This window comes from Sciurus carolinensis, chromosome X, assembly GCF_902686445.1.
Source record: "Sciurus carolinensis chromosome X, mSciCar1.2, whole genome shotgun sequence".
Lineage (NCBI taxonomy): Eukaryota > Metazoa > Chordata > Mammalia > Rodentia > Sciuridae > Sciurus > Sciurus carolinensis.
Window position 1 is genome coordinate 85,754,038 of NC_062232.1, and position 144,179 is coordinate 85,898,216.

Here is a 144,179-nt window from a genome sequence, read left to right on the forward strand (position 1 = left end):
GAAATGAATGTTGACCTGAGAACCTGAGGCAGTTCATCTGGAAGGCAATCAGGGCTCCACAGGGCTGAGAAGGGTGGCCAGCACTGGGAGCTGGCCTGCTGCAGAGAGGAAGCACACAGCTATCTGGGTGGGGAGCAGAGGGGGAGGGCATAAGGACCAGGCAGCAGTACTCACCTCCAGATTGACAGGAACAGGAAGCAGGGCAGGATTCTGCACTATGGTGGGGGGTGGCCTGGGGGGGAGGTACTGGGACACTAAATAAGTTAGCAGGCTATGGCCCATTCAGTAGGGACAAAGCAGGTACAGGCTGAGGTCCCAGGGAGGAGATGCCAGGTGCTACAAGAGACCCAAGCAGCCTTCCATGAGCTGCCACTCACACAACTTGCCTTGCACTGCTTGTCCTTCCAGAATCACCCCCATCAGCTCTGCTTCTCCCTGGCCTCTTGTCCTGTTCCATCTCTGCCCCCACAATCTCACCTTACAACTGCCCCCTCCTCTGAAGGAGTCTCCCCCATTTCTTAGTGGAGGGGGTGGAGGCTCCACCTCCTGTGCCCTGCCCATCACCCCTCTCCTGCCCCCAGCATTCCATCCTGGCCTTAAGCCTCAGCCTCCTTGAGCCTCAAGGCCAGAGGGAGACTGGCTGGGCCTTTCTGCCTCTGGCCCCTTAGGTGAGACCTTACCAGGGGCAATGGCTCAAGAGACCCACTCCTTGGATCCCTCTGGGGCACCTCTGGGCCTCTGGAAGCCACCTCCATCTCTCTAGAGTCAAAGGGGACCCCTGCCCCACATGCAGGTGGGAGGCAGCTCCACTTAGGCACCCAAAGCCTCAGATGTTCCAATTCTCTTATAGTTTTATAGCCCTTTATTTTTTCCCCTGCCCCACCCATATCTACCCATCCATAGTTTATCCCAAATCATTAGAAACATTTCATTACCTGCTTTTCTTGCTCACCAATTCTTAATTTTACTTTAGGAACATCATTGCATGATTTACCCAGATTTATCATTTATGTTGCCACAATTTCTCTCAGAAGCCATGTTTAAAAAATGCTATACCTACCATGGCACTTGTTTTCTCTGGAGTTTTAACTTCGAGGTTCCATATAGATTGTTGCTTTGAAATCCTGTTCTGGAATCATCCCCTTTTCTTCCCTCCCCATCATCTTTAGTTGTGTGAACTTGAAAATCTGAATTTCCATTTTACCAAAATATGATGCAAAGCTGATACTTTCCACTTCAATTTGTGCGACATTGACTTTTCCTTAATTCGGGAAATATGTACGCTCTCTAATAGGACATGGAAGACCTGGGCTGAATAATGGGGCTAAGTCAAGGAAGACTTTTAGAGAATTTTGTGTGATACCCTTCATTAAAAATTATCAGTTTTTCCCCTCCCTCCTCAGTTCATTCACATTACTCACTAAAAGATGAAAATTGCTCTTTCATCTGGTCAGGAGAAACCAACCTGTGAGTGACCTCATTTTGCATTATCTCCCTTCTTCTTGATATTGTTTTCCCTTGTTTCCATGACACCATTTTCATGGCTTCCCTCTCCCAAATACTTTTGGTGCCTAATTCTCAGTTCCTTTGTTGAATCTTCTTTATTTCCCTGATCCTAACACAAGGGCAATCAAAATTTAAATCATTATAACTGTGATTTACTGGAAGTTTATTATATGCCAGGTACACCAGGTCAAGCCCTTTAAATGTATTAAGACATGAGTTAGTATTATTTTTCAGTTCTGTTATGGTTTTAATCTTAAATGTCCCCCAAAGGCCTGTATGCTAAATGTTTGGTCTCTAGCCTATGAAACTATAGGGAGGTGGCAGAATCTTTAGGATGTGGGGCCTAGTGGTTAGAACTTAGGTCATTGAGAGCATGCCCCTTAGAGGGATATTGGGATCCCAGACCTTTCCACTCTCTCTCTGGTTTCTGGCCACAATGGGGTTTGTAAAGTTTTTACCACCACTTGTTTTCACCATGACGTACTGCCTCACCATAGGCCCAAAAGCAATGGGGACAAGTGGCCATGGACTGAAACCTCTGAAACTGTGAGCCAAAATAAACATTTCTTTTTGTTTTCCTGAGGCATTTTGTCATAGCAATGAAAAGGTGACACAATTTCTATTTATTATTAATTTAATTACTATTAATTGACACATATTTCAGATAAGGAAATGAGATGGAAAGTTAGGAAACTTACTTAGGTCATGTAGGTATTTAGTGCCAGAACCAGGGATGAGACATAGGACTCACTGACCCCAAAGCCTATGTTTGCTACTTGGGTTAGTTTTCATGTGCACAGCACCATCTGTTATTATATGCATATGTTGCATGAGGAAACCAAAGGTCTGCAGACATAATGAACCAAATGTCATAGCAGGAAGTGGTTTGTGTGCCACAAACAAGGATGGAGTCTTTAAAGAACATTTCTTGATAGAGGCTTTTTCTACTTTCTCTTTCTCACCTTGATGCAGCTATCCATCTTGTCGCCTGGCAACCATCCTCTGCCCACTTCTGAGTTGCATTACTACATTCAGTTAAGAGCACCAAGTTTCAGGTCTATGCTTTTAGTGCAAATGATTGTGAATTTAACATACGCAAGGAGACAACAGAAGTCAGTGAGGGAGAAATGAATAGTTCATGTAGCGGTGGGAGAGATGGGAGACTTCATTACCAGATTGGAAAAAAAAAAGATCAGTTTATTTATCTCATGACACTATATATGAACTCCAGATAAATCTGAGAAATAATGTAGACTCCATATCATTGTGTACTAGTTCTTCTATAATATTTTGTTACCAAAACACTGAAGTAATAAATTCTAGTGTTCTGCAACATAGTGCATGACTACAGTTCACAATAGCCTATTATATAGTTAATGAAGATCTAGAAGAGAGGAGCTACATGACTCCAAACACAAAGTATTGATAAGGAAATGGGAATGTTAATTAGTCTGATTTGGTCAGTGCACAATATATACATATAATGAAATATCACACTGTACCTTAAAAATATGTACATTATGTGTCAATTGAAATTTTAAAAAATGTTAAAGGAGATGGAAATGCCAAATAATCCTGATTTGATTATTACACATTATTACATATTATTAAACATGTATCAAAGTATCATGATGTACCCCATAAATATGTGCAGTTAAAATAAATTCTGAAAATAAAATTTAGCTTTTTATGAAAGGAATAAAAAGAATCAAATGCTCCAAAGTTACCCTTTTAAAAACTTCAACAAAATATATTTGTATTAAATCTCTGGATTGGAGAGCACGTTCTGTGGTTAAAAGGAGTGATAAAGAGTACAAGGGGGGCTGGGATTATAGCTCAGTGGTAGCGCACTTGCCTAACATGTGTGAGGCACTGGGTTCGATTCTCAGCACCATGTGAAAATAAATAAAATAAAGGTTCATTGACAACTAAAAAAATATTTTTAAAAAATTAAAAAGAGTACAAAAGGAGGACTGGGGTTGTAGCTCAGTGGTAGAGCGCTTGCCTAGCTCATATGAGGCACTGGGTGTGATCCTCAGCACCACATAAAATTTAAAAAAATAAAGGTGTAGAAAAGAAAATGACTTAGAAATAGTTTTTTTTTTTTTAAAGAGTACAAGGGAAAAAACTGATAATTCAGAAGACAGTATTACCAAAAATGAAATACAAATAGCAAACTGAGAAATGTTGGCAACAGATATGATAAAAGGGGGGTGGGGTTGGCAACAAATAAGAAAAAAATAACATCAAATTTGTGTTTAGATAGATAACATTTATTAAGGTCTTATAAATTCCCAAGCATATTCTGACAGTTCTACATGGTTCTATACTTCATTTCATTCTCACAATAAACTCTGAGATTGATCTTAGTAGTTTCATGTCCTAAGACAGCCCAGAGGAAAACAAAAACAAAAAAGTGCATAAAATATAAATAACATTATAAGGGGGAGAGAAAGTGCATTAAATGCAAACATAGAGCTTAACAAGTTATTATAATGCAAACCATCACAAAGATCAAGAAATAGAATGCTTTCAGAAACCCTTGTGGGCTCCTGCCCAATAACAATCTCTTTCTTCTCCTCTAAAGGAAACCACACTTTTGACAGCTTTGGCTGCTAATTTCTTGCTTTTCTTCATAACTTTAAATATGGATCTCCAAACATTATACTTTTGGTTTTGAACTTAATATAAATAGGATGACAATGATTGTGCCCTTCTGTATCTGGTTTACTTACCTGCCAATTATGTTTTTTAAAGATATTTTTTACTTTTTTTTCTTTAAAAGGGGTTGAAAATTTTTGTTCCTTTTGTTATACATGACAATAGAGTCTATTTTGACATTTTTATACAAACATGGAGTATATCTTATTAGAATCCCAGTCTTGTGGATGTACACCATGTTGAGATTCACTGTGTTGTATTCATGTGTACATAGGAAAGTTAGGTCAAATTCACTCTACTGTCTTTCCTTTTCCTATTCCTCCTCCCTTCCCTTCATTCCCCTTTGCCTAATCCACTGAACTTCTATTCTCCCCCACCACCTTCGCTTGTTGTTGGCATTCACATATCAGAGAGAGCATTTGACCTTTGATTTGGGGGGATTGGCTTGTTTCACTTAGCATGATAGTCTCCAGACCCATCCATTTACTGGCAAATTTCATAAAGTCACTTCTCTTTATGGCTGAGTAATATTCTATTATGTATATAAACCACATTTCTTTTGTCCATTCATCTGTTGAAGGGCACCTAGGTTAGCTCCATTGTTTAGCTATTGTGAATTGCGCTATGAACATTGATGTGACCACATCATTAGAGTATGCTGATTTTAAGTACTTTGGATATAAACTGAGGAGTGGGATAACTGGGTCAAATGATGGTTCCATTCCTAGATTTTTGAGGAATCTCCATACTGCGTTCCAGAGTGGTTGCACCAATTTGCAGTCCACCAGCAATGTATTAATGTACCCTTTTCCCCACATCCTCACCAGCATTTATTGTTTACTTGTTTTCTTGATAATTGCCATTATGGCTGCAGTAAGATGGGATCTCAATGTACTTTTAATTTGCATTTCTCTAATTGCTAGTGATGTTGAACATTTTTCCATATATTTGTTGACCATTTTGATTTCTTCTCTTGAGGAGTTTTTAGTTCCTTTGCCCATTTATTGATTGGATTATTTGTTTTTATGGTATTAAGCTTTTTGAGCTATCTGTATATCCTGGATATTAACATCCTATCTGGGATGCAACTGGCAAAGACTTTATCCCATTCTGTTGGATTTCTCTTCACCCTCTTGTTTCCTTTGCTGTGAAGAATATTTTCCTTTGATGTGATACCATCCCATTTATTGATTTTTTTTTTTACTTTACTTTTTAAACGTTGAGAGTCTTCTTGAGGAAGTCAGTTCCCAAGCCAACATATTGAAGTGTTGGACCTACATTTTCATCTAGTAGGTATAGGGATTCTGATCTGACACCTAGGTCTTTGATTCACTTTGAGTTGACTTTTATGCAGGGTTGAGAGATAGGGGTTAAATTTCATTATGCAACATATGGATTTTTATTTTTCCCAGCACAATTTGTTGAAGAGACTCTTTTCTCCAGTGTATATTTTTGGCACCTTTATCTAGTATGAGATCACTGTATTTATGTGGCTTTGTCTCTGTATCTTCCATTCTATTCTATTGATCCTTCATTCCTGTTTTACTGCTAATACCATGCTGTTTTTGTTACTATAACTCTGTAGTATAATTTAAGGTTTGGTACTGTCATGCCTCGTGCTTTGCTTTCCTCGCTAAGGATTGCTTTGGCTATTCTGGGCCTCTTTTTTCCAAATGAATTTCACAACTTCTTTTTCTATTTCTATGAAGAATCTCACTGGAAACTTAATAGGATTTGCAATAAAACTGTATATAGCACTTTTAGTAGTATGGCAATTTTGACAATATTAATTCTGCCATTTCTTGGATAGGTAGAATTAATACTGTCAAAATGGAGTTCCACTCAGGTTTCTGAAATTCAACTTTTGAATATGGTATTGATTCACCAATTTTGGTGTTGCATTACATTCAGTGAATTTATAAGAATTTATCATTGTACTTTTGATGAACATTTCAGTTGTTTCTAGTTTGGCACAATTATGAAAAATGTTCCTGTGAACATGTTTTTTAGGTCTCCTGGTACACATGTACTTATATAAAGTATATATCTAGGGTTTACTGGCTTATAGAGTATATGTATTTTCAATTTCAGAAGATACTACCAAGATATATAGCAAAGTTGTACCAATTCCCACTTCTATACATTATTGTTTTAGTTGCTTTTGGTCCACGTCATCACAAACACTTGGCATTGTCAATAAACTTTATAATTTTCACTTGAGGTTTTAGATATCTTTTATTTAGTTCAAGGTACTTGATTTTGTACGCTACTGTAAATTCTTGTTTATTTTGAAGTGCTTTTGATTGTATACAGAAATATAATTGGTCTTTTGATATCGATGTCATTGATTTTGCTAAGATCTCTTAGTAATTCTGAATTTTTATTTATAAATTTCTTAGGATTTTCTGAGTACACAAGCCCATCATCTGCAAATGATAAATTTTATTTCCTCTTTTCCAAACCATTTAAAATTCCTCTTCTTCTTTTGCCTTATTACCCTGGCTCAGACCAAGAAGTAGAAGTGGTAAGAGGGGACACCTTATCTTCTTCCTGAGTTCAAGGGAAATACTTTCAACAATCATATTAAGTATCACATTTGCTGCAGGTTCCTGGTAGATACAAGTTGTCAGATTGAAGATGTCTTCTCCATTCTTATTGTAAATTTATTGTTATTAAGACAGTCATATTTTTCCTTTTATCTGTTAATATGTTAAATTACATTGTTTCACTTTCTAATAATAAACCAACCAGGCATTACTGGAAACCCAGTTTGGCCTGATTTCTTACAATTATTATAGATTGCTGTATTCAAGCTGCTAATATTGTTTAGAACTTTTATATCTATAAGAAAATTAACCTGAATCTTTCCTTTCTTGTAATGTTCTTGTCTGATTTAGGTATCAAGTATTTGCTAGTCTTGTAAAACTAACTAAAAAGTACAATATCTTTTTTTCTCCTTTGGCTTTATCATTTAAAAATAAGGAAACTGATGTCTGAGGTATATAAATTTTTCATAAGTGCATTTTATCCAATTATTTGCTTATTACCACGTGTCAGTCTGTTTTCTGTTGCTAAAACAAAGTACCTGAGACCAGACAATTTATAAAAAATAGAAGTTTATTTGCCCATGGTTCTGGAAGCTGGGAAATACAAGTACATGATACCAGCATCTGCTTGGCATCTAGTGAGGGCCTTCTTGCTGCATCAAAACATGGCCAAGGATATCACATGGTAAAACAGAGTAAGGGTGCTAGGTTTGGTGTCTCTTCCTCTTCTTATAAACTCACTAATGCCATCATGGCAGCCCCACCAACATGACCTCTTCTAATACTAATTACCTCCTATGTTGGAAAATACAAATTGCATTTTTCCTCTGTTCTCATTCTACCACAATCAACACAGAAGACTGGTGACCTCAAAATGCATGGGGGCTTCTCCCCAACAGCAAGCAATTAATTCTGCAATGAATACCAGCTGTGTGTCCTTTAATTCAGTTCTGACACTATCTACCTGGAGATAGTGTGAGATCCCATAGGACTACCCACAAAATTTAGATGCCCAGATGTTTTTAATCTGTGTTTCTGAACAATTTGGTATAAAGTGGGGTTCCCATGACTCCCTCCTCTAGTTTAATTATTTTGATTGAGCAGCTCATAGAGCTCAGGGAAACACGTTTTCCAGTTTTTTGTAAAAAAATATTACAAAGGATACAACTGGGAGAAGCACAGGGCAATGTATGAGGGGAAGGAGTATGAAGCATCCAAGCATACCAGCCTCCAGGAAACTCCAAGGGTTCAGTTATCTGGAAGTTTTCCAATTTCTCTCCTTTTGGGTTTTATAGATACTTCATTACATAGGCATGACTGAAGCATGGACAACTGTGTTGAAATGGCATTGAACAAATCTAATGCTACCAGGTTGTGTGGGGAAAACAAGGCTTGTCTGCTTCAGAATTGTTCTCGGCCAATCTGTGCAGCATTCCTTCCTCTAGGGTATGGACAAGGACTCCTCCAGAATGAGGAGATTCTTAGGATCTACTATTGGACAAGGGTAGATCAAATAATTTCTTTATGGTCATCTCCAAGACAGAAAAGTGGAGGAAGATTAGAGTTCTTATGACACAACCCTGAGGAAAAGAAATTTTAGTTTTCTAAGTTTGCTTTGAGGAGGGAGTTTATGAACCAGGAATTATGGATGAAAACAAAAAAAATATATCATAATATCACAGCTCCCAAAGACTCCACCTCCGAATACAACTGACATAGGAATTTGAAGGCTAAATTTACGACACAAAAAATTTGGGGGAATACATTCAAATCACAGCACCATGACTTCTTAAGCCAGCCTCCTTAGAGTTGGTCATTGCCTTGTTTCCATTCACTCTTATAAATCCACTGAGAAGGACATCCTAATTCATATATAGGTGTGCACATGTGACCAATTATTTCCTGAGAGAAATAGAAGTGGAGTTACTGGATCAAGAGTACAAACCAGAGTGGAAGGGAATATGGGCCTCACTCAGGAGGACCTGCTTTGCTAGCACTGGCTCATTTTCAGGGCCCTTCCTCATTTCTTAAATTGCCTATAATACTCTAAATCTGAGCTACTGAAGATCTTAATATTTAAAGGTTGATTCATCTCTAAGAAGTTCCTGACATTACTTAAGTTTTCAAATGATTTAGAAGGGCTGTTTTTAAATGATTTTAATGGAAAATTTTAAACACATAGAAAAAATATAGAAAACAGTATAACAATCCCCCATGTACCCATCAACCAGCTTCCGTAATTATTCACATTTTGTATAACTTGTTTAATCTATTAACCTCCACACTGATGGAATAGTCTAAAGACATTATGAAACATCATAGCAAATTATATGACTTCTATAGTCTATCCAGAGTTATAGTTCCTCCTTTCATTCCACGTTTTTAAATCTTTTGTAGTTGTAGATAAACAGCATGCTTTTGTTTATTTATTTTTATGTGGTGCTAAGGATTGAAACCAGTGCCTCACACATGCTAGGCAAGTGCTCTGCCACTGAGCTACATCCCCAGCTACACATTTTTTAATTGGGATAAAATTCACCATTTTGAATATTTTAAGAGAACCATTCAGTGGCATTGAGTACCCATTCCAATTTTTTAGTTTTTATTTTTTTAGTACTGGCAATTTAACTCAGGGACACTTAACCACTGAGCTATATCCAAGCCCTTTAAATTTTTTATTTTGAGATAGGGTCTCACTAAATTGCTAAGTGATTCTTCTGCCTCAGCCTCCCGAGCCACTGGGATTACAGGTGTGCACCTGGCTCAAATAATTTTAATTTGTGCATTTGTCTCTATTCTAGTCCAGTTTTTCCAGAGGGTTATTAGTCTTCTGTATGAATTTACTTTTGGTTTAACTAATTTTTCTCTTGCTTCTTTGACTTCTACATTTGTTTATACCCTTCATTATATCATCCCTTCCACCTTACATGAACTATTATGTTACACATTCACTGCATTTATTTTCAGTCTTTCTTCATATTATATAAAGTATATGCACTTTGGCTTTAAATTAGCCTTTGAGGGGCTGGGGAGAAAGCTCAGTCGGTAGAGTGCTTGCCTCTCAAGCACAAGGCCCTGAGTTCGATCCCCAGCACTGAAAAAAAAAAAAAAATTAGCCTTTGAGTACTGCTTGAGTTGGTTACATTCAACAAGGCTGGCTCAAAGATGGAATTTTCATTGTCATTCAGTTTTTCATGTTTTATTATCCACTCCCAGGGTAATTCATACCATTTCTCAAACTTACATGTCCAACCCTGACCTCTTCTATGAGCCCCATACTTGTTCAGCCCTTTGTCTACTTCACACCTTCACTTAGAATTAAAATAATCGGCAACTCAAACCAAACATGGTCAAAAACAGAATTCTGGAAAACCTGCTCCTCCTTCAATTTCCTCTTCCATGGAATGGCTCCATCATTCACCAATTGTTCAATCAAATCTTGGTGCTGGGGATCAAACTCAGAATAGTAACTATGTGCTGTACTGCTGAGCTATACCCCCATCCTCAATCAAATCTTAAGATGGGTATCACATTTGAACTCTCCTTAACCTTCCATGTCAGAAAGTCCCTTTGTTCTACCTCCACATTATTCCTTGCATCAATCCTCTGCTGTCCATCTCCTCTTCCACCATACTGGTACCAGTCAGAATAACCTCTTGCATGGACTAGCAATAAATGGCATAGCAGGATTCACCCTCTTACATCCCTAACTTGAGGTATGACTGATTCTCCCGATCACAGATAATTGAGCACTTTCCTAAAATTTTCAGGTATCGTTTGTGAAGTGTAGAAATAGGGGAGGTTCTAACTGCAGAGAAACAAATGATCTTGGAAAAGCTTGCCCCAAACCAGAAATGAGCCCTCTAGACCTGGCACACCATTGAGAACAGGAGCAATCACTGATCACGGCAATGCTTTTTCCTCTCAGCAAATGCAGATACTTCTCTGGCTGTAAACCAATGACAGAATTTCAACTTCTGCAAACCTGCACATCCAGAGCCCAAACCACTTTGTGTTTACTCTGGCTGAATCTTCAGGTACTGAACTATGAAAAGATTGATCCAACTCTCTTTTTAATGAATATCAATAGTCTACTTTTTGTTTGGAGACCTTACGTCCTATTTTGCTAGGATACAATGTTCAATGACCTATTGATGAAAAAGAAGATAACCACAAATTTAGTTTCAACAAGTAGGACGTTTTGCTATACTGTACAACTAAGCTATGTTCCTCAGTGCAGCTTTTGGAAGCCTGGCACTAGCTCAAAACTTCAAATTAATAAGTTGATTCCAATCTGAATATTGCACTTGGTATAATGGTGGCCAGTTAGGTTGTCTATGAAAGGACTGGATGATTGAACAAAGAGAAGAGGAACATGACTTGGGCATTCCTCAGCCTCTGGATCCTGCCTCTACTAGTTGTGTCACCTTGAGTACAGTAGTTAACCTCTGTGTTTCAGCTTCCTCATCAGTAAAAAGGAAATAACAGGAAGTTCCTCATAGGTTTGAGGTTATGATTAAATGAAGGAACATATGCAAAGTCTTTGAAAGGGTGGCTAGTGAATTGCAAGTGCTGTGCTATGGAATGTCATCAAAACTGTACCAAATACTTCTCTCCAAACACTCTGAACATCTGTGTAGATGGATTATGGAAACCCTCCCTCCCAACCTCTTCACACAGAATTCATTAAAGTCACCACCTTTACTCTACTCTCCCCAAAATCAATGGAGGGAGAAAAAAATTCTCATTGTGAGCTAACCAAGTAATTCCTCTCAGAGCGGGAACTGTCTTCCATCACAAAGACACTTATGGGATGCTTGCTTAGTTGGGGAGGGTATTAAGGCTCCATAAACAAGCTGAGATGGCCCAAGAGTAACTCAGGTAAAGGACAACTCAGAAACTTTGAAGAGTGGTAGCTGGTGAGCCAAGGAGGTGAAGAAACACAAGGGCCAGGCAGGGGGCTGAATGGAAGAGAAATTTAAGGGAAATTGTCTCGCTATATTTGTGTGTGCACAGTTGGCTGACTAGGTTTTTGTTGTTGTTGTTTTGTTTTGTTTACTGATTGGCCTTTGAAAAATAATTTATTTTAATATTGTTTGGTACAACACAAGCTCAGTTAAAAAGAAACTGCTTTCAAGCACAAAAGGGGCAAAAGTAAACGTCAAAGTCCCCCAGCTCCCTGCAGTCCAGTTTAGTGTGTATTCCTCCAAATCTGCTTTTATATATAGACACAGTTTTATTCTTTTTCTGTAAAAGTTGGGTTATCTCTGTCACATGGTTCTAAGATTTTCTTTCCTATTGTCCCCTGTGCTATGAGGAACTTTCTCCATTGTCCCGAACCCACAGCAAGATCTTGCTTCCTACCCTGTGCTAGTGACTCTTTGGGATACCTCCTTGGTTTCTATCAAGTTTATCTCAGAGAAAGGCAGAAAGTATTCTCACCTCACTACATTCATATGGTAATACTAATAACAATCACTGCTTATGATGTCCCTACTCTGTCAGGCAGTCTCCTAGCTGCTTTACTCAAATTCTGACCTCCATTCCTCATGACATCCCTTGGAAGTCATTTCCACTATTAGTGCCTATCACAGATGGGGGCTCAAAAGACCCAAAAGGCAAAGGGTGGAAAGGAGGAAATTAAACAAGACAGAGACAGGACTCAGACCTCCGTTGTCTCTTTAAATCTTTACAATGATGTTATGAAGGAGCTGTGACCACAAATGAGGAAATTGAGGCTACAGAATTCACGCAACAAGCAGCATGCCTGCTCTTTGCTGGGATGAAGCATTGAGATTTCACCAGTCCTCTCATTTCATAAGTATATTCTTTTCTATAAAATGTTGATGAAAAGAAAGCAAATATTTCTTTAAAATGGAGAAATAGCCAGGCCTGGTGGTGCATGCCTGTAATCCCAGCAGCTCAGGAGGATAAGGCAAGGGGATCACAAGTTCAAAGCCAGCTTCGGCAAATTAGCAAGACTGTCTCAAAAAAGGGGGGTTGGGGAGAAGGACTGAGGATGTGGCTCAGTAGTTACATGCTCCAGGGTTTAATCCTCAGTACAAAAAAAAAGAAAAAGAAAAATATAGTGTTCATTGATTAGAACACTCAATATAGTAAAGATGTCAATTTTCCCCAAGGTGATCTATATATACTTAACATAATTATTATCCAGATATTGCCAAGATTTATCACAGATAGAGGCAAGCTTATAAAACTACAATATGTAGAATCAGAAAAATGAGAAATTATACTCCATTTATGTACAATTTATTGAAATGCATAAATGCATTCTACTGTCATATATAACTAATTAGAACAAATAAAAAATAAAATTTAAAAAAAAAAAAAACAGGGAAAGGCCAAGGAACTAGAACAGTTAAAACATTTTTTAAAGAGAAGAATAAACTGGAGGGGATAACTTTATTGCAAGATAAAATATTATATAATTACAGTAAATTGAGACAGTAGGATCCTGGGGGAGTGATAGACACAGATCAGGGGGAATGAATAACAGAGCAGCACCAGTACACTCAACTGACTTTACAAATGGTGTAACAAACTTCAATGGAAGAAGGATGGAGATTTTTTAAAAAATGGTATTGGAACAAATGTTCATTGGTAGGGAAAAATTTGAACTTCCATCTGAACCTCACACGATCTACAAAAATAAACTCAAAGTGGATTGTGGACTTGAATATAAAAATAATGAAACAATAACAACATGAAAAATGACATATTACACTAACAAAAATAAAAATTCTTATGCTATAAAAGACCCTGTTAAGAGAATGAAAATACAAACTATAGATTGGCCCGGGTGGTGGCACACGCCTGTAATCCCAGCGGCTCGCGAGTTCAAAGCCAGCCTGAGTGAAAGTGAGGCACTAAGCAACTCAGTGAGATCCTGTCTGTAAATAAAAGACAAAATAGGGCTGGGGATGTGGCTCAGTGGTAGAGTGCCCCTGAGTTCAATCCCCAGTACCCCCACCACCAAAAAAAATATATATCTATATTGCAAACCATATATACAACAAAGGATTGATATCTAGAATATATAAAGAACTCTCAGAATCCTATAGTTAAAAATAAAGATCCAGCTGGAAAATAAGCAAAAGACACGAATAGGAAAGACAATATACAGATAACAAAGAACATGAAAATATGTACATCATCATTAGCCATTAGGGAAATGCAAATTAAAAAAACACAAGTGAGAATGGCTAAAATAAAAGTAGTAATAACAAACGTTAGCAATGGAATCTTTTTCTTGATACCAGGAATTGAAGCCAAGGAGGCTATATTCCCAGTCATTTTTAAATTTTATTTATTTCTTTTCTTTCTTTCTCTTTTTCTTTTTTTGTACCAGGGATTGAATCCAGAGATGCTTAACCACTGAGTTACACCCCCAGCCCTTTATTATATTTTTATTTAGAAACAGGGTCTCAGAGTTGCTTAGGGCTTCACTAAGTTACTAAGGCTGGCTTTGAGCTTGTGATTCTCTTGCCTCAGCCTCATGAGCTACTGAGATTACAGGCATGTGCCACTGCACCCAGCCTTTTTTATTTTTTTATTTTTATTTTTGTGGTGCTAGGGATTGAACCCAGGGCCTTGTGCTTGTAAGGCAAGCACTCTACCAACTGAGCTATCTCCCCAGCCCTCCAAACGTCTTTCAATCAGTGATTGGATAAACAAATTTGGTACATTGATCCAATGGAATACTACTCAGCAACAAAAAGGGCAAACTATCAATACACACAACACCCAGATGGACCTCAAGAACATTATACTTAGTGAAAAAAAGTTAATCTCCAAAGTACAGGATTCTATTTGTATAACATTGTCAAAATTATAAAAATTTAGAGATTGAGAACAGATTAATCACTGACAAGGCATAAAAGTACAGCAGGATGGGTATATATATGGAAAATACAAAGGAGGTGATGGAAGAGTTTTATATCTCAACAGTGCTGATAATCACACAGCTCACAAGTGTGTACATGGGACAAAACCACAATGATCCACTCACACATGAAGACACGTAAAAATAATGAAAACTGAACAAAGCCCATAGTCTAGTTAACCCTATTGTACTAATACCAATTTCTTGAATTTAAGATTATGCTATTTATATAACATACCACCAAGAGTGGGAGCTTGGTGATAGGTACATGAATCTCTATGTAATAATTCTGCAACTTGCTATGAACCCATAATTATTTTAAAATATTTTTAAAAGAAAACTAGTGCAAATTCCAGAGTTGCAGAAATTCACCTTGGTACATTTCATAACCAGAGTTGTTCTTACTGTTAGTTGCTTTCCATGCATAAGTGAGGCAGTTTAAAAAGTCCTCCTCTTTTTGACAGGTTTTGCAAACAGGTATGCTGAAGGAAAGTACACTAATGTTTCTTTTAAAAATACTGATCGATATATATTTTAAAAATAAAATTACATGCTTATGGTAAAAATATATTTTTGACCCTACATAGTTTTTTTTCCACAAAAGTTACATACTGAAATTTAATATTTTAGAAATGAAAACTGAATTCAAAAAAATTTACTACATTGTTTAAAATGACAATAGTGACTGAGGGCGTGGCTCAGTGATAGAGCACTTCCTTAGATATGTATGGTCTTGCATTTGATTCCAGAACCACAAAGAAAAAAAGTAAAATATACAAAATAACGAGGAGGTTTCAAGATGGCGGCCTAGAGGGTGGCTACATTTCATGTTGCTCCAGGACTCAGGATTCAAAAGAGGAGATAGTGAGAGACTTGGGACCAACTCAAAGCCGCCGGGTGAGTCTCTCCCGTTGGGGAGGCGTCCCGGATGGGGCGGTAGCCCCGGAACGCAGAGAACTTTGTGAAGTAGAGTTGCCCGGGGAGACACCCCTCCCACCCCCGCTGGAGTGCTAAACACGGACAACTGGGATCATCGTAGAGGAGGCGGCTCAGCACAGCGCTTGGACTCGGAGCAACCACTGGGGCTCTGGGCGGCTGCCTGAGGAGGAGCTGCATGGAGAGCTGTTTGGACTCAGAGCGATCGCTTCTGAACACCGGGGGACTGCCCGGAGGAAGAGGAGAAGCACGGCGGGTCACTTGGCATCTGAGCGACTGCTCCTGAACACCCGGGGGGCTGCCCGGAGGAGGAGGAGGAGCGCGGCAGGTCACTTGGACTCAGAGTGACTGCCCAGGGCTACGGGCGGTTGGCAGGAGGAGGAGGTGCGCAGTGAGTTGCTTGGACTCCTAGCAACTGCACTGGAACACCTGGCGGCTGCCCGGAGGAAGAGGCATGCAGCGGGTCGCTGGGTCTCAGAGTGACTGTACAGGTCTCCAGGTGGCTGCTCAGAGGGGCCACATAGCCAGGCAATTAGGTGCAGAGCAGGGTCCCAGGACCTAGGCGGCTTCTTGCTGGAAGAGCCGCACAGAAACACACTTAGGGGCGGAGCGAAGTTTCCAGGACTGCAGGCAGATTCTCTGAGGAGGGGCAGCCTAAGGAGACGTGTCTGCAAAGGGCAGGGCTCCCAGGCCCAGGAGGTAGGTCCGGGCCCCTGGGAACGTTGCAGAGGAAGACAGTCCAGCCCAGGTGGTAGTTGTGGATTGAGGGGAACCTCTAGGAGGGGAACTGACCAGCGAGACCTCCCCACCGGGTGAGTCTTCCCTGCCGGGTGAGGTTTTCCCACAAGGACGGTAAAAACAGAGACACAAGCCCAAACAGGCCTTGCCTCAGCCCACAGCCTAGTTCCCCTTTGGATGACCATTGGTCAACAAGTGGAGGCACCTCTGCCCACTAGCAGGGAATATACCCCACCTGAGGGTCACCAACCCTAGAGAGGCAGCTTCCTTGAGAAGCATCGCATTATCAACTTCCTCCAAGACTTCAGGCTACTGAAGGCTAAGAGGGGATATACTAGAAATCTTCAAGGACATTATAAGTCAATAGAGGAAATCTGCAATATCTTAGCGGTCCACTGATACCTGAACAATATGAGAAAACAAGAGAAGAAAATGCCACAAACAAATCTAGATGTTACATCAATAAAATCCAATGACAGCATGGCAGAAGAAATGACAGAAAGGGAGTTCAGAATGTACGTAATTAAAATGATCAGGGAAACAAACAATGAGATGAAAGAGCAAATGCAGGCATAGAATGATCGCACCAATCAACAGTTAAAAGAGCAAATACAGGAAGCAAAAGATCATTTCAATAAAGAGTTAGAGATATTGAAAAAAAAAAAAAAGAAATCCTTGAAATAAAGGAAACAATAAACCAAATTAAGAACTCCACAGAAAGAATAACCAATAGGATCAAGCACCTGGAAGACAGAACCTCAGATATTGAAGACAGAATGTTTGACCTTGAGAACAAAGGTGACCAAACAGAGAAGATGGCAAGAAATCATGAACAGAATCTCTAAGAACTATGGGGATATCATGAAAAGGCCAAATTTAAAAATTATTGGGTTTGAGGAAGGCTTAGAGAAACAAGCCAAGGGAATGAACAATCTATTCAGTGAAATAATATCAGAAAATTTTCCAAATCTGAAGAATGAAATGGAAAATCAAGTTCAAGAGGCTTATAGGACTCCAAATATACAAAATTACAACAGATCCACACAAAGGCACATTATAATGAAAATACCTAACATACAAAATAAAGACAGAATTTTAAAGGCTCTGAGAGAAAAGAACAAAATTACATTCAGGGGGAAACCAATATGGATATCAGCAGATTTTTCAGTCCAGACCTTAAAAGCTAGAAGGGCCTGGAACAACCTTTTTCAAGCCCTGAAAGAAAATGGATGCCAACCAAGAATCTTATACCCAGCAAAACTTACCTTCAAATTTGACGATGAAATAAAATCCTTCCATGATAAACAAAAGCTAAAAGAATTTACAAAAAGAAAGCCAGCATTACAGAATATTCTCAGCAAAATAATCCATGAGGAAGAGATGAAAAACAAAGAAGCAAATCAGCAAAGGAAGGAATTATGCTAAAGGAATTTTCAAATAAAGGAGGAACCAAGTTGTGTGAAAAATAAATAAATAAATAAATAAATAAATAAATAAATAAAATTTAAAAAATGAACCAAATGACCGGGAATACAAATCATATCTCAATAATAACCCTGAATGTTAATGGCCTGAATTCAGCAATCAAAAGACATAGAATGGCAGATTGGATTAAAAAGAAAGATCCAACAATATGTTGCCTGCAAGAGACTCACCTCACAGAAAAAATACCCATAGACTAAAGGTGAAAGGATGGGGAAAAACATACCATGCATATGGACTCAGCAAAAAAGCTGGAGTATCCATCCTCATTTCAGATAATGTGGACTTCAAGCCAAAGTTAGTCAGAAGGGATAAAGAAGGACATTTCATACTGCTTAAGGGAAGCATAAATCAGCAAGATATGACAATCATAAACATCTATGCCCCAAACAGTGGCTCATCCATGTATGTCAAATAAATCCTTCTCAATTTTAGAAACCAAATAGACCATAACACAATAATACTAGGTGATTTCAACACGCCTCTCTCACCACTGGACCGATCTTCCAAACAAAAATTGAACAAAGAAACCATAAATCTCAATAACACAATCAATAATTTAGACTTAATGGACATTTATAGAATATACCATCCAACCAAGAGCGAATACACTTTCTTCTCAGCAGCACATGAATCCTTCTCTAAAATAGACCATATATTATGCCACAAAGCTAATGTTAGCAAATTCAAGAAGATAGAGACACTACCTTGTATTCTATGAGATCATAATGGTTTGAAGTTAGAAATAAATGAAAGTGTAAAAAACAGAAACTACTCCAACACCTGGAGATTAAACAATATGCTATTATATGATGAATGGATAACAGAAGATATTAGGAAGGAAATTAAAAAATTCTTAGAGGTAAATGAGAACAAAGAAACATCATATCAAAATCTCTGGGACACTATGAAAGCAGTACTTAGAGGAAAATTTATTTCATGGAGCGCATTCAATAAAAGAAGTAAAACTCAACAAATAAACGACCTAACACTACAGCTCAAAGCCCTAGAAAAAGAAGAGCAGACCAACACCAAAAGTAGTAGAAGACAGGAAATAGTTAAACTCAGAGCTGAAATCAACGAAATTGAAATGAAAGAAATAATACAAAAAATTGACAAAATAAATAGTTGGTTCTTCGAAAAAATAAAATTGATAAACCTTTAGCCACACTAACAAAGAGAAGATGAGAGAAAACCCAAATCACTAAAATTCGGAATGAACAAGGTAATAACACAACAGACACGATTGAAATACAAAACATAATTAGAAGCTATTTTGAAAATCTATACTCCAACAAAATAGAAAATTTTGAAGACATCAACAGGTTTCTAGAGACATATGAATTGCCTAAACTGAACGAGGAGAACATACACAATTTAAATAGACCAATTTCAAGTCATGAAATAGAAGAAGTCATCAAAGCCTACCAACAAAGAAAAGTCCGGGACCAGATGGGTTCTCAGTCGAGTTCTACAAAACCTTTAAAGAAGAGCTCATTCCAATACTTCTCAAAGTATTCCATGAAATAGAAGAGGAGGGAACCCTCCCAAACTCATTCTATGAAGCCAATATCACCCTGATACCTAAACCAGACAGAGACACATCGAGGAAAGAAAATTTCAGACCAATATCCTTAATGAACTTCGACGCAAAAATTCTCAACAAAATTTTAGCAAATCGCATACAAAAACATATTAAAAAGATAGTGCACAATGATGAAGTGGGTTTCATCCCAGGGATGCAAGGTTGGTTCAACATCAGAAAATCAATAAATGTAATTCACCATATCAATAGACTTAAAGTCAAATTCACATGATTATTTCAATAGATGCAGAAAAAGCATTTGATAAAATACAGCACCCCTTCATGCTCAAAACACTAGAAAAAATAGGCATAGTGGGAACATTCCTTAACATTGTAAAGGCCATCTATGCTACGCCCATGGCTAATATCATTCTAAATGGTGAAAAACTGAAAGCATTCCCTCTAAAAACTGGAACAAGGCAGGGATGCCCTCTTTCACCACTTCTATTCAATATCGTCCTTGAAACTCTACCCAGAGCAATTAGACAGACCAAAGAAATTAAAGGAATACGAATAGGAAAAGAAGGACTCAAACTATCCCTATTTGCTGATGATATGATTATATACTTAGAGGAACCAGGAAATTCCACCAGAAAACTTTTAGAACTCATAAGTGAATTCAGTAAAGTAGCAGGATATAATATCAATGCACATAAATTGAATGCATTTTTATACATAAATGATGAATCTTTGGAAAGAATAATTAGGAAAACTACCCCATTCACAATAGCATCAAAAAAAATAAAATACTTGGGAATCAATCTCACAAAAGAGGTGAAAGACCTCTACAATGAGAACTACAGAACACTAAAGAAAGAAATTAAAGAAAACCTTAGAAGATGGAAAGATCTCCCATGTTCTTGGATAGGAAGAATTAATATCGTCAAAATGGCCATACTACCTAAAGTGCTATATACATTCAATGCAATTCCAATTAAAATCCCAATGACGTACCTTACAGAAATAGAGCAAGCAATTATGAAATTCATCTGGAAGAATAAGAAACCCAGAATAGCTAAAGCAATCCTTAGCAGAAAGAGTGAAGCAGGGGGTATCGCAATACCGATCTTCAACTCTACTACAAAGCAACAGTAACAAAAACGGCATGGTATTGTTACCAAAATAGACAGGTAGATCAATGGTACAGAATAGAGGACATGGACACAAACCCAAATAAATACAATTTTCTCATACTAGACAAAGGGGCCAAAAATATGCAATGGAGAAAAGATAGCCTCTTCAACAAATGGTGCTGGGAGAAGTGGAAATCCATATGCAACAGAATGAAACTAAACCCATATCTCTCACCATACACGAAACTAAACTCGAAATGGATTAAGGACCTCGGAATCAGACCAGAGACCCTGCAGATTATAGAAGAAAAAGTAGGTCCAGAGCTTCAACATGTCAGCTTAGGACCAGACTTCCTCAACAGGACTCCCATAGCACAAGAAATAAAAGCAAGAATCAATAACTGGGATAGATTCAAACTAAAAAGCTTTCTCTCAGCAAAGGAAACTATCAGCAATGCGAAGAAAGAGCCTACAGAGTGGGAGAAAATCTTTGCCAATCATACTTCAGATAGAGCACTAATCTCCAGAATCTATAAAGAACACAAAAAACTCTACACCAAGAATGCAAATAATCCAATTGACAAATGGGCTAAGGAAATGAACAGATACTTCACAGAAGATCTACAAGCAATCAACAAACATATGGAAAAATGTTCAACATCTCTAGAAATAAGAGAAATGCAAATCAAAACCACCCTAAGATTCCATCTCACCCCAATTAGAATGGCGATTATCAAGAATACAAGCAACAACAGGTGTTGGGGAGGATGTGGGGAGAAAGGTACACTCATACATTGCTGGTGGGGCTGCAAATTAGTGCAGCCACTCTGGAAAGCAGTGTGGAGATTCCTTAGAAAACTTGGAATGGAACCACCATTTGACCCAGCTATCCCACTCCTTGGCCTATACCCAAAGAACATAAAATCAGAATACTACAGAGATACCGCCACATCAATGTTCATAGCTGCTTATTTCACAATTAGCCAGATTGTGGAACCAACCTAGATGTCCTTCAATTGATGAATGGATAAAGAAACTGTGATATATATATATATATATAAACACACAATGGATTATTACTCAGCCATAAGGAATGTTAAAATTATGGCATTTGCAGGCAAATTGATGAAATTGGAGAATATCATGCTAAGTGAGATAAGCCAATCTCAAAAAACCAAAGGACGAATGATATCGCTAATAAGTGGATGATGACACATAATGGGGGGTGGGAGGGGTTAGGGTTAGAGTTAGGGTTAGGGAGGGGGCAAGAATGGAGGAAGGAAGGACTGTATAGAGGGAAAAGAGGGGTGGCAGGGGTGGGGGGGAGGGAAAAAATTACAGAATGAATCAAACAACATTATCCTATGTAAATTTATGATTACACAAATGGTATGCCTTTACTCTATGTACAGAGAAACAACATGTTTCCCATTTGTTTACAATAAAAAAAAGAAAAAATATAACAAGCCCACTACAAACTTGTATAAATAAAATTTTATTAAAAGAAGTGCTTTACATTTTTTGCAAATAGCTTTAATATCTGCATTAATACAAGACAGGTAGATTCTCATATCTGCTCCTGCATTTAAGATTGTAATATGTTGTTTTGGTTGAATTTTATGAAAAAAATATTTAAACTCATAGAGATACTTAGTTAGAAAAAGGAGGAATTCCCAAACACCCTGAAAAGGTTCCAGGTATCCACAGGGTTACTCATACCACACTTTGAGAACCACTGTGGATGGAGACACATTAAAATATTTACAAATAAAATGTTAGCATGTCTGCAATTTGGATTAAACTATTCCCAAACACACATACAATCTATGTCAGGGTGTACACAAATGATTCTTATTATCTGTGGTAGTTAGGTTGTATAAAGTCAATTTGTAAAAATTAATTAGCAAATAGTGAGCCACTGCTCATAGATGAACTAAAGGGTTCAGATCCTGTGAATCTCTGGTCTCACTCCTTTCAAATGATCAATACATAAATTAGTTTTACAGACGTTTCTGTTTAAAGACAGCCTATTTAATATCTACATTTTAAAGAATGAATGATATATGGTATTTCTTCACAACAAAACATGAGGCAAGAACGGTTTAAAATTTTCCTGATCTTGGGTACCGTGACCATAAATTAGTTTTCTGTCACACAACCATGCTCTCCACTCTGCTTTTTTACAATCAGTCATCTCATAAATTTATTAATTTAGTTGTTTTTCCATCTATTCCACAGCTTCATATATCACACTAAAGATTTTATTTTATCTCTTTCCCGAGAAGACTCACATATTAATTGTCAAATTTCTTCTTCCTTTTTCTGGATGTACTATTGTGTTTATTCATTAACATTGAACTCACAGCTGACAGCAATATAACTAATACCTCACTGAAGCTTATCTAATGCATATATTTTCTCCGTAAAGCATATCACTTCTGGCATTCAGGAACACTAGACAACATTTCAGAGCAGTGATTAGGGGCCATTTTAAACAGTGAAATCATCAACAAAAGGCACAAAAATGTGGCATTAAATAGACTATGAAAAAGACACAGCATAAGAGCTGAACCAAGAAGACAGTGCCACACTTTTATCCGAACTCAATTCAGAACATTGAGTGCTTGGCAGCTTAATTTTATTTTGCCACTCTGCAGGTACATGAATGACCATGAAAGCACTTCAAGTACCGTTTGTGGGGTTGAAGATAAAGTTTAAGCAAGTAGGTAAACTTACAAATATGAAATCTGCAAATAAAGAGAACCAACTACATATGTAACAACATACAACTACATATACCCGCACATGTGTGTGCATATATGACATTTTATTGATGAGCAGAAATCATTAATTGTTGATGCTGGATGAGGAGTATATGGGGATTCATTATACTAGTCTAATTTTGTGTATTTTTGCATTTTTCCAAAATAAGAAAGTTTTTAAAAAGTGTTTCATTTTTGCATTAGATTACTATTCCTCTTTTCTTTGATGGGGCTTTTCCTTGCCAGTATAGGGAAGTCTGCTGCTGTGAAAGGTGACACCAAAGTGACTTTATGGTACAGGGGGTCAACCATGATCACTCAACCTACCACATGTCCTCCTTGGAGGTATTAATCCAATACTTAGTCCCTCCTGAAAGTGGGACAGCAACAGGCAGAATTATAAGGTTAACAGGTCTTTTTCTTGGAAGAAAAATTCTAGGTAATTATCCAAGAGGCAATGGAATTTTAAAAAATATTTTTTTAGCTGTTTATGGACCTTTATTTAAATGTGGTGCTGAGAATCGAACACAATGCCTCACACATGCTAGGCAAGTGCTCTACCAGTGAGCCACAACCCCAGCCCAAGGCAATGGAATTTAAACCCTATATAGTTTTGAGAGCCCACTGAGCCCAGACCAGCTCACTCTGTGGAAGTATGGTTTTAATATGGCTTTAGTACAAGATAACTTGAATTTTAGTCCAAGTGTGTACATTTCTGTCAGTTTCTGGCCTGGGTTAAGTCAGTAAATCCTTGGTAGATCCACAATTTCCCAACAAATTTTTATATTTCATATATAGCCTATACATATATGTAATACACACACACACACACCCACATGTGAGTATGTAACATTTATATATTTATATGTGGGAAAGCATGACATTTTTAAATACCCAAAGGAGGGAAGACACCTTCTAATTTAGAAGCATCCTACTACCCTAGTTTCCAAGAACAGACCTTCCACCAGAGTTTGCATCACATTATTTTCCTCCTGAGAACTACATGCATCAGCTGCCTCCTCCCTCTTCTACATCTTCAATTTTCTCTTTCTCATAGGTCTTCCCCATCAGCCTGTGCACATTCCCAAGTCTCTACCATTTTTATAAAACTCCTCCCTCAGTCTTGTGACCCTCCAGTTGCCATTATATCATTCTCTTTCCAAGCTTATTGAAGGTATAACATGCACTAACAGTCTCACTACTTCAACACCCAACTTCCGGTTTTATATTGTATGTAAAAAATTATCCTAAAACTGGGGGCTTTAATAATAATAATTTAATTATATTCAAGACCGTATGGGGAAGGAATGTGGGCAAGTCTCACTGTACAGTTCCACTAACCCATGAGGTATCTAATGGAGTCAGCAGTATCCAGCTGGTTGGCAGGTTGGTCTGGAGGGACCAAAATAGCTTCGTTCATTCATATGCCTGCCACCTGGTGGTGATATCTGGAAATTGGGCTTAGCTGGGCTGCTCTCTCATTCCATGTCATCTCAGGGCTTCTTTACTTGGTGTCCTTAGAAGGTGCTCAGTCTTATGTGGTTGCTGAGGGTTCCAAAAGGCCAAGGCAAAAGCGTCAAGGCTTCTTACAACCTGCACTTGGAATTTAAGCAGCATCACTTCCTTACATTTTTACAGAGCCCATCAGATGTAAGAGTAGAGGTCTACCCAGGGAAATTGTTTCTGGGAAGCATGGTTAATAAGAACCACATGCTGCAGTCTACCACCCGCATGCACTCCTCAAATCACTATAATGTGGTCACACTCCCTGCCACTCCACTGAAACTGTGAACTCCGAGGTAAAGATCTTTTAGATGCTAAATCTAATGGATGCTTTTCAGTGCTTTGTTTCCTTGCTTTTTCTGAATTGGACTCTATTGACCACTAACTCCTTCTTGAAACTCTTCTCCCTTGGCTTCTATATACCTCCTTTCCTGGTTTGCCTTTCCTTTTCTGACTGTTTCTCAGACTCTCAAATTGACTCATTTCTTATACTACCCCTATCTTTGTTACCAGTTCTCATTCTGCATGTTATCCAGTTATATCACTTACACATGTAGCTTCATCTATCGTTTATCTGCCAGTCATTCTTCAATATATATCACCCTCCCAGACTTCTCTCCAGCCTTCCAGACTCATGTATTCTGCCTAAATGTCTCACAGATACTTCAAACATGGTCAAAACTGAATTCACCTTCTCCCTTAAACTTGCTTTCTTTTCTATCCTCTATTTACCACCCATCTAGATGCTAAAAGCAGAAATTTGAAAGTAGTCCTTAACACCTCTTTTATTTCCCTACGTATGCTTTGTCGCTAATTCCTGATCACCCAACCCAGTAAAATGATTGTCAATTTATATACTCCTGTGCATAGGTAGAGGTCTTGGCCTGTTATTCTGACCTATAAACTGCAAAGTACAGTTTACTATAATAAGTTCAAATACTGCTTTTTTAAAGCAGAGGTGATCCAGAGATACTAGGATAGGGGATGTTTGATGAATGAAAATCCTTATGGGAGAGGCACTCAGGTGAGTGGCAGTAGGATTCTACCTGGGTAGGGTGAGGTTATCTCATTTCATGGGAGACCAAGGGGGAGATTATCAAGCAACTCATACCTCCAAACATGCCATCCTAAAATGTCTTCACCTTTAGCTTACTTGATTGTAAAAACTGCATTTATCAAATCACATCATCTGGATTAAACATCCAAAGCCTGCATATAAATTCTTACCACACCATCAGAGTGTTCCTGCTACATATGCCACAGGTTAAATAATAATAGTAACTTGAAGGGTTTTGGCTTCCAATAAATTACCAAGTAGCTTCTATCAAGTTCAATTTCCTTCAAATATAGCAATTATATATTCTGGGCAAAATATTAAAAACAACCACCTGCAAATATTGACAAGTAGGCAAAAACTGGAAGAGTATCAACACTTAAAATATGGGATCAGATCTAGATTAGATTCCCATTTTTAAGACTTTAAGTCACAGGGTAGGCCTCAATCAGTGCCCTGATAGGTGGCTGAAATTGAATCTTATTAACTTGAAGATCAGAGGACAGAGCTCAGGGTTTCCACAGCAGCTGTAAAGAGTGGGAGTAAAATCCTAGAATGAACCAAGTCTGATAGGTAGAGCCCTAAATTCTGCATATAAAAAACCCCAAAGGCTAACAAACCTCTGAATTATAAGTGTGTGGGGCCATCTTCAAACAGTCCACATGAAGCTCAAAGAGCTGAATAGGTATTTCAGTTGGTGCCTACCACAAGAGAATGAGTATGTAGTTTTGAGTTATATTAATTATCTGCTAAAATAAAAACAAAAAAGCAGTTATTTTCATAGAGGTAAAATGAAATCCAGATTCACGTCTTCTACAATGTTCAAGAGACAAGTCAAAATGACTGGATATATAGGAAACAGGAAAATGTTACCCATACTGAAGTAGAAAGGCAATCAATAAAAAGTGACCCTAAGATGATCAACATATTCAGAATTAACAAACAAGAATGTTTCAAAAGAATATTTTTTAGTTGCAGATGGAGACGATATTTTTATTTTATTTTATTCATTTTTATGTGGCGCCAAGGATCAAACCCAGTGCCTCACACGTGTGAGGCAAGTGCTGTATCACTGATCTACAATCACAACGCCAACAAAAAAGAATTTTTAAGCACTATTATAACTATGCCCAAGGACATCGGGAAAATGCTCATAATGAATAGTGACTAGTTACCCTGCAACCATGTACAAATGAGCAGCCCATAGGTGTGGGCAGGTGGTTCAAGGTCTAGAAGAAACAGGTCATGGCAAACCTGCCCCTCTGACGTACCTTTGTTCAGACTGTCATTGCCTTCAGGTACATGACTGATACAGTCTCAAATTGTTTGCCTGCTTCTACTTACTATTTACTATGCCCCCCCAACACACACACAGATCCAAAACACATCTACATTGATTCCAGAACTACATTTTACAACACAGTTTTAATCAAGGCTTCAATGACTGAAAGTAACATAAATGCAACTTAAACTTTGGCAAAAGAGGGAATCTAGTGGATGCCTCACATAATCATAGGTAGACAGGCATCAAAGTCAAGACTAGGGACTTGAACATCACTATGTAGCTTTCATTTGCTAATCTTACAAACTGCATTCTTTTATTTTTTAATTTTTCAAATTAGTTATACATGACAGTAGAATGCATTTTGACACATGGTACACAAATGAAGCACAACTTCTCATTCCTCTGGCTGTACATGGTGCAGTCACACAGTTCGTGCCATCATACGTGTATATAGGGTAATAATGTCCATCTTATTTCACCATCCTTCCCACTCCCACACTCCCTCCACTCTGTCCAAAGTTCCTCCATTCTTCCCCGCATTATGAATCAGAAAATATTGGAGAAAATATTTGGCCTTTGGCATTCTTTTAGACAAGCTTTCTCCCTCTGACCATAAAAAGGGCCACCAAGAGTTTCCTGCCATACATCTTCCAGTCATGCCGCAAGAGTGGGATACAATATTTTCCCTCAATTAAGTCAGAAAAAGTAATTACAGTGAAGGATTCTGATTGTTCTAGTCTGGATCGCATGGCCATACCTCAACCAAATTGATGATGGCCAGAAGGACAGAGTACCTATTAGAAGACCACACTAGAACTGCATGGCTAGAAAGGAAAGGGGCAGTACCAAAAAAATAATAATACAAATGAACAACAATAAAAACAAAACAGGCTTTTGCTTCCAGGTGAAGGCAAAGACTAGGAAAACAAACATAAAGGTTTAATAGGTTTCCTGTATTCTCCACTTCAATTGGGAGTGATACCATCCTCCCTCCATACAATCCTCTATGCAAATGTCAAGAGTCCTGGAATTTCCCTTACAGCAGACTGCTAGCTGTCACCTAATATCCGTCCTCTCCTTCCCCCTGCAACCCAGAATTTTGCTGCTTGGAATATGAATGTGCTCGCTGGAGTTGTATCTTGTGCCCTGAAGACAAATGTGGAGATGGTTGGACATTAAACCCTTTGGGAAAGAGAAATGAATTTCTATCTTGTTTAACCAGTGGTTATTTTGTTGGGTTTTAAAAAAATGCATTATACTATACTCTTTATTTCAGTTTTATTTTATTTTGCCTTTAGATATTTATTTCCATATTTTTATTGGTACGTTACAATTATACATAACCAATTCTTATTCTGGACTGATAACTTTTAGCTCAACCTAATCCTAACTGACAAGCCCACATCCAGTCATGGCACAACAATGACATTAAGAGTATGGGTTAAGGGGCTGGGGTTGTGGCTCAGTGGCAGAACGCTTGCCTAACATGTGTGAGGCACTGGGTTCGATTCGCAGCACCACATATAAATAAGTAAAAAAATAAAAGTACACTGACAACTAAAAAATTTTTAAAAAATGAGTGTGGGTTAAGAGTCAAATCACTTGAGTTTGAATCTATGTTCTGCCAACTACTAGCTCTGTTCAGTAAATTTCTTTATCTCTATGTTCCTGTTTTATTGTGCATAAAATGATGTAAATGATACTTATCTATCTCATAGGCTGGTTGTGAGGATTTAGTAAGATAATTGATGTATATACTTAGAACACTGCCTAGCACATGGCTCAGTGAGTATTAACTATTTGGGGTGGGGGGGTTGCAAATTTTATCTACCAAAAATCATGGAAACTGTTCCTTCCTCCACAGTTCACATTCCACTTTACTTTGCCTTAATGAGGCCTGTCCCTAGTCCTGTTCCTCTACAGGATCCTCCATGCTGACTCAGTCTGACTTTTTAAAAATACCTCGATTTAACCAGGTCACTCCTACTTAAATCTCCTCAGTGACTCCCATTTACCTATAAAAGAAAGTCTTAACCCCTTCACCTGGTGGCCAAGGCCCTTTTGGATAAAGGCTTAACTGACATTTCAGGGCTTACATCCTGCCACTCATCCACAATGCTTCACACTCAACTATTCTCTACTATCACCTCCCTGCCTCTCAAGTGTCAACTAGTCCCATTCCCTTCCTCCTGAACTCTTTTCTCCTTTGGTTGCCATGGTACTACACTTTCCTGGTCTTCTTCCAATCTCCCTTGCTATTCCCTTTCTTTCTCATTCTTCAGTTTCTCTGTAAGAGTCCCCAGAGTTCCATCCTTAACTCAATTTCTGTTTTGCCACATATCCTGTCCCTGAGTGATGGCATCCATTTTTACACTCTACTATATGCTCATGACTCCCAGATCTTCATTCCTGAGTTCTGGTTTCAAACATTTTTAAAAAAATTTTTTTGAGACAGGGTCTCAGTGAATCGACTAGGGTCTCCCTAAATTGCTGAGGCTGGCTTTGAAATTGGTGATCCTCCTGCCTCAGCCTCCCAAAAGGCTGGAATTACAGGTGTGTGCCACCACATCCAGCTGGTTTCAAACATCGTTATAAATCACATCTCCTGAACCTCTGTGTGTCCCAAACTGAACTCATCTTCCCTACCTCAAACCTGCTTTTCCTCTTCATTCTGAATTTGTTGGTGATACCATCATCATCCAAGCCTTCATTCTCTGCATATGAGAAATCACCCAATCCTGCCCATTTACATCCTTAGTAACTCTCCAATAGGTCTTCTCTCCATACTTACCATCATCACCCTAGTTCTGACCCTCATCCTTTCTAGCACAGATTGCAATAGTTTCTCTGCCTCTAGTTGTTATGCTTGGACCAACTGGAAACCTTTTATCTACCTCCATGAACACCTTGCATTGTCACTGCCCTGCTGTAAACTCTTTACTGGTTCCCAGTTAGACAAAATTACTCCATCCTCTGTTATGTGCCAGGATCTAGGCTAAATATAAAAACTGCAATGTTGAACATGAAATGGTCTCTGCCTACTAATGGATTTACTATCTGGGAAGAAAGATACATAAACACATACTAATCACACTGTGATAAGTTCTGTGATAAATACAGAACATTAATAGGAGCAAATGAGTGAGTTCCTTAGGGGCTATATCTTCCTAATCTTTGTAACCCCCAACATGTAGTACTAGGTTTGATTCACAAGATAATTTTATCTGAATACTAAATAGATACTCTTCTCTTATCCTCACTCTCCTATATAAAAAGACTTGCAACTCATCTATCAAATGAATGTAATCTATAAACCTTGTCTGAATCCTGAATTGAATAAAACAAGTACAATATTAAAAGATGAGACATCAAATAAATTTAATAGGGCTAGATATTTGATGATGTTAAGGAATTATTGTAAGGTTTTTAGTGTTATAATGTTATTGCCAGTGTGTTAAAAGAGTTTTTTTTCTTTTAGAGCTATTAAGGTTTTTGGGTTTTTGTTTGTTTTATGCTGAGGATTGAACACAGAGATGGTTTATTGCTGAGTTACATTCCCAGTCCTTTTTATTTTTTTATTTGGGACAGGGTCTCACCAAGTTGCTCAGGGCCTCACTAAGTTGCTGAGGCTGGCCTCAAACTTGTGACCTTCCTTCCTCAGACTCCTGTGTTGCTGAGAATACAGGTGTGTGCCACTGTGCCAAGCAAAAAATACTTTAAAATGAAACAATATAATGAGATTGTCTGGGAGTTGCCTGAAAATATGGTGTTGTCACATGAGAGTATAACTGAAAGACTGACAATACCTGTTATTAATTGCTGAAGCAGGTTGACATATAAAATGAAAGACAAAATTAATAACTCAGGGTTTTGTGCCAATTAAATAATTAAATAAAATGTCTGACTATAGCACCTGATGTCTCAACAAATATTAGTTTTATCTAGGTGCAGTGGCATATACCAGAAATCCTGGCAACTCAGGAGGCTGAGGCAGGAGGATTCCAAGTTAGAGGCCAGCCCCAGCAATTTACAGAGACTCTGTCAAAATGAAATAATAAAAATCATTGGGGATGTAACTCAGTGGTAGAGCACCCCCGGGTTCAATCATCCGTAACAGAGATAGACACACACACACACTCGTTTATAAGCTTTGCATCTCTCCTTACCTCTTTAAATTCATCCACATCAGGGTATAACAGGGGAGACAGCAGATCAATAGTATGGGAATTAGAATCCCAGATCAATAGTATGGGAATTAGAATCCCAGTATCTGAAGGACTGGAAAAATACTCAGCATCATTTCTCTCTTCTGCCTGGTAATGAGCACCAATTAGAGCATAAGATGTCTCCCAAAGAAGCCTAGGGCAAGAATGGAAGTATTTCAAAACCAACAAAAAAAAAAAAGGAAAAGAAATCACAGTTTAAACTTTTGTCGACAGGACACAAAAACTGATTTTGAAGTAATCACGGGCTCTTAGCTGGAATAGGGCTGGCCATTTCCTCTGCTGCTCAAATTCCTCTGCAATATCGCCATCTGGTGGCTATGTAGCATCACTTTATTTTGTTCCCAGATGCAGTTCCCTCTGATGGCTCCGAATGTACTTCGAAAGTTCTAGAAGGGAATAGCTTCATTTCGTAAAATGTTCCCTGAACTGCTCAAAGTTAATCATATTCTTCCTCAGGTCCTACAAAGTCCTTTATGCTCAAACACCATTTAAAGCACCTCTCTATTAGAATTTTTTACCTGTCAGCATTCATTGATTTACTCACCTAACAAATTTATTCTCTAAGTGCTACACCTAGGACAGACACTATGGCACAGGAGACACAATGCTAAAAAAAACAAATTGAGCATATGAACAAAAAAATTAAACATGCAAATAGAATTAAAATAGTCACCTTTACATCCACTATAAAACAGGGGGTTGTTTGTTTGTTTTCTTGTAATCAACTTCTTGAGAATATTTTATTAATTTTTTAAAATTGTATTTATTCTAATTAGTTGTACATGACAGTAGAATGCATTTATACATTGAGACAGATCATAGAGTGTAATCTCTCATTTTTCTGATTATATGTATTGCAGGATCACATCAGTCATGCAGTCATACATGTACATGAGGTAATAACGTCTGTTTCACTCTACAATCATTCCTTCTAAAATAGTTTTTGAAAAACTTTTGATACTGGGGATTGAACCCAAGGTCCCATGCATGCTATACACTGTACTCTACCACTGAGCTACACCTTCAACTCTAACTTTCCAATAGATTAAATTTGGATACCACCCCTCCCCCAAACTGGGAACACATTCCTCAAGCTAAGAAGGAAGGTTGGATGGACTGTGACCACCGCCCCCAACCTAACAGGCCCAAAGACGGGAGGAAGATTACCCATTCAGGCCGAACTGCATCTACATATGTACAATTCCAGTCCTTTTGTCACAGTTCCCTTGACTCCTCTCCTTTGAAAGTTCTGCTAATTGTCAGGGATTTCAGAGATAAAGTTTCTTCCACTTTTCTTCAAAGATAGATTTGAATATAAAAACTATTTGGCAATTATTTGGGGGGGTGGAGTGCTGGGGGTTAAACCCAGAGTGTTCTACCACTGAGTTACATCCACAGTCCATCCCTCTTTATTTTTTAACTTTGAGACACTGTATCATTAATTTTCCCATACTGGTCTTGAACGTGTGATCCTCCTCCTGCCTGAACCCAGTAACTGGAATTACAGTTGGGCATCTGGCTAAATTATTTATTTTTTCGTTTTATTTGATTCAGGCTTTTAATTTTCTCTGAAATATTTTCTACCCTTGGAAAACAAATTCCCCATTCAAGTTTGCTAACCTCATTCTTTAAGATGCAAATTTTATTTCTGGCTTCAATTTTGGACATGCAAATTTAAGACTTAACAGACTTAACAGGTGGAATGTCTGACTTATAAAACTAGCAAATGTTAATTCTAGATTTTAATTTCTTCTTATATACACTATATATTTATATGCTTATATATGGTCTGTTTACATGGTACTAAATTGACTTATTAAAAAATTAGCTCAAATGCCTTTGATTCACATGACTTTAAATCTATAATAAATTAAATTTGTTCATAATAAAAATATCTTTAAAATGTAGTAACTCATTTTTCTGACCTGCTAACCAATTAAGATATTGGTCTCTAGATACTAAGATATAGTGTTCATTTTTTTCTATATACAACAACCTCTGAGGGCATTTTTGGCAAATAACTTAAATGTTACCTATGCTTGATTTCCATAAGTAAAGCTAGCTATTAAAATCAATAAATTAAGGGCTAGGGAGATAGCTCAGTCGGTAGAGTGCTTCCCTTACAACCACAAGGCCCTGGGTTCGATCCCCAGCACCGCAAAAAAAAAAAAAAAAAAAAAATCAATAAATTAAGCTGGGAGTGGTGGCACACACCTGTCATCCCAGTGGCTCAGGAGGCTGACCTAGGAATATCACAAGTTCAAAGCTAGTCTTAGCAACTTAGCAAGGGCACAAACAACTTGGTGAGACCCTGTCTCTAAATAAAATATAAAAGGGCTGGGGATGTTGCTCAGTGGTTAAGTACCCCTGAGTTCAATCCCCAGAACCAAAAAAATGAATACATTTAAATTTTTTAAAATGTGACATTTCAAAATGTTTTGTTTTTACAAGGAAACCTTGATCCAGAGTTGAAAATTCTTAAGCTTTTCATACCTGAAAAATATTCCACTTTATTTTAATAAGTGGATAATGTTTATATCTACATATGACATTCATGGTTTGTCTAAAATATTAATTGTTCAATAGATTTAAAAATTCACAAGTGACCTGCCAGGCATGGATGTACACACCGGTAATCCTAATGACTAGGGAGAACTGCAAGTTCAAGGCCAGCCTCAGCAACTTAGCAAGATCCTAAGCAACTAAAAAGAAAAAGTTAAAATGACTGGGAATGTAGCTCAGTGGCAGTGCCCCTGGGTTCAGTCCTCAGTAAAAATAAATAAATAAATAAATAAATTCTCATGAGTCTGTACTTTCCTTGTTCCAAACCAGAAATAAGTCAAAGAAAATAACAGATGATTTAAAATGCTAATGACCTATGTACAGTTTCTATTTCTGATTTCTGAATTTTATGAGATAAAATTATGAAGATTTTGTTTTTAAATATATAACTCCTAACAGTACTTTCAGAAATTAACTATTAGTCTGCCCATATATTCATTCAGAAACCTAAACTTGTTATAAAACTTGTGTGCCTCTTTTTAAGTTTATTTTCACAACTGGCCTTGATAAAAAAAAAAAAAAAAAAAAAAAAAAAAAAAACATGACATAAAGGATATGATGTTGAAACCGGATTCCCATCCTCTGCTGCTGTAGTCGCTGGTGGAGTTACAGCTCTCTGCCACAGCAGCAGCTCTTCACAACTGGGAATGCCCTTCAGCATTAGCAGCTGGTCTCAGTCAGCAGGACTGGGTTCTTTGGAAGCTAGTGGGACCTATGTTGTATATCTCCATAGCAGGCAAATGCCCACTTAGTGCTGCAGCAGAACCTAGCCACCTGCCGGTGACTTCTTTCCAGGTTCTTGTCCTGAGAAGAAACAGAGCTAGTAGAACTTATTCAAGTATAAAGAAAAGAAACAGAGCTCCTCTTTCCAGGGGACTGGAAAGCAGGTTGCCACTTAAGTGTACTAGTCAAGGGGCTTATGTAGCCGCTGGGTAAGGGTACTGATAATTATCTATGTTAATTGGGTATTAGAAAAATGCCAAGGTTATTGGTCAGTAGCTATACTTATCAGGTATTGGAGAGGTGCCAAGCCTATTGGTTTAGTCTGTGACCCTTTGATTAGTTGTGTCTTTTTAGCCCTTGAGTCTGTAGCCTTCACTCAGGTCCATCCCACTTCTCTTTTCCCACCACTCTAGGACAAATGAGTCAACTGGAATGTTTCTACAGGTTAATTTCATGGAGTAGCCTGTACATTTAGAGAAGCATTTTGGGGCCCAATGTCCTAACTGCCCACCTCTCTTTACTATCTATCTATTCAATGTTGCTTATAAAACAACTCAAGTAATTTCCATTCATGGTTTTATATTTTCTGCACAAACTGCCTGGGTTTTATTGCCATACAATCAGCAAGGTGCTTCACTGTGTTCTTAAAAATGTTAAACGGATTTTTGTACTATGTCTAATATCAAATCTAGTAATTCTTCAATTCTATAGAAACTAAAAGTAATTCTGAAAATATATTTATTAGTAGGGTGCAACAGTCTGACAATAATTGCTCTTACTAAAGTTTACAAAAAACTGGCTAAAAAAAAAATTTTGGGCTGGGGAGATAGCTCAGTTGGTAGTGTTTGCCTTGCAAGCACAAGGCCCTGGGTTCAATCTCTAGCACCGCAAACAAACAAACAAAAAAAAAAACAGATCTTGTCTTATCAAGAGAATTTGGAAGCTGGACATGGTGGGGCACACCTATAATCCCAGTGGCTCAAGAGGTTGAGGCAGGAGGACTGCAAGTTCAAAGACTCAGCAACTCAGCAAGACCCTGTCTCTAAATAAAATATAAAAAGGGTTGTGGATGTAGCTTAGTTGTTAAGGGCCCCAGGGTTCAATCCCCAGTACCTGAGAAAAAGAGTGAGAGAATTCATTTTCTGCTGATTAAGTCCTGCAAGAGTTAAGATTTATTCAAATCTTCATTTGTTCTATAATTTTTTAGTCTGTAACTCTGAAGTTTTAAAATATGACAATCTAAATATAATGATATTAATCATGATTGTTTTCTTATTGTTACAGAGCTGGGGACTTCCAAGAAATTGAGGCAGTGTAAAAACCCACCCTTCAAACCCTGATTCTTGTGATCATGTGTTGCTCAGAGTAACAGGAATGAGTTGATTGAAGGGATAGGAAAAGGGGAAGGGGATACTCACAAGGGAGAGAGTGGGTCCTCTCAGAGAGAAAAGGGACAATGTGCCTCTCCTGCATTCCAGTTTTATTGGGGATCCCGAAGAAGTTTCCAGAGAGTCCCACACAGGACCACCTCTTGAATGACAGCAGGGTGACATCAGACTTTCAAGCATCTATGGCTATGACAACTGTAGATACCCTTGGCCCATGCTAAGTAGTTCTAACTAGTACCTTAATCATTTTTATAGGTTTTACAGTCAGGAGGAATTATCCTTATCTTTTTTTTTTTTTTTTTGCGGTGCTGGGGATCGAACCCAGGTCCTTGTGCTTGCAAGGCGAGCACTCTACCAACTGAGCTATCTCCCCAGCCCTATCCTTATCTTCTTTAAATCTTCTGTGAAAAGGGTCACAATTGTCTCTCCCTTCAAAGTAACTTGGGGTCCTCTTATCAATGTTATTTCCTGCCTGCATTTCCCTACAGATAACAGTTTGTTGAAGAAGATGATATACCCTTTCCACTTAGGCCAGGTAGGGCTACAGGTAAATTGCTTTTTGGCAAAGAAAGTATGTGAGGGTCAGCAAAGTGGGCCCATTTTACATAGTTAGTCTCTTAACCTCGTGTTCCAAACACCATTCACATCTGTCTGTTTCCTAACACTAGGAGTTCCCAGAGAGGAGGAACTGGATTCAGGACCAGCAAGATTCTTGGCATATGTTGTCGGGGTTTCCAGGACCCCCAGCCTTGGGCATGGTCAAGATGGCGTCTGACGCTGAGCCAAAAGCGGCCAGCTATACAGTAAACAACCAGCGAATTCCAATGATTGGCTAGTTAACGATGTGACTAGAGCATGCCCCCCTCGTGTACCTATCCTATGCTTGCAGCTGTCCGCGTTTACCTCGTGTACTCTCCCCTGATTGGTTGAAGTGTATATAAGCCTGGTGGGTGGGAGAGTGGGGAGGCAGAAGCGGAAGAAGCGGCGGAGGCGGAGGCTGAAGCTGAGCTGGAAGCTGGGAGTGCGCGGAGGCTGGAAGAAGCTGAGAGAAGAGAAGCTGGGAGTGCGCGGAAGCTGGGAGAAGCTGAGAGAAGGGAAGCTGGGAGTGCGTGGAAGCTAGGAGTAAGAGAAGTGTAGGAGAGGGACTGTGCACAATAAACTTCCAAAGCTTCAGACGTTTGTCATGTCTCTCTCTGCGGCCAGAGGGAGCGCGATAACTGGTGCCGAAACCCGGGACATGAAGGGAAGATGAAGGCCTTATAAAAGAAAACAAGGTAAGATATTTGAAAATTTTTTTTGTATACAAGTTAAACCGGTTATAAAAAAGTTAAAGGGTATCAGGATACGCTATCAGCGGTCCTGGGGACACGCGGAGTGCGGTCCGGTTGAAAGGTATCGGGACGCGCCATCAGCGGTCCTGACGCGTAGAACGCGGGTTAAAAGGTATCGGGATCCTGACACGTAGAACGCGGGTCAAAAGGTATCGGGATACGCCATCAGCGGTCCTGACGCGTGGAACGTGGGTTAAAAGGTATCGGGATGCGCCGTTGGCGGTCCTGATGCGTGGAACGCGGTCTAATTAAAGTGAAAGTAGAAACACGTTTGAAGCGGTCCAATTAGGTAGTACGTGAAAAGCCGCTATAAAAATTTTAATGTACACTTGATAGTTTTCCTTTCAGTAATCTCGTTGCTCCTGGCAGCTAGGCCACTGTTTGTTATTGTAACTACCATAACTAAAGCTATTCAAATTAGTAACAATGGGGTCTGAAACGTCTAAATTCAGAATGCAGCAACCCCTTAGGGAGCTATTAAAAAACCATGGAACGCCATTAAAGGAAAAAACAGCTAAAGTATTTCTTGATACTGTGGAAAGGATTTCCCCTTGGTTTTTGGATGAGGGCCTTTTGAATACCCTACAGTGGGAACAGCTGGGGAAAGACCTTCGTATAGCGGATAGGCAAAATCCTTTGCCAGTAGGCACTATGGCTATTTGGTCTCTTATTAAATCCTGTCTGCAAGATAAAAACAAAAAACCTTCACTCACCGAGCCTTTAGCTGAGGGAAGACAGGTTTTGGAAGAAATAAAAGAGGAACGCTCATATCTTTCTCAAAATTCAGAAAAAGGAACTAACTCAGATGAGGAACTATCGGAAGGGGAATTATCAGGGGAGGAACTGGAAAAAAGAGTACAAAGATTAAGACTAGATAAAAAGCCCCCTCTAGTGCCCGTGTTGCCTAGTGCACCTCCCATAAATAGGGAACCCCCTCATGAAGCGTCCGGTTTCGGGTTACGCTCAGAATGGAGTCATCTTGGATCTGTAGCGTATCCTGTTTTTGAGGATGCTCAAAATCAAAGATTCCACCAACCCTTAGACTTTAAAATAGTGAAACAGTTAAAAGAAGCAGTTAGCACATATGGTCCTCAGTCAGCTTTTACTATAGCCTTAGTAGATACCTTGACATCATTAAACTTAGTGCCCTAGGACTGGACTAATCTTGCTAGGGCCGCTCTGTCTGGGGGACAGTACCTTATGTGGAAAACATCATGGCAAGAAATATCTACGGATACCGCCCGCCGAAATGCAGCAGCGGGGAATCCCCAAGTCGATAGGGACATGCTTATGGGCGTAGGACCTTATGAAACCCTTCAGGCACAGCTTAATTATCATCCAGCAGTCTATGCGCAAATTGCCGTGGCTGCAACCAAGGCCTGGAAAACATTACAAGGAGCAGGAGATTTGCAGGGCCAGTTGTCAAAGGTAACTCAAGGGAATAGTGAGCCCTATGCGGATTTTGTCGATAGGCTAATTCAAACAGCATCACGCATCTTCGGAGATGCAGAGCAAGCCATGCCCCTAGTAAAACAGTTGGCTTACGAACAAGCTAACAGGTGGTGTAGGGAGGCCATAAGACCATGGAGAAACAAAGACTTGTCCGCCTACTTAAAAGTGTGTAGAGATGTAAATGATACCTCGGCGCAGAGCAGTGCCTTTGTAGCAGCCATAGACAGACAAACCACCTTGTTGTCTGCTGCACTTGCACAAGCCCAGGGGAGGTTCCCTTCAAGAACTAATAAAGAGTCTTTAGGATCATGTTTTGTGTGCGGACAGAAGGGACATCTAAAAGCCACTTGTCCAAACAAAAGGCCACCCTTTGCCCGGGGTGGGAACATCTATACAAAGAATAACCTGGGAACCAGACCTGGGCTATGTCCAAGATGCAGAAGAGGAAGTCATTGGAATAGTGCCTGTCAGCCTATTAGAGATAGGGAGGATAATTTCCTAGGGTTGAATCCTAAACTTCAAAAAAACGGGAGACAGGGCCCTCCCCGGGGCCCGCAACAAATATACGGGGTAATTCAACAAGTTCCCCGATGGTGGTATCCTCCCACAGAGAAGGGGAGCGCAGAGCCACCTCAGGAAGTGCCGGATTGGACATCTGTGCCACCTCCAGACTCATACTAACCCCAGATATGGGGGTGCAGATGATTGATACTGATTGGCATGAAAAAATCCCACAGAACAGTGTAGGACTATTACTAGGTAGAGGTTCCTCAACACTAAAAGGACTTATAGTACACCCAGGGGTTATTGATCCTGATTTCACTGGACAAATAAAAGCCTTGGTCTCTTCACCAAAAGGAATTACGGTCATCTCTCCAGGGGATCGCATTGCACAAATGCTTATATTGCCCAGTCGACATTCTTTGTGGCCCAGTAAAAATACAAATAAAAGACAAGGAGGTTTTGGATCAACAGGAACCACTTTAATAAACCTTACTATGGATATGGGACAGAGGCCCCTCCTAAAATTAAAAGTGGGAAATATGGAATTTACAGGTTTATTAGATACGGGAGCAGACAAAAGTATTATTAGCGCAATGGTCTGGCCAAAGCACTGGCCATTGATCACAGCAGCTCAGAGCTTGAGAGGCTTAGGAGTAGCAGAAAGCCCCAATCAAAGTGCTTCCTCATTATCGTGGAAAGATACAGAGGGACACACAGGAATATTTCAGCCATATGTCTGTAATGTTCCTATTAGCCTATGGGGACGAGACGTCCTGCAGCAAATGGATATGAAACTCACCACTGATCAGACTTACCAAGGGACTCCTGTAAGAAATATGTTACAAAATATGAACTATGATGATAAAAAAGGATTAGGAAGACATAGTCAAGGATCTACCCAACCACTGCCTTTACTTCCACCAAAAAATGATTCTCATGGATTGGGTTTTTCCTAGGGGCCACTGATAAACCATCAATCCCTATAATATGGAAAGATGATAAGCCTCGCTGGATTCCACAGTGGCCCCTAACAAAAGAGAAGCTAGAGGCAGCTCATAAGTTAGTACAAGAGCAGGTACAAGCAGGTCACTTACAACATTCTACTTCTCCTTGGAATACTCCAATATTCTTAACAAAGAAAAAAATCAGGAAAATGGAGGTTATTACATGATTTAAGAGCCATAAACGAACAAATGTACCCTATGGGACCCATCCAATGTGGACTCCCTCTTGTCACTGCACTACCAAAAAATTGGCCTACTATTATTCTGGATTTAAAAGATTGCTTTTTCTCTATACCCTTACACAAAAATGATTGTTGGAGATTCGCTTTTACTTTGCCCTCTCTTAATCACACTCAGCCTGACCAGAGATTCGAATGGACCGTGTTGCCTCAAGGTATGGCTAACAGTCCTACTATATGTCAAACATACGTAGATAAAGCGTTAACAACTACTAGACAAAAGTTTAAGAGATTGTTGATTTATCATTATATGGATGACATACTTATTTGCCATCCAGAAAAAGAAGTTTTGTTAGAAGCATTACAATTTATAACTCAAGCATTAGAAAAGAGAGGACTAACGATAGCTCCTGAAAAATTACAATTAGAGGAGATCCAAGAATATCTGGGTACAAGGCTCACTGCTACTACAGTCAGACCAACAAGGTTGACCATCAGGACAGATCAATTGAATACCTTGAACGATTTTCAGAAACTCTTAGGTGACATTAACTGGATCAGATCCTATTTAAAATTATCCACAGGGGAATTAAAACCTTTATTCGATATATTAAAAGGTAATCCTGACTTGAATTCCCCTAGGAAACTTACTCCCGAAGCACGGATATCCTTACAGCTAGTAGAGAATAGACTTCAGCAGTGTTACGTTGATCGTTGTGATCCTACTCAACCATTAAGTTTAATCATAATCTCAGAGAAGCATACCCCTTTTGGCATAGTTTGGCAAGGAGGACCTCTGCAAAGTATAAATCTCCCTAGCTCTCCGGCTAAAACATTGCAATCATATCCCCAAGCTATTGCTCAGGTAATATTCAAGGGAATAGAATCTTGCATTACTGTTTTTGGAATCCATCCGTCTATTATTATAACTCCTTATTCCACTCAGCAAATTAAATGGCTAATTAATAATGATGATGATTGGTCAGTATTATATTGTTCCACTTCAGCTCAGTTCGATAACCATTATCCCCAACATCCCTGGATTCAATTCTGTAAAAATACTCCCATAATTTTTCCAAAAGTGACTAGTGTCCAGCCTCTTAAAGACTGTGTAACCATTTTTACTGATGGCTCCAAAAATGGAGTAGGTGCAGTACTTATCAGTAAACAACTTCACACCATAATAGTTCCACCCAACTCCGCACAGGTTACTGAAATTGCAGCTGTAATATTAGCCTTTAAATTAGCAGATAATCAGCCATTCAATCTTCTATCTGATAGCTTATATATCGTTAACGCTTTACAGGTTCTTGAAACGGTACCCCATATTTCTTCCATGTCCACGGTAGCTTCTTATTTTACTACGCTACAAAACCTTATCCTACAGCGTAAACATCTATTCTATGTAGGACATATTAGAGCTCATTCTAATTTACCAGGACCTTTGGCCAATGCTAATGACTTGGTAGATATGGCCACCAAATCAATTTTTGTTTTTTCCATAGAGGAACAAGCAAAACTCTTTCATGAAAAATTCCATGTAAATTCCACTACTTTGAGCAGAAAATTTCCTATATCTAAATGTATGGCTTGACAAATAGTAAAAAATTGTCAACATTGTGCTCCTTTAATCCCAGTACAATCCTTTGGAGTTAACCCCAGGGGACTGCTGCCTGGTCATATTTGGCAGATGGATGTAACCCATATTTCTGAATTTGGTACTGTTAAGTATGTACATGTGTCAGTAGACACTGCTTCAGGGGTCATTATGGCTTCCGCTCATTCTGGAGAAAAGGTAAAAGATGTCATTCAACACTGCCTACAAGCATTTGCTGGCTGGGGCATACCTAAAGTTATTAAAACAGATAATGGTCCTGCTTATACTTCCAAAAGCTTCCGGTTGTTTTTACAAACATTTAACATCCAATCAGTCACTGGCATCCCCTATAATCCTCAGGGACAGGGCATTGTGGAAAGAGCACATCTTACTTTAAAAAATTGTCTAAATAAACAAAAAGGGGGAATAGGAGCCTCCTACAAGTCTCCTAAAGATAAACTTAATTTAGTTCTTTTCATTCTAAATTTCTTAACTCTGGATAGGGACGGCCATTCTGCAGCTGATCGACATTATAATCCCCATAATACTCCTCAAGTATGGGCAAAATGGAAAGATATCCTGACAGGTTGTTGGAAAGGACCGGATCCAGTCCTTCGTTGGGTCCGAGGGTCTGTTTGTATTTTCCCACAGGATCAACAGACTCCAGTCTGGATTCCAGAAAGGCTAATCAGAGTTTTACAGCATGCAAGTGATGCTGCTCCTCCTCGCAATGGCGAGCCTGAGCCTTCCTCCGATAACAAAAACTCAGACGGAAAGGCAAACCCGGAACCTATGGGCCATTGTTAGCCTGGCCATATTTTTCATTTCTAACTAACACATTTTTTATCCTTCCTTTTCTTGTTTTTCACCAATTCCTCTACAAGCCTGTCAATTCTACTGATGATTTTTCAGGTCGTGCTGCTTTTGGTGACAAGGATATCTCTAGCCTTTCTTTGCTTTAACAGGAGGAATTTTTGCACTTTGCCGTTGGAATCATACTGCAAATCAGACCCAGAGTAGAGCAACTCGTTCTGCTGACCCTAGCTGTGATATTGCTTTTCCTCCCACGTCAGCTTGTGTATTTCCTCCCTTTTATGTTTTTACCAACTAACATTTCTAATAACACCTCTTAACTGTTCACTAACCGTGTGCTATCTCTCACAATACTGGAATGGTTCTTTTGCCACCCGTGCAATTTGCACATTTCTATCTTCCTACCAGTCCTAGTTTCTGTTGCAGATGTAGAACTGCCAGTGCTATTGTCGAGAAACAGAAGAGGCTTTGACATTGCAACAGCTGTGATCATTGTCATCACAGTCCTTGCAGTAGCAGCAATGACACAACCATAACAACGATCATTTGGTCGAAGATACAGCTGCAGCCTTACAGACCATAGAGACTCTATCAGAGAGTGGACTCACTATAAGAACAAGTGGATACCTTGCAAGAACTTTTGGGACTGGGATGCGTTTATTCCCTGAGAGCTGTTTGTGTTGCCCGTATTGTAACTCTACTGGGATGTATATTGTTTCTGTATTTAATATGGCTATATGGTTTTTCTTCTGCTTATAGATTTGTCAAACAGCGGGCAGGCTTAGGAGCTATGGTGGTACTCCTCTGCCTTGACCTCCTTCTCTTCATTCGTTTTGGCATGCATCTACGAGCTAGCCAATAGAGAGATCAAATTATCTTTCATCAGGCCATGACCGCCCTAAAGGCCGACAGCCCCCCATTAGTATGGCTCTTGATGCTGGACCGGTAGTCAAAGACGGGTAATGAAGGAGGTGGCTGTGTACCAACCTAAGACAGGAGCTGCAGCATGCTCTGCAGGCTCTGATGACGGGTAAGGACATATGCTGACCACTCAGCCTAAGACAGACACGGTCCCGAGCCTTAGTTTAATAGTAAAGAAGGGGGATCTGTCGGGGTTTCCAGGACCCCCAGCCTTGGGCATGGTCAAGATGGCGTCTGACGCTGAGCCAAAAGCGGCCAGCTATACAGTAAACAACCAGCGAATTCCAATGATTGGCTAGTTAACGATGTGACTAGAGCATGCCCCCCTCGTGTACCTATCCTATGCTTGCAGCTGTCCGCGTTTACCTCGTGTACTCTCCCCTGATTGGTTGAAGTGTATATAAGCCTGGTGGGTGGGAGAGTGGGGAGGCAGAAGCGGAAGAAGCGGCGGAGGCGGAGGCGGAGGCGGAGGCTGAAGCTGAGCTGGAAGCTGGGAGTGCGCGGAGGCTGGAAGAAGCTGAGAGAAGAGAAGCTGGGAGTGCGCGGAAGCTGGGAGAAGCTGAGAGAAGGGAAGCTGGGAGTGCGTGGAAGCTAGGAGTAAGAGAAGTGTAGGAGAGGGACTGTGCACAATAAACTTCCAAAGCTTCAGACGTTTGTCGTGTCTCTCTCTGCGGGCAGAGGGAGCGCGATAATATGTGATGGAAAAGAATTGCAGCATGTGCCAGTCAGAAACCTAGACAGAGGTTTATTTAGGAAAGCTGAGGCACATTCAAGGGAGAATGTGGGCTATTTTGAGAATGAAAAGCTTTGGGCGTAAAGCAAAAAATACATTCAAGGGAGAATGTGGGTCATCTCCAGAGGGAGAAATAGCAACCTGTTTTTTGGAGTATTAACATTTATAAAGGGATGGTTGTTAGGGGCTGGACTAGAAGTATAGTCAGGGTAGGGTTAAGCAGTTTCCCATGCTTGCACATTGAGAGCATGGATCAAGGGTATGGGACAAGGGTATGGGCTGAGTCACTCAGGAGTTAAAACTGTTTATGGGCACTTCCTGCATTTCAGTATTTCATGAGTGCTTCCTTTGAGACTCCTCATCTCTGCCTTTATCCCCTCATTCCTATCTCAACTCTCAAGTGCAGATCTGACAGGATTACTTTTTACAGACTTGCTTTTCTTTAAAATGCCAGAATGAAAAATAATGATTTTATTAGTCCAAATCTATCATACTGGCTGGATTGCTTTGCTCTCATTAGTAATTTGTACTTTTCTGGTCTGAGCTAATCTTTCCAAAAAACCTGTTACTTAAAATTGGCTCAAAAGGGAACTTTTTTTTTTTGGTATTGGGGACTGAACCAAGGGGCATTTAACCACTAAACTACATCCCCAAATCTTTTGATTTATTTTGAGACGAGTTTCACTAGGTTACATAGGGCCTAAGCCTTGAACTTGTGGTCTTCCTGCCTCAGCCTCCCAAGTTACTGGAATTACAGGCATGCTCCACCACACCTGGCTCACAAAGAGGTTTTCTTAACACTGATTCAAACTATCCTGTCACATCTCCTCCAGATAAAAGAATGGAAAATGTTCCTAGAACATGGAAGCCAAAATGCTTGACAAAGATCAAGTCTTCAAAGAAAAATCAGAGACAGAGAGAAAAATAACGCAAAGTCACTTGTTAAATCCCACCAAAATCATGGACAGCTGGGAGGTCAAAAAATGTTACCAGAGTCTAAGGCCCAGGGCCTAACTCTGGGAATTCAACAAAACAGGTTGGGCCATTTACCACAAAACCCAAACAGAAAAGGTAATAGTGAAAATCTGGTGTAGCTATGCCAATTAAATTTTCTTTCAGATTTTTCCCCTTTTTCGTGTCTGGCTTTTAGGGCAAGTGATCAGACCTGATTTGTTGGATCCCCAAAATCAGGCCTGGGTCTGAGGATTGCAATAACAGCTTTGGCAAGCTGTGCTAGGAGAAGGCATGCTGTTTGGGCCTTCACCACTCACAGCTGGCCAATCGTGGAATGAAGAGGGCAGAAAAAGGGGGACCAACACAGTTGTCAAACTTAAATTCATTTCAGGGTCTCTCTATTTTCACTTTGGGACAGCATCAGCTGCTTTTTACCACCATTTAGTGAAAGAGAGAAATGAGCTTTTTGGACTCTTATGGACCCGGAGTCTGACCCACGGCAAGTTCTCCCTGACAGTGCATGTCAGGCCTTGCCCTTCCTTTTCCTTGTTGTTTGGGACTCTTCTGATCCAAGTTGGGTTCTTTTGAACCAATTTGGGCTTCTGCCATTTGTGTGAAAAGGACATTTAGATTCTGTAACTTTGTGCTGCCAATTAGCAAAGAAGGGACATAAGATACACAGAGAAAACAGGGTGGTTTGGGGAAATATATTTTGTGATTTGCATAAAAATGGAAAGCACTAATTCTGTATTGGTGCGCCCTAGGAAGAATTTTGGCTTTCTTGTCTATTTATAGTTATAAACTTATAACTAAGAAAACTATAAGATAAATTTATAACTAAGAAATAGTTTATTATTGTAGTACAGCATGGTCTATGTACCTGAAAGTGAATTCCAGTTTAATGCAATTAATTGTGTCATGTGTTCTTTTGTTACTCTGCTGTTAGTCTGTATTCAGGTGACTGACTTAAGGCAAAAAATAAAATCTGATAGCTGGTTGACAATACCTACTAGAAACTTATTGTTTGTTTGATGGTTCTTCTTTATTCTGAGCTGGTTAATTTGGATATCCTGTGTTTCAGAATCTTGTTAGAACACTGTTTGCTAGCATTTGGTCTTTTTCTTCTGCAACCCCATTGTGTAAAGCTGCCTTTTTGCCTCTTTCTGCTAATCATTGTAACCTTGTCTTTTAGTCCAAAACACAAGGAGAAGGGGCACCTACACTAAAATGGGAAACAAATTCAAAGGAGCAGATAGTGTTTGGAGAAAAACCCCATCTAGCATTCCAACTAGTTTTATATTTGATGATTATGGTCTCTACTTCCAAGTACTTAATAAATGTGGACCACTTAATATTCCCAAATAGGTTCTCTTGTGTGCTGATCTGTAGTCCTCAGGCAACAAAACAAATGGAAAAATTATATGTAAATTTCTGACCAGCTGTTTTGAATTCTGACACCATGGAAAATGTTTTAAAATTTAAAGCAAGCTCTTTCTAAAATGACTAAAACCTGTGATAAACTAAAGCAGGAAGAAAAAGCTTTGGAAACTCAAAAGAGATTTTACCAGGTTGGGTGGGCATAGAAAGTGCCTTTTGCCCCGCTCTTTGAAGGGCTAAACCTGACTAAAAACCCACTTAGGCCAGAATTGTTAGGTAGTAGTTAAGTAATGAGCAGTTTAGTGCATAGCAAGGTCACAGGTGTCCTTTAAGTTCCTTTTAAAGTTTTATGTTACTTTGAGTAAAAACTTGTAGCTGATAACATGTAGCAAAGCACTGGTACACAGACCTTGAAAATAAGCAAATAGAAACAAAAGGAGCTAATTGGGGAATGCATCAAGAAGGAAAGATAAATGGAACTAACTCTTGACAGGGACCACTGAGATCAGGGTAAAGCTAGGAGCTATGGCCACAGGAGCCTCCCCATATCTTAGAAGTTAGGTTTCTTTAGCACCTCCTGAGCACTAAGGTAACATCTGTTTGGCCACTGACTGACTTGTAGATGAAGCACCCCCTGAATGGGATGGTCACCATGAGAGTTCTGGAGAGAACCAACTAAGGTCAAAAACCCCACCACCCAACATGAAGGAGAAGTTGAACACCTGATTGGTGAAGGTTGCTGAAGGAGGACATCAGTTCTTCTTTAAACACCAAACAGTATAAATTTGGAGACAACATTGTCTCCTTTGTTGTTCTCTGCTCAGAAACAGCCTATTCTCTCTTAAGAGTGCTCTCTGCTTGAAGTTTTCACCCTATTTTAACTTTGCTTCCACTTAACCTTCACTTATAATATGCTCTTGCATGACTTTCACTGTCTGACTTTAAATTTTCTTTTGTCAGAACACAAGAACCAAGGTTTAGAGCTTTGGTTCCCCACTCTCCTGTGACAGAATGACTTATCAACTAGATAGTGGTTCAAAATATGATTTTATAACCCTTTACAAAAGAAATTTCCATTTGTAAGGATTTTTCCCTCTACTGATTAGCTCTTAAATTATTGGTAGAGATATTAACCCCTGCAAAACAAGCCTCATTTTTAAACCTTTTTCTTTTACCAGGCCTTTGGCTTTACACCTTTCAGAGACACTGTTTTGTGTCTCTGAGACTTAAATTTTCTGCTTTGTTTCAACAAAGTTATACCTTTGAAAGTGCAGATTTAGATTAAGGATTTCTTAGGACTATAGTAATTATATCAACAGATTAGTTTAAGAAACTGGCATATGATACATCTAAATGAAAGCTATGAAATCTTTGTTTTCCATATTTATGTATGTTTGTGTATATGGGTGTATTGTGTTGTATGTTTATGGTACCAAATTAACTAATAAATAAGTGCTCATATATTTTTATTTATGTATTTATTTTTAGTATTGGGAATTGAACACAGGAGCACTCCATCACTGAGCTACATCTCCAATACTTTTTCATACTTTATTTTGAGATAGGGTCTCACTAAGTTGTTTAGGGCCTTGCTAAATTGCCTAGGCTGGCTTTGAAATTGTAATCCTCCTGCCTCAGCCTCCCAAATCACTGGGATTACAGGTGTGCACCACCACACCCAACTGCTCATATATTTTTTAAAAATATTTTTTAGTTGTTGATTTAACTTTATTTTATTTATTTATTTACATGTGGTGCTGAGGATCAAACCCAGGGTCCACACATGCTAGGCAAGCGCTCTACCACTGAGCCATAACTCCAGTCCAGTTAATAAATTGTTAGAGGACATAAATCCAAATGTCTCAGTTCACATGACTTAAATATTTGAGAAATTAGTTAATTTAAATTTGTAGGTAGGACAAAAGTAAAACTAATTAAAATTATTAACACATTTTTGCCTTGGTTACTAGACAACTGGGGTTGTATTTGTCTCTGCCAAGATGTTTAAAGTACAGTGACCATTGATTTTAGGGTTTTTTTGTAGGGAAAAAATTATTTAAAATATTAACTGTATTAACCATATTTATTCAAAACCAATCTTGCTAGTGAATAGGTAGAATATTCTGATAGTAAGATCTAGGCCAACAGTTAGGGCAATGGACCCCAAAAAGACTTCTCTAAGTAGGTGTAAAGTGCAGACTACTGCATAGTAATGAGCTGTTCTGTAAAAACATTCCAAACATCCAACCATCAAATCCCTTTGATCCAGAGGGGCAGGAAAAAGGAGGGCACATAGACCTGAGTGGAAACTATAGAGAATTTCAAACTCTCAAAGGCTAAAAGAGCAAAATCAATAAGAATGTTGTTGGCCCCACCAATAAATGTCACCTTTCAGATACCTAATCATCAGACCAGTTAGGACCAATAGCCTTAGCATTCTCTTGATACTGATTAGCATAAACACTGAGCAACACCTCTAACAAATAGTTATAAAAGCCCCTAGATTAGTACACTTCAGCAGCAAGCCTCTATCTGAATCCCTCTCACTCTGCAAGAGCTGTGTTTCTTTTATCTTTTTCTTTCTTCTTTTTTTTTTTTGTACCAGGGATTGAACCCAGGGGTGCTTAACCACCAAGCCACATCCCCAGCCCTTTTCATATTTTATTTAGACACAGGGTCTTGATAAGTTGCTTACAGCCTCACTTAGTTGCTAAGGCTGGCATTGAACTCAAGATCCTCCTGCTTCAGCATTCCAAGCCACTAGGATTCCAGGCATGTGCCATCATGCCCGACTTGAGCTGTGCTTCTTTTCTACTCAAATAAATCTTAATCTTTCATAATCGCCCTCCATTGTCCATGGATTTCATTCTTCAGAGTTCATGAGACAAGAACCCTAAAAGGAATCGCTAGAGGTTTGCTGCTGAATGATAACACCAGCAGATGACACCAGCAGGTGTTGCCTGTTGTGGAGCTAAAAGATCTATAACAAAAACAGCCCTGCCCACCGTGATTATAATAGCAAAATACTGTTTTCACTAGCATTATTTTGCTGTCATGCCAATTAATATTCAAATAGTCTTATTACATATAATTACGCAGAGAATATAAAAGGTAAAGGAAACAGTTGGACAAAGGCCATTAAAATAGGAAAAGGAGAGAACAATGTTCCATTTCTAGGCTTGGCTACTCTCACCCTGATTAAACCACTGGGTTTCAGACCTTGACTGTGGGATTCCTGACTTGACTTCTTGGTTTCCTAACTCCTGGCATTTAATAACTGTTTCTCTCCTAGGTATCACTTGTTTGTTTCAGAAATTATTGTGTTTCAAAAATATACAAAAGCAAAGGGAAGACTACTTAAGTCACTCGACAGAAGTAACTGTACTGATATTTTGGCATATAACATTCTAGGATTGTGGGCTGGGGATATAGCTCAGTTGGTAGAGTGCTTGCCTCACACGCACAAGGCCCTGAGTTCAACCCCCAGCACCAGCACCACCATCACCAAAAAAAAATTTAAAAATGCTAGGTTTTTATAATCATGTTTATGCTTTTTTAAATCAAAAATGAAGTCATGCCTGTAATCCCAGCAGTCTGGGAGGCTGAGGTAGGAGGATCACAAGTTCAAAGCCAGCCTCAGCAACAGTGAGGCACTAAGCTACTCAGTGAGACCCTGTCTCTAAATAAAATGTAAAATAGGTTTGGGGATGTGGTTCAGTAGTTGAGTGCCTCTGAGTTCAATCCCTGGTACCCAAAAAAATAAATGAAGTCATCCCAAAGGTGCCATAAATACACATTGGAGAAAGGATAGCCTCTTCAACAATGGTGCTGGGAAAATTGGAAATCCCTATGTAGCAAAATGAAATTAAACCCCTATCTCTCACTCTGCACAAAACTCAACTCGAAGTGCATCATGGATTTAGGCATTAGACCAGAGATCCTGTGCCAACTAGAAGAAAATGTAGACCCAACTCTACCATCATGTCAGCTTAGGAACCAAATTCCTTAACAAGACTCCTAAAGTATAAGAAGTAAAATGAAGAATCAACAAATGGAATGGAATCAAACTAAAAAGCTTCTTCACAGCAAAGGAAACAATCAAGAACATGAAAAGTGAGCCTACAGAATGGAATAAAATCTTTGCCACCTGTACATCAGATAGAGCATTAATCTCCTGGATATATAAATAACTCAAAAAAACTTAACAGCAAAAAACTGAATAACCCAATTAATAAATGGGCAAAGGAACTGAACAGGCACTTCACAGAAGAAGAAATATGGTCAACAGATATATGAAAAAAACGTTCAACATCTTGAGCAGTTAGAGAAATGCAAATTAAAACTGCTATCAAGAATACAAATAACAGGGGCTGGATATATAGCTCAGTTGGTAGAGTGCTTGCCTTGCATGCACAAGGCCCTGGGTTCAATCCCCAGCACCACAAAAAAAAAAAAAAGAATACAAATAACAATAAATGTTGGTGAGGATGTGGGGGGAAAGGTATACTCATAGATTGCTTGTGGAACCGCAAATTGGTGCTCAGGAAAGCAGTATGGAGATTCCTCAGAAAACTTAGAATGGAACCACCATTTAACCCAGTTATCCCACTCCTCTGTATATACCCAAAGGATTTAAAATCAGCATATTACAGTGATGCAGCCACATCAATGTTCATAGCTACTCATTTCCCAATAGCTAGATTGTGGAACCAACTGAGATGCCCTTCAATTGATGAATGGATAAAGGAAATGTGATACACATACACACATACACACACACACACACACACACACACACACACACACATTCTGGAATACTACTGAGCTATAAAGAAGAATGAAATTATGGCATTTGCCAGTAAATGGATGGATCTGGAAAATATCATGCTAAGTGAAATGAGCCAGTCTCAAAAAAGCAAAGGTCGAATGTTCTCTCTGACATGGGGATGCTAATATACAACAAGGGGTTGGGGAGAGAATAGAAATTCATAGGAATAAACAAAGGAGAACAGAGGGAAGGGAGGGAGGATGTGAATAGGAAAGACAGTAGAATGAATCAGACATAACTTTCCCATGTTTATATATGAATACATGACCAGTGTAACTCCACATCACATACAATCACAAGAAAGGCAAGTTATACTCCATGTATGTATGATATGTCAAATTCACTCTACTGTCATGTATATCTAAAAATAACAAAAAATTAAAATAATTTCAAAATATTTGGCATTAAAAACTAATAACAATAACAAAAATGAAGACATCCTCTACTCAATACTTGTAACCAGCTTATTTCATAACATTATTTTCTTGTATCATTAAATAATTGTCCCATAAAATATTAAATATTCTTGTCTGATATCTTGGTTTTTGTGGGTAATCAAAAAAGAGCTGTTAAATGGGTAAATTAGATTTGATATATGTGGGATAAATATTTATAAATGTATTTATTAGAGAAAACATCTGATTTGGAGGGGTACTAGGTATCAAACCCAGCGATTCATGCATGCCCAGCAAGGTGCTCTACCACTAAACCATGTTCCCAGCCGAAAATCCAATTCATTTTCCAGTTAAAATACTAAAACATCTATTGCCACATATAAATTCATGTACTCGTCTTCTTAAATTCTATACACACACACACACGCATATATACACATACACATACACACATATATATATGTATAGACATATATACACATAGACTTGTTTATATATTAGGGTCTATCAATGAATGTGCTTTTGTAATTTGTTGGTATATGGGAAAAATTATCCACGATTGCTTTGTGTCTAAGCCTTCACTAAAAGGTTAATTAGAGTTAAATTCCAACTGATGTAATTCCATATGCAAAAATTACAAAGAATTTAAGCTGTGCTTTGTTGGGGGAAATCTGTTGTTTTTTTTTTGAAATCTGTTTTTTTTTTTTTTTTTTTTTGCGGTGCTGGGGATCGAACCCAGGGCCTTGTGCTTGCAAGGCAAGCACTCTACTAACTGAGCCACCTCCCCAGCCCTGAAATCTGTTTTTAAAAAGGGTATTTCAGGGGCTGTGGCTGTGGCTCAGTGGTAAAGTGCTTGCCTAGCACATGACAGGCACTAGGTTCGAGCCTCAGTACCACATAAAAATAAATAAATAAATGAAATAAATATTATATAAAAAAAAGAGGGCTCAGGTTGTGGCTCAGTGGTAGAGCACTTGCCTAGCATGTGTGAGGCACTGGATTAGATTTTCAGCACCACAAATAAATAAATTAATGTCCATTGACAACTAAAAAATGTTAAAAAAAGAATGCTTTAAAAAAAAGGAATGTCATCTTATTGGATAAAAAGGAGTGATTTGCCAAAAGTCAGAAATTTCATAAGGGTTGTTTCAAATTGTAAACATAAGGAAGGGAAAAAAAGAATCAGCAAGTAGGAAGGAAGAAATATAAGAAAGTTATAGTTATGGGTATATATATTTTAAGGAAAATTAAAAGGAAAAGATAATGTTTGGTGAAGGGAAAGTATTTTGTATGATAAAAGTAATATTTTTGTCCTAAAGTTCAAGATGGGAAAAAGTGAGACAAGACATAAATCTTATATGGAAATATAAATGTGTGGTTAACAGAGTTACGTAAGGGTTTATATCAGGTGCTGATATGAACCAGAAACTAATTCTCCTTGTTTAAAACAAGGGTTTCTTAAAACTTGGTCTGCTCTAATTTATCAAGACAATTTCTCGTGTCTATTAGATTTTTAATATTTAGGAAAACTACATCTCTAAAGAATTAGGGTTTAAGTATATATTTTAAAGTTTTTTTTAAAGTTTTTTAAATGATTTATTCATAACTGGTTACAAAAGCTGTTATTTTAGTTTATTAGAGTATATCTGATACCCTAAATATGTGACTAGAGATACATATACATCTGAGGGCTAAATATGTTTGTCTGAGTTTTGTCTAAATGTTATGTAGGTCTGTAGAATGAAAGCTATGTAAGTTTAATACAAGCAAGGTAAGCAATGAGTGCTCTCTTCTGTACAATATACATTATATCTGGACCTTAAACCAATAATATTGTCAATAAAACTTTTGTTATTTCTGCCATTTATATTTGAGCCGTATCTGTTCTAAGTATCGTGTTACTGTATATATGAGATGCACTTGTACATCAGGTACTAAGCCTTTGTGGTCATTAACACCATTTCCTAAGTTCACAAGCGGTCTAAAGCTATGAATTTTCATTATTGCTCTTAACATATGTAAACCTGTTACAGGCAGACCCACATATAGTTGTTCTATGGAGGCATGAATACAGAACTTTAAAAATTAAAACTAAATCAATATAATGGTATCTGTGTAACTGGTGGTGCTAATTATCACTGGCTTCTTGCATCATAAATGTATTCATGTTCTCCAAGTGTAAAAGTTTTCTAAAATGTAAAGCTTAGGAGAGCACTTTATTAAACTGGTATCCTCCAGACTAAAATTTGTTAGTAGCAATATCCTTTTTCAGGCTTATATAAAAACATTAAATTTAAATGGGGATTCTTGTTATTTAGAGGATAAGAGGGACTTGTGATCAATAAGTTATATATGATGAATTATGTTACTCTACATTGGAATTGGAATTTTAATATATTTTTGGAAAGATATTAAGAAAGTCTGGTTTGTTTAAAGGTTGGCAATGCAGAATATGAAAACTCTTTATTACCTTTTAATGAGAAAACTTTGTTTTCTTATACTCCTAAATAGAGTATTTAGAAAGGAGGGAAAAGATGAGCTTCAAATGTAAAACACTGTAATTAAGATTTGTCAAAAGGCCAGTCATACCTGGGATAAGGCTCTGCCCCTTGCCCAACTCCATGTTAAAATGGCCCCAAACTAGGCTCAAATTAAGCTCATTTAAGGTTAAGGATAACTTTTTGTTGTAAAGATTACTGTGATCCCAAAATGTAAAACTAAATAAGGATTTGGGTAAACTATAATATGTACTTATAGGCTTTGAAGGATTTTTAAAAGAAATAAAATTTGTAAGAGATTTTAGATGTGATTGAGTTGACAAATTATGGGCTTTTGTAGAAGCTAAACAGATACCAAAGATACATTAGTGTTACTATAAAATTTATGTTTCCTGGCTTAGAGTTATTATACAAACTGAATGTTTTTCACACTTGTATAATTTCATTTTGTACTTTATAACTGTTGCCTGTTGGTGTTTTTGTAGAAATGCAACTTCCATCACATATGACTCCAGTAACAAAATGAGAGTTCCTATGTAAACTAACTCCTTTCCTATGCAGAACTATTAAATGTTTCAAAATGTGCCTCCACAAAAATGTTCTATGTTCAAAGTTCTGCACAATGTCCAACAATGGGTTGCCTGTCAGATGATATTACAGCCACAAATCCCTCAAGACTGAGGATATAAACTAAAAGGGGGTGGGGCTGAAACAAACTGAATTTGGGGGCCACCCCACCCCCATACTGGGAACATAATTCTCATACCAAGAGCAGATGCTAAAGGGGCTGTGACATCCCTCCCCCCAGAGGCACAAGAAGATGCAAGCCAGATTGCCCATTCGGGCCTGTCCTAGCAGGTACATTTCCTGCCCTTATGTTATTCTCCTGCCTCCTTTCCTTTAAAAGCCTGCTAATTGTCTGGGATTTCAGAGGTGGGACTTTTTAAACAATTGTTTCATCCTTCTGTCAAAGTCAGTTAATATTTGTTATTATATGCCAGGAATTTATCTAAATCTTCTACATATACTTGTAGTACTTCTTTAATGCTTACAACAATATAAGGTAGAGAATACTGTCATGTTATTAATGAGACATGATAGGCATAGATAGACTAGGTAAATTGCCCACAGTCACACAGCTAGGAAATGTTGGAGCTCAGATTCAAGCCTGGCCTGGTTTCAACCCATGCTCTCTCTCTGGATTAAAAAAAAAAGGGGGGGGGTGCTACTTCACCTCCAATCTGATGACTGAATAAATTAAAACCTTAGACCTCCCAAACCATATCATTAGAATTGTTCTTGACAGTTTGGGCTTCTGCAACAAATTGCAAGGGGATGGGTGTTTTAAGTAAGGAAAACTTTTCACAGCTCTTGAGGTTTGGAATTCCTAAATCAAGGCAACAACAAATATAGTGCAAAATGAGGGCACCCGTCCTGGTTTGCAGACAGTAATATTCTTATTGGATCCTCACATTTCCAAGAGAAAAAATCATCTCTGTTTTTATGAGGCAGAGAGAAAGCAAGCTCTGTCCTGTCTCTTCTTGTAAAAACACAAATCCCATTGATAAAAGTTTCAATGCTTATGAACAAATTACCTCCTCAAATCCCCACCTACAAATGCCATCACATTGGGGATTAGGTTTCAAATTTGGGAAATCTGAGGGTCACAAAACATTTGGTCCATAACAAATGGGTGCAGAGTCTAAGTTTTTTTTTTTTTTTTGGGTGCTGGGGATTGAACCCAGGGCAAGCACTCTACTGACTGAGCTATCTCCCCAGCCCCCTAAGTTTTTAATGATGAAAAATTTCTAGAGCTCTGTTGCATAATAATAGTATAGTTAACACTACTATATAAATAAATTAAAACCTTAGACCTCTCAAACCTGAGGAAAACGTCAGGGAGTAGGAGGTTAAGATGAACAATAACTTGACTCCAGCCCCTTGAATCTCACCTAACCTCTGGGGTTTCTCTCTGCTCAATGTCAGCTTTACTGCAGTCCTGCACCCTCTACTCCTGGAAGTGAGTACTCTCCCTTTAATGTTCTGTCTCAAATATAGACAAAAATATACTACTATGTGATTCTTTTCTTTTGAGGGAATTGAACTAAGGGTCCTTAACCACTGAGCCACATCCCCAACTCTTTCCATCTTTATAAAATTTTGACACAGGGTCTCACTAAGTTGCTGAAACTGATCTTGAACTTGCGATTCTCTTGCCTCAGTCTCCCAAGTGACTGGGATTACAGGCATATGCCACCACACCTGGCTTCCTATATGATTCTTTACATGATTGGAGACATGCTGGCATTTTCAACAAGATATCAGCAAATTCAACAGGTGAAACAAGAGAAATAAACAAATCAGTTACAGAAGTATTTAAAAAGAGTTCCATCTGGGAGCAGTGGTGTGTGCTGATAGTCCAAACTACTTGGGAGGCTTAGGAAGGAAGGTTGCAAGAGTCCAGGAATTGGAAAGCCTGAACACTACAGCAAGAACCTGTCTTTTCAGAGTGGCTGCACTAATTTGCAACCCCACCAGCAATGTATGAGTGTTCCTTTTTCACCACATCCTCGCCAACAGCTATTGTTGCTTGTATTCTTGATAATCGCCATTCTAATTGGGGTGAGATGAAATCTTAGGGTAGTTTTGATTTGCATTTCCCTTATTACTAGGGATGTTGGAACATTTTTTCATATATCTGTTGATTACTTGTACATCTTCTTCTGTGAAGTGTCTGTTATTTCCTTAGCCCATTAGTTGATCGGATTATTTGTATTCTTCGTGTAGAGTTTTTTGAGTTCTTTATAGATTCTGGAAATTAGCGCTCTATCTGAAGTATGGTTGGCAAAGATATCTCTCCCACTCTGTAGGCTCTCTCTTCACATTGCTGATAGTTTCCTTTGCTGAGAGAAAGCTTTTTAGTTTGAATCTATCCCAGTTGTTGATTCTTGCTTTTATTTCTTGTGCTATGGGAGTCCTGTTAAGGAAGTCTGATCCTAAGCCAACAAGTTGAAGATTTGGACCTACTTTTTCTTCTATAAGATGCAGGGTCTCTGGTCTGATTCCGAGGTCCTTGATCCATTTTGAGTTGAGTTTTGTGTAGGGTGAGAGATAGGGGTTTAATTTCATTCTATTGCATATGGTTTTCCAGTTTTCCCAGCACCATTTGTTGAAGAGGCTATCTTTTCTCCATTGCATATTTTTGGAACCTTTGTCTAGTATGAGAAAATTGTATTTATTTGGAATGGAAACACCATTTGACCCAGCTATCCCACTCCTTGGCCTATACCCAAAGGACTTAAAATCAGCATACTACAGAGATACAGCCACATCAATGTTCATTGCTGCTCAATTCACCATAGCCAGATTGTGGAACCAACCTAGATGTCCTTCAGTTGATGAACGGGTAAAGAAACTGTGGCATATATATACAATGGAATATTACTCCACAATGAAGAATGATAAAATTATGGCATTTACAGGCAAATGGATGAAATTGGAGAATATCATGCTAAGTGAGATAAGCCAATCTCAAAAAACTAAAGGACGAATGATCTCGCTGATAAGTGGATGAGGACATATAATGGGGGGTGGGAGGGGTTAGCATTAGGTTTAGGGTTAGGTTTAGGGTTAGGGATAAGGAGAGCGGTAAGAATGAAGGAAAGAAGGACTGTATAGAGGGAAAAGAGGGGTGGGAGGGGTGGGGGAGAAGGAAAAAAAAATAATCAAACATCATTGCCCTATGTAAACATATGATTACACAAATGGTATGCCTTGACTGTATGTACAAATAGAGAAACAACATGTATCCCATTTGTATATAATAATAAAAAATGAATAAATTAATTAAAAAAAAGAAAGTGCAAATAATAAAGAAGTCAGAATCTCAAAAAAAATAAATAAATAACCTGTCTTTTAAAAAATTCTATTCTGACCACAGTTAAACAAATGATTTTCAGGCTTTGTATATTTGGTATCTAGGTTTGTAGCTGGACTAATAGGTAAAAATGTGGGTACCATCTGGTGAATACACTGTGCAAGTCATTGTACTTTGCACTATCGATGCATTATCTCATTTAATTTCACCACACCTGTAAAGTAAGAAAGTATTCCCATTTCATAGATAAAAATAATAGGGCCACACCAGTACAGTAATTTACTCAGGGTCATACAGCTAATAAGAAGATGTGGTATCTGAAGTTATTTGACATCAGATTGAAGCAGGCCAGAGACCCCCACCCAAAAGATGCTTACCATAATTAAGCAGAAACCCTCACCATATGTGTGGCATGTAAGTTTCTCTTATCAGAGTTTTTTGCATAGGACATCAGCTATCAGCAAAAATCTGCAGAAGGTATTGTGGCTTATAGCTTCCTCTTTGTTCTCAAATGCAGATTTGCAGAAGAAACTTGTGAAACCACTGTCTGTCTAGAGGATGGAACAAAACATGCTTGTCATATGAACCTCTTAGCCCTCTCCCCCAGACTGGGTATACAGTTCAAAGGCTTTCTATACTCATTGTTCAAAGAAGAATTCTTAGGCATGAGCCACCTATGAACCCTGCAGTCAATAAACCTGCTTCCTGAAAATTCCTCAGGTGTCCTGCCCCTTCTGTCATACTTCAAGATCTTGGGGGTTTGACCTTTATGATGCACTGCTTCTCTTCTTTATTTTTCCATCCTTGCACAGCCTCTGACTTTCCCTCGGGATAACCTTGGGATTTATTCTTGCAGTGGCTCAGTGAAGGGAATCAGTAACAGACAACTCAATAGCTTCTGTTAAATTTAAATGCTTTCTACTTACTCCCATTTTTGTTTCAACTAAATAACCGTTATCAGTCTTGTAAGACCAAGTCAAAACTCATGCTTCCTGCAGGAAGCCTTCCCTAATATCTCCAGTTTCCCCTTTTTAACACTAGTCTCTGCTAAATTCATTCCAAATGTGGAGTCAAAGTCCAATAACCTTTCTGGGGAATTCAGTCAACAATAAGGGGAGCTGTGCTTGGTGGCACATACCTGTAACCCCAGTGGTTCACAAGGTTGAGGCAGAAGGATTACAAGTTCAAAACCAGTCTCAGCAACTTAGCAAGACCCTGTCTCAAAATAAAAAATTAAAAGGGCTGGGGATGTGGCTCAGTGGTTAAGCTCCCCTGGGTTCAATCCAGGGTACAAAAAAAAAAAAAAAAAAAAGACACCGTAAAGGTAGTTGGTGGCACATCTCTGGGGAAAAAGTTATTTCAAATATATACCTGGATTTTTTCAGATGTCTATGGACAAAAACAGTATGGTAGCAACAAAAACAACATGGTCTTCCTGGCTCTCATAGTTTTCACCTATTGGCCTGTTCAAGCACACAGTCCAACCTCAGCCATGGAAAGTCTTTTAGAATCCTAAAGACACTGCAGGAGGCCACCTTGGGCATTTTGTCAGTCCCAATCCTGCCCATTGCTAAGATGTTCTGTTTCAAATAATACACACACAAGATTATTATTTCATACATAGATTTGTCACATCCTAAATAGAAGAAAAAATCTACAAGTAGACTTTCATAATTGCAGAGTAAGAAGATCCCCAAATCTCCTCAAAAACAGCAATGAGAACACTGGTCAAAAATAAGGTTAAAATGAACTTTTTCAATAACTTGGAAACTATTCAAAATGTGCAACTATCTGAGGAGCATTTATTCAAGAAAACAATTGAGCGGGCTGGGGAGATAGCTCAGCTGGTAGAGTGCTTGCCTCATAATCACAAGGCCCTGAGTTCGATCCCTAGTGCCGCAAAAAAAAAAAAAAAAAGAAAACAATTGAATCACACTAAGAACACTGATCTTGTCCTATTCTCATACCCCTTTGCCCTACTCAGTCTGAAAAACCAGAAGCCTTGCAATCACAGTAAGTTGTGAAAACTGGTTGCTAGGACAATTAGATATCCACTAGGAAAAGAAAGTTGGACTCCTATTTCACATCATAGGACAAAATTATTACCTCAAAATGGAATAATACATTAATGTAAGAGATAAAATTTTAAACTCTTAGAAGAAAAAACGTGTAAATCTTCATAACCTTAGAAATTCACATAAATTTTTTACAATGAATGGAACAAGACATTTTTACTCTGGCCTATAACCATGAGGTCAGTTGATGGTTGTACTCAATATTTATCACCAGTTTTTTTGAGTACTGACTAAACAATTACAACACTAATACATTCTTGTTCAGATATGAATGACTAAGTTTCTGAGCCTCTGAACTTTCCATTCTCCTGCCTCAGCCTCCCCCAGATACTGGGATTACAGATGTGTGCCACCATGCTCTGCCACCCTCCCCCTCATTCTATTGGTTGACACAATCGAAGTCTGACAGGATTCAAAGTTGAGGGGTTACTTGACCCTACATCTCAATGGAAGGGTGGCAAGGTCACATTACAGAAGAGTGTGAGATGGAAGGTAAGTGGTATGGACATCTTTGAAAATAACTCTACCACATCCTCCCAAGTACTTCTCTTGCTTAAGTATAGGCTGATCTCATTTTTTTTTCACCAAGGAGAAACCACTCAGGAGACTATTATTGTAAATGAGGCTCTTAAACTTTGTTAGAGAGTAACCAGATGATTTTATCCATATTAAGCTTTTCTGTTCAGCACATCTGACCATTTCTCCATTCTCAGTGACTCTCAACAAAGGATTTGGTCACCTATAGGCTGTGAGCAGTACTCATTCTAAGGAGAAAAGCAGCCACTGACATGAGCTAGCCTCACCCACACAACTAGGGCTTCTAAAATGAGCATAAACAATTTCTTAGACCACCAACATTATACAAGGTTACTATGTGATCAGGGTGACCAAAAAAAAAAAAAAAAGGAAAACCACTGCATAATCATGTCTGAAGAGACAAAACAAAATCTGACCAAATCTCAGAAATGACCAAACATTCTACTGTCCTGGCTAAAACAGTGCCCATGGCTACTCATTAGTCTACTTCTAGTCCATCCTCATTCTAGATAAGACTCATTAAGATACCCCCAGAATTACATCCACTTCTTAACGGAATCCAATCCAGAGCAAAGTCTTACTTCTTTATATCCTCCCCCAAATCATCTGACAGGTTCAAATCCTATAAATCCTTTTTGACCCCCATTAACAAATGCCCTACAGTTCCCCATTGTGTGCATTCTGTCTTGATGCAATACACTGAGTGATCAACTCAATTTGTTCAACCACCATATCTTAGTTGTCTTTGGTTAGAACTCACTGACAACTCCTCTAAAGATCCTGGAGTTCAGAATACATTTATGGCCAAGGTTATTTCCGATCTGAACTCTAACATATAGTCAGTGAGACATCAGATTTGATTCTTTTACACTGCAGTTTTGGAAGACAATTATATAAATTCCTTAGACCACCAGAAATAATTAAAATGCCATTATAGTTTATAAATATATATTTATGCCAGATGTGGTGGTACATACATATAATCACAGTGATTCAGGAGGCCGAGGAAGGAGGATCACAAGTTCGAGGCCAGCCTCAGCAACTTAGTGATACCCTGTCTCAAAATAAAAAGTTAGGGGCTGGGGATATAGCTCAGTTGGTAGAGTGCTTGCCTTGCAAGCACAAGGCCCTGGGTTCAATCCCCAGCACCAAAAAAAAAAAAAAAAAAAAAAAAGAAAAAAGAAAAAAACAAAATAAAAAGTTAAAAGGTCTGAGGATGTAGCTCAGTGGTAAGTACCCATGCATGCATGTATGTATGTATGTGTGTATATGTGTGTGTGTGTGTGTGTGTATATATATATATATATATATATATATATATATATATATATATACGTTCACATGTTTGTATATATACAAAATCTGGACCTCCAGATTTCCTTCTTATCATCTTATCAAAATACAGAAAGATCATCCTGATAACAGTGGCAAGAGCTATTCTATCCCCGGCATGGCTACAGAATCTAAGGGCAACCTGGCTACAGAAAACCAGAATGATTAGGTCTCTGCTATGGGAAAAGAAATAAGTATATACAGGACATCTGGCTCATCAGCTGCAGGTACCAGATTCCAGAACATATTTCTGTTGCTGCCACCTCCTCCTCCCACTAACGAGTTCTTGATTTTTCTCATAGTCATTTCACGAAGAAAAAATGTGACATTACTTAAAAATTACCCTTTTTTCCATATCCTTTACAATGCTCATTCACTCAATACAAGAACTTGTATACTCAGAACAACCATGTTCTGAGTATACAACAACTTGTATACTCAGACTGGGGTTGTGGCTCAGTGGTAGAGCACTTGCCTAACATGTGTGAGGTACTGGGTTCGATTCTCAGCACCACATACAAATAAATAAAGGTACACTGACAACTAAATATTAAAAAAAGAGAGAAAAACCCTGTGGCCTGAGGGGTATTACTCAGTGTTGAGAGTCCTTCCTAGTATACTCAATAGCCTGGGTTCAGTCTCCAACACTGCAAAAATGAAAAATTTTTGTTCAAAAAAACACTGCCTTACATAACCTGGTAGTTAAGTGACAGATCAGAAACCCTATCCCACTTTAGGGGTGAACATATACAGTTAATTTAAAGATGTTTAAAGAACCAGCTGTAGCAGTTAAGAAATTTGTATTGGAAAAAAACACATGTGAATTTCAATTCTAGAGTCATCATGTGTTTGTTATTTTGACACATAGGGCTCCAAATTCTCCTTAGCATCTGCCTACTCACAGGAACCCTGAGACACTGAATGTTCATGCAACAAAATTAAATCATTGCTACTTAGGAATCACCTAGGACATCAGGGTGCAGAGCCCAATCTCATATAAGTTTAACTTCTCCTATTTCATAGATATTCTCTCAGAATGAATTAGACATAACTTTCCTATGTTCATATATGAATACACAACCAGTGTTACTCCACATCATATACAACAAGAAGAATGGAAAGTTAAACTCCATGTATATAAGATATGTCAAAATACATTCTACTGCCATGTATAACTAAAAAGAATAAAAACTTTTTTAAAAAACAGAAAAAAAGAAAATTATACTCTCTGTAGGACTATGTGCAGATTAGATACAAGGACTAGTGTGGAGGGGAGAAATCAGTGCAGCAACAAAAGGATAACATTTGACAATAATTATGAATTTGATAATTTTCAAAAGTTTGGTTGTTTGTGTGTGTGTGTGTGTGTCCGACTGACTCCCTCAGGATGTGGGTACAGCAGATAAGATATTTCTGAAACATTCAGGGAACTGGCCACCCCAGCAGCTGGCCCTCTCCAAAGACTCCAAATGGATCTAAGTCAGTTTGTTTGGACTTTTTTTTATTGTTATTTTACATGTGTCCAGTTGTTTAGTTTGAGGTTTGTTTTGTAACTGGCCTGGGGAGAGATTTGGGATGCAACATTGACAGGAGTCTAGAATGATTAGTGAAATTTCTGAAAGGATATCATTTTCAGACTCCTAGGAGGGATTGGAGGGCATGTATAACTGAACTGTCACCCTCCAGGAAACTGTTTAGGGTCAACCTCTAAAGGAAAGCTTCAAATTAAGCTGTGGCACAAAAGAACTTCTGATTCTGTGTTCTACATTAATAAAATGATTATTTCTTCTGAGGAAGGAGAGATTTTATTGAGTGTTGGGAAAAAACTGCCTATCATACCTTCTTAATTCTGACTTCTTATACTAATTTTTCTCTGATAGTTAGATTGTCACAACAGTTTTTTAACTTCAAACATAATTTATTACCAGAAATTAGGAACAACCCATATTTTGTTGTTGTTGACACAAGTGGTGTGAATTCCACTATATATACTTACCTGAATAAAACTCAGCAAGGACTTTTAAAATATCTCCTTAGTGTCTTTTAACTTTCATGGTACAAAGCACTATGAAACCTAAAATTGAAGAAAAACAGTTTTGTTTGGTTAATCTTTACTTCACCATCCAAAACATACAAATGAATAACCAAACCAAATACATTGTATTAAAGACAAACATAAGATCTAAAATGTAAAACTACTAGACTAACACAGGAGAAAAACTAGATGATATTTATCTGGGCAATGATTATTTGGATTTGATTACAAAAGCTCAGGCAACAAAAACAAAAACAGACAAATGGTCCAGGTAACTCAGGAGACTGAGATAGGAGGATTATAAATTCAAGACCAGCCCTAAGCAACTTAGTGAGACCATGTCTCAAAAACAGAAAGGGTGGGGCTGGGGAGATAGCTCAGTGGGTAGAGTGCTTGCCTTGTAAGCACAAGGCCCTGGGTTCGATCTCCAGCACCCAAAAAAAAAAAAAAAAAAACAGAAAGGGTATGTGGTGGCCCACATCTGCAATTCCATCAAAACCAGCCTCAGCAACTTAGTAAGACCTTGTGTCAAAATAAAAAAGGGGGTGCTGGGGATGTGGCTCAGTGGTTGAGCACCCCTGGGTTCAATCTGCAATACCAAAAATAAACAAATAAGTAAATAGCACAGGGAATGCAGCTCAGTGGTAAAGATTTCCTGGGTTAATCCCCAATAAAAAAAAAGAAAGAAAAAAGAAAAAGACAAATGGGACTATATCAAACTAAAATACTTCTGCACAGCAAAGAAAACATTCAACAGTAAAGAAACAACCTACAGGGGCTGGAACTGTAACTCAGTGACAGAGAGCTTGTCTAGCACATGTGAGGCACTGGGTTCAATTCTAAGCATCAAATAAAAAAATAAATAAATAAAATGGAGGCATTCTGTCCATCTACAACTACAAAAACAAATTTAAGAAAGTAACAACCTACAGCTTGGGAGAAAATATATATCTGCAGGCCATACATCTGATAAGAGGTTAATATCTGAAATATATAAGGAACTCAACTCAATAGGAAGAAAATAACACAATTAAAAAATGATCAAAGAACCTGAATAAATATTTCTTGAAAGAAGAGTTATAAATGGGCAAGAAAAAAGTGAAAAAATGCTCAACATTACTAAACACTAGAGAAATGCAAATTAAAATCCCAATAATATTATCACCTCATAACTGTTGAAATGGCTATTTTAAAAAGGATGAGGGACCAGGTTCAGTGTGCATGCCTCTAATCCCAGGGACTCAGGAGGGTCATGAGTTCAAAACCAGCCTCAGCAAAAGCAAGGTGCTAAGCAACTCAATGAGACTCTGTCTCTAAATAAAATACAAAATAGGACTGGGGATGTGGCTCAGTGGTTGAGTGACCCTGAGTTCAATCCCCAGTAGCCCGCCCCCCCCAAAAAAGGATGAGGGCCTGGAGATGTAGCTCAGTGTAAAGAGTGCTTGCCTAGTAAGCACAAGGTCCTGGGTTTGATTCAACAGCATGCATCCATCCATTCTTATTCTCTCTCTCTCTCTCTCTCTCTCTCTCTCTCTCTCTCACACACACACACACACACACACACACACACACACACGGAGAGTGAAATAAAAGTGTTAGGGTAGGTGTAGAGAAAAGAAGACTCACGTACACTGTTGGTGGAAATGTAAATTAGTAAGCCATCATGGATAATTGTATGGTAGTTCCTCAAAAAACTTAGAATTACCAGCAATCCCACTTTGGAGTATATATCCAAAGGATTTGAATCAATAAGTTGAAGAGAGATCTGCATTCTTATATTCACTGCAGCATTATTCACAATGGCTAAGTTATGGAATTAACGAAAGTGTTCATCAATGGATGAATGGTAAAAGAAAATGTGGTAAATATTCACAGAATACTCTTCAATCTTAAAAAAGAAGGAAAGTCTATCCCTTGCAATAGCATTGACAAACCTGGATGAAGTGAAATAAGCCAAGCACGAAATGACTAATACTGCATGTTCCCATATACATGTGGAATCTAAAACAATCACACTCATAGTAGAGAGTACAGTGGTGGATACCAGAGGCTGGAGGTTGAAAAGACTGTGAAGATGTTGGTCAAGGTGTACAAAAATTCAGGTAGATAGGAGGAATGTTTTTTGAGATCTACTACACAGCACAATGACCAGTTATTGATAGAAATAGAAAACTAAGTTCTCTCGCTAGATGTAGTGGCACATGCCTGCAATCCCAGCAACTTAGGAGGCTGACGCAGGAAGATTCCAAGTTTTGAGACTGTGTCTCAAAAATTAAAAACGGGGCTGGGGATGTAACTAAGTGGTGAAGCGTCCCTGGTTTCAATTCCCAGTACCACACACACACACACACAAAAAGGTGTGTCATCCATTTCACAATCACTAAGAGTAAGTTTCAAATACCAAATACTTACACCACAGAAATTGAGTGTTTCAGGTGATGGATGTTACTTAGCTTGACATAATCAACTGACATTGTATACATATATATCACTTCACATCCCATAAATATATATAATGATATTTTGTCAATATACACTGAAATACAAATATAAAATATAAATAAATAAAACATGTTCTATGCAGTGTCTAAACAAAATTCACTTACTTTCATATCCATTGTGATTTAGTTCAAATCTGTACACTGGGAGTGTGCCTGGCCATCTCTACAGGAGATACCCTTTCAGATTTACTTAGATCAGCTGTGTTTAGACCAGCAGTTCTGCAAATGTGCCCCAAGGCCAGAAGTATTAGCATCTCCTGGGACTTGCTAGAAATGTAAATTCGGGGGTCCACCCTAGGCCAGCTGAAAAAGCAACTCTACAGGGAACCCAGCAATTCTGTTTTAATAAGCTCTCCAGGTGATTCTGATGCACAGGAACATTTGAGAACCTGACTTGGATTGTCTGCTATACTGCTGTTTCTCTGGTTAACAAAGCAGCAGGTTTGATAGTTCCCAGCATTAAAAGATTGCTTAGGATTTCCAGTGGGTGCACGATTCCCTGCTATGAACTGAGTTTGCTGGAAAACCAAAGAACTGGCACAGAAGTGTTTTAAATGCTGAAACCAGCAAGCCTGTGAATCCTATATTGCAGTCCTACCCAGAGCTAGTAGGCTCCACATGCAAAGACAGACCCTGTTCTTAAGTCATATTGATTTTCCCCGGGAGGTGCTGGGATTGTGATGTGCAAGAGTTCTCAAGAAGTATAAAATAGTTTTGGTCTGAGGTGTTACTCAGCTCTCCAAGTGGCGGCACCTATACTAAAAAGGGAGGAAACGTGCCAGGAAGAAAACTGCACACAGTTTTGCCCTCATTTCATCTTAAAAATGTATGTTAAACCATCACATCAAAGAGCTGTCCCAGAGGCCATCCCCAGGGGAGTATGGTGGGCCCCAGCAGGTGAAACCTGCCTTCTTGTATGTTAACTGCCTGTGTCCAAATGCAAATAGCAACTGGTAGGCTGTAAAAGTTGAGAAAAAAGCCTAATTCAATTCCTTCTCTACACCCTTCAGTGCGGTACTCAGAATACAACAGATAATTTGTAAAAGAAAGCTATCATTTCACTAGTAAAGATCTAAAACTAAGCACTCAGATCAATCCAATAAAATTATCCCCTAGAGGTTCGACTCAGGGGCGTTGGTGCCTGGCCAACAACACATTTTCACCCTGATTTATCCTCCATTCAAAGTTTTGACACCTCCCCCAGAGATACCGCCGTCCCCAATTGCAAATAACCAAAAGATTTACACATCTGAAGGTCAACACACACACACACACACACACACACACGAGTTACACGTCCCCTTAATTCTACAACTATGCCATCAATTCTCACCGCCGAGTCCGTCTGTGGGTTAGTTCCCCCTACTCCTCCTGTCCTCTCACTTCCGTTCCCTTATCTCTGTGTAGCTGGTACGTCGGACATGCCTAGACCTCGGCCGGTAAGAAGTGCTACAGACCTCTACCTCATCTGCTCTCCTTTGGCCGACGGCCCCTGCCCTTCGGCCTCAGAGAGCAACAGCGGTGGCAGAGGCCAGACTTTCACCCGCTCGTACCCCTCATTTCGGGTCGGCCATGATAAAGAAGCGCACCGCATTGTCCACGCGTCCGCGGGTGACGTACAACAGAGCCCCCACAATCCTCTTCGCCTCGGCTCTCCCCACCCGGAGCTGTGGTATTAACCCTTTCGCGTTCACACTTGTTGGCCGTTGGACTCCTCCTAGCACACGGAATGCTTGGTTGGGAGATCCGGGTGACTTAACTGGTGAAAGACCAGGCCCGTCCACTTATTCATCTATTGAACATTTTCCCATTTTGCTTATAGGTTGACTTACAAGTTTATCAGTCATTCAAAAATACGATTTAATTTACGTGTTAGGTGAACAGTTTGTGATAATACCTTTAACTGATGCACCAAGCCAAATTCAATTTTAGTCTCTGACCTGTTCACCTTGAGCCTGTAACTCTTTCTACCCTTGTTTCCCGTCTCCTTTTGGTTCATCCCTGACTCTGCATAAATAAAGAGCACAGACTTTGTAACCATGGGATCTTGGGCAGATAATTTAAGCATGATATTCCTTGGTTTCCTTATCTGTAGGACTGGTATAACAGTATCTGTCCTTAGGGTGGTAGTAAGAATATGAAAATTTCACATGTGAGAAGCACCTAGAACATTGCCTAGCGCAGAGTTAAGCAGAATATTGAAATAGAAATCATAATTATTTACTTCGATGGAAATATTTTGTCACCTATGACCTTCTGTCTGATAAAAAATAAATTATAACAATGACTAACATTAGAGGACCTATTGGATCAAGCACTTTAAGTGCTTTAACCCCATTTTGTTGTTGTTTAACCCTCACTATAACTTTTTGGTGGTAGTTAAATTATTATCCTTTCCTCCCTTTGTCTTTAAAAAAAAGCACATAAGAAAATTCAGTTAAGTGTGGTAGCAGATAACTAATAACTTGCCTATGGTCACAGAGCTAGTAATGTACAGAGCCAAGACTTAAATGTGTCTTGGTATCTGTCAAATATCACTGAGAAAAAGGACATAAATACTTTGCAAGTGATCTTTTTCTTTCTCCTACAAGTTGCCTTAATATCCTTTCAAGTCAGGAAGACTGGGTTCTTTTCAGAAGCATGAAGGCAGCTGCTAATAAAGCAACCATCTCTTACTTGAAGGATGGCAGCAAGAGAGATGAATAAAATAGCAGTGGTCATAACCAGCTCACCTACTGCCTCTCATTATGCCACACAGTCCCCAATATTACCTATTTTAAGGCCACTGGGGAGAAAAGTACAAGACCTCACTTCACCCCACCATTCTGCAAAGCTTGAATATTATAAAAGATTTTGATTATTTGAGGAAAGTACCAAGAGACTCTTTAATATACACTTCTGACTCCAGCCAAATGGTAGTAATTTCCATATTAGTCTCTAGAGTCAGATATTACTGCCTGAGCCATGAGAGAACAGGGAAAGCCCCTCTTTCCCAGATCAAAACAAAACAGGAATTCCCTCATCCTCCCAGTCTGTAGTACCCAGGATCTTTTTATTCTTGCTTTGCACCCACCTACTCTCACTTCCCAATTTATCTGCAGGCAGTTCATGGTGGTTGTTTTTTTTTTTTTTTTTTTTGCGGTGCTGGGGATCAAACCCAGGGCTTTGGGCTTGCAAGGCAAGCACTCTACTGACTGAGCTATCTCCCCAGTCCGGTTCTTATTCTTTTTAAGGGAAGGACTGGTAATGATCATGGAACTGGGGAAGGAGAAAATAAATTTCCAAGTTGCATGAGGAAAATGAAGCACACTGCCTTATTCCCACCTCTGTGCCACTTTTAAAATTTCCTGACATTCTTCACTCCCTCTTGGCATTTCAGAGCCCCTTGCCTGTGCATTCATGAAAGCCTCTGGTTTTAAATTGCAGGTGAATAATTTTGTCTTTCTTCCCCCAGCACCAAACAATAGCACACATGTCTGAGCTTGGCCTTCTACTTAAAAGTGGCTAAGTTTAGAAAGGAAAAGGACAGAGATGGCATGGGGAGACTTTTTGCTTAATTTTTTCCATTATTTCCAACTGTCTGACTACTGAAAAATGTCAGCTTGGGGAGAAATCTAGTTTCAGAAGCCAAGAAAATAAAAATCCTGGTGCAAAAGAAAAATGTTAGCAGAGTAATGACAAGCAGACAAGATGTCTTTGGGCCAGTAGGGTCTTGGACACAAACAAGAGATGTGCCTTACAGCTCCTTTTACCCTAACCAACCCAATTATTTCACCACTGCACATTTTGCCCTCATCACAGAATTTATCGCCATCTTAGCATAAGGAATAGGTGAGGAGAGAGGATGTTGACAAACCCAATGTTGGAAAAAATATGCCCTTAACATCTTTAGTTTTACTCATAACACCTCTCTAGAACCAATGTCATGTGTGGCTTAAGTTTCAGGGTCTGCAGTGATTTCTACAATATGTTTCAGTTACATGTTTCTTACAGGCTGCTCTAGAGTCTTAACACCTATGACAGAATTTCTATACTATAGTGTATGTACACTGCTGGTTACCAGTTTGGGTCCCTTTACAAGATAAATATAGACCCATTCTCCAACAGCTGTGGATGCTAAATCTGAATTTTAGCTTCTTCCTTTTGTGGAAAATCTCACTCCATAAAGGAGCTTCCATGCCTGCAAGATTGCAACATAACACCCATACTCCATGTACAACTGCAAAACTGCAGCCAATTACTGACTGATGATTGGGGTGCAAGGGCACTATACCTCAAGATGGATCAATTTTGTGGTACAAATCCTACTCCAGAGCACCCCCTGGGATCATAATAAAGTTGATTTCCAGCTGGTTTAGTTTTTCTCCCCTTCTCTATCCTTCTTCTCTCACTCCCTTGCACCTGAGAGCACTCCCTCAATAAGTCACTTACCTAAGAACATGACCCCTTCAGACTCTGCTACTAGGGAACCCTGTCTAAGACTCATGCTTATCTCATGTTTGTCAGAGGACTATGTAAAGAGGATCCTTTTTGGGGCCCCTTGTGTAACTGAAGCAGGCTATACTCATCTCTGGGGAAGTCAGGAGTAAGTTAAGGTATAGCTGGACAGGGTCTCTCAAATCAAAATTGAACATGATGTTACGGAAAGCTCTGTCCTTGTCTCCAATGCCAATTTAATAAGTAGGACACAGTTTTGAGAAAAGGGGAAAAGAAGGTTTATTGCTTTGTTGGGAAAGGAGAAGCACAGGGAACTCTTGTCCAGAAGCCATGATTCTGCCCCTCCTGGGGAATAGAGGGCTTTTAAAGAAGCTATTCAAAATTCCCTAACAGGTGTTCCCAGTAGGGGGAATGTGAATCACTTGTTAATTTGGGAGATAGACATTCCTTAGGTCCTCTACCACCACCACCCCCAAGTCTGAATTACGTGGTTCCTGTGGTGGGTGTGTGCTCAAATACAGATAACTAGGTCTAGGATGGGAAAAAAGGTAATGCTGTTTCCTGCCCCTAGGTTAAGAAAGGAAAGAGGGAGGAGAAGAAAAAAAAATGTCAATTTTAAAATAAGCCATAGTTCAGTAAGGACTATATTCAAAAGGTAAAGTGGACCACTGTTATAATAAGTCCTAACTCAAATTAAAATGAGACTCAGCCAGCACAGTGGCACACACCTGTAATCTCAGTGACTGGGTAGGCTGAGGCAGGAGAATTGCAAATTCAAAGTTAGCCTCAGCAACTTAGTGAGGCCCTAAGCAACCTAGTGAGACCCTGTCTCAAAATAAAAAATAAAAAGAGCTGGGAATGTGGCTCAGTGGGTAACCCCCACTGGGTCCAATACCTGGAACAAAAAATTGTTTAATAAATAAAAATAAAAATAAATAAGGCTCAGTCTATCTTAACATCTCTTGTTTTGCTGATACCAACATACCACATTCTATCAAATTAGAAATTAATATATATGTATTCATGCTTCTTTGTAGTTGTTTCTCACTATAGAATATGAGCAATTCTTATAATTATTACAAAGAGCTATGTGGCATTTGTTAAAAATTTGGTTGGATTAAGATTATTTGTGATGTATCTTCTAGCTGTAATAATAAGAATCATAAATTTATCAGCTGTTGGATGTTTATTTTTGTTAACTGTAAACTCTATTATTGAAGATAGTCAAAAAATGTGCCTGAGGTGGGTTACTTGATAAGAATGCCCTAGTTAATCTAGAAATATTAAAAAATAGACCATATTATCAGCTTGCAAATAATAAAAATGTAATTTAATGATTATGCTATAATTCAGAAGATATAGCAGATCATCATTATAAACATCAGTCAAAATATTATAGATGTGTACAGATAGTGGTTAAGAGCAATGTTAAGATTGAAAAAAATGCAGGTTGAAAACAACCAGATTTTTAAAACATACATTTGCAAGAATAAAAATTTCATAACATGGCATTTATTCAATTTATTCCCCCAACACATATATCCTATTACATAGGCCCTTGTATAGCCACCCACATTAATTTCAGTTAACTAAATATATTCTTCTGGCTCACAGTAAAACGCCAAGACAATAATTCCCAATGTGATTATCTTATCAAGTAAATTCCACCTAAATAAGGATCCTGTCATATCTGAAAACCATTTCTAGCTATATCTGGAAACATTCCTTTTGGTATGCTCTCTTGTAATTAGTTCCCTCTTATTTATTATTTTTACTTATTTATATTTATTTAATATATTTTATTTTAATTCCTTTGAACTTGTTATTTAGCAAAATGTGTTGATCATCTCACCCCTACAAAAATCAGATTATGGAGCATCTTGTTGATTGATTGTTTTTGATTTGGTAACTGAAATAAACATTTTCATAAGAATAAAATATCATTAAAAAGTCCTACTGATTAAAGAAATGTTGATGTTTCTCAAAAGCCCTTTCTAAATTATTCAAATAAATTTCATAAGTATTGTGCAGTGTTTCAGTTTCATACAAGATTTTCATATGGCATAAGAAAAAATGCTGTACTTAATTGCTTAACACACACGTGTACTGAAGAGGAGATATAACTTTCCTTTTGTTTTTTGGTATTAGGATTGAACTCAAGGGTGCACTACTATTGAGCTACATCCACAGCCCTTTTTATTTTTTATTTTCAGACAGTGTCTCGCCAAGTTGCTGAGGTTTTTGCTAAATTACTGAGGCTGGCATTTAACTTGTGATCCTTCTGCCTCAGCCTCCAGAGTCACTGGGATTACAAGCTTGCACCACCATGCCTGACCTTTCCTAACTTATTTGTAACAAAGGTTTGGTAAGAGCAATTGAAGAATGGTAAATTAATCAATTCATTAAAATTTGTAATGTACTTCAGCACTAGAATGGATAGAACTATAGAGGGTAATAATATATCTTATTTCCTTTTCAAAAATAAGAAGTAAATTATATGAGGACAAATATATAAATATTATTATAACAGCTTTATTGGTTGGTATTTCTCAAAATTTTGCTTGCCATCGACCCATAAGGGTTTCCATGATTGTGTATGATTAATATCACATCATCCATTTCTTTTCAAAAACATTTTCTAAATTCAGAATCTGCCAGTTTCATCACAGAAATGATACAGAATTTTCGTGTGACATTGTTTCATCTAAAATGCCCATCTTTCCTGGCCTACTTAACAGTGACTCTTCTAAAAGCCCAGATCAAATGTTATTCCCCATGAAGACCTCACTAATATACTTTTTCCCAAGCTGAACTCATTTTTCCTTAAATGTGCACTATATGTCATTATACATCTTTCTTTTGGACCTTATATCTCACTGCATTGTAATTATATTTTGTATCAGTTAGCAACAATTTGACTGCTGTGATAAAACCTATGTGTTTTCTAGCACATAAAAGAAGTTCAAAGGAAGACAATTTAATATTGTTGTGGTTGTGCCTTTCATTTTTCTGCTATGTGTTCCAAGTTCAAACTCTGCTCTCTTAGTTCAAGTTTTCCTCAATGTAACAATGTGGTTGGTGTAGATCCAGCCCTAGGCAAGAATGAGTAAGAAGCTTATGCAAAATGTTCTTTCAACTTAATAGCCTCTTAAACACTAGCACTCCAGCCTCCTTCAGCATGCATGCCCATGCACACACACATATATTCATATACATTTGATATTTTCTAGAAACCTCACCTAACAAGTTCTACCCACAAATCATTGGCCTATATCTAGTCAAATGTGCACCCCTGTGTGAAAAGAAGGCTGGAAATTAAGGTTTGTTTTTCAATCCAGGTACCTAGGCATCCCCACAAAATCAGGATTTTGTTATGTAGAGCAGGGAAAAGGGTATATAATAGATAACTGACACATTTTCTCACCTAAATTGTAATATCCTGGGAGGTTTAACTTATATCATATTCACTTGATATCTCCACAATTCAGCATAGTAATAGACACATAGTTGTTTACTGTTTGTTTATTTCCTTCACCTATATTGTGAGGGACTATTCCTTGTAATCTGGATAGAAATTACTCTGTTTTACAGTATAATTTTCTGTACTGTATGTTAATTGTATTATGTTCTTGATTACTTAAGAGTTTTCTGACTTATGAAAGAGCTGTGGTTCTTTTTTTTTTTCATTGTGAACAGTTAATCTTTTTTTAAATTTTTTTTTATTTTTACACTCTGCATTTTGATTAATTGTACACAAATGGGGTATATCTTTGTTTCTGTGGTTGTGCACGATGTAGTTTCATATATTTCGTGTAATCATACATGTACATAGGGTAATGATGTCTGTCTCATTCCACCATTTTTCATATGAGCTGTGGTTCTTGATAATCATGTGACCTATATTTATTTTTTAAATGTTTTATGTACTTTCAAAAATAAGTAGCCAACTATTGTTTCTCATCACCAACTATCCTCTTAATTTTTCAAATCTTCTCACAAGCTTTTTCTTCCTAAGACTGAATCCTAAATGTAAAATGAAACAAAATAAATTTCAAGATAACTTTTGCAACTAAAACTATCTTTGAGATTTTCAAAAGCCCTTGGAAGTCAAAGATTTGTTATTTTGCTTTATCCAAAGAGAGGTGCTGGAAACAATTGTTTATTTGATGTTACCAACGATGATTGCATGGGAAAAGTTACTAAGTCAGAAGAGATGGTCAGCTCTGCCTAGGTCAAATTCGTATGGGTAAAATTCTATTAACATAAACATTTCAGAAATTGTATGCTATGTGGGAGGTAAATTGAGATTTCTCAGTGTCTTTGTTCTCCATGATATTTCTGTTTATCTGAGTCCTGGTGGTGCTTTGCCTGAGGATATTAGAGTCAGCAAAATGTTATCAGTCCTCATTTCAATTACTATTTAAGTGTTTACTTGGCCACGACCTTCCTATTTATTTGAATCTAGCACTTTTTTTTTTTCTTTTGGGTGCTAAGAATTGAACCCAGGGTTACTTTACCACTGAGCTACACCCCAGCTCTTTTTATATTTTATTTTGATCCAAGGATCTCACTAAATTGTTGAGGTTAGCCTCAAACATACCATTCCCCTGCCTCAGTCTTCAGGTGTGCACCACCATGCCTGCTTGAATCTAGGTTTTAGGCCAGTAGTTTTCAAGTTAAGAATGTACATTAGATTTACCTGCCAAGTTTTCTTTTCTTTTTTTTTTTTTTTTTTTGCCAAGTTTTCTTAAACTACAGACTTTTTGGAACTGCTCCGGACTTGCAAATTTCTTTAATTGATATTTATGGTACTGTTTCAATATCTGTTTTTCCTGTATGTTTGGTATATTTGTGGCATAATGTATACATTATCTCTGTTATTATGTGATATATCTTGAGTGTTTTCATTCACAAGTTATGTCCATCCATGTTTGTAAATCAGATGTAATGTTTATTGTCTTCATTGGAAATAAGCTCAATTATTATCCTTACAGATATTTTGTAAAAGACAGCGTGAGTTAGCTTTATTATTGGAATTCTCTAACATCACATATTTTGGCCCATTGGGTTGTCCTCTTGGGAAATAATTGGTAGATAACTTAAGACAGGAAAAAAAGAAGGATTTGAGAACTGAAATCTTCATTACTTTAGAGGAATTCTGAATTTATCTCTTCTCTCCTCAGTTCTCTTAATTCCATGCTTTACAAGGGAACTGGAAAGTAGAACAAATCCTATGTGCTATGGTTCAGAGACTAGCAAAAATTTTGACAATGTCTGTGTAATAAGCTGAATTGTGGCTCTCTCAAATGATATTTCTACTACCTGGTCCTTAGAATCTGCAAATATTATTTTAGATGGCAAAATATTAGATTAAGTTAAGAATTTTGCAGAGGAGGACTTTATCCTGAATTATTTGGGACAGGCTTAAGTCCAATGGCAATTGTCCTTAGAGAAATGAGGCAGAAGGAGGTTTGACAGGTACACAAGGAAGAAGGCGAAGGGATGATAAAGGCACAGTAAAATTATGAGGTCATAAGTCCAAGAATGCCAAGGCAGCCACCAGAAACTGAAAGAGACAAGGAATCATTTCTCCTTTAGAAAAACAGGTGGCCTGACTAAATTTCAGACTTCAGCCTCCAGAACTGTGTGAGAATAAATTTCAATTTTCTTAAACTACCAAGTTTATGGTAATTATTTACTGTATCCTCAGAAAATTAATACAGCTACTAAGACCATAATATTTCCTGCCCCAAAAGTTCATGAAATTGAACAAGTGGTGGTTCAAAATAGAGCTATATGAGGATAGGGGATTAACTTCCTGAGGGAGAATGTGTGATGTTTTATAGAAAAATGTAGTACTTTCATTCCTGAACACCTCAGCTTACCTTGGGTGATTTGGAAAATGACCTCATAGCTGGTTGTACAGATTTCAGATTGGGAATGGGATCTATTCCCTTGGTTTAATAGGGGTACTTTTGGCTCAAAGCTGAGAAGTGGACTACAAATTCTGACCATAATGTTTTTTTTGTTTGTTTAGTTTCTGTCTGTTTTGCAGTTTTAAATGTGTGCTCTCCCATTACACCCATTGAACTGTCAAATGACCCAGCAAATGATCATACAGCAGAAAGAGCAGGAAAACCTGACACTAATAATTAGACTTGAATTAATCTTAAATTAGTTTAAACTTGGAGTTGAAATAACTATAGATGGGAACTTGACATACCATTTTGACCCTCAAACAAGGGTGATCACACCTTCAGATATTAATAGACTCTCCCTCGGCCCAGGCTGAAGGAGGAATTGAGAACCAAACTGTGTAGCTTCACACTCAGCCTCTTTTACAAATTTAATATCAAAGTAAATTTTAAAATTGTGCACACAACTTTTTTTAGAAAAGGTAATATTGTGATACATGATTTTTTTTTTTTTTTTTTTTTGTGGTGCTGGGGATCGAACCCAGGGCCTTGGGCTTGCAAGGCAAGCACTCTACCAACTGAGCTATCTCCCCAGCCCGATACATGATATTTTTAAAAACAAAACTACACTTAGAAATGTGAGCACAAACTAGGCATGGTGGTGCATGCCTTAGTCCTGCCTACTCAGGAGGCTGAGGTAGGAGCATCACAAGTTTGAGGCCAACCTCAGCAACTTAGTGAGACCTTGTCCCAAATAAAGAATAAAAGGGGCTGGGGTTGTAGTTCAGTGGTAAGGCACCTCTGGGTTCAATCCCCAGTACCAGAGCCGGCGGGGGTTAACATACTAGTGAAGTATGTGATATCTTGTGCTTCAGCATGCTTGTGAGGAAGTTTGTGAGGACTCCACTTCCCCAGCACACTTTCCTCTTTTCAAACTACTGCATTCATTTGTGTAGCAATCCATGAGGTATAAGGTTCACCTCATTTTTCTCACTAGCTCATGGCAATTAAAATAGTATTACCTTGTGTCAACTTGATTGAGAAAGCGGACTCAAATACATCCTAATTATGTGATAACAATTAGTTATCATGTGCTCATCCAGGTACTCCTGGATATGCTTAAAATTAAATGCAAAAGTAAAACAAGCTTGTAGAAAATGTGCAGACTATCATTAAACTCCAACCTAAAATACACACATCTCTTATAGTATGTATAAAAAGTACATATGTTTGCTGGGTGTGGTGTTGCACTCCTGTAATTCCAGCAACTCAGGAGGCTGAGGCAGGAGGATTGCAAGTTCCAGGCCAGAGGAGGCAACTTGGAAAGACCTTATCTCAAAATAATAAATAAAAATGGCTGAGGATGAACCTCAGTGGTGGAGCCCCCTGAGTTCAGTCCCCAATACTGCAAAAAAAATGTGTGTGTGTGTGTACATATACATTTAAATTAGACTATTTTATTAGCATCTAAGTTTTTATTACCTGAGTACCTAATGTACCTATCATGAAGCACTTGACTCTTGTTTCATTTGAACAATCGAATATCTTGTTTGTGGGGAATAAGCCATGACCCATTTGACCTCACTAGCCCCAGACCACTGGGGATTGGTACATTGGGGATCATAGGTTAAACCATCACCACCCTCCCTTCCATAAATTTTGAATTAGTCAGTTGCATGAGGTGTTAATGAATGATTGATTTTTGAAAGTCACATTCCCAATACAACATACCTGCAATCTAAATGAAAGAAAATGGTCATGCTCCAAATTCAGGTAACCAAATAACTGAAGCAAGACAGGGCAACTTGGCAAGACCTGGGATTCAACCATTGTGAGTAGAAGCTATTTGGAAAAAAAATGTGTCTGTACAAACATATACAAATTTTTCTTGTCACTATTCCCCAAACAATACAGTATAACAACTATTTTCGTAGCATTTACATTGTATTAGGTATGATAGGTAATCTGGAGATTGATTAAAGTGTATGGGATGGCCAGGTGTGGTGTCTCATGCCTGTAATCCCAGTGGCTGGGGAGGCTGAGGCAGAAGGATCCCATGATCAAAGCCATCCTTAGCAAAAGCAAAGCACTAAGCAACTCAGTGAGACCCTGTCTCTAAATAAAACTCAAAATAGGGCTGGGGATGTGTCTCAGTGGTTGAGTACCCCTGATTTCAATCCCCTGTACCAAAAGAAAAAAAAAGTATATGGGATGATGTGCATAAATTATATGTAAATATGCTGCCATTTTATATAAGGGACTTGAGCATCCATGGATTTCCTGGTCTTTGGGGGTCCTGGACCAATACTCTGCATATACCCAAGCATGACTATATATAAATTTTAAGGAGTGTTTGGGGAGTTGTTTTCATTATAGTGCATTGGTAGGGTAGAGCACAGAATGTAACACTGAGTGTCGCCTATTTATATGACAACTTTTCTCTTGTCCTCTTGCTCCTGTGTTCCTTGATCTTTTCTCCTTTTTAGTTCTATACTTCCCTCTAAGGTCAATGTAATGAATTTTTCCATAAAGCTAAATATATTTAATGTAAATAATTGTTTTATTGAAATATTATGTCTTAAAATTTTATATGGAAATAAATGCTAGCCGGGTGCAGCAGAGCACACCCATAATCCCAGCAACTAGGAAACAGAGTCAGGAGAATCAGAAGTTTGAGGCTAGGCTCAGCAATTTAGTGAGACCCTCAAAAACTTAGCAATACTGTCTCAAAAAAAATAGGATTGGGGATGTAGCTCAGTGGTAAAGCACCTCTGGATTCAATCTCCTGTGCCAAAAGAAGGAGGAAGAGGAGGAGGAGGAGGAGGAAGAGGAGGAGAAGGAGGAGAAATGTTTCCTTTTATAAATAGTCGTGAGTTGTTTTTAAAAGTGTCTTCATTTGACAAAATAAGAAATTGCCAAAGTTGGGTTTTCTTCTGAATATTTTGTGCATACAACATCTGAAACCACTTGTCTAAAAAACAGAGCAAAGAGAAGGAGGAAAGAACAGTGACATTGATTAAGTAAGTAAATTGATTAAGTTGAATCAGTTCCATAACATACTTTCAACGCGGGGGGAGGGGGCTGCGGGAATAGCGGGAGTGTGTGTCTCCTTTGAGAGTTGGGAAGGTTTCACCGAGGAGGTAGCTTTTGAGCTGGGCTTTAAGGATCAGCAGGGAATAAACGGCAGGGCATTTCAAGTAGAGTGCATAATGCGAGCCAAAGCACAGAGCACAAAAGAACACTACGTGTCCAGCAGTTCTGAGTAGCCTGGTGCTGGAGCGTAGGGTTCTTGAAGAGAGGTGATTAAGGGTGAGGCAGGGACTATTTTATCTACTTGGCCTTTTTCTCCTACAGCTCGTTGCACAGTGCTGGGCACACAGGCTACAGGGGCTCAAATACTTGTTGAATTGAGACAGGATGATCGAGTATGGGAACAAGGACCTATGAATCCTTTCTCAGGCACCCGCAGTGTGACCTTGGCCAAGTCCCTTTTCTCAGGGCTGAGGTAGCTGCTTAGGTGCGAGTGGGAAACTGAAAGGGGAAGGTGGGTTTGAGCCAGCCCTTCCAAAGCCCTGAATCCCAGATTCCGCGCGTCGGGCGGGGCGGGCCACCCGGGGTTGTGCTCCAAGGAGGTTCAGTTCCTCCTCCGCTCCAGCAGGGGGCAAAGGGAGCGGCTTCCCGCCGCTCTTCCTATACTGGACGGCGTCTGGCCAACTGCAGCAGTCGAGAGCTGTGAGCGCAGTGGGCGGGGCCGCCCGGGCGGGGCGGTGGCGCTGCGCTGACGGGCTGGGCGGGGCAGTGGCAGTGGCAGCGGCAGCGGCGGAGGCTGCGGCTGCAGAGGCCACTGAGGCGCCGACTGGTTGGCCGGCGACCCTCTCTGCCCTTGTGCAGCCTCTTCACACCGACCCTCACTCCCCGGGCAGCGGGGACCTCAGTGCTCACCTTGCCAGTGAGCTGCGGTGGGCACACCCTGGAGCGGCAGTGACAGCGGACAGGTTAGAGTGGGGGCAGGGGAGGGCGCGGGAGCAGCCCAGGGCCACAGAAGGAGCCCAAGCCAGACAGTCTGCAGCCATGTCCGACGAGGCGTCGGCCACCACTTCCTACGAGAAGTTCCTAACCCCGGAGGAGCCCTTCCCGCTCCTGGGACCCCCTCGCGGGGTGGGCACCTGCCCCAGCGAGGAGCCGGGCTGCCTGGACATCAGCGACTTTGGCTGCCAGCTGTCCTCCTGCCATCGCACCGACCCGCTCCACCGCTTCCATACCAACAGGTATGAGCTGCTTCCGAAGGCAGGGGTGGACTTCCCACACTGCTGCCTATTGCAGGAGAACGCGGGGTCGCGCCCCAGCCGCGTTCCTGGTCCTTCTCCTGGGTCTGAGCTTCCAATCGCCCCCTCCCCCACCTTCTTCGACCAGTGCTCATTCCCGGGCATTTTCCCTGCTCCTCCTCCTCCTCCCTATTTTCACCCCTGCCCTCCGATTTTCCTTTTCACTGGCGTTGTTACTAGCTTTCTTTCCCCCATTCATCTTGTGACTACAACCATACCTTGTTTCTCTACCCTCTGCTTTTCCCCTTATAGCTCCCCATCTGTACCCTGTGAATCCCAAACCCCCACTCTTGATTTTTAGATGCTCCCCTGTTTCCATCCATCTGCAAAAGTTTAACCCATTCCATTTCCGGTATGCTATAGAGTGAATTTCGGGTGGCTCAAAAAATCAATCCATGGATTTTTTGAGATGTTGCACTTTTGAAGCTTGAGCCTTCTCTTTCCCAATTTTTAACCTGTTTTAATGGTTATTTTCCCTTCCACGCCAACCCCGTTTTTTAGTGTAGCCCTGTAAAAACTAGTCGTTTCTCCCTCCCCTTCCTTTATGAACTCTTTGCCTGAGAGCTCTAGGCTTTGCCAAAATGTATAAAACTTAAAATCTGGAAGATTCTTTCTTGTAACATAACCTTCATTTGCTCCCTCAGTGTGGGGTCACAGCAAGGCTTAAAATGAACTTGTTTATACAAATTTTATTCAGAGGATGCATCTTCTAACTGGTTTTATTGGAAGGCAGTGTTCTGGAGAATTCTCCCACGAAAAGCACTTAAGTGTTACATCAAACGTTGTGGGGGATTTGAAGATATTTTAGATCTAAGCCTCAACTTTTAATAAATGTGGATATTTGAGATAGGCTTACAAAGGACTGGGAGAATGTGTACAAGGGACTGTTGAGAGAGTTCAGCTGTAGAAAATACTGGAAGTAAGTAATCTAGTTCTTATTTCTGGTCCAAGTTTACTATGTGAGTTTGATCAAATTCATCCACATTTTAGTTTCTTGCATATTTTACCCCCTACCTGCTTAAATCAATCTAGATCTACAGAGTTTCTACTAAGTACAAGGAATGCATAAAACATGATTCTTATCTAAAAGAAAGTTATAGTCTGTGGAAACAAAGATGCTTTAATACTCTTTCAGAACATCAGCATAGCACAAAATGGCAGTAAATTTTTTTATAACTATTCCAAATCTTTATTGCAAAAAATGAAGAAACAGGCTCATGCAGAAAAGACTTGAGTTGAAGGTCATAAAACCTAATCAGTGAAAGGCCTAGTCAGAGTAGTCAGGCCTAGAGTAGTCCTTCAGAGCCAGTGATGGAACTTGGATCAGAACTAATGGATTTAGGGTTATCAGTGATCGTTGTAGTTTCTGTGACTGACTCACAGAAGTCTGTTTAACCATATGTAACTGACATGAATGTAAAATTGATAAAATCAATATTAAGGTTATTTGATTTAAAAAATAATAGAATACCTTTGCCTATATATGGTGTTCAAGTTTTGCAGTACTGGAGTAAGTCACATACCCAGGAAATTCAGAATTATCTGGCTCTGATGATGAGCACAAGGAAGTGGGGGCAGAATTTGAGTGTCAATGTTGCCAAAACTGGTGGAGGTTATGGGGAGTGAAGCAGTGAGTTAATATGTTTCTTACAGCTTGTTCTGTTCTTCTTCCTTCCCATTATTTCCTTGTGCTTTTTTTTTCCCCTTAAAAAACTGAAAAGGTCAGGGCTGTTTTCCAGAATGGGGCAGTGAGGGTGGAAGGAGGTTCCTGTCAAGGCCAAGTTTGTCCAAGTCAAGCATGATTTCTATTTTTCTTTTTCCTGCCTTTTGTTTTCAGTACTGGGGATTGAACCCAGAGGTGCAGGACCACTAGGTTCCATCTTTAGCCCTAGACAGTGTCTCCCTGAATTGCTTAGGCTGGTCTTGAACTTTCACTCCTCTTGCCTCAGCCTCCATAGTAGCTGGGATTATGGGATTGCCACACCTAGCACTGCCTGCTTTTTAAAAGATGTCCCTTTCCTACCATTTTTCACAAGCATGGGATCCAATGCTCTGCATTCTTTTCAGCAGAAAGTAGAAGGAACAGAATTAGCAATATTTATAGCAGATGATGTTTCTGCCCTAGGCTACCTTTCTTTTTAAATCTTTTCTCCTTCTGGAATGTTCTGCCTTCTTACCCCTCCTCAAGATGGTGTTTGAGAGAACCATATGCTTCCAGCCATTTCTTTTCAGGGAGAAGCAAAGAGCTAAATCATCTATGTGGGCAAAGTTTAATATAGGGAGTTCTTTTATTTTGGAGATATACGCGTCACTTTTTTCCTTCATATCACCTCATTTGCCAATTCAAGCAACACTCCAAAAATCAGATGTGAATTGTTGAGTACTAAAATTCTGCTTTGGGTTTAGTCACTGTAAAACAAGTTTTATTGAAAATAGAAAGTTTGTCAGTGAATAGATATTTGATTTACTTTTATTTTGCTTCTTCTTGCTGCATAAGAAAATGAGGAGATTGTTTAATTAATGCCCTTGATAAGGACCTTGTGATTATGACAATATTGTGCCTGCTCATTTACTCGATTCTGGGCTCTATTTTCAATCTTCATTAACCAAGAGAGTCATGGCACTAGTACTGGTCCCTAAGGTTGAATTCATGCAGTATACACATTAGAGTCATGTTTGATATGGGTTGGTGTGTCACTGATCTAGGTTCAGTAAAAAATAAATTACATGAATAGAACCAGTTTTTTAAGAATTTGCATTTTCTAGCCAGGTATGGTGATGTACACCTGTAGTACCAGCTACTGTGGAGGCTGAGGCAAAGAATCACTTGAGCTTTAAGTATTATGGAACTGGGGTCTTCCAAAAAACTGAGGCAGCATGAAGACCCACCCTTCAAGCCCAATTCTTCAATCAAGTCAGAAGACTTCAGACATGCCACTGAGAGTAACAGGAATGAGTTTATTGAAGGGATAGGAAAAGGGAAAGGGCACACTCTCAAGGGAGAGAGTGAGTCCTCACAGAAAGGAGAGGAACAATGTGCCTCTCCTGCGCTCCAGTTTTACTGGGGATCACAGAAAAGTTTCTACAGAGTCCTGTCCAGTTCCACTTCTTGACTTTTGACTGAAGCAGTGTGACATCAGACTTTGAAGTGCCTATTGTGTGACAACTCTGTGACACCTGGGCCCCTGATAAACAGTTTTAATTGACTCTTAATCATTTTTACAGATTTTATGGTCAGGAGGAATTATCCTTACCTTATAGGATCTGGTCTGTGAAAAGGGACACAAAAGTCTCCCTTCAAAATAACTTGGGTTCCTTTTATCAACATTATTTCCTACTTGCATTTCTTTGCAGATAACAGGTAGTTTGTTGAAGAATGTGACATATCCTGTCCACTTAGGCCAGGCAGGACTGCGGGTAAATTGCTTTTTGGCAAATAAAGCATGGGGGAGGGGTCAGCACAGTGGGCCCATTTTATAGAATTATTCTCTTAACCTCTGTTCCCACAATCCTCATCTGTCTGTCCCCTAACAAGAACTTAGACCAGAAGATCAGTCTGGGCAACATAGGAGACCCTGTCTCAAAAAAAAAAAAAAAGGCAAGGGGAAATCACATTTTCTTATAAGTATGTTTTAGAATTTTAAGACCTCGTTGAATTTGTCCAGAATTTTAGAAAAATAGAATACATTTCAATTAGCCAAAAATTAAGATTTAAACTTGAAATGCCAGTGTTAAATATATATATATATTTTGTGGGTGTGTTTTCAAGATGTTCTCTTTGGGTTTGGGGACAGGGTTTTTCTGATGTCAATTGAGTTCTTCTCTTGGACCTTCCATCAGAACTTTTTTGTGTGTACTAGCTATGTTTGCTGCAACCACTACCATCACTAAAAATGGATGTCATTTAGCAGATTGGAAAATTTTTCATGATATTGATAGGTCTTATGATTAAATTGTGAAGTAACAGAAGTTAATATTAACTACCAAGCGTGTTATTCTCTTCATCTTTCAGGACTACATCAGCACCATGACATTGAACAATTGAGAAAAGTGTGTGGGAGGACAGTGCCTTACTTTTTGTACACCCTATCTGCAGGATATGAAATGAACTATTGAATAAATCAAACACTCAGTGATGAGATTTTAGAGCCCCGTATTCAATCATAATTAAGCAGAAAAATTCCAATCTTATCGTGCTCCCTTTTTTGTTGTTGTTTGGCAGTGCTGGGAATTGAACCTAAAGAAGCGCTTTACCACTGAGCTACATCCTTAGGCCCTGTTGTGTATCTTTGTACCACACACAGTTTTCCTATCTAGGTATAGAATTGGAGGTGCAGAAGAGCTGTGGGTTATAGGTGGGAGAAACAAATTGGAATAATTTGGTTTAGGGTCTTGTTGAGACAAGATGAGAATGGGGTTTAGGCTTTGGAGAAATTTCCAGGCTAGAAATAATAGACTTGGGGATATGTATTAGTCATCTTTTTGTCACTGTGACCAAAATATCTGACAAGGATAACTTAGAGGAAGGAAAGTTTATTTTGGCTCATGGTTTCAGAGGTTCAGTCCATTGTGGGCCAACTCTATTGCTGTGGGCCCAAGTGAGACAGAACCTCATGATGGAAGGACATGATAGAGGAGCACTGCTCCATTCATGGTAGCCAGGAAGCAGAGGAAGAGGAAGGGGTCACAGGGAATATGAACCCTTCCAGAGCATACCCCCAGTGACCTACTTCCTGTAGCTATGCCCCACCTGCCTGTAGTTACCACCTAGTTCATTCAAATTAGGATGCTCTGATTAGGTTATAGCTGTCACAATTCAATCATTTCACCTCTGAATATACCTGCATTAATACAAGAACTTTGCGGGGATACCTCATATCCAAAGCATAACAGAGGAACCAACAGAAATTCTAGTAGTAAAAGCACAACTTCTAATGGTTGAAAGAGTGGAAGCTTTTCAATAAATTTAGCAGGGAATGGTTGATAAAATTTTTTGGCCTTGTTTAGTTTTTCTTTTCCAGGAATAGATATTTTAGCTCCTTAGGAGCAGGCCATAGGAAGTGATAACTTGAAAATGGAAGAGAGTGTGGGATGAGTGGAGATGGATCTAGTGAACTCAGAAACCCAAATGAAGAATTGGCCTTAAAAATAACACAGAATAAGCACAAGGCCCTGGGTTTGATCCCCAGCACCAAGGGGAAAAAAAAAAAAAAAAAAAAACCATAATTTTTTTTTTTTTTTTTTACTTCCAAGACAGTAGAGGCGGTAAGAAAGATGGGTAATCATATCAAGACAATTAAGGTAGCTGGGAGGACAGTAGGAAACTAAACTTACGGTAAGTAGAGAAATGGGTTGTACTATCTGCTCCCGATTGGAACCCTGATGATCTGTTGGAATCCAAAGGAGTAACAGAGGTCAGGGTGACTATGTGGTGATTCTATTAGGGATTCAAAGAGGAATACTTGTGATGATGGGGGACTGTCCTCTAAGAAAGAATGTATAGCATGGATTTGGAGTGACCTTGATCTGCTTGACAGTTTTGACTTTAACAGTGCCTGTTGATTGGATTCTCATCCTGAGAAATCCCCCTGAGAAAGGAAAGAACTGTAGAGGAATGAATACACTGTGGACATTCTTCCCTTAATTTCCACATTTAAATGGCTACTTATCAAAATACCACTGAAAATCTTTAGTCTGTATATGCTTGCTGAAAGCCCTTGCAAAGAAGTGTTCTTGGCTTGTTTTAAAATTAAAATTGGGCAGCAAGCCTAGTTATTGAGTTAAACACCATTTCATTGAAATTCTTGTCAACGTTTTTCTTTTACACTTTTGGAAAAAGTCTCCTTTGAGAGTAATGTTAGTTATAGCTAGAAACTTGGTGTTAGGCAGCTTTCCCTTAGTGGAATAAGATGGAAGAGCTTATAAATATGAATGATTCAGTGCTAAACCTACACTGGACATTCATTGAAAGCTTGAAACTGTCTGAACAATCTAAGTGAATCACAGTTAAATTTTTATTATAAAAGCTCATCATAGAAAATTGAAGCTATATTAAAAACTATGAAGACCACTCATGATCTCTTTTCCCAGAGTTAACAATTGTCAACACGTCATTGTTACTTTTAATGTTCCTTCTCTATACAAATACAGGTTCATGTATCCCTTATCTGAAATGCTTGGGACTAGAAGTGTTTCAGATTTCAGGGTGTATTTTTTTTTTAATATTTGCATGTGCATAATGAGGTATTTCAGGGACAAGACCCAAGTGTAAACACAGAATTTGTTTCATATGCGTCTTATATACATAGCCTGAAGGTAATTTTATACACTATTTTTAGTGTGCCTGTATTTTGACTGCAGCCCATCACAAGGCCAGAGTGGAATTTTCCACTTGTGGTGTCCAGTCAACATTCAAAAAGTTGAATGGACTTTAGAAAGGTTCAAATTTTGGATTTTCAGATTAGTGATGCTTAACCTATATAATTTTTCAAAATCAGTGTCAGGCCACATATACTATTTGTGATTTGCTTATTTGCACTTTCATCGTTGAATGTTTTCCTTTTCCAAAAAATTGTCTGAAAATGTGATTTTCTTAATGATTACAAAAATACTTTTATTGAGATATGGCACTTAATTATTCCCCATGTTTTAGGGTCATTTATTTTCCCACTTTTGCTATTATAAATGATATTTTGATATATTTATACATATATTTTTTCATAAATTTCCATTTGGAGAAAGGAATAGATTTCCTGGAATATAAATTAACTGAGTCCAAAAGAATGAACCTTTGTGTGGGGGGAGTGGCAGGGAGGACTGGAGATTGAACCCAGGGATACTCTACAATTGAACTATATCCCCAGCCCTTTTTATTTTTATTTCAAGACAAGGTCTCCTTAAGTTGCTGGGACTGGTCTTGAACTTGCAATCATCCTGCCTCAGTCTCCCAAGTAGTTGGGACTACAAGATATAGTACCGCACCCTTCTAGGAATGAACCTTTTTAATGCTTTTGTATGCATATACTACCAATTGCTTTTCAAAGAGATGATATCAATTTATACTCATACCAGAAATAGATAAAAGTATTTCCTTATTGTTCAATTAATAATAAAACACTATTCTAAAATAGAAGCTAAAGAATTTCCAAAAATCATTAGTAATAAAAATGCTTTTTTCCTATTTTGTAAATGAATTGTTTCAACTGCAAGCCAGTTTACTTGCCACTGATAATAAAAAAGGCAAAGGCTTCCGAGAATATCTAGAACCTTGTTACATAGTCATAAATCTGAAAGACTGAGAGACATTCTAATTTTGCCCTATGGTAAGGGCTTAAAACCAAGCATATCCCTAACTTGTCAGTAAACTAATGGTTAGATTATTAAATGTGACATAGTTTTTTAAAAAGGAATGTTATTACTCATTGAGGGAAATACATTTCAGCAGAATTTTGCAAACTGAAAAGAAATTCTAATTAAAAATCAACTATCTTTTTTCCTAGCACTGAACATTGCATTTGGCTCTTAGAAGATACTGACTAAATGTTTGTTGAACAGGTGAATGAATAAAGGGGGAAAAGTCATGTACAATTTGAAGACATGAAGTTTTAAGAGAGAAAATAGTTTGCTCAGAACATAGTATAACTATGGCTTACTATGTCCAGAAGAGAACTTATAATTGATGTTTAGAGCTTTTATTGCAAGACCTGAGCAATTTGGTTAGTTCTACTAGTTTGTTAATTTTTTTAAACTGAAGATACTATCCACACAGCAAGGATACAGTGAAAATAACTAATATTACATAGTGTTCTACAATTCTTAGATGAATGTTAAAGTTACAACTAATTATCAACATGTGCTTTTTATTTATTGAACTGTAATAGTTTAATGTGTGTCTATGCATGCCCATGCATGTGTTTCAACTCTGCCATCAGCTCAGCAGAAATAGATACCATACATTTTTTGAGTTTTCCAAATTTCCTAAGTCATGAACTTCTGATTTAAATGTTAGCTATAAAAAAACAAGGAAGGGCTGCATGTAGTGGCATATGCCTGTCATCCCAGAGACTCCAGAGGCTGAGTCAGTGGGTTCTCAAATTTGAGGCCAGCCTCAGCAACTTACCAAGACCCTGTCTCAAAACTAAAAATAAAAGGGTTGGGGATATAGCTTAGTGATAAAGTACCCCTGGGTTCAATCCCCACTACAAAAAAAAGGGGGGTATGTGTGAAGGAAATTAAAATTGATTTTATAATTAAAAATATGGATTTAATGAAGGATGAGTAACAACCTAATAATAGGTAAATAATAGGCTTTTCTTCAGGAAGCCAGTATATCAGTAGCTTATTAGTATCGGAAATACTACATCATTATCTTAAGGATTAATTCCCTATGCTACTAGCAAAGCAATGAAAATTATCTCATTAATGGCATGAAACTAGTGGAAATTTACAAAAGAAAACAAATGTCATAGTTTTTGGCTTTTTTTTTTTTTGTTACCTGCATTGAACCCAGGGGCACTTAACCACATCCCCAACCCTTTTTTGTATTTTATTTAGAGACAGGGTCTTGCTTGCTTAGGACATTGCTGAGTTGCCAAGGCTGGCTTTGAACCCATGATCCTCCTGTCTCAGCCTTCCAAGCTGCTTGGATTATAGGCATACATCACTACACCCTGCAAATTTCATAGATTTTTAAGACCAAAATGCAAAAAAATAAAAAATAAAAAATAAAAGAAAAGAAAAAGAAAAAATAGCAAATCCCTTTAACAAATACTGTGGAAAAAAGTTAATAGTTTTTTTTTTTTTTTATGGTGCTGGGTATTGAACCTAGGGCCTTCCACTTGCTAGACAAGTGCTTTACCCCCTATACCTGAAGACCTAAATGAACATATTTATACTTTGCCTTCAGGAATATGAATTGATGCAGCCTTTCAAAAAGGTATTTGACTAAATATACCATGACCCTTAGAATTGTTCATATTCTTTGACTCAAAATACTTACTTTTCAAGCAATCTATCCTGGGAGTATTGATGTTTGGATAAATAATTATAAACAAAAAGCTCATCTCATTTTTATGTGTAATACAAAAAATAGAGAGCAGCCTACTTATCTGTTATTGAGTAAATAAAGTAAATAAATTATGATTCATTCAATCAATATAATATATTGATATTAAAATAGTTTTAAGTAATATGCAGGTTCAGTATACCTAATGTAAAAATTCAATATTTGAACTTCCTGAATGGCAACTCAACAAAACAAGTGGAAAATTCCACCGCGACCTCATGAGATAGATTGCAGTCAAAATACATGTACACTGGCTGCATGTGGTGGCACATACCTGTAATCCCACATACTCTGGTGGCTAAGGCAGGAAGATTGCAAGTTTGAGGCCAACCTAAGCAATTTAGTGAGACCCTGTCTCAAAATAAAAAGTAAAAGGGACCATGGATATATCCCAGTGGTAGAGTGCCCCTTGATTTCATCCCTCAAGAAAAAAAAAATGCACTAAAAATATTGTGTAAAAATACTTTCAGGATATGGGTTTAAGGTGCATATGAATTTCATGTTTACACTCTGGGCTCATCCCCAATATGTATCATTATGTATATGCAAATAATTCAAAATTTAAAAAATGAAATCTGAAACAATTCTGGTCCCTAAGCATTCTATTTTATTTATTTATTTATTTATTTTGCGGTGCTGGGGATCTAACCCAGGGCTTTGTGGTTGCAAGGCAAGCACTCTACCGACTAAGGTATCTCCCCAGCCTAGATAAGGGATAATCAACTTGTACTTAGAAAAATTTTCAGTATATAATATTCAGTGAAAAAAACAAGATACTAACATACATATATGTACACACAGGATGATTGTCAATTCTGGAAAAAATACTAATGCATATCAAAAAATGTTTAAAAATATTATAGGTTAGCTATTGCTAGATAGTGGAATTATTGGTCACTTTAAATGTATTCACTCCTTTCTTATTCCAGCATCTCTACAATGATCCTATATAACATTAAAATATAAAAGTTATTTAAATATAACAACCACTTCTTAAACTTCTACCTGTATACTTTGTTGGTGATTTTCTCTGCCTTGAACTGGCTCTACTCATCCTTTAATTTAGTAATAATAGCTGCCATGTATTAAGCACTTTTTATGTGAGCTAAATTCTCTATATGCATTCTCATATACTCCTCTCAATAACTCCATTTTAAAGATGAGGGCATAGGCTTGGAAAGGTTGTGATTTACTTAAGATCAAAGAGCTAGCATATGATGACAGAGCAAGAATTTGTATTCATTCTGACTCCAGAGCTTAGTCATACCCACTGTGTTACATATTTTGTTTTGAAATAAGGTTCTACTTCATTCCTAATTTAAATATATTTTTGTTTTAAAATGTTTTATTATAAAGTTTTTCCAGACAGCTATAAAATAATGTACTGAACCCTTTGTGCCTGTCAACCAGCTTCAATTATTCACATATGGCATCATTCTTTATCTGTACCCCTAACACATTCCCCAACCCCTTTCTTATTATTTAGAGGTAAATCCAAGACATATTTTACTCATAAATGTTTTAGTATATTTTCTTAAAATGTAAAGACTTTTTAAAAATAATCACTATTGTCTTACCTAAAAATACTCATATTCTTCATAAATGTTTCCTATTAATATCTGTAAAGTGAGTGAACTCTAGCCCCTGTCATGATTTCTTTTGTGTTGTGTTTTTGAAGGTGGAACCTGACTTCATGTGGGACAAGTGTTGCCAGCTCAGAATGCAGTGAAGAACTGTTTTCATCAGTTTCTGTTGGAGATCAAGATGATTGCTATTCCCTGTTAGATGATCAAGAGTTCACTTCTTTTGATTTGTTTCCTGAGGGGAGTGTCTGCAGTGATGTGTCTTCTTCTATTAGTACTTATTGGGATTGGTCAGATAGCGAATTTGAATGGCAGGTAGGTGTTTTGTTTTTCCTTTTTTTTTTTTTTGGTACTGGGGATTGAACCCAGGGGTGCTTAACCACTGAGCAACATCTCTAGCCCTTTTATTTATATATATATTTTTTGAGACAGGGTCTCACTAAATTGCTTGGGGCCTTCCTAAGTTGCTGAGGCTGACTGAATTCACAATCTTCCTGCTTAGCCTTCTGAGCCACTGGAATTACAGGTGTGTGCCACCACACCTGGCTTTGTTTTTCTTTTAATTGACATTATTTACTATATAAGTACAAGTATAAATTCTCTTTTGATACTTTCATCTCTACCTCAAAGTAAGTTTCTCTACCATCTCCAAATTGGGAGATTCTTTGACAACATGTTTTAAGATAAAGAATTTAATGAAATAGTATTTTTTTATTTTTGCAAATATATTTTTTGGCTTATGGCGCTACAGTTAATCCTTTTGTAGGTTTTTATGTACAAAATAATCAGTACTTTTATGTACATGAATCTAAGCACGTTTTTTTCTCCCTACTTTGTAATAAATAGCCTTATGTCCTCATAGGACACACAGCAGGGTCACCTTATGTTTCTAATGCCATAAAACATTATTACCATAAATACAAAATTTTTGGTTCCATTACCAGAAATGGAATACAATTTCTCATTTTGTATTCTTTGTTTGTGGACATATTTTTCCCCTGACACTTTCCTCATGGCATATATACCATGTAAAATGGCTTCATGGCAAATTGTTTGAAAATGCTGCCTAATAATGAGTACAATCTATCAGAAAATGTACATGATGTTTTCACTACATCTGTTTTCTGATTGTAAAAGACAATAACATTTAAAGAGCTTTTCTTGCATACAGCAAATGTTTTGTTCAACAAATAAGCTTGAATGCTTACTATATTTGAAAACTGAATACTTGAAGTTATATTCCAAAACAGGAATCAAATATTTTTTCAAAAAATTCTTATTAAAATATCAAACAATACAGAATGACATGAAGTTAAAGTCTCAGTCCCATTCCACAGGGGTTACCACTATTAAGACTTTGTACAGATGCAAGTATATTTGTATATACAAATGGGATCATACTTCATGTGCTATTTAATTCTGTGCTTTATTTCAACAAATATCTCATTCTTCTCATAACTGCATCATACTTTATTTAATTAGTTACATAGTAATTTTTTTGATACTAGGAATTTAACCCAGGGGCACTTAACCACTGAGCTACATTCCCAGCCCATTTTATTTTTTAACTTGAAACAGGGTCTCTCTAAGTTGCTGAGGCTGACTTTGAACTTGTGATTCTTGTGCTTCAGCCTCCCAAGCTGCTGGGATTATAGGCATGAGCCACCCACGCCCAGCCATAATAATGTTTCTTTAGGTTGGTTTTCGTTTTCTCTTATAAACAGTGGTGCACTGAAAATTAAGATACATTTTTATTTTTGTATTATTTCAACTTCTGTGTTGTATGTAGTTTTAAATATGATTTGGACAAAAATTTATAATTTTTAAACTTTGAAAAATTGAGGTTAATTCATTAATCATTATTAAATGTACAGTTCTTTGGTTATTAATATATATTATTAATATATTCAGTGTTGTGTAACCATTCCCACTAAATTCCAGGATTATTTCCCAAAAAGAAATCCCAGAAATCCCATACCTATGAGCATACCATCCCACTTTTCCCTCATCACTTGGCAATGGACAGTCTACCTTTCTGAAAGTTTTATATACATGGATTCTTGGCTTTTGGAGGACCCTCCAAATTCCATATAAATTTTAGAATGAGGTTGTCCATTTCTACAAAAGAGCAGTTGGAATTTTGATAGAGATTGCATTGAATCTACACATCACTTTGGAGAGTATTGCCATCTTGACAGCATTAAATGTTCCAGTCCATAAAATGAGATGAAATGTCTTTATTTATATCTTCTTTAATTTCATTTATTATTATTATTTTGATTCATTGTATACAAATGGAGTACAATTTTCATTTCTATGGTTGTACATGAAGTAGAGTCACACCGTTTGCATAATCATACATGTACATAGGATAATGACGTTTATCTCATACTATTATCTTTCTTTCCCCCTGTCCTCTTCCCACCCATCATTTTCCTCTATACAATCCATCCTTCCACCATTCTTGCCCCCCTCGTTATGTATCATCCATTTATCAGAGAAATCACTGGGTCTTTGGTTTTTTGGGATTGGCTTATTTCACTTAGCATGGTATTCTGCAACTCCATTCATTTACTTGCAAATGCTATAATTTTATTCTTCTTTATGGCTGAATAATATTCCATTGTGTATATATACCAGTTTCTTTATCCATTCATCTATTGAAGGGCATCTAGGTTGGTTCCATAATCTAGCTATTGTGAATTAAGCTGCTATAAACATTGATGTGGCTGAGGCACTGTAGTTAGGATGATTTTAAGTTCTTTGGGTATAGGCCAAGGAGTGGGATAGCTGGGTCAAATGGTGGTTCCATTCCATGTTTTCTAAGGAATCTCCATACTGCTTTCCAGAGTGGCTGCATCAGTTTCTAACCCCACCAGCAATGTATGAGTGTACCTTTTTCCCCAACATCCTTGCCAACACCTATTATTACTTATATTCTTGAAATTAGACATTCTAATTGGGGTGAGATGAAATCTTAGGATAGTTTTGATTTGCATTTCTCTTATTACTAATGATGTTGAACATTTTCTCATGTCTGTTGATTGCTTGTAGATCTTCTTCTATGAATTTTCTGCTCATTTCCTTAGCCCATTTATTGATTGGGTTATTTGTATTCTTGGTGTAGTTTTTTTTTTGGGGGGGGGGATGCTGGGGATCGAACTCAGGACCATGTGCTTACAAGGCAAGCACTCTACCAACTGAGCTATCTCCCTAGCCCCCTTGGTGTAGTTTTTTGAGTTCTTTACAAATTTTGCAGATTAGTACTCTATCTGAAGTATGTGTGGCAAAGATTTTCTCCTACTCTGTAGGCTCTCTCTTCATGTTGTTGATTGTTTCCTTTGCTGAGAAAAAGCTTTTTAGTTTGAATCTATCAATTTATTTATTCCTGCTTTATTTCTTGTGCTTTGGGAGTCATGTTAAGGAAGTCTGGTCCTAAGCTGACATGATGAAGATTTGGACCTTCTTTTTCTTCTAAAAGGTGCAGGGTCTCTGGTCTAATTCCTAGTTCCTTGATCCATTTTTAGTTTTTATGCAGGGTGAGAGATAAGGGTTTAGTTTCATTTTGCTGCATATGGATTTCCAGTTTTCCCAGCACCATTTGTTGAACAGACTATCTTTTCTCCATTGTATGTTTTTGGAACCTTTGTCTAGTATGAGATAACTGTATTTATGTGGGTTTGTCTCTGTGTCCTCTATTCTGTACTATTGGTCTACCTGTCTATTTTGGTGCCAATACCATGCTATTTTTGTTACTATTGCTCTGTAGTATAGTTGGAGGTCTGGTATTGTGATACCTCTTCCTTCATTCTTCCTGCTAAGGATATCTTTGACTATTCTGAGTCTCTTATTCTTCCAAATGAATTTCATGATTGCTTTCTCTATTTCTGTGAGGTACATCATTGGGATTTTAATTGGAATTGCATTGAATTTGTATAGCACTTTTGGTAGTATGACCATTTTGACAATATTAAATCTGCCTATTCAAGATCTTTCCATCTTCTAAAGTTTTCCTTAATTTCTTTCTTTAGTGTTCTGTGGTTCTCATTGTAGAGGTCTTTCATCTCTTTTGTTTGATTGATTTCCAAGTATTTTATTTTTTGAGGTTATTGTGAATGGGGTAGTTTTCCTAAATTCTCTTTCAGAGGATTCATCACTTATGAATAGAAATGCATTAGGTTTTTGAGTATTGACTTTATATCCTGCTACTTTGCTGAATTTATTTATGGATTCTAGAAGTTTTCTGGTGGAATTTTTTGGCTCCTCTAAATATAGAATCATGTCATTGGCAAATAGTGATAGTTTGAGTTCTTCTTTTCCTATGCATATCCCTTTAATTTCTTTGGTCTGTATAATTGCTCTGGCTAGAATTTCAAGGATGTTGTATAGAAGTGGTGAAAGAGGGTATCCCTGCCTTGTTCCAATTTTTAGAGGGAATACTTTCAGTTTTTCTCCATTTAGAATGATGTTGACCATCGACTTAGCATAGATGGCTTTTACAATGTTGATGTATGTTCCTACTATCCCTATTTTTTCCTAGTGTTTTGAGAATGAAGTGGTGCTATATTTTATCAAATGCTTTTCTGCATCTATTGAAATAATCATGTGATTCTTAACTTTAAGTCTGTTAATGTGGTGAATTACTTTTATTGTTTTCCAGATGGTGAACCAACCTTGCATCTCTGGGATGAAACCCATTTGATCATGGTGCACTATCTTTTTAATATTTTTGTATGTGATTTGCTCAAATTTTATTAAGAATTTTTGTGTCTATGTTCATCAGGGATATTGGTCTGAAGTTTTCTTTCCTTGAAGAGTCTTTGTCTGGTTTTGGTATCCGGGTGATACTACCTTCATAGAATGAGTTTGGAAGGGTTCCCTCCTTTTCTATTTCATGGAGTACTTTGAGGAGTGTTGGAATGAGTTCTTCTTTGAAGGTCTTGTACAATTCAGCTGAGAATCCATCTGGTCCCAGACTGTTCTTGGTTGGTAGGCTTTTAATGGCTTCTTGTATTTCATTGCTTGAAACTGATCTATTTAAAATGTGTATGTCCTCCAGATTCAGTTTGGGTGGATCATATGTCTCTAGAAACCTGTTGATGTCTTTGAGATTTTCTGGTTTTTTTGGAGTATAGATTTTCAAAATAGCTTCTAATTATGTTTTGTATTTCAGTCATGTCTGTCATGATATTTCATTTTTCATCCTGAATTTTAGTAATTTGAGTTTTCTCTCTCTTTGTTAGTGTGGCTAAGGGTTATCAGTTTTGTTTGTATTTTCAAAGAACCAATTTTCTGTTTTGTCAATTTTGTGAATTGTTTCTTTTGTTTCAATATCATTGTTTTCAGCTCTGATTTTAATTATTTCCTCTCTTCTAACTACTTTCGGTGTTGATCTGTTCCTTTTCTAGGGCTTTGAGCTGTACTGTTAGGTCGTTTATTTGTTGACTTTTTCTTCTTTTCTTGAATGTGCTCCATGCAATGAATTTTCCTCTTACTGCTTTCATAGCATCCCGGGGATTGTGATATGTTGTATCCTCGTCCTTGTTTACCTTATAAGAATTTTTTTTGTCTCCCCCATGATGTCTTCTGTTACCCATGTTTCATTCAGTAGCATATTAGTCTCTAGGTGTTGGAGTAGTTTCTGTTTTTTATTTTATTATTGATTTCTAATTTCATTCCATTATGATCTGATAGAATACAAGGTAGAGTCTCTGTTTTTTTGTATTTGCTGAGGGCTACTTTGTAGCATACCATATGGCCTATTTAATAAAAGGATACATGTGCTGCTTAGAAGAAAGTGTATTTGTTCGTTGATGGATGAAATATTCTATATATGTCTATTAAGTCTAAGTTATTGATTGTGTTATTGAGATCTATGGTTTCTTTGTTCAGTTTTTGTTTGGAAGATCTGTTTAGTGGTGAGAGATGTGTGTTAAAATCACCTAGTGTTATTGTGTTGTGGTCTATTTGTTTCCTGGAATTGAGAAGGGTTTGTTTGACATACACGGATATGCCATTGTTTGGGGCATAAATATTTGCGATCATTATGTCTTCCTGATTTATGGTTCCCTTAAGCAATATGAAATGTCCTTCTTTATCCCTTCTGACTAACTTCGGCTTAAGGTCCCCTTTATCTGATAAGATGGAAACCCCCACTTTTTTTTACTGAGTCTGTGTTCATGGCATGTTTTTTCCCATCCTTTTACCTTTAGTCTGTGGGTATCTCTTTCCATGAGATGAGTCTCTTGAAGGCAGCATGTTGTTGGGTCTTTCTTTTTAATCCAGTCTGCCAGTCTGTCTTTTGATTGATGAGTTTAGGCCATTAACATTCAGGGTTATTGTTGAGATATGACTTGTATTCCTGGTCATTTTGGCTTAAGTTTGGTTTTTAACTTGACTTAGTTTCTCCTTTAGTTGGCTTTTCCTTTAGGGTAGTTCCTCCCTGTGCTGATTTACATTGTTGTTTTTCATTTCTTCCTCATGGAATATTTTGCTAAGGATGTTCTGTAGTGCAGGCTTTCTATTTGTAAATTCTTTTAACTTTTTTTTTAATCATGGAAGGATTTTATTTCATTGTCAAAACTGAAGGTAAGTTTTGCTGGGTGAAAGATTCTTGGTTGGCATCTTCTAGCTTTTAGGAAGGGTCTGGGCTGAGAAATCTGTTGATATCCATGTTGGTTTCCCTCTGTATGTAATGTGATGCTTTTCTCTCGCAGCCTTCAAAATTCTATCTTTATTTTGTATGTTAGGTATTTTCATTATAATGTGCTTTCATGTGGATCTATTGTAATTTTGTACATGTCATGTCCTGTAAATCTCTTGTGTTTGATTTTCCATTTCATTCTTCTGACTTGGGAAGTTTTCTGATATTATTTCATTGAATAGATTATTCATTCCTTTGATTTGTATCTCTGTTCCTTCCTCAATTCCAGTAATTCTTCAATTAGATCTTTTCATGATATCCCATAATTCTTGGAGGTTCTGGTCATGATTTTTTACCATCTTTTCTGTTTGGTCAACTTTGTTTTAAATATTAAATATCTTGTCTTCATTGTGTGAGGTTCTGTCTTCCAAGTGATCTAGTCAGTTGGTGATGCTTTCTATTGAGTTTTTAATTTGGATTATTGTTTCCTTCATTTCAAGGATTTCTGTTTTTTTTTTTTTCAGAATCTCTTTATTGAAATGATCTTTTGCTTCCTGCATTTGCTCTTTCAACTATTGATTGGTGTCATCATTCATTACCTGCATTTTCTCTCTTATCTCATCCTTCGCTTCTTGGATCATTTTAATTATGTACATTCTGAACTCCTTTTCTGACATTTCTTCTACTATGCTGTCATTGGATTCTATTGATACAGCATCTAGGTTTGTTTAGGACACTTTCTTCCCTTGTTTTTTCATGTTGTTCATGTATCTTCCCCTCTAGCAATGCGAATCCAAGGTATTGCATGTTCCCTCCATAGGCTTATAGTGTCCCTGCAGGTTTCCAACACCTCACCTTAAAGTGGGAGATCAATATTAGCAGCACACAATACAAACAATATGCATCCTTAACCCAATAGTCCCTATTAAGATATTAACAGTATTTTCTTCATAAACAGAGGCGATGAGTTCTGTTACTATCTACAGCATAAACTATAGGTTTATAAAAAGGTCCACTATTTCTAATGGTGGACAAAGAGGATGGGGAAGGGTGTAGGATGTAATGTTAATGAGATGAGAAGTGAGTCTATAGAGGTACTACGTCTTTGGAATAGTGAAAGTGAAATCAAAAGAAATTGGTTTTTAGCATGAGAAAAGGGAGAAAAAGTCTCCAAGGAAACAGATAGGTAAGAGAAAATAGAGAAAAATAATTAAAAAAGAAAAGTAGGAATAGTAGTAATTATACTACTAATAAAATATTCTACAATACAACTATACTGTACTGTTCAAACCTCCTAGTCTTCAGTAGCCTGATGCTCGAGTGGTATTTGATAATGCAGTATCCCATGAAGGGAGCTGCCCTACTAAGGATGGTGGCTTCCAGGTCAGTAATAATCTATGATAGTGGGAAGAGACGATCCCACATGTTGGTAGACGTCCAACCACAGCACGGGCACTAGACCGTTGCTGGAGTCACCATGAGGTGGGCCTGGGATGGGTTGCATTACTGGAGTTACACGTGGGTGGTGGGCCTGGGCTGGGCTGGGCCATCTTCTTTAATTTCTTTCAGTGATATTTTAGAGTTTTCAGTTCCAACTCTTGTACTTATTTGGTTGAGTTTATTCCTAAATGCTTTGTTCTTTGTGCTGCTATTGTAAATGTTATTGTTTTCTTAGGTTTGTGTTCAGATTGTTAATTGCAAGTGTACATATGTATATAGATGTATAGTTGATTTCTATATACTGATTTCGTATCCTGCAACTTTGTTGAACTTGCCCATTAGCATTAATAGTTTTTTTCCCTGTATAGATTTCTTCAGGTCTTTCTGCTTTTATTATCATGTCATCTGTGAATAGTTTTTCCTTCTTTTTTTTCAATCTGGATATCTTTAATTTCTTGTTTAATTGCCCTGGTTGGATCATACAGTGTTGAATAGAATTGATGAGAGTGGGAGGATCTTGTATTTTTTTCATCTCAGGGGAGAACTTTTTTTTTTTTACCATTGAGTATCTAGCTGCATGCTTTTCAATAAACTCCCTTTATCATACTGTGGAATTTCTCTTTTGTTCCGATTTGTACAATTTTTTTCATGAAAGAGTATAGGATTTTATCAAATGCTGTTTCTACATCAGTTCAGATGATATGTGCTTTCCTTCATTCTATTAATAGAATTCCAATCAATTCTATTAATAGAATTGATAGTGTTACATCGGCTGATTTTTCATGTTTAACCACCCTTATATTCCTGAAATAAATCCTAATTGGTTGAGGTATATAGTCCTTTTAGTGTGCTTGGATACAGTTTTGTTTTGTTTTAGTTGTTAATAGACACAATACGTTTATTTTATTTATTTTTATATGGTGCTAAAGATCAAACCCAGTGCCTCATACATGCTAGGCAAGCTCTTTACTGCTGAACTGCAACCCTAGCCCCTGGATACGGTTTTATAACATTTTTGTTAAGGAATTTTGCTTCTGTACTTATAAGTGATATTGGTCTCTAGTTTTCTTCAATCTTTGTTTGTCTTTGGTACCAGGTAACACTGGCTTCATAGAAGGAGTTAGGAAGTGTTCCTTCTTGATAAAATTTTTAATATTTTCTTATTTAACATATGAACTTTTCCATGATCTTCATAATACATTTTGTAATGACCTTCTGATATTGCTGCTGTTTAGATGTGCCAGAACTTGTGAAAATGTTTTGTTTACTTCTGTTTCAATTTTTTGTTACAAATAATACAACAGTGATCATTTGTGTGTGTACCTTTTTACTCTTTAGTGTCTCATTTTTAAGTGTGTACGTTGCATTTAAAACTGTACTGCAAGTATTCTTAATAAAGTATAATCAGATAGAGTCCTGATGATTCTGGGAAATATTTTTTCTGCTTAGTTCATGTGATTTATTTAGAGTTCTTATCATCTATAATGGTACAATGTGGCAGGCTTTTAAAATTTTTAATTGCTGACTTCTTCACTCATTTCATGAGTGATTAGAGTGGAAATCCATCCACAACCACTCACAGTTAATGTGCATTAGTGGCTACGACATTGGAACAAAAATCAGGACTGCCTTAGTAATGTGTTTTCCCACTTCTGAAATTGGAGTATGGGTACTCTGTTACCATGGATATTTACTATTTAAATGTGCTGAAAGGTTTAAAATGCTGTCTTATTTTTGTGGGACCTCATAATGATAAGTAGTAAATTGTCAAACAGGATAATTACAAATTATATGTTAAGATTAATATAAAGTGAAAATCATTTACTATAGTTTAAAAATTCATATTACCTCCATTGTGAATAAAAATTGCATGTTTAAATCTTTCTTTTAACATTAGTTATTTCAATTGCTTCTAAAATAAATATAAATGTTTCATAGATTCTCTAGGAAGAGAAATACTATCTTGATAAAGCAAGATTTGAACCTTAGAATGAAGCGGATCTTAACATTTGCAGTAGCATCAGTGCATTTTGCTTTGCTGATAGTTTGCTTTGCTTGCAGTCCTTTCTTTATTAAAGATATATTTGACTAGTCTTAGAGTTTGAAAAATTATTTCTATTGTTGGGCAGGAGAGCTTAGAAAATTTGAAGAGTAATTCAGCTGTCACACTTGAAACCTAGAGGTACAACCTGAAATTGCATATCAGCTGTTACAGAAATGAGCTTACTCATAAAATTTTGCTGCATCCTGCAGAAAATATGGCAGAACTTTGATTTAATTCTCCTTATGTGTCACAATTACTGATTATAATCTATATATACCAAATATTATCCCTGAAAAATATAGGATAGGACTCATTAAACATTTTTATTCTGAAATATATTATCAGATATGAAATGAAACATTGCTGGTCTAATAAATATACAGGAGCCCATGCAATTAATTCTGCTGTACAACTGCTACTCTAATCCCATATGTACAGCTGAGCACATGACATTTCCACTTGGATGACCTTATTATTTAATTCTAACCTGTTATTTGATGCTGAATCCTTGGTCAATGATGCCACTTCCAATTATAGTGTTTCCATGGAAAAAAATAAATTCTGTTTTGTGATATGTCTTAGAACATAGTAAAAAATGACTATTATCAGTTCGAAGGATATTTGTGCTTTTCCCATTATTACCACAGACTCTCAAGATCCCAAATTGAATTCTTCTCTCATTTCAAACTGCATCCAAGGCAAGACTGCCTGGTATAGTTGAAAGCACTGAACTTGTGTAAGCTTTGAATTCTGCCACTAGTTGTGTGCTCCTTCCTGGACATTATTTTTCCTTATTTTTAAGAGGGTGTTGGACTAGAAGATCTGTAAGATTGCTTTACTTCTCTTCCTGTAACTATTGAAACCTTTGAGTATTTCACTGTGGGTAGGTTGGATGACCTTGAAATGTTACCAGTTTTCTTCTAGTCTCAACATCTGACTTCTTATTCATGGCTCAGTATCAAACAGTTTTGTTTTTCATTAAAATGTTTCCTATTTGTTCCCATTTTTCTTTGTTTTTGCTTTAGTCCAGGCCTTGATCATAAGAAGAGCATCCTATTTCCAAACTTTTCTCACTGTTTTGTCCACGTAGTACTTATTAACTAATCTTCCCTAATGATCAGTTTCATCACATGACTTCTACATGTCATTTGACATCTTCTGATTCTTATTTTCAGCTTTCAAATCCCTGACATTGATTTTAATTATATTGTTTTTCACCTCATCTTTTATATTTTCATCTGTGATTTCACTAAATTAGTCTCTTAACCTGAAATGCCATTTCCTTTTCCCCTTCTGTCATTCTGAAACACCACCTTGTGAAACTCAACCTAGTCACTTTAACAACATATAGTATTCCCTGAGTATTTGTGCTCCCTTAAACTACAATAAGAGATGGAAGAAGTTTTTAAAACTGCATCCTTTATTGAATATCATCTATGTATCAGGCATGTTATCTAATTTAAAACTCTCTCAATTATCCATTGAGATCAGTGGCATTAACCACATTTTACTGAGGATTCCAACTCGGAGAAGTGTACTAAGTTACATAAGACAATACCTCTCATGAGCAGTGGAGTTAGGATTTGAACTCTGGAATATTTTTACTTTTCTCAGGGAAAAAAATGGATAAAGCACATTTAATTACCTTTTTATGCCTCATCACCTACCTCCCCAACAAACACATAAACAGAACTAAAGATACAAATTTAAGTGCTTAGCATATAGTCTGGCACCTAGCAGATATTCTCTGAAGATTTAGATCAAAAATTTTTTAAATTTTGAAAGGACAGGTATTTTGAGATTTTTTTCTATCTTCTTTGTCAAAGGAACTTGAAATATGGGAGACCTTTAATTTTGATAAGGAGGGTCCCATTTTTTTGGAGACTTCAAAGAGATCTCTAATGTAATGTGATTTTAAAAAATTATTTTTAGTTGTAGATGAGCACAGTCACCTTTATTTTATTTATATTTGCATGGTGCTGAGGATCGAAGCCAGGGCCTCAACACGTGCTAAGTGAGCACTCTTCCTCTGAGACACAACCCCAGCCCTAATGTTGTGGTTTGAAGTTTTGAAATCAATGAAAAAATAGCAGAGTATTTTCTTTTTTGCCAGTAAAGTTGGGAAAAGAGATGACCTTCATGTGTACATTCAGCAATCATCCTTTTATAGCACTGACTTGATAACATTAGGGATGAGAGTCAACAACTCAAGCAGTGTTAGTTAATGAGATTTTACAAGAAGTCATACAAATTGTTGGAAGTTACTTATATACTACTTTTGGATTAATAAATGACTGTCATAGTGAAAATATGGTTTTTAAGCTTAGTAGCTACTGCCAGGCATGGTGGTACACACTTGTAATCCCAGCAGCTTGGGAGGCTAAGGCAGGAAGATCTCGAGTTCAAAGCCAGCCTCAGAAAAAGCGAGGCACTAAGCAACTCAGTGAGACCCTGTCTCTAAATAAAATACAAAATAGGACTGGGGATGTGGCTCAGTGGTCCAGTGCCCCTGAGTTCAATTCCTTGTACCAAAAAAAAAAAAAAAAGGACTAGTAGCTACTTATGGGGATATAGACAGAATGGTCTCTAACTTAGAAAATTTCATTCTAAAATTATGATTATAGTGATTGATCCCATTTTTGTGGCCTCACTCTTCTATATAATTTACTCCGCAATGCCTGCCTTTAAAACCCTCACAACTCTCCCAAACTTTAATCTTTAAGTCTCAACCCACTGCTAGGTATTTCTATCAATGATGTATCATCTCAGACCTAGCATTCATCCTGTGCTAAATTGTATAATTATATGTGGATGTTATTGGATTACCTTCCCAAGTAGAGTATAACATTTTAGTGTAAGGACCAAGACTTACACTCCTTTGAATCTCCTGTACTTGTTATATTGTTGTGTGTATAATGGGAGTTCAAATACATGATTGTGATAGTTTTTGTGACTAAAGTAGCTCTTCTCTGGGTAACTTCAAAAACCGAGAAATCACCCAGAATTCAGGTATAGTTGCAAACGCTATAGAACAACAAATATGTGCTGTTTTGTACCTTGTAAACATGACAGCAACATCTTTGAAAATTGTTATGTGCTACTTCAGCAGAAGATGATTTCTTCTTTGATGTGTATGTTAAATACATTTATTTAAATCCATTCTAACCTTTAGAGGTGAGGGATATGCTTATCACCTTGATTGTGGTGATATTTTCACAAGTAGATGCATGTGTCCAAATGCATGGAATTGTATACATTAAATATGTATAGTTTTGTTTTTAAATGTACATCAATAAAGATATAAAGATTAAATCCCCTCTCTCTTTTAACAGGCAGTATAAAATTATGGTATGTATTTTTGCTGTTTGTCTCACATTAGGCTGGTTTGATTTTCTGTGTGTTAGGCTTGTTTTTATTTCTCCTTTGTCTACACTTTGTCTTCTATTTTTTTCTTTAGTACTTCTGGTCTTTAAAGTGTCTTGCTTCATGCCAACAGCATATTTTGAATTTTTAAAATTTTCTTGAGGTTGCTAATATGGACTTGAGGACAAGAACCATGATTTATTTGTCTTTTTGTTGACAATATGTCTAGCAGTGTCTGGCAAAATGCCAATTAGTGGCAGACCACTCAGGTCTCCCAATAGTAGAGATCAGTACTTCTTATTTATTGCTGTGTGGGCCCCAGCAACAATGGCCCTCTAAATTAAAAACCTTTAGTGATGGGGGGGCCGGGTACCAGGGATTGAACCCGGGGCATTTAAATATTGAACTATATCCCCATCCCTTTTTATTATTTTTTTTTATTTTGTGACAGGTTCTCACTTAAGTTGCTTAGGGCCTTGCCAAATTGCTGAGGTTGGCTTAGAACTTGAGATCCTCCTGCCTCAGCCTCCCAGGTCGCTGGGATTACAGGTTGCACTACCACCCCTGGCTCCTTAGTGATGATTGACTCTTAAGTTAACGCTTTAACAAGTTTTGACTATGATTTTAAGCTTTTGGAAAACATCTTTTATTGAGTAAGTGAATATATGTAAAGAGAATACTGATTATGCTGCCCTGTATAAAATGGGTGTACATCTGAATTTATGTTCTCTGATTGGTGTATTTGCCATTAGTCTTATGTTAAAGTACCTTTTAATCAATGTATGAAATTTGTTGTGATAGTTAAAATGTGTTTTTAAAAATCTTGCTTTCCCTATCTCCTGCCTTCTTTGTTTTTATAAAGTTACCAGGGAGTGACATTGCCAGTGGAAGTGATGTACTTTCAGATGTCATACCCAGTATTCCAAGTTCACCTTGCCTGCTTCCTAAAAAGAAAAACAAGCACCGGAATTTGGATGAACTTCCTTGGAGTGCAATGACAAATGATGAACAGGTAAAAATGTTGACTTGCTTAATTGAAAGCCTATGTGTGGAGAATATGTGAAGCCCATTTTATTACCTATTTAAAGCCACTTGGTAAATATGGATTGCTTAGTGAATCTGAATTTGAGATTTGACTGTTTTTTGGGGACCAAATGTAATACATAAGATATAGTATAATACATAAGATACAAATATAATGCATAAGATACATTATAATTGGTATAATGAAGGACCAGAGGTTTTAGCATTGATATTGTTTATTGTAATTTTTTCATCATATAGGTGGAATATATTGAGTATCTCAGCCGTAAAGTCAGTACTGAGATGGGCCTTCGGGAGCAACTTGATATTATTAAAATCATTGATCCTTCTGCTCAAATCTCCCCTACAGACAGTGAGTTTATCATTGAACTTAACTGTCTCACAGATGAAAAACTGAAGCAGGTATGTAAATACAGATTATATGCCTATTCAAAATGCCACCATCTTATAAAATGTAGAATTGAATAATCATGCATATATACATAGAGAAATTACTGTTGTGATTTGTTGTATTAAAAAAATGATGATGGGGGGGCTAGGGTTGTAGCTCAGTGGTAGATCACTTGCCTAGTGCCTGTGAGGCACTGAGTTCAATCCTCAGCACCACATAAAAGTAAATAAAGAAACAAAGGTCTTTTTTTTTTTTTTTTTTTTTTTTTGGTGCTGGGGATTGAACCCAGGGCCTTGTGCTTACAAGGCAAGCACTCTACCAGCTGAGCTATCTCCCCAGCCCCAAAAACAAAGGTCTTAAAAAAATGATGATGGGGGCTGGGGAGATAGCTCAGCTGGTAGAGTGTTTGCCTCGCAAGCACAAGGCCCTGAGTTTGATCCCCAGTAATGCAAAAAAAAAAATGATGATGGGACTGGGGATATAGCTCAGTGGTAGAGCACTTGCTCGCCTAGCATATGAAGGACTTGGGTTCATTTCCTAGCACCACAAAGAAAAGAAGAAGAAAATAAAAGAAGAAATTAAGGTAATATTGGAGAACATATGCTTTTAAAAGGTTTTATGTACTTTTCTGGTCAATGTGGATCTAGAACTTGCCAGTTCAGTTGTAGAGGATTTGAAACAATTTTACCATATAAGAGGTAGTTGAGCTGAGGTATAGATTTATTCAAACTCAGTTTACAAAAGATGAATTGACAGAATCAAAGTACTAATTAAGAAGCTCTATACTTTACATTAGCTGAGTGAGGGCTTTGAATAGACTCATGGAGTAATTGACTAGGGTGAAATCTGATGAATATTCCCTCTGCTGTTCTGAAATGTACATTTCTGGTATCTTCTAACTATAGTATTTGTTGCTCCCTTTTTCTCTAGTATATGGGTAAATAAATACTTAGTATTTTTATGTTCTGCTTTTGGTTTGTTTTGCATTTATCATCTCTGAAAATTTTATGTCATTTCAGTTTTTCTCTCAACATAGAATACGATTTTCTACATTCCAGCCCATTTTTCTTTATTATGCTAAATTTATGCCTTGCATTTGAAGACAGATACCATTGGCCCATTGCTGAAGTATAGGAATAAATACCCTAATCATAGATACAATCATTAAGTCATCTTAAGTGGAGACTTTTACAAATGATTAATCACATATAGTGTGCTTTGTTTTGATTTCTTTTAGCCTTCTAGTCACTGATTATATTTTTATGTTTTGAAAGTCTATGTCCATAATACGTTTTCTAGAGTTTCGAACATGGTAAATTTTTTTGGTAATTGTTTTAAATTTAGAGATTTCCATTGCGCTTCTGTTCTGCCTTATTTATACATTTGTAACACTTTTGACAGTTTTTTGGATTAAGGACAATGTGCTTTTTTTCCTCCAGCATGTTGACAGTCAACCATCATGGTATAACACTAATCAAGTTTTCACCCTAATGTTTCAAGGTCAGAAACTATATCAAGGAGCATAGCCCTCGCCAGCGGCCTGCAAGAGAGGCCTGGAAGAGAAGCAACTTTAGTTGTGCAAGCACTAGTGGAGTGAGCGGTGCCAGTGCCAGCGCCAGCAGCAGCAGTGCCAGCATGGTCAGTTCTGCAAGCAGCAGTGGGTCCAGTGTTGGAAACTCTGCTTCAAACTCCAGTGCCAACATGAGTCGAGCACACAGTGACAGCAACCTGTCTGCAAGTGCAGCAGAGCGGATTCGGGATTCAAAAGTAAAATGTCTAATCAATACAAAACTTTACCTTTCAATATTAACAATAGTCCTTCTTCATTTAAACTTCTTGAACAGTGAAATTTGTCTATCTAGATGCCTGTGGGTTTTGGTTTTAAGTGAACAAGCAGGATGCTCTGCTGTCAAACAGAGCACTTGAGGCTGAGTGCTTTGAAGTACTCTTTTGACCCACAATCATTTGCATTCAATTTTATCTGATTTTTGTGTCTGTCTTAAGATATTAATGGAAAATACTGAGTAATTCTCAAGATTGCAATATTGACTGCAACTCACTACTGAGCGAATCTCACTATGTTGCTGATGTTGCTGTCTATTAGCTCCTAAAAATGTTGTGTGTCTTTTGTGTATGTAAAGTGTTTTCTTGATGTTTTAACCTTGAATGTTCTTTCTTAGCTAATTTAAAAATATAATGATGCCTTCTGTAATTTCTGTCTACTCTTTTCCCAGTGAAAAAAATTCTGTATAGTATTGTTGGGTACTTTTAAAAAACAGAAGGTATAAGTGTATGTGGAGTAGTTCTGTGACTTAACAGGAGTGTTTGGTTTCTTGCAGTGGTACAGTCTAGAGCCAATTTAAAGATGAAAAGAGAATCTCTTTAACTCTTTGGGAACTCAGTGGTGACTTAAAGATGCACACTGATTTCTTTCCTGGTTCTTAACAAGCTAGCAGAAACATAGCCAGCTTTGTTGGTTGCCAGGGGATTTCTCTTGATATGTGGCCATTCCTTTTTGGCATTAGTTCCCCATTATTGAAGATTGGAGTATTCACTGGGGTTCTAATGGGCTTTTAAGATGATATTTGCCTAATATAAAAAGGCATGATTCTTTCCCAGCCATTATAAAAATTGCTAGTGCTTTTGGGTGAAAGGCTCCTTAAAAGCATAAGTAGTAGAGATTTGTACAATATTTTCTACATTCTGGACTCATTATTGTTCCCTAGTATTAATTTTGTTTTCATTATGCATTGACACCAGTGTATCTTAATTTGATTAAAAAAAAGTAAGTGTCTGGTTATCCATAGCTAGCCCAAGTGATCAAGTATCAGCCCTTCCTAGTTAGAAGAATTGCTGGTCAAATGCCATAAAAATAGAATCTTAAAGAATCATTTTCACATCTAGGCCAGTGGCTCACTGATTAACATAGGAATCATACTGCAGAGGAATTTGAACATCTCTTAAAATTTGGAAAAGTGAATATTAGTCAATAAAAAACACTTTGGGGTGGACATGCCAAGATGAAACCTTACTGATCTAGAGCTTTTTACTTTGACAGAAACGATCTAAGCAGCGGAAGTTACAGCAGAAGGCCTTCCGCAAGAGGCAGCTGAAGGAGCAGAGGCAGGCCCGGAAGGAGAGGCTCAGTGGGCTCTTCCTTAATGAAGAAGTGTTGTCCTTGAAAGTGACTGAGGAAGACCATGAAGCAGATGTTGATGTTTTGATGTAATAAGGATGAATTTATCAGCATTCTTTCTAAGCATTATTCTGTCCTTATTGGTTTACATGCATCTTGACCAAAATTTTGGTTAGGGCTGTGCTGATATACCATTAGTAACTTAGGCCAGTGATTCTCAGAGGGTGGTCCCAGGACCTGCTTTAGCATCACCTGAGGAATTGTTAAGATTGCTTAATATTGAGTCCCACTCCAGACCCAGTGAGTCAAAAACCTCGGAGAGTAGTCCGGCATTGTGTTTCAACCAGTGCTAGGGCTACTCTGATGCACATTCTAATTTAAGAACCACTGGTTTAAGCAAATGTTTTGACTATTTAAACTTTATGGTAGTTATGTGGGTTTTTTCCAAGTCTAGTACTTTTTAGGATATTTTACTTCACGGTACTGCTGAAAAGTAGTTTGTTATGTACATGTGTATAGATCATAATTCAGTCCCCCTCCCCTTTTTGTGGTGCTTGGGATGGAACCCAGGGCCTCACGCATGCCAGGCAAGTGCTCTACCACTGAGCCATATCCCTAGCCCCTCAGTTCCCTTCTTAATGTTAAGATTTCTTAGTTTACTTTTTCTAAAGGGCCATAGCATAATTCTCAATTTCTTGTGGGAATCTTTCTTGAGGTGGGAGTGGGGTAGGGTAGGGGTGTGTGTAAAGTGTGGATTGCTGTTTACTATAGTGCCTTCATTAGATTTAGTTCTATTTGTTTTCATTCATTGTTAACTCAAAGGTGTAAACAGGCCCTAATCTTTTTCCAGTTAGATTTTTTGTTTTGTTTTTCCCTTTACATAAAATTTAAATCTTTCTGCAAATGATAACTACTGAGGATATATTGTTAGTAGTAGCCGAATTTTAGACTCAATGCTATGTTGATTCGTATGCAAATAGAGAAAGCAATTAAGCAAAGCAACTGATTCTGTTTTCCCATTGCTTTCTGAAATTTTGGGCTGCAAAATTGTTTCAAAGATAGAAAATCTCTCTCCTCTCACTCTCTTTCCCCATCTCATTCTCTGTTTCTCAAGTTCTTTTTGTAGATTATTGTTCATCCAGCACAGCTCTAATTTTTAAATATTTGTTATAAAAGCTTCAGGCATGTGAACAGGTTAATGTTCAAAATTAACTGATGACAGGCTTTAGAGTTCTGCTAAACTTCTCTATAAATTGCTGTAAGTATATAGATCAGTGAGTTACAGAAAACACCTAGCTTGTTGGTTATTAATAGAACTCTAAATTTAAATGTGAAATCATGGAGATTCTTTAAATGTTTTCACAGAGAATTTATTGTGAATTTAGAAATAGAGTGATTCCTTCTCTTCTAACACATGTCTTTGAATGTGCACATGGGTTAAAGAAGATGGAAATTAATACTACTGACAATCAAGCTGCTTTTCAACTTTCATAATTTTCTTTTTATAGTGAATAACATTTAGGAGGTAATCCTGATTCTGTAGGAAGAATCATAACCAATATTTTTTTAAACTCCAGAGTCCAGAGGTTAATAGAATTTCTACTTCTTTTTAACATTAGCTCATTTAAAAAGATCAAATTAAATTCTTAATTCTCAGTTGTTACAAGGCTTAAACTTTGCTGTAATCACTTATTTTGAAATTTTGATTTATTTTGATTCCTTGTAAGTTAAAGAATTGAAACTGAGGAAAAAATTAATCCATCGCAGTTTTTCAAGGTCTGTAATTTAGTAGTAGTGACCTTTTGAAGACCACAGCTAAAGTCAGAATGTAAAATTTACTACAATAAAAGCATATGTGTGTCTTTCTGACTTTCCTCTTACTCCCTCTTTGGTGCCCCTACCCAGCTTAGAGGACTCAGAGAGCTGGAGAAAGACCCCAGACTACTTGGAAGAAGAAGGAAAGGGTCAACCTCATTATTTTCCCTTCCAAATATAGGAAGAGTAAAGGGAGAGAAGAGCAAATACATCTGAATTCTCTACCTGCTCTTACCAAAAACAAAATCCCACAGAAATATTGCCTGCTCTTTACCTATTGTTTAAGGAAAAGAGACCACATTGGGAGACTGTAGAGCAGCATTTAGCTGCCACATACTTGGAAACTATTTACTTTATGTGGTAACCTGTAAAAGAAAATCCCAGTGGTCACTAAAAGAAATTCCTGAACAGGGTCATGATGTAGTTTTAAGACCAATTCCTCTATTCTACCAACAATCACATAGTTTTATTAACTTAGATTTAACTTAAGTCACTATTAAACAAATTTACCAAAGTGCCACAAAGCGAATTTTTAAAGTTTGTAAAGTTTTGATTGTTTGTAGAATGTGTCATAAAATTTTGTGTAAATCTGGATGCACTATCTTTACAGTACTATAAATTAGAGCCAACCCATAAAGTTGATTTGGAAGAGAATGAAAATATTTCTTTCAGTTAAAAGAAAAAAAAGTAAATAACTTGAACTTGCCTGTAATCTAAGAGGAAGATTGCCGGGTCTTTCTCTATCCCTCTAAAAAAGAAGCCAGCACAAAAAGATATGCTTTTTATCTGTTTTAATGCCGCATGTGGCTAATTAACGTTTGAATGATCTCTTTCTTGGAATAAGTAAATATTTATTCAATCTGTTATCTCTCTGAGTTCAATTTAAAAGAAATACAACTCAGTATTTATCCTTCTTAAATATAAACCCTTATTAACCAATTAGTACAAATGCAAGACTTGTTTGTCCCAGTGTTGGTTCTCATTTGTACAGAACTGACATTGCTGCAAATAATTCTCCTCTTTAAAAATAAAGCTTGCTAACAGAATACATGATAAAGTTCACACAGACTTTCCAGAGACTTTTGATTAGAGATCTTGTAATGGTATTTCAGTCCCTACTGCAACTTTTAAAAGTGTGAAGCTTGAGTTAAATAAAACGGCATGTATTTTTCTACAGTTTTGCAACCAATTAAAGAAAGACAGTGTGCTATAATGTGTAGTGGGGTGTAAAGGGCTAATTCATTCTTTCTCAACAAAAACTTAAAGTAATACTTCTTTTTCATGAGACTTGTCTCATATTTTGTTGAATGGTGACAGTTTAGTTCAGTTTCTCTGACCATTGGGTAAAACTGCAGAATTAATCCCAGAAACTGATTTAATAAAATTATATCTCTTTATAGATTGGGTAGAGGTCTCATTTTATTTAGCTTTTGAAAATGCTAAATCCCCAGAAAACTAAAATTACAAGAAATTATTATATAAAGTTATCCAGATTCTGATGAGCTTTAAAAATTGTAAAAATTTGTCAAATATCTTCATATTTAAGCCAAAAATGTTAGTATATAAACAATATAGAAGTCTTGTTTGTTTTGGGTTCTTCTGTAGACTTTTTGTTCATGGCTTAGTCTTTTAGCCTCATGTGCCTTAAAACGTGGTGAACTCTGTACTTTTTGTCACTATCAGGCTTCTTCAAACTCCAAAAATTATCATGTGATAATTCATTTTATATAATGCCCATGGTATTTGGATATCAGTAAGTAAAACCTTTGAGTTGAACCAATATATAGTGATAGAGTGTAAAACAAAACAAAATCCTTCAGATCGTAAATTTCATTTGTGTAACTTGATTTTCTACCCAGTTGGATCATTGAAAACTTTAAAGGTTATCTGAGGTATGACTTAATGTATTCTGTTTTTTTTCCCCTGAGAAAAGTCATAGGCCAGGATACTTTTTTAAACCAGATAACTTGCAGTTATCTGGAAAGAAAATATTCAAGATATAGGAAAACATTTCAAGAGCCAGTAGTATATAGCAAGCTGATTCTCTTTTTAACTTTAGGAATTCTTTGAATTCATTTGTGTCATAGTTGGAATACTGCCCTGCCTTTCATCTCTGTGACCAAAATACCTGACAAAAACATCTTAAAGGAGGAAAAGTTTAATTTGGGCCCACAGTTACAGAAACTCAGTCCATAGACAGCTGGCTACATCACTGAGCCTGAGGTGAGGCAGAACATCATGGCAGAAGGACATGGTGAAGGAAAACTGCTCAACTCATGATAGCTGGAAAGCAGAAGTGGAGCCAGGGACAAAATATAATTCCCTAAGGGCATGCTCTTCAGTGATCTACTTCCTCCAGCCATGCCAGTTACCACCCAGTAATCCATTCAAATTATCAAACCATCAAAATGATTAATCCACTGATGAGGTTATAGCTCTCAAACTAATCTTATTTTACCTCTTAATGTTTCTTCATTGTCTATCACATGAGCTTATTGGGGAATAACTCATATCCAAACAACACAATACTTTAACAAATTAACCTTTTTAGCACTTCTATCTTATTTGGCATTGATGGGGGAATACTTCTGTCCATTCTTATTTTGGAACAGTTGATAGTAAAATTCCTAGTTACATTAAATAATTATGTTGACATTGAGTACAATGATATTCAACATGTCTAAATTACAACTAAATTTAATCATGAAAAGGACTATTAGGAAATAGATTTGTATACATATGTATTGTGGAAACTTCAGATTAGTTTTAAGTCTGATAAATTTTTTCTTAAAACTGAAATTAGGTTAAGTGGGTAAGTACAATCAGAGATACTTTGAGCTAAGCACCTCTAAGCATAGTATCTGGAACATACTCCTTAGAATATTTAAGTCTTAATGTTACCAGCCATGTTCTGGGGTCATGTTGTGTTTCTTGGCTCTTGTGTTCTTGCAGGAGAAAAGAGAGGGGGGGTCTCAACTTTTGGACTGATAGTAGGATTGCATCAGATTTTAAGTCCCTACTTCACAGGATCTTACCCTCAGGTACCTTTACTATTGTAATGAAATTAAAATCATATGCTAAAGGTCTGAAGGCAACTCTGGTCACTTTGGTCCACCTAACCAGTTCTATTGGAACTTGATTTTTAAAAAAATTTAAACAGACTTCAGGGTGGATGGGCTTTGCTTTTAATTATCCTATCTTCCTCATTCATGGAAATTTTGGTGTGTATAGGGTTACAAAGGCTCCACTTCAGGGTAATTTGTGTTCTTTTAGGCAGGGAGAAGTCTTAATTTGCTCATTCCTGAGAATAACTACAGATAATAGGTTGTAACACATCCTATTGCCTTAAGCCAGGGTAGGGCCTGAGTGGCCTTAGGTAAATTGCTTTTTAAAAGAAAGCATGTGGGTAGGCCAACACAGAATGCCCAGTCTATAGAATTATCCCCTTAGCTTAATGTTCCTACTGCTCATGTCTATCTGCTACCTGTCATTATTTCTTTGGAAAGTAAATAACTTATTCCAAAAGGCTTAGAAAGAACTCTGAGAATTCTTGTAATTGGGTATTAAGAGTAAGGAATTTGCATGGTATAGTCGAAGATCTGCATTGACTCACTAAAAATTGTATTCTCATTTTTAAAATATTAAAATTATTTTCAGCTCCTCTTCCAATTATTTTTAATTAATGTTATTAATGTCTTAACCTAGATCAAATAATGGTAAATTACATTTTAATTTGACATTCATGAGGAACTCAGAAAAACTGGATTGGTCTGGTTTGGTCTTTGCTGAATTTGTAGTACTTCTTTGTTGTCAAGTTTATTCTGTTACATTTTTGTGGTCAATGGAACCTGTGGAAATCTGTGTTCTTTTTTGTGGTGAGGGATGGAGGTGAAAAAAGATTGAATTGCTTAATTACGCATATACATTTTGACTATGTAAAGGTAGTTGTACAAGTAATATGTATAAATGACAAGTTAATACTTAATCTTCTGGATTGTTCTAAGGAACAGTGGCCTGAAGCCATGACTTGTTTTGTGGAGCTACTTGCTCTTACAGTAGGCAACCTATTGTAAAATGAAACTTTGGAGTTAGTTTATCTAGCTGAGGCTTTTAAAAATGGAGCAGATAATCTCTGTTCCTGTAGTGAATTCATTTAATTTCCTATTTGATATTTCCTAATTTAGATAGAAATATTAGACATTCTAAATCTTTGTGTTGGGAATTAATAGAATTCTTGTCAAAAGATATTAACAATCAACACTATGTAAGACATTTCACAAATGGTTAAGTATTTCAGATTGTTTGAGGGGTTTTTTTGGTGTTTGTTTTTAGTTTCAAAGATCAGTTATGTAGCATCAATATAACCAAAGCAAGTAGGAAGTTGACTGGTTTGGAGAATCTTCAAGTAGTCTTAAATACTGTAATGTATCAGTTGTTAACCAGGATTTATTTTTTCTGTATTCCTGCTAAATGTATTAATGCACTTTTGTATATATAACTGTCTTCTGTACATTCTGTACTTACTACAGTGTATATAAAGCCTGTTTTTCCTGAAGCTGTGTGAAAAAATAACAATAGTTCTAACAAGTCATTTCTATTTTGAGTTCCTTCTTGTACTTGAAAGTAATTCAGTAGTTAAGTCTAAATGAGTATGTGTGGTTGTAATTAAAACTGGCTATGTGGCAGAGCTGTCCTTTGAACTGAATATCAGAATGAAAAATGTTTCAGTTATTAAGAACTCTTGTAATAATATCATTTTATTGTTTCTTTTGATGTCTGAGTTTTTACAAACCCCACTGCTGGTTACCACTTTATACTTCTGAATCAGTTCCTTTCATGTTCAATCCTAGAACACTGACCAGCGGAAAAAAATTGCTGTCTTTCCTTTAGCTCTCTGGTTAGAGCCCATTTTCCCAAATGTCGTTGGCAAAATATATTTTTTTCTGAAGATATTAGATTTCAAGAGAGAAATCAGCATTGATAATAAGTGAAAATTAGGCCTTATTTTGTTGACAAAAATCATCCATTTTCCTTATATGTCACTCTAAATCTTTTTAAGTTGTGATTTTATAAAAGAAATCCCTGTGAACAGTTTTATGTATACAAACAGGAGCAGTTCAGCTTTTCAGCAGCAACTTTATCTCTTGCCACTAGAGGGAGTTCTATGATTGCTCTCTCCTTTGGAAAACGTCCTAGCTGCTTTTCCTTTGTTTTTAATTTCGGAGGTTGGCATAGACCTTATTCTCAAAATTCCTTTTGTGGTATTAAGTACTTTCATTTATTAGTCAAAGGTAAGTTAATTAAGCTTGTTTAATGAAGCCAGTCTTATTCATGCTTTTCTGTATTTTTCAATTTTTAATAAATGTGAGTTAGGTATTAAGTGAAATTTGAGTATGTGTGTTTCTTTTATGTACTTGAGAGCGTACTGTCTCTACCGTAGCCACTAGCTGCATGTGGCTATTTATTTATTTATTTATTTTAAATATAGTTTTTAGTTGTAGGTGGACACAATACCTTTATTTTATTTATTTATTTTTATGTGGTGCTGAGGATTGAACCCAGTGCCTCACATATGCTAGGCAAGTGTTGTATTGCTGAACCCCAACCCCAACCCCACATGTGGCTATTTAAATGAAATAAAACTAAATAAAATTTGAAAGTTAATAGCTTAGTCTGATAGCAGTGCTTCAAGTGCCCAGTAGCCACATGTGGCTATTTAAATGAAATAAAACTAAATAAAATTTGAAAGTTAATAGCTTAGTCTGATAGCAGTGCTTCAAGTGCCCAGTAGCCACACGTGAAATAGTTCTCTTTCTCTATTGGAAAGCACAGGCTCTAGAACATTCCCACAGAGAGTTCTTGACAAAACTGCAGTAGAGATTTGATGGCTTATGTAGTGGGCCATTAATCATTATTTTACCAGTGAATGATAATGAGTGACTAAAAACTACTCTTTACAGCTAATTGTTGTGATTGGCGTGAGAAGAAAAGCAAAATGTGTTTCATCTTCACCTTCATTATAGCAACTACCAAAGTTGAGAACTTGGTGGTTTCAAGGAGGAATTACTCAAATATTGACCATTTCATTTGACTATTGAAAAAATACATTTGAATCCTGTGGGAAATTTGGTGGGTTTTCCCAGGTTTGTATATTTTAGTGCTGGGGATTGAACCCAGGGCCTACCTAGCATGTGTGTGCCCTGAAATTGAGCTACACCCCCCACCATACAATTTCTCAGTTTTTATCTTTGCAATGAGTATTGCTATGCAGGTTTCTCTATGGGTTTGCCCATTGATGCAAAAATAGTTGTAAATGACAATACTACTACTCAGAACTGAATACATACATTTTTAAAACTCCAGTTTTTAAAAATATGCTTATAAAAAGTAGAAGTGTGAATTTCAGAATCATACCCCCAAAGTGTTTCTTCATTAATTCTTAGGATAAGAGAGCCTTAATAGATTCACTGTTTCTTGGGTCACACAATCCTTTACCCTCACCATTAGCTTGGATCTCATGGCAAGTGGGATGTTTATATTATGATATCCATGTTTCTTAGTAATAGATTGATACTACATTTAGGTACATCACTTCCCTTTTTTTTTTTTTTTTTTTTTTGGTGGTGCTGGGGATTGAACTCAGGGCCTTGTGCTTGTGAGGCAAGCACTCTACCAGCTGAGCTATCTCCCCAGCCCTATCACTTCCCTTTGTAATGAGTACTTCTTTGGTCATCAGGATCCTGTTATACATGTTATATGTTTTAGTTTCATTTTTCATAAAAATGGCAGATAATTGGATTTGTGTATTTTCAATTTCACATTATAAAAAATTTCAAGTAGACAAGAATAAAATGAACCCCCACATATGTATCTCTACTGTCAGGGTCGTCGTCCTGCGTGGAGGAGGAAAGAGTTAACTTCCAGAGGAGAATGTTGGCAGTTTTTTCTGACTGTTACTCAAAAAACTTATCTACTCAGTGAACACACAAGAGCCAATACTGTTTTTATGAGAGAGGGTGTGATGGGTCCTATCATACCAGCTCTGGCCTCTTTAAAACAACCTAGTCGCCCAACTCTTCTTTATTTATAATATGCAGGTAAAGGGGACAAGGACCAGGAGGAGCATCTTCTGTGATGGACAGGATAGGGTGGAGTTAGGGGAGGCATCCTCTTAGGGGGAAAATTCCAGAAGGTGACAGTGAACCACTCCCATGCAGTGCCATATACTTCCCCGCATTTCCTAGAAGTCAGGCCTCTGTGTCCCATGGCTCAACCTAGTCTGATTCTGCTCAGTAAGGATGGCTTCCCACACTCTACTATGACTCTCATAGCCAGCCTTGTTTCTTTTACCTTAGTCATCCACCCAGTCACTTTTCCTTAAACTTCCAATGAGACTGAAGCTAATCTCTGGTGGCAGAATTTCAGTTTTAAATATTTCAGTACCTGATTTTTAAAAGATAAACATATTCCTGTTTTATATGTAACTATAAAATAGTTCCTTAATACCAAATATTTGTTTTAATTTGCAATCAAAATCATAAGCACTAGTGTAATTAATTTCAAAATCATTCTTTATTTTGTTAGCACTACTATAAAAGAGTTTTTACTCTTGATTGATAAGCCCTCATGGTGTCTTGAACGTTTTTCATTGAAAGTTGATATATCCTATTGATTTTAGATAAAAATAATTCCACTTGTTCCTCAGTACTTAGTTATTAAAGCCTTGGGATAATTTGGGTAAGAGGCAGGAGGAAGGGAAATAACTTCAAGACAAGTTGAAGCATGTATTTACTATCTCACCTACCTCTTAGCCCAAGAACTTTCTTTTTAACCAAAATTGGCCCATGTGGTAGATTTGTATATATGTATAACATTTTGTGAAGATACTGTGGAGGATATAAGGGAAAAAAATTTTTGTGCATGGTGCTGGGGATTGAACCCAGGGCCTTGTGCATGTGATGCAAGCACTCTACCAACTGAGCTATACCCCCAGCCCAATATAAGGAAAATTTAAGATTTGTATCCCTTAGAAATTAAGAAAGATACTTTTAACAGATATAACTGAGACTTGGTTTTTGTTTTGTATTTTCTTACTAAAGTTTATACTTTCCAGTTAACTGTAAAATTTGGGAGCTTAAAGGGACTTACAACCCCCATCCTTGAATTTTTTTGTTTTTAATTTTGAGATGGTCTCATTAAGTTGCTCAGGCTGACCTTGAATTTGGGATCCTCCTCTCTCAGCCTAGGATTATAGGTGTGCACCTTGTGCCTAGCTTCTATGTCTTTTATCAAGGTCTCAAATGGGTTTCCTTTTCCCTAATGACTAAAACTCTATCTAGGACAATATGGTTTTGGAAATAACCAAGCATCATTTGGAGGCTTTTCGGTAAAGTGGGTGAGAAAGCTGGAAATTAATGAATTTAGCCAATGATGTGTGACTATTTTTAGTGAGATTTTTTTTCTTTTTTTTTTAATTTAAACTTTTATTTTTACAGACTGCATTTTGATTTTTAGTGAGACTTTCAAAAAATATTTGTAGATGGAAACAATAACTTTTATTCATTTATTCATTTATTTTTATGTGGTGCTGAGGATTGAACCCAGTACCTCATACATGCTAGGCAAGTACTCTACCACTGAGCCACAACCTGAGACTGTTTCTTTAATGTGAGGCCTAAAACCTGGCTTTGATTGTATGGTAAATTTTCAGGAATATTTTGGGCAATGACAGCATGATTGAACAAGGTATATCATGATGACATGGAATGGAGATAATATTAATTTGGACTTGTTCTGGCTTATTGTTTAAAAATAATCTTTTATTGCTTCATAATAACATCTACTCTAGAGAAATATTTTCCACTAATGTTTTACAACTATTGGATTAAATTCACAGAATTGATTTTGAAGTCTGAGATAACAGAACTAGTTGGTGCCAGGTGTGGTGGTGCACACTTGTAATCCCAGTGGCTTGGAAGGAAGAGGTAGGAGCATCTCGAATACAAAGCCAACCTCAGCAACTTTGCAAGGCCCTAAGCAACTCAGCAAGACCGTGTCCATAAATAAAATATAAAAAAGAATTAGAGATGTGGAGAAGAAGAAGGAGGAGGAGGAGGAGGAGTGAAGGAGAAGGAGAAGGAGGAGAAGAGGAGGAGGAGAAGGAGAAAAGGAGGAGAGAAGGAGAAGGAAAAAGAAGAGAAGAGAGAAGAAAGAAGAGAAGGAGAAGAAGAAGGGGGAGGAAGATAAAGGAAGAAGAATAATTTGGTAATTGGAAAACTTCAAAGAGGTATAGGCTTTTTGATTTAATGGTTATTAAATCAGTCTCTTTACTCTGTAGATGAGATACTTTGAGGTGAAGGGAGGTTAAGCATTTCATCTAGGTCATATGGTTTGATGATGACAAATTAAGGACCAGAATCTAAATTTGTGAACCTGTAGACTATCTTTCCACTGGATCACACTGCTATTATGCTACATTTCATAGTGGTTTGCACATTTACCCAACTCACGTTAAAATATTGGAACTAACTACCTTAAGATTGGATGCAAAACAATGGTTCTCAAGGTATGGTCCCATCATGTGGAGCAGTAAAATCAGCACCACCTGAGAACTTTCAAGAGATGCAAATTCTCAGGCCCCATCTAGACCTACTAAGTAATAAATTCTGAGGGTCGGGGGCTAGCAATCTGTGTGGATTTTTCTTCTTCTTCTTCTTGTTTTTGTTTTTGTGATTTGAACCCAGGGCCTTACATACTCTCCCACTGACTTCCATTTCCAGCCCAGCAATCTGTTTTAGCAAGCTTGACAGAGAATTCTGATGCACATTTAAGTTAAAAAACCATTGACATAGTCTTTCTGTACTCTGACTAATCATCAGAATCATCAAGGGGACTTTTGGAAAATACAGATTCCTAAATTTCCCACCCCTCACCCAGACAAATTAAATTAGAATCTTAGAAGTAAGGCCTGTGCATTATTAGTTCATAACAAACATTTTATTTTGGAATAATTTTAAGCTTATAAGAAAGTTGTAAAGATAGTACAGAGAGTTCCTCCCATTTAATTTCCCCGAATGTTAACATCTTGCATAATTATGGTACATTTTGAAATTAACTCTGATATGAACATCAGTTCATTACTATTCACTGAACTACCAATTACCTTTCAATTTCACTAGTTTTATCACTAATAGCCTTTGTAGATCCTGGAATCTAATCCAGGACCCCTCATTGCATTTAATCATCATGTCTCCTTAGACTCCTCTGGTCTGTGATAGTGCCATACTTTTCCTTGTTTTTCAAATATGAGAATTAGGTTTCTGTGGAATGTTATCCCTCAGCTTGGGTTTGCTTGATGTGTTTTCATGGTCAGACTGGAATTTGGAGGTTTGGAGAGGAGTACCATAAGAGTGTGGTGCTATTTTCATTGCATTATCTCAAAGAGTACATCCTATGAACATGGCTTAACACTATTCATGCTAACTGATCACCTGGGTAAGGTGCTGTTTGCCAGTCTTCATTGTACTGGTTTTCCTTTTTTTTTTTTTTTTTGTATTTTATATTTAGAGAAAGGGTCTTGCTGAGTTGCTTAGGCCTCACTAAGTTGCCAAGGCTGACTTTGAACTCATGATTCTCCTGCCTCAGCCTCCTGAGCTGCTGAGATTACAGGCATGCACCACTGTGCCCAGTTTGATTTTCCCTTTTCTGGACCCTTTTCTTCATAAGAAAGTTACTCCATCCAGCCCACATCCAAAGGGGAAACATGATACCAATTCCTAAAGACTAGAATATCTACACATATTATTTGGAATTCTTCTCTATGGAGGATTTTCTCTTTTCCCCATTTATTTATTCTGTTATTTATCTCAGTATAGGCAAATGGATATTTTATACTTTGGGTTAGAACCTAATACTATGTTATTTATTTTGTTACTCAAGTTTTTCCAGCTTTGGACATTAGAAATTCTTAAGGCTTTGCTCCTGTATATCTTTGACCTATTCTCACCTTTTTATTTATTTTTTATTTTTGTATCGGGGATCAAACCCAGGAATACTCAACCACTGAGTACTCAACCACATCCCCAGCCCTTTTTTATATTTTATTTAGAGACAGAGTCTCACTGAGTTACTTAGGGCCTCACTAAGTTGCTGAGGCTGCTTTGAACTCACGATCCTCCTGTCTCAAGCTCCTAAGTCATTGGGGTTACAGGTGTGCACCACCATTACCAGCTTATAATTTTTCTTAGAGACAGGGTCTCACTAAATTGCTGAGGCTAGATTTGAACTTGTGATCCTCCTACCTAAGCTTCCTGAGAGGCTAGGATGACAGACATGTGCCCCTGCATCCAGGCACCTTACATTCTCTTGCATTGGTTTTCAGAGTTTCAGATCAGAGACAACCAAGATGCATTTCATCAAAGGAAAACTAATTTTCAAAACAAGAAAGCAGGAAGGCATACATCTAAAGAAAATGTATGAAAACTTTTCCACATTATAATTTTGGTCATTTCACTACAGACCAGTGAAGACTTCATTCTGGTCTGGCCACAGGCCTCATATAGGCATTTCTGAAGTCCTGGTTTTCATGCATTTGAAGGTAACCCTAATTCCTTTCAGAATGTGGTTTTTCTAGTCACTACTAGAACATTTATTGTACTTTCATTAAGCATGTATGTCATTCTGCTTTACAATTAGGTTTATTTGTCTTCCCCATGAATCCTCATTTTCATTTTCACATCTCTGGTTTCTTGTACATGTGTAAAGAGCTTTGTCAATTTGATATTAATAATAGTTTTTAAAATCTGAGTTAATTGGAGATTTCAATTCAAATAGAGTTATTTTTAAAATCCTAGTGCTATCATTCTTCATATTTATTGAAAGCATCAATAGTGTAGCTTCTTTGTAACTCCCCATTCCTTTCAAAATGATTTAGATCATGATCATACTTATTAAGGTTACAAATTCTAGTCATTGCAAAAAAAAACCAACAAACTGCTATCCAAAGGCTAATGAAATTAAGATAATTCATGATTCCTAAATATATTTTGGACGTATATTCAAATTCTATACTGGTTTTTGTAATATTACATTATTCAAAATTTATTTGTAATATATACTATCATCTTATGTATTTGCAGAATATCCTATGTGATAAAAATATGCCAAAATATATATAAAAAGGTCATCACTTTTACATAATTGCACACGAATTTCCTGCAATTAATACCTGCTTATAGCTAGAACAAACTAATTAGCTTATAAATTTAGAGCCGTTAATTGCCTTACAAGGAAGGAATAGTCTCTCAGTGAGAGTTAGCATTGATTTCTGATTAATCATTTTACTTGGTGATTCATTCTTGATCATAGTACAACAAAAATGTCATGTTTGCTCAGTGGTATTAACTACATTTATCTTATGTGCATTCAGAAAATTGCCTTGTCATCAGTATACTATGTCTAAATATGACAGTTATTAAAGGTTTTTTCCCCCACTGGGAGTACAATCATTTAAAAAACTCCTAAGAGAATTCAGATTGAGTACTTTATAACATATTTAATATGCTGCCTTTTGTAGCAAAGGAATTTGACACATTTCCTTGATTTCTTTTTAAAATTATTTTTAGTTGTAGATGGACACAATACCTATATTTTATTTATTTATTTTTATGTGATGCTGAGGATTGAACTCAATGCCTCACATGTGCTAGGCAAGTGCTCCACCACTGAGCTATAACCCAGCCCCCTTTTCTTTATTTCTGAAGGAAATATTTTTGTTCTTTTTAGTTATACTGGGATCCTAATTAGAATAAGATGTACTCCATATTTGTGTAAATATGTCAAAATATACTCTACTGGAAATACTTTTAATTAAAAATATTTCAAATATTTCATCTCTTTCTCCATGTCAACAGATACATTTCATGAAATATTTAATATTATCCTCACTTTCTAGTTCAAATTATCTCTAAATACATCTGATATCTGGTCTTTCAAATTGTTCATTAGGTCAATATTTGATATACATATAAGATAGATAAATATTAAGTAAGAATGGAGATCTCCTCATTACCTAGTGGAGGTAGGATGGAGATGATACTGTCTTTGTCTACATAGCTTTGAAAAAGGAAAGTGTAAATTTAAAAGGCCTGTTTATATGTGTGTTTTTTGTTCAAGTATTGTGCATAGCTAGGTGATTTGACTTGGAATGAATTCAAATGAAATCAAAGATATGTAATTTGCAAGGCACATACTCCAGGACAAACAATCAAGTTCCTTAACAAAAGCATTGCAAAGGAAACAAGAAGATGGAGGTAGAATCTTATCCATAAAAAGACACATGAGAAACAAACATTAATTTCAGCATATGAACCTGTTGAGTCCCGATTGAAACAATTGTTAAAAAGAAAGAATCAGGGAAAATGTGAACACTGAATATTCAATGATCTTATATATTAAGGAATCATCTATTTTTCCTAGAGTGATTATAGATTGCTGTTGCCTTTAATTTTTAAAAGAGTTTATAATTTGGAGATGCACATTAATATATTTATGGGTGAAATCATAATGTCTGGAATTTCCTTCATAATGATAAAGATGAAAGATTAGCATGAATGGATAATTTTTGAAGTTGGGTGGCAGTTACATGGGAGTTAATGATATTTTCTTGATTTAAGTAGACAATTTTTTCATAATTTAAAGTTTAAAATAGGGCAAATTAAAGCATTTTCAGAATAAAAAGCAGAGATTACTATCATCAGACTCTTATTAAACAAATTTCTAAATGATATACTTCAGGAGGAAGAAAAGTAATCTCAAAAGAATATCTGATATTTGAGAAGGAAGGACAATTGCATTTAAAATCTGTGTTCTTCACTGCATGTCAATTTTATACTCCAATTTTAAAAAAGTGGAAAAAAAGAAATGGTAAGGTCCCAAAAGAAAAACATAGTTGGATCTAAAACATAAGCAGTATAAAATAATATCTAGGGGCTGGGGAGATAGCTCAGTCGGTAGAGTGCCTGCCTCACAAGCACAAGGCCCTGGGTTCAATCCCAAGCACCACACACACAAAAAATATCTACTTTGCGGGGTTAAATAAAGCCAGTGGTTTAAAAATAGCATAGGACTGGGAATGTAACTTAGTGATATGAAGCCCTGGGTTCAATTCCCAGCACCGAATAAAATAAAATAAAAGTAACATATACCCAAGTTGGATTTAGGGAATGGAGGAACCAGAACTTTCTAAAATTGTTTATTAATATTTACTATAGTAAATATGCATACATTAATATCCAGCAATTCTACTCTTAGATATATGGGCAATATAAATGTGTATGTTTGCCAAAAGACATTTACTAGAAAACAACAATTATAATATCCCCAAATTGGAAACTACCAAAATGACCAAAATGTGAATGGGTAAATTAATAAGTATGTATATTCACACAATAATACTGTGAAACTTTGCTCATGAATGATATACCACTACATCTAACAAGGAGAATATATATAACAAACATAATGTTGAGCAAAATAAACTAAATACAAAAGAAGACCTACTATATGGTATAAACAAAACAAAAGAATAGATGATGTATGTTGCTAGAACTAGCTAGGAAGTGGTTACCCTTAGGCGCCTAGGGCATCCATAATGACTAGAAAGGTATTTGAGGAGACCTTCTAGGATACTGGTAATTTTTAGCTTCCTGATGTAACTGTTAATTAAATAATGTGGTCAGTTTGTAGGAAGTCAGTGGACTGTACACTAATGTGCAATGTTCTGTACCTATGTTATATTTCAATAAAATGCTTTTAAATTAGCACTTAAGGCTGGGAATGGTGGAGTATGCCTGTAAACCCAGAAACCCAGAAGCTGAGGTAACAGAATCACAAGTTCAAGGCCAGCCTCAGCAACTTACTGAGGCCCTAAACAACTTAGCAAGACATTATCAAAAAGAAAGGAAGGAAGAAAGAAAGAAAGAAAGAAAGAAAGAAAGAAAGAAAAAAGAAAAAAGGAAGGAAGGAAGGAAGGGAGGGAGGGAAGGAAAAAAGAAGAAAGAAAGGAAAAAAAGGGCTATGGTTAAGTCATTAAATGCCCTTGGGTTCAATCCCAGTAACCCCCCCCAAATATATATATGTGTATGTGTGTGTGTGTGTATATATATATATGTATATGTGTATGTACACACACATATATAATTTAAGCTGGCAGGAAATTAGACCTAAGGACCTATACACAGTCCTTATTTAAATTTAAATTTTGTTTTAGTAAAATAATTTTAAATTAAACTTGAATCTCAGGGATGACTATTACTAATAAAAACAGGTTATAATTTCCAAATCAGTAAAAGGAAAAAAGTGGAGAAAGAAAAATTTTAATTCAAAAGTAGGGAAGAAAATAAAAAGGAAACATAAAGTGGGCCAAATAGAATCCATAAAATGACTGAAAAAATTCAAATATATTTAAAATACCACAATAATAGAAAACAACTGTTAAACAACAAAAGATATATGACTAGGTTAATTATTTATAAAAGGCACATATAAAACATGAGGACCCACAAAAGTTAAAGGTGAGTGCAAGGTGAGCATAGGAGGGAAGAATAGAAGTTCACTGGATTAGACAAAGAGGAATGAAGGGAAGGGAGAGGGCATGGGAATGGGAAAGACAGTAGAATGAATCAGACATAACTTTCCTATGTTCATATATGAATACACAGAGTAGTGAAACTCCACATCATGTTCAACCACAAGAATGGGATCCTAATTAGAATAAGTAACACTTCATGAATGCACAATATGTCAAAATACACTCTTCTGTCATGTATATCTGAAAAGAACAAATTCTAAAAAAGGAGGACTGGGGTTGTAGCTCAGTGACAGAGCACTCACGTAGCATGTGTGAGTCATTGGGTTCGAGAATTAGTACCACATAAAAATAAATGAAATAAAGGCATGCTGTCCATCTACAACTATAAAAAAAATTTAAAGAAAAAACAACTAAGGGTGAAAAAATGGGGAAAGATACATCAGGCACATACTAACCAAAAGAAGGGTAGTGTAGTTGTATGACCAAACATAATAGTCCTGAGGACAAAAAACATTCTGGAAATAAAGGAGATTGCCATTATGTAAGGTAAAAGGTTCAAATCACCAGAAGAATACAATAATTCCAAACTTGAATATGCTTAAAAAGGAGCATCAAAGCGTATAGGGCAAATTTACAAAACCACAAGGAGAAATTGACAAATTCACATTATAATGGGACTTTAAAATACTTTCTTCTATTTTTTAGATCAAGTAGATAAAAATTCAGTAAAGACAAGCCAAGTGCAGGTACGCATGCCTGTAATCCCAGCGGCTCAGGAGGCTAAGGCATGAGGATCACTAGTTCAAAGACAGCCTCAGGAAAAGTGAGTCCCTGTCTCTAAATAAAATACAAAGTAGGGTTGGGGATGTGGCTCAGTGTTTGAGTGCTTCAGGGTTGGATCCCCAGTGCCTCCCACTGAAAAGAAAATTCAGTAAAGACAGAGAAAAATGTAATTACCAAGCTTAACCTAATGGAATAATTGGAACACTATGTGTAATAATGACAGAATTCTCAGTGAGTTCAGTGTTTTTATGAAATCTGACCATATACTAGGCCTTAAAGTATGTGTAAACAATTTTTTTAAAGATTTCTTCAGGGCTGGGGTTGTGGCTCAGGGGTAGAGTCCTTGCCTAGCACATGTGAGGCACTGGGTTAGAGCCTTGGCACTACATAACAATAAATATGTGAATAAAATCAAAGTATTGTGTCCATCTACAACTAAAATTTTTTTTAAAAGATATCTTCTTCAGAGCACATCCTCTGCCCACAATGCAGATAAATTAGAAGTTAATAAAAGGTAATAATTAGGAAAAATTTGGAAGTTTGAAAATGGACTTCTAAACAACTCAGTTCCATGAAGAAGTAGCTGAAATTATAAAATGCATCCAAATGGAAATGAAAATACTCTGCATCAAAAATCATGGTATGTATCCAACCATTACCCATAGGAAACATGTAGTCCTAAATGCTTATGTTAAAAAAGAAGAAAGACTTAAACATTAATTCATTAAGTGTGTAAGTTAAGAATTCAGAGAAGGAAAAAAACTAAAAAAAAAAAAAAAAACAGAAGGCAGTTAATAAAAATAGAGCATAAATGAATAAACTAGAAAACACTAGATAGAAATATCTTTAACAGCATCCCTAACTCCTATCTTTAATTTATATTTGACATTCAATCTGTCAGCAAATCCTATTGCTTCTGCTGCAGAATCTGACCACTTCTTACTGTTAACATTATCATTACTGAGGTCCAGGTCACCATATTCCTTCTCTGCAAATTGTGATATAGGTCTGAAAACTGCAAGAGCAGGATAGGAAGGAGTATTGAGAGTGAGGATCAGGCTCACATTACACTGCAGCTCTGATCCAATTTTGGTCAGCAAAATAGGGAGCTCTGGGGCAAAGAATGCCCATGTGGAAAGACTGTCCTATGGTGTCCAGAAATTTTGAGGTTTTGAGCTACTGCAATCTTCAGTCATAGGTTAACTGCTGAGGAAACAAAAGGCCTCTGCTCAAAAACTGAGCAGACCCTGAAGGAACTTGCAACTGGAGGCTGTCAGATAATTGCACTTCTTGAGGCAGGTTCTATCTTGAAGGGTTATCTGAATGGTGCACCTTCATGTCTGACATAGTAACCATTTTTCTTTGATATACTCAAGGTGAGACACAGGACACTTGATATAGGGCTTGACAAACTATGACCTGTGAGCTAAATCCAACCAGCTGCACTTTTTTTTCATAAATAAAATTTTGTCAAGATACAACCATGCCCATTCATCTATTATCTATGGCTGCTTTCACGCTATGATGACAAAGTTAAGTAGTTATGACAGAGGCAATATGACCCATAAAACCTAAAATATTTTCCTTTGAAGAAAAAAAAAAGCTTGAGTACTTCCAATGTGCAGAGCACTATAGGATCTTTGAAGTTGTACAAGCTAACCAGTTGTACAAGAAAAGTAAAACATTTGCAAAAATCCTTATTAATGCCAGGACAATGTTATGATATCTATGCCTCCTACAATGTGTGAATCATTTGGGTAGATAGAAGGAAGGATTTAAAAATGATAGTTACATATTCAGATTTAGACTTTTAAAGGACAATTTTAGGGGATCTTTAGAGAACATATTATAGGAAAGCAAAAATAAGCTGGCACAGTAGCACATGCCTGTAATCCCAGTTTTGGAATACTGAGGCAAGAGGATCGCAAGTTTGAGGCCAGTCTCAGCAACTTAGGCCCTAAACAACTCAGTGAGATTTTATCTCAAAATTTAAAAAAATTTAAAAAGGGCTATGGATGTAATTCAGTCATAAGTGACCCTGGGTTCAATCCCCAGTTCCAAAATTAAGTAGGAGAAGAAAGAAAAGATAAAAGCAGAGAGACCTGTTAGGAAGTCATTGATACAGTCTAAAAGAAATGATGGGAGTTTGGACTAGAATGATAGTAGTAGAAATGGAAAGATGACATTTTCTGAGATAGTAAAAACTGGGAGAGAAGTTGTGTAATGTGAAAATCAAAGTTTGTTTTTGACATGTTGAATGAGATAGGAATTTGAAGTGACCATATCAAATAGATCATTAGATTAGCAGACTGAAACTCAGAAATGGTCTGGTAGAAGATGTAAATTTGCAAGACAACATATAGGTACTATTTCAAGCTGGGACTGGATGCAATCACACAGGGAGCGAATATAGATAGAATAGTTTTTATTAGAACCAAAACTTGAGGCACCAACATTTGATGTTTAGGAAAGGGGGAAAGTCAGAAGAGGAGACTAGTGTTTCTAGAATGAAGGAATGGATAATTATGTGGAATGCTACTCAGATGAGATTGGAAAATATTCCATTGTACTTGACAACATGGAGGTCATTCCACATCTAAGTTTTTGTGGAATGCTAAGGGTCAGAAGCCAGAAAGAAATGGACCTAAGAGAGAATGAGAAGTGAGGAAATGCAGATAGTCATTGTAGAGACAATTCTTTTGAAGGGGATCAGAGAAATTGTGTGGTAGTTGGAGGGAGAGGTGTGGTCAAAGGAAAGGTTAGAACCATTTCTGAAGACTTCTAAGTGGGGTGGCATGCTTATTATTGCTTAAAGAAAACATTCTTACTGCTTTAAGAAAATAGCCAAGCACGGAGGTATGTATCTGTAAACCAAGTGACTTGGGAGGCTGATACATGAGGATCACAAGCTCAAGGCCAGCCTCAGCAATTTAGCAAGACCCCGTCTCAAAATAAAAAATAAAATGGGCTGGGAATGTAGCTCAGTGACAAAGTCTCTGCGCCCCCCAAAAAAAACCCCACAAGAAACAAAAAACTGATCATCCTTAGCTGCTTCTGTGAATAGAATTTAAAGGGAGAGATCTGGACAAGAGATAATTAGGGTCTCAATTAAGGTAATGGAAATATGGATGGATAGCGGGGAAGAGTGCATTCTTCACTGTGTAGAAACCAGTTACCTCAACTTATTGTTTCTGAGACTTACATGTGTTAGTTCACTTTTAAAGAGGTTTTTTCCATTTTCTATAATACTCTGAATTAGCATTAAATGTTAAATATGCAATGAAAGGAATAAAAACTAGCCAGCTCTTGAAATGCAACATTCAGGGTGTTCTATTGCCTTTTTTCATCTCATTACTTATATTTTGGAATCAGAGAGACTAGGTTAACATTCCTATTTTTCACTTTTTACCTGAGTAATGCTGAGCAAATCACTCAGCTTGCTATGAGGATTACATGAGGTAGTGTTTTATTTGCTTGTGTTTGTTTGTTTGTTTTGGTACTGGGAGTTGAACCCAGGGATGCTTAACCACTGAGCCACATCCCAAACCTTTCTATTTATATTTTATATTTTTCTTGTTTTTTTTTGGTACTGGGGATTGAACCCAGGGCTATTTAAACACTGAGCCACAGGAGCCACATCTCCAGCCCTTTTATTTTTTATTTTGAGACAGGGTCTTGTTAAGTTGCTGAGGGTCTCACTAACTTACTAAGACTGGCCTAAAACTTGCAATCCTCCTTCCTCAGCCTCCCAAGTCACTGGGATTGCCGGCATGCACAACTGGTACCCAGTATGTGGTAGTATTTTTTAAATGATTCTGGTAGCATTTCCACTCGGGTAATGGTGGACTAGGAATTTGAACAACCTTCTCATTGAAGGCAACCAAGAAATGTGTGTGTAAGTGTGTGTGCGTGTGTGTGTGTGTGTGTGTGTGTGTGTGTGTGCACGCGCCAAGGTAATGCAGAATTTTGGGAACCAAGATCAAAAAGACCGAGAAAAAGAAGGAACTCAGAAGTAAGTCTGGCATTTGGGGCAACTTTTGCTCTAGAAACTCTCAGGAGTCCATAAAAACAGTTGAACAACTGAAAAGTCAAGCAGTGCTTTGATAGCTTCAAGGCACAAGGGATACAAGTCCAGGGATCACCAAGAAAAGAACAGCCTGTCAATACCTTCATACAAATTCTTGGATGGGACTTCAAAAACCTATGCCCTAGGCCAGGCATGGTGGTGCATGCCTGTAATCCTAGTGGCTTGGGAGACTGAGGCAGGAGGATCTCAATTTCGAGAACAGCTTTAGCAATTTAGCGAGGCCCTTAGCAACTTAGTGAGATCCTGTCTCAAAATAAAAATAAAAAGGACTGGGGATGTGGCTTAGTGGTTAAGCACCCCTGGGTTCAATCCCTGGCACACCCCCTCCCAGAAAAAAACCTATGCCTAGGAATAAATAGAAATAGATCAGTCTTTGCAGGAGTTGAAGCCCAGTTTCCAACAATCTCAATCATTGAAATTGAATTAAAATTGCCAGATTGTTGGGTACTCTATTCATTTGCAGGAAGACTTGCAGAGTAAGGTAAGTTCATTCTTAAGCAGGACATGGTGGTACATACCTACAATTCTAACTACTTGGAAGACTGAGGCAGGAGGATCCCTTGAGCCTGGGTGTTAAGAGATCAGCCCAGGAAACATAATGAGACCCCATTACAAAAACAATATTAAATCTCTGTACATGATTTTCCACTTCAAACCTACTTGCACTTACTATTCATTTGACACACTAGAATATTTCTAATTTGGTTGTCACCTCATGTCTCCTCTATGCAGACTTTTATAATTCCCCCATGCAGAATGCAGAATTGTTGACTCCTCTATTTGGACCCCCATTGTACCATAGTCTTTGCAAAAAAAAAAAAAAAAGGTTTCCTTTCTGTTGTCTCTTACTAGAAAATTGTAAAACTTTTAAGGGCAAAGATATTCATCTTTTTGTGTCAAAGCTGAGTACACTGCATCACAGGCATTTAATATTTGTTGGAAGAATGAATAATTTTATAATTTTTTTCATTTTGCACATGAAACAGTTCTCAGAAAGGTAAAGTGTCCTGCCCAAGGTCACACAGTGACTACATTGTTGAGCTTCATTTAGGTCCATATCCATCCCATTCTAAAGCTGATGCTCTTGTTCTCCAACAGTGGCAGGTTGCCCATGGCAGCTCACTTAATCTTCACTGTAGGTTCATGACGTCAGTAGTAGTATCAGTTATCTCCATTTTATAGAGGAGGGAGCTGAGGCTCAGAGAGATAAGTAACCTGTTCCACATCATACTTTCAGAAAGTAGTTGTTCTGTTCTAGTTTTCATACGAGGGATTGAACCCGGAGGGCCTTAAACAGTGAGTCACATCCCCAGCTCTTGTTTAACATTTTCATTTTGAGACAGTGTCTTGCTAAGTTGTTTAAGTCCTCACTAAGCTGCTGAGGCTGGCCAGGAACTCCCAATCCTCCTGCCTCAGCCTCTGGAATTGCTGGGATTACAGGCATGCACCACCATGCCTGGCTTGATTTCCTCATTCTTAAAACCTTTGTTCTTAACTCTTGATCACAGTGCCTCATACAACATTTAGATTCCCTGCTCTCAGAGAAGAGTACAATTACGACATTTTCATTTTAGACTGTGGTGTCCAAAACTCTTCCATTCTAACAGAATTTTGCCTTTTGAGATGGCAACTTCTCCCAGTAAGTTTGCACATGGGATTCTATGTTTGAAACTTTCATGTTACAGATGTTGGTTAATAGAACTCTGGAACAGATCTGGGTGCGAATTTTATAACTTCCTCTCTGAGTCTCAGTTTCTTGATCTGTAAAATGTGGCTCATTACAGGACCTACCTTATCAGGTTGTCATATGGATTAGTGCCTGATGATAGAATTCTTATGGTTCTATAATACCAGCAGCTTGGGAGGCTGAGGTAGGAGGATCTTGAGTTCAAAGCCAGTTTCAGCAACTTATTGAGGCCCTAAGAAACTTAGAAAGACCCTGTCTCTAAATAAAGTACAAAAAAAGGGCTGGGGATGTGACTCGGTAGTTAAGTACTTATGAATTCAATCCCAAGTACAAAAAAAAATTCTTATGGTGCCATTTTTGGTGATGTTACTTAATTTTTTGTTTTGTAGATAGGAAAGAAGGATATGATAGGGGTAAGGTATTTTTCTGTTTTTGGTTATATTCTAAGCAAGGTCTTACTTGAGGAACAAGTGTACTTGAATAACACAACCAGATTTCCCCCCCCTTTTTTTTGGTACTGAAAATTGAACCCAGGGACACTTTACTGCTGAGCTACCTCCCCAGTCCTGCTTATTTATTTTTTCTTATTTTGAGATAGGGCCTCACTAAGTTTCCCAGGCTCAAACTTGAGATCCTCCAGCCTCAGTCACTCCAATTGCTGGGATTACAGGCATGTGCCACTGCACCTAGCCAGATTTTACTCTTATCAGTTCTTTATTTTACTCTTACCTGTTCTTTTAGGATAAACTTTGTTGAACACTGTTTTCATTTTTCTTCCTAGTTAATAATCAAATGTTTTTTTCTCACCATTTTCCAAATCATGTGTATCCTCATCTCAGCATCTGTGGTTTTCTATCGTATCTGCTCTATCTTGTTCCCTCCATGCTTTTGTTATCCATCTAATGGTAGCACTTATTGTTCCCTAACCTGGTCAGTGTACTATGATCTGGCTGTTTCCCTCAGGCCCCTAGCAAGTTTCAGCCATTAACTCTTCGATTCCACTCCTTATCTGTACAGCTGTTTCCTCTTCTGACCTATTGCCATGTCATTTAAGAACTGGCTGAAGATTCTTATCTTCCTAGTGTCTCAATCATTTGATCAACAAATATTTATTGAGTGAATATTCACTAGGGATGTAGAAAAAAGCAAGTGTGTTAATCTGTTAATCAACTTTTATCTTTTTCAGTACCAGGGACAGAACCCAGTAGTTCTTAACCACTGAGCTATATCCCCAGCCCTCTTTAAAAAAATATTTTAGTTGTAGATGGACAAAATAACTTTATTTATTTTTTACTTTTTTTTCTGGGAATTGAAGCCTGGGGCACTTAACTACTGAGCCACATCTCCCATCATTTTTAAAAAATTTTTGAGACGGGGTCTCACTAAGTTGAAAAGAGCCTTGCTAAGTTGCTGAAGCTGGCCTTGAACTTGTCATCCTCCTGTCTCAGCCTCCTGAGCCATTGGGACTACAGGTATGAGTGACTGCCTTGTAATTTATAACATTTTAATAAGTAATAGTAATGAGAACTGAGAGGTACTACTGCAGAATGAATAGATACTTCAATGGAATCAAATTGGAAATCCAGAAACAGACCCAATACATAATGAAATCTCACTGTGTGATAAAGGTAGCTTTTCAAATTAAATGGGACAGATTAACAAGTTAAAGATGAATCATTCATGAAATCATGTGGGATCACTGTAGCTGTGGAGGGTAAAAAGTTGAATCTATCTCACAGCTCATACCAAGATAAGTTTTAAATAGATCAGATATCTAAATATTTTTTAATATTTTTATTTTTACAGACTGCATTTTAATTAATTGTACACAAATGGGATACAACTTTTCATTTCTATGGTTGCACAGAATATAGATTCACACCATTCATGAAATCATAAATATACATAGGGTAATAGGGTCTGTTTCATTCTACTATCTTTCCGTACCCCACCCTTTCCCACCCCATTTTCCTCTACACCATCCAAAGTTCCTTCATTCTTCTCTTCCCCCGCCAACCCCCTCGTTATATATCATCATCAACTTATAAGAGAGAACATTTGACCTTTGGTTTTTTGGGCTTGGCCTATTTCACCTAGCATGATATTTTCCAACTTCATCCATTTACCAGCAAATGACATAATTTTATTCTTCTTTATGGCCAAGTAATATTCCATTGTGTATATATACCACAGTTTCTTTATCCATTCATCAATTGAAGGGCATCTCAGTTGGTTCCACAATCTAGCTATTATGAATTGAGTTGCTATGAGCATTGATGTGGCGGCATCACTGTCGTATGCTGATTTTAAGTCCTTTGTGTATAGAACGAGGAGTGGGATAGCTGGGTCAAATGGGGTCCATGCCAAGTTTTTTGAGGAATCTCCATACTGCTTTCCAGAGTGTCTGCAACAATTTGCAGCCCCACCAGCAATGTACGAATGTGCGTTTTTCCCCACATCCATGCCAACACTTATTATTGCTTGTGTTCTTGATAATAGCCATTCCATTTGGAGTAGATGAAATCTTAGGGTGATTTTAATTTGCATTTCTCTAATTACTAGGGATGATGAGCACTTTTATATATATTTGTTGATCACCTGTATATCTTCTGTGAAGTGTCTGCCCAGTTCCTTAGCCCATTTATTGATTGAGTTCTTTGTATTTTGGGTATAAGAATTTTTAAGTTCTTTATAAACTTTGGAGATCAGTGCTCTGTCTGAAGTGTATATGGAAAAGATTTTCTCCAAATCTGTAGGCTCTCTTTTCACATTATTGTTTCCTTTGCTGAGAAAAAACTTTTTAGTTTGAATCTATCCCATTTATTGATTCTTGCATTTATTTCTTGCACTTTGAGGGTCTTGTTAAGGAAGTCTGGTCCTAAGCAAACGTGACGGAGATTTGGGCCTACTTTTATTTACTTTTCATGTGATACTAAGGATTGAACCCAGTGCCTCATGCATGCTAGGCAAGCACTCTACTATTGTGTTAAAACCTCAGCCCTTTATTATTATTTTTTTTTTATTCTGAGATAGGGTCTTGCTAAGTTGCTTAGGACCTCACCAAGTTGCTTGGTGCTTCTCCAGTTTACTGAGGCTGGCTTTGAATTCACGATCCTCCTGCCTCAGTCTCCCGAGTTGCTGGAATTACAGGGTCACCATGCCTGGCTGTCAGCTTTTTGATGCTGTGACAAAATACCTGAGAAAATCAACCTAAAGGAGGAAAGATTTGTTTTGGCTTACATTTTCAGAGGTTTTAGTCCATGGACAGCTGGCTTCACTGCTTTGGGCCTGTGGTGACAAGGATGTGGCAAAGCAAAGTTGCTCACCTCATTGTAGCCAGGAACCAGGGAGAGGGGAAAGGGGGAGGGTATAGAACCTAAGAGCATGCCCTCAAGATACCCACTAATCTCAACTAACTCCCACCACCTACAGTTTTCACCACCTCTCATTTTGCTATGAATCTAACAGTGGATTGATACATTGATGAGGTTAGAGCCCTCATGATCCAAACTATAACAGCAAGACAGACAAGACCAGTTTTCTTTCCCAGACCTTACATTCTAGGGGGAAGGGGAGAAAAGGCAGGAGAGAAGGAATGAAGGAGAGAAAAGAAATAGATTTATTTTAGGTACTTGAAAACACTATAAGAAGAAGATAAAAATCAGGTAATGTAATGGAAAGTGATTGTGGAATGGGTCACTTAAGACTGGGCAATACTGAGGAGGGGAAATTTAAGCTTTGACTTGAAAGACAAGATTAGGAGGCAGCCATCCATTCCTGGCAAAAAGGGGCCTGCTAGGGCAAAGAGACAGCTCAGAGCACAGTACTGCATACAAAATAGGTGCTTTGCAGATTCTTGTTAAACACATAATGATGGCTGCCTATTATCATTGCTTTTCAAGTTAAAATGTGATTATTCTTCCTTTGGGCAAAACCATTCATGATGTAGAAAGCAACAAATCCTTCTCATCCTAACACTGTCATTGATCACGCTAGATTTAACTTAATACCCACAGAGACAAGAGAAGGGAGAAATGCTAAGGCCACCAAATGTATTTGGCCAGCCACCAGTCACTTTCGTTGGATTTTCTAACCAAGCCTCATGGCTTGCCAAAGTCCAGCTGGACTCCTGGAAGCACTGTCATAGCCACAGAGCACATTACAAGGACACCTACTTCCCAGGAACAAGGTGCTCTTTAGGCTAGGAGTTTAAGGATAAACAAGGAAAGCTGCCCAGCAGCACCCAATGATGCTTTAAGAGTGTTGTTTCCAGGGAAGCTGATGGGTCAGAGCACTGAACAGGAAATTTCAACCACAAAGCAGCCATATTTGGAAGAAGCATGTTGATTGGAAGTGGTAACACCCACTGAGCAGGAAAGGGGTTTTTTTTGTACAAAGACGAAGAACAGTAGACTACCCTCTGAGCCTGCACAATGCAAAGAACATTTCTTGACACAGTAGGTGGGAAGTTGTGTATAGGAGGGGTGTTGAGAACATTAGACAGGCAAAATCATTTAAGAAACTTGTTATAAAAGTAGACTCCTTGTGGTTCACATTCTGCAATCCTTTTGACTGATAATTGCTAGAGAACCCAAGAATCTGCCTTTAAAAAAGTGCCTCAGATAATTCTGATGTGGGTAGTCGGTAGAGCATTCCAAGAAACACAACTCAAAGTACCAAAATCTAGTGTTTTAGTCAGTTTTTTCACTGCTGTGACTGAAAGATCTGACAAGAACAATTTTAGAGTAGGAAAAGTTTATTTGATGCTCATGGTTTTAGAGGTCTCAGTCCATAGATGACTGATTCCATTTCTCAGGACCTGAAGTGAGGCAGAACATCAGGGTAGAAAGGTGTGGAGGAGGAAAGCAGCTCAGAACATGGCCACCAGGAAGCTGAGAGAGAACTGTGCTCACCAGGGACAAAATATAAACCCCAAAGCATGATCCCAATGACCCCCCTCCTGCAGCCACACCCTACCTGCCTATAGTTACCACCCAGTAAATCCCTATCAGGGGATTAATGCACTGATTATGTCAAGGCTCTCATAATCCAATCATTTCACCTCTAAAATTTCTTGCATTGTCTCACACATGAGCTTTTGGGGGACACGTCATATGTAAACCATAATGTCTGGTTCAGTTATTTTCAGCACTGGCTGCATATTAGTGTCACCTATGGTCCTTTTACAGCCAACAATGGCCAAGCCCTATCCAACACCAATTAAATCAGAATCTCCTTGGTAAGTGTACTCATGCAGTGGTATTTTAAAAATTTCTCAGGCGATTACAATATTCAGCCAAGGTTGAGAACCAGAGAGTGCTAGCAGGTCTTTCTCCACACATGGAGAGAATCAGAGAGGCTGCAAAGTAAGTACATTGAAAGGACAAGTATATTTCATTGTGATTTTGTACTTTAATATCTCTCATATTTTCATTCTAATATTTGTAAACATTAATTTTTTTCTAGTACTGGGGATTGAACCCATGGGCCCTCTACCACTGAGAAACATCCCTAGCCCTCTCCAACAGGGGGTTTCATTATGTTCTGAAGATGGGCCTCCAACCTGCGATCTTCCTGCTTCAGCATCCCAAATATCTCTACATGGGATTACAGGTGTGCACCACTGTGCCCAACTCACTCTCTCTCTCTCTCTCTCTCTCTCTCTCTCTCTCTCTGTCTCTCTCTCTCTCTTTAAAAGAGATTGTGTCTCACTATGTTGCCAAGCCTGGTCTCAGACTCGTGGGTTCAAGCAATCCTCCTACCTTAGTTGAGTAGCTGGGATCACAGGCACCCAGCTGTAAACATTACTTTCAATACCTCCACTCTTTGAGGAACTCCGAGCATAATTCAGTCCAATTCAAGAGACTTGTATTAGTTGCCAACCATGGATATTCTCTAGATCTTTCAGTAGTTACAAAGGTGATGAGAATAAAAATAATGATTATCATTTCTTGTGTGCTAAACTGCATGTAAAAGTTCTCTACTCAAGTTTTCTCACCTTCATTGTAACACTATGAATTTCCTATATTTACACATATAACTGAGACACAGAGGTGAAGCAATTAGTCCAGATCACACAGCTTTAAGTTAGAGATTTCAACCATGACAGCAAGACTCTCTAATGTGCCGGGCATGGTGATGCATGCTTGTAATCCCAGCGGCTCCAGAGGCTGAGGCAGGAAGATTGTGAGTTCAAAGTCAACCTCTGCAAAACCAAGGCTCTAAGCAATTCAGTGAGACCCAGTCTCTAAATAGAATACAAAATAGGGCTGGAGATGTGACTCAGTGGTCGAGTGCTCCTGAGTTCAATCCCAGGTACCCCTCTCCCCGAAAAGGCTGTCTAATGTGGTAGCCACTGGCTAATTTCAGTGATTGAATAATTGAAACATGGCTAGTCCAAATTTATATGTGCTGTAAACTTAAAAAACACACCTCATTTCAAAGAATATAAAATATCTCAATGATATTTTAATATTATCACATGTTGAAATGATGATTGTTTTGATATAAATTAAAATATAAGATTATATTTAATTTTGCCTGTATCTTTTTTTAATGTGGCTACTAGAGAATGTTCAATTATGTATATGGTTCACATTATTTTTCCATTGCACAGCTCTGCTCCAATAGCTGCATGCTAAACCATGACTTCTGCTTGAATTAGTGATTAAGCCAATGGGTCACACTGTCAAGTAGTTTATGGTTTGAATAAGGAGATTATAAGAGTCAAACACTTCTTTCTAAAATTGTATTATAGTTAAGTGCTATGAAAGAGTAAGGAGAGAGAATCTCTAGTGTTATGTGATGGAAAAATATTTAAGCTGATCTTTACAGAGATGAATGGTGCTGGTAAGGATAAGAGAAGAAATGGGGATGGGATGGGGTTGTGGCTCAGTGGTAGAGTGCTTGCCTAGCATGTGTGAGGCACTGGGTTTGATCCTCAGCATGGCATAAAAATAAATAAATAAAATAAAAGGTCCATCAACAATTTAAAAATATTACAAAAAGAGAAGACATGGGTATACTTTGAAATAGGCTGGCAGTCTAGTTTGGGGTATATGATACAGCAAAGAGAGTAGAAGATGAGGCCAAATAACTGAGGATCAATTAATAGCATGCTTTGAATGCCAAGTCAAAGAGTTGGGACTTTAGGTTGTCCATTATAGGGAGCTGCTGACAGGTTTGAAGCAGGACAGTAACAAAATGACTTGAGTTTGGGAATATGAGTCTTCCAGTTCCATGGAGAGTGGCAATGGAGATGGGGTTGGGAATAGAGGAATTGGTGGTAGGGAAGAATTATAAGGCTGTGCCAGTGATTCGGGGGAGAAGCAATGAACACTTGAACTTGTTGACAGTAGGAATTAGGAAGGTATGGATTGACTTGCAAAATACTGCCAAAGGAGAATTTGACAATAGGTTGGAGCAGGACATAGTAAGTCAAGTACAATTCAAATAGTGGGGTTTCCCCAGATTTGGGGACTGACAAAGCAGATCATCAGGGTCGGGGTTCCCAAGTTTTAGATGTAGCATGACTTCAATGGTTAACCTTAGAGTCCTGGCAGGACTGAGGCAAGTGAAGGCTGGAGAGAGGAAGAGAGAGGAGGGAAAAAGGAAGGTGAGGTTTGACTCAGTAGGAGCTGGGAAAATTGATTCCTTCTTTGGTCTCAATTTGACCATCTAAAAAGGGGAGATGAAACTAAATGATTCTTATGTGTCCTTCCAAGATAAATACCCTTAAGTCATGTGTAGTGGATGTCAATAAGGCATAATAATTTTACCCTTCTGAAATTAGATACCAGTTTGTTCTCAAGATCTGCCTTCCTTAGAGTTTTGATAAATTCTAGTTCTTCATAACAACAAATTTACAGATGCTACATTTGGTGAAGGGGTAGAGGAAGGAGAAAGGAGGACATGTAAAAATTTAAAGATCATTTAAATATTTTGCTGCCTAAGAAATTACATTAACTAAGATACAAAGGAAAAATACATGAGTAAAAGGAATTACTGAATTAGAAGTGATTAGCATCAGTTTATAGCTTTCATGCCTTTTCTTCTTATTGATTCTAAACAGAATAAATCCGTAAATGATAATAGTGCTCAATTTAAATTACTTATAGCAAGTACTGCTTTTCAAGGTCTGTCAGACACCATGCTGGTCTTTCAATTGCACTTTTCATGTACAAAACAAATTAATGTGGATGGAAACAGTTGTAATTTAGGTCAGTTTACCAGCGTATCTTTTCACTGCATACAATTGGTTTTGACTTAAATGATTTTAATTATACATATCATGTGATATGCAGTTTTCTATATACATGGTCCTGCTGAAGAAGCAAGATGACCCAATAGCAAACACAGTTCCATCAGACTCCTCCAGAGATTGAGAAGAGAAGGTCCAGGAAAAGGAGGTGCTGGAACAATAGCAAATATGATATTAATAGGGAGTAGTCCATAAAATGCCCTTCCTCCAGTGATTTCACATGCCACAAAACAGCCCATTCCTGTCAAAATTGTCATATGGGCAGTCAGAGAAAAGGGAGGAAGACTAGAATCAAATTGTGTCATGGAGGCAGGGGCAGAGAAGGTGAGGAATAGGGTGTCTTAGTCCATTTTCTTTTGTTATAACTGAATAATCACAAGCTGGATTTGTGGAATTTAATAGGAATAGAGATTTATTTGGCCCACAGTTCTGGAGCCTGGGAAGTCTAAGAACATGGCACAATTATCTGCTTAGTATCTGGTGAAAGGCTCATGCTGAATCATGTGGCGGAGGGCATCACAAGGTGAGGCAGGGCAAGATAGCCAGAAACATACATTTTAGAACAAAGCCCCTCGTGCAAAAACTCATTAATTCTCTCATGAGGACTCTGTTAATTACCTCCCAAAGGCCTCACCTCTCAGTATTGTTGCATTGGGGATCAAGTTTCCTACAAATAGAATTTGGGGGATGGTTTCGAATCATAGCAAGGGTGTGTCTCTGTGGCCAACAGATGACCTGGCAGCTTGAGTACTGAAAAACAAAGTTGGCATCCAGTGTCCTTTCAGCAAAGTTTGATTGCTGTATTCATGATATCTTATAGTCCTTACTCCACAGAGAGCCTAGGAACTACCTGCATCAGTATCAGGGATTAAGGGATGCAGTTTTTAAACAGAATTCCCTGCTTCCAGGCTCCACTCCAGACTTTTTGAAATAGAACCTTTGGGAGTGGAGTTTAGGCATATATATTTTAATAATCTCCAGGTAATCTGAATGGAAACCAAAGTTTGAGAACACTGCCTCACAAGAACAGAAATCCTGGGCTGGGGATATAGCTCAGTTGGTAGAGTGCTTGCCTCGCAAGCACAAGGCCCTGGGTTCGATCTCCAGCACCGCAAAAAAAAAAAAAAAAATACCAGAAATCCTTGAGGTATACGTCATTTGTCATGCTTGGCAGTGTTGGGTCAATTCAAGCAATTCTAATAAATGATTGAACTTTTTTTGTGTGTGTGACACTGGCGATCAAGCCTAGGGGTATTTTACCACTAAGCTACATCCCCAGTCCTTTTTAAAAAGTTATTTTGGGACAGGGTCTTGCTAATTTGCCAAGGCTGGCCTCAATCAATTTAGTCTATTATAATTGTGGTGCTACTATACGTGTTTCAGAGATATCCCTTAACAGGTGAAGGAAATTCCCATTGATTCCAAGATTGGGAAGAGTTTTTTTCTTTTTCTTTCTTTCTTTCTTTTTTTTTTGGTAGGTGGACACGATACCTTTATTTTACTTATTTTTTTATGTGTAGCTGAGACTCGAACCCAGTGCCTCATACATGCTATATGAGTGTTCTATCACTGAGCTACAACCCCAGCCCCAAGAATTTATCCTTAAATCAAGAGTGAAGGTTGGGGCTGGGGTTGTGCCTCAGTGGTAGAATGCTTAACTAGAATGAGTGAGGCACTGGGTTCAATCCTCAGCACCA

At 37.6% G+C, this 144,179-nt stretch overlaps 1 protein-coding gene and 1 long non-coding RNA gene across 3 annotated transcripts; one reads left to right on the forward strand and one right to left on the reverse strand.

The window, feature by feature from the left end:
• Positions 1–24,031: 24,031 nt before the first annotated feature.
• Positions 24,032–68,484, reverse strand: LOC124972220 (uncharacterized). Of its 2 annotated transcripts, none has more exons than XR_007106443.1 (6): positions 68,210–68,484; positions 66,788–66,911; positions 64,337–64,414; positions 31,503–31,646; positions 31,201–31,393; positions 24,032–24,785 (listed from the first exon to the last, which is right to left on the reverse strand). It is a non-coding gene; the product is annotated as an uncharacterized LOC124972220 (long non-coding RNA). The 2 variants fall into 2 exon arrangements; XR_007106444.1 differs by lacking the exon at positions 24,032–24,785 and adding an exon at positions 26,469–28,180.
• A 12,548-nt stretch (positions 68,485–81,032) lies between these two features.
• On the forward strand, positions 81,033–117,462 carry Fam199x (family with sequence similarity 199, X-linked). The gene is made up of 6 exons (XM_047536530.1): positions 81,033–81,496; positions 92,296–92,515; positions 106,553–106,702; positions 106,975–107,136; positions 108,626–108,892; positions 110,184–117,462. The coding sequence occupies exons 1-6, from the start codon at positions 81,300–81,302 to the stop codon at positions 110,352–110,354; spliced, it is 1,167 nt and encodes a 388-aa protein (XP_047392486.1). The 5' UTR covers positions 81,033–81,299; the 3' UTR covers positions 110,355–117,462.
• Positions 117,463–144,179: the final 26,717 nt, after the last annotated feature.

Bases quoted from the DNA above. Each gene is read 5' to 3' on its own strand.
- Fam199x (XM_047536530.1), top strand. From the start codon at position 81,300: ATGTCCGACGAGGCGTCGGCCACCACTTCCTACGAGAAGTTCCTAACC. The intron at 81,497-92,295 runs GTATGAGCTGCT...GTGTTTTTGAAG, and splicing joins CACCGCTTCCATACCAACAG to GTGGAACCTGACTTCATGTG. The intron at 107,137-108,625 runs GTATGTAAATAC...TAATGTTTCAAG, and splicing joins CAGATGAAAAACTGAAGCAG to GTCAGAAACTATATCAAGGA.